This window comes from Eschrichtius robustus, chromosome 10, assembly GCF_028021215.1.
Source record: "Eschrichtius robustus isolate mEscRob2 chromosome 10, mEscRob2.pri, whole genome shotgun sequence".
Lineage (NCBI taxonomy): Eukaryota > Metazoa > Chordata > Mammalia > Artiodactyla > Eschrichtiidae > Eschrichtius > Eschrichtius robustus.
The window spans coordinates 44920910-45045382 of record NC_090833.1 but is presented as its reverse complement, the minus strand read 5'-3'; the positions used below and the strand labels follow the sequence as shown (position 1 = coordinate 45045382).

The following is a 124473-nucleotide window of genomic DNA, read 5'->3' as shown; positions in this document are numbered from 1 at the left end:
CTTTGTTGTCAAGTTGGGTAATATTTCTTAAGGTTGGCCTAACTTTCATGGGTGTGGAAGGATAGGTGGCATGAAAGATAAGATGTACTTTGTGTTCCTACATGTGTTTGAGTGAAATAAATGATTTTCAAGAGGTAAACATCATCTCTACTACTAACGGCCTCAAACTTCTAACTGTTCTTCTAACTTATAAATATGCAATTACACCTCCATGTTGTTTGTGGCTTACTAAAAGCAATGTGCCATAGTATTTCCTGAGATAATCCAAAATAGATGTCAAGTCTCCCACCAAATAAATCTGCTATTTTTAGCAGCTGCAGGCTAGCTAGGCAATATGTCCTCCATCCAATATTGTCAGGGTGATCATAGCACCTTTTCTGAGCTCTGTACAACCTTTGCTTCAGTAAGGACCATATCAAAACAGAGGTCTGGAGGTTCTCTCCTCTTACATACCCTATATATCCTGGCTTACAGGATACTCAGCCAGTCATATCTTCAATGAAGGCTTATCTCTTAACCCCCTCATTCCAGTCCTACCAGTCAGGTACTCAAGCATTCCTGTTATTATGGTAGAGTATAGTAGTTAAGAGCATGCAATTGGAAATCAAATTTGGATTTGGCTCTGCCATTACTTGTCCAGCCTTGAGCAAGTTATTTTACCTCTTTGTGCCTCAGTTTCTTCCTCTGAAAAATAATACTATCTTCTAGTAGGATTTAATGAGTATTAAATGAGATAATATATGTAGGGAGTTTAGAATGATGCCAGGTATATGGTAAGCACTATACAGGTGATACCTATTTTTATTATTGCATGTATTTTTCATAAAGCTAGGTTACCTCCTAAAAATTTGAAGACTCAGGCAACTGATTGTTTAACCGGTGGGTCAAATAAACATTTATATGCTGCCTAATGTAATTAGTATTATTGCACTAGACAGAGAAGACATGAAGATCAGCATAGACCTAAACAAAGTAGCTTTAAGTGTTGATGTCATGAATCCCTGATGCCTTTCTGCCTTATTCTACCACATTCCCCATTTTTAAAACAGGGAAAGGGACAAAAAGGGATTACCAGGGGAAGCAAGTTCCAACAGAGTCTCCTGCTGGGTCTTTTACAGGGTTGGGGGAGAAAGAGAGAGAGAGAGAGAGAGAGGGAGGGAGGGAGAGAGAGGGAGAAGGTGCATAGCAACTCACTCACAAAGATAAGTTCAAGAAGTGTGTTGAATATGGAGTCTTGAGTTGAGTTGCTACAGATTCCAGGTCTCCTCTGTCAGCCTCCTATTTTGTTGACATCTGTGATATTATAATAAAGTGAGCACAGAATGGTCCAAAGTTAGAAGGCTACTCTGATTCTTGGATTTTTAACTATGAAGGCCTTTCATAGTGTATAAATGGGGTGGCCAAGAGCTGCAGAGGTATAGTTGCAAGCTAAGCATAATGACAACAGCAAGCCGACTCCCAGAGTTTCAGGACTAGCCTCATAATACAGAGTAGCACGGTGATTCACTATTTGGGGTCATAAAGTCTCGGGTTCCAAACCTGGTTCCAACAAATGTTAGCAGTGTGACTCTGGGTAGTTACTTTATCTTTCAAAGCCTCAGATTTATACAGTTCTTATGAGAATTAAATAAAGTAATGTATGTAAGGTATTGTCAACACATACTTTCCAAAAAGTTAAAAACATGACTCTCATACAAATATAAAGTGAGCATGCGTCAAAGATACATTTCACATGTTAATGAGAGAACTGACAAGATGGTTTAAAGAAAATTGGAGAGAGCAAAGTATTTACAGTGGCTAAAGAAAAAGGCTTGAAAAAGCTGGCTAATTTAGATACAAAACTGGTTGATGTACAGGGCAATAAAACTGTAACTTTTGGGGTTGTCTTCTTTACCAGATAAATAATTTGCATCTCTAGCGAACAAATTTCATTTTCATCACAATCATCAGCTGTTCTCAAGTGGGGGTAATTTCTCTTTCCAGGGGACATTTGGCAATGGCTGAAGACATTTTTGGTTGTTACAGCTGGGGGGTGAGGGTGTGTGTGAGTGCTACTGGCGTCTAGCGGGTAGAGAACAGGCATGGTCCTAAACATCCTTCAACGTACAGGACAGCCCTCCCCCGGCAAAAAAGAATTTTCCAGCCCCCAATCCCAATAGTGCTGAGCTTGAGAAACACTGTCTATCAATTTCTACAAGTTAACATCTACTCTTATGAAATTTAAAATATGCTAATGAAGAGAAAATAGCGAGTCAAACAAAGATACACACTCCCAGAGAACTGGCTAAGGTGGGTTGGCTAGAAAATGCTTAGATAACTCTGAAAGGACATGCAGTAGCCCTTTTGCCTATTTCCCAGTTTTTGGAAAGTTTTCTTGACAATACTTGACACCATACCTGAGACACGGTAGGTGTTCAATAAAGATTAGTTATTTCTATAAATTTAAAGGCCACTAGATAGAAGTCCAAATGCCCATACAGTAAAATAAATACCATACTTTTACAGAAGCATCGTCACTGTTGGACATTTCTTCCCTGTTGGATGTTTTCATCATGGTCACTTTGAAGTTTTAAGAAAGTCCTCCAATATAACCTTCAGACTTAACAGATGATAGATCTATTAAAAAAGACAAGTCATGTTTAAAAAATTTCCTGAAAGCCTCATTCAAAAAACTAAGCCCCTCCTCCTGCATGAAAAACTTTTATTGTCAAATTGAGAATATCCAAGATATCCTTAGGAAATCCATTTAAAGTCTGCTATAGAAAGGATAGTAAGGTAAAGATCATAGAATTGCAGATCATGGCCCTTTTTATTGGCCAAAATGTGTGTGTGTGTTTTTTGGGGTTTTTTTGACATTTTAAAAATTGAAGCATAATTGACATACAATAGCATATTAGATTCAGGTGTACAACATAGTGATTCAATATTTATATACATTACAAAATGGTAACCACAATAAACCTAGTTACCGTCTGTCACCATACAAATTTATTACAATATTATTGACTGTATTCCTTATGCCGTACATTTCAAAGGTAAAAAAAGAAAAAAAAGCAGCCACGCAATTGCCCAAATTCGTCTTGTATAAATCAGTTGAATAGTATATCCAGTGGTTGTATCTATCAGTCTGAGTCCAAAGGAAGAGGTTTTATTCACCCGCCACCCCTTCCCCCCTTATTAATGACAGCCAGATATTGTTGGAGAAGGCACTGCCATGGCTCACTGAGTGTCAAGGAAGCAGCTGTGGTCAAATGCTGGCAAAACTTGCTGGAAATCTATCCCCTGGAATTTTGGGGAAATCCACCCTCTAGGGTGCCATGGAAAAGCTGTTCCCCAGGAGATGTCTCACCAGAGACACTCTGCTACATTGCCAACCCACAGGAACATAAAAGCAAAATCCTTTTCCTGCAATGGCTCTCCAGTGCCCTCTACTGACAATGCTTAACATTGTTCCACTCGGCAAAGGAAAACTATTTAAAAGGCCCAGATTCATTTTCACAGAGAAAGCAAAAAGGGAGAATTTGGAGCTAAGAGTGAATAAAATCAATAACTGATGCAAGCGTTATTCTGTAATATTTTTAGGAGCTGACAATACTGATAATTTCAGGCTGGTAGTGTCTGAATAACAGCCAGTTTGGGCCCTCCTGGGCCCGCAAGGTGCTTATTTGTCCCCTATAGAGCAGTAATTCCGCCTGGGCCCTGAGTAGGCAATATCGACATCACCTGGGAACTTGTTAGAAATTCAGATTCTAGCACCCTACCCCAAACTAACTCAACCAGAAACTCTGGGGTTGGGGACCAGCAATCTCTGTTTTAATATGCCCTGCAAAGGATTCTGGTGCATGCTAAGGTTTGAGAACCACTGTTATAACAGTAAGTTCTAGGAACTTGCTGTGTGGGCACGAAGAGAAGAGTCAATAAGGATTTATTTGTATGAGTTGTAGTCTCAATTTTTAAAAAAAATTTATTTATTTTTTTTGGCTGCTTTGGGTCTTCGTTGCTGTGCGGGCTTTCTCTAGTTGCAGCGAGGGGGGGCTACTTGTTGTTGCGGTGCACGGGCTTCTCATTGCGGTGGCTTCTCTTTGCTGCAGAGCATGGGCTCTAGGCACGCGGGCTTCAGTAGTTGTGGCACGTGGGCTCAGTAATTGTGGCTCCCGGACTCTAGAGTGCAGGCTCAGTAGTTGTGGCACATGGGCTTAGTTGCTCCACGGCATGTGGGATCTTCCCGGACCAGGGCTTGAACCCGTGTCCCCTGCACTGGCAGGCAGATTCTTAACCACTGCGCCACCAGGGATGTCCTTAGTCTCAATTTTTAATCTTGAAGAAGACAACCTAACTTCTCTGGGATCTGGAAGCTAGCACGGAAAATAATATTTTAATCTCTATTTTTGCGTTGATGATGTGTTTCTGGACTCGTGGGCATGAATGCATCAGCTATGCTCACTTTGGTAAGAAATTCTGTTTTTGATGTTCTCTTATCTGCAGGTCATGCTACCTTGATGCGGGCCCCAAAGCTGCTATTGCAATTTTCATCTGTTTCTGTGTGTACACAGAAGTGGAGAGTAATGCCCATTCTACATTTTCCATACCCTTGCTTTTCCCTAGGTCTCCACCATGACTGCAGTTACTGGAAGAATAGCTAGAGCCGCAAACCTAAGGTCAGCATAGCGGACAGTGGCATGGAGCTCACATTAGCTCACCACTGTTTCTTGCCCTTCAGGTAAACCTCATGAGTTGGCTTGCCTCCTTGACAAAGCTCCAATAGCCCAGAACAGAAAGCTTCCTTTTCCCCTGACACCGCCTTTGCCTTTCCAGTTTGCTCCTTTCGAAGGAAAGATGGTGAGATGTATGCTAGCAGGGTATTTTTCTGCCGTTTTTTGCTTTAAAATGAAACATATGTGTGTGCGTGTTTGTGTGGTGTAGGGATTGTGTCCTGGCCCTGGTCCTGCCAATAACTTAGCTGCGTGGGGTTGGGCAGGTCACCAACCTGCCAATTAGGGTCACCTGGCCCTAATTTCTACACATAAATATAGAGCATTAGACAAGCTGATATTTCTCCAACATTTTATGATTCTATGCACTACCACAAGCGTATCCTTAAGAGGTAACTTGGCGGGCTTGAATCTCACCCTTTAGTGTAACAGTCTGTGCATGAGGCCCTCTTCTAAATTCCCTCTTCTGGGTTTAACATTAAGCACAATGAAACCTTCCTACAGCAAATTCATCCTAAAGGGACTGAGGTTATTGATGCATAGAAAGTGAAGTCTTCAGCAGGTTTGCTCCTTTTCAATAAATAAAGAGCATGTGTCTTTCTAAACAGATATCTATCCCGTTAACTGCTTTGATAAGAGTAACTAAATGTGAAAGCACACACTGGAAATGAAGCACTAGTCTTCTTTATTTCAAATTCCTGATTTATTTCTCACGCATAGTAGTAAGCAAAAACGTTTACTTCTTCCCAAAATGATTTGAACGTTTACACTTTTAATGTTCGTTAAAGTTTTGTTTTTTCTCAAGATAAAGAGTCTTTCTCTGAGCTATTTGCACATGCTGAAATGGGGGGAAATGACCGTCAAGTATGATGCTTCTCAATCAACAATTGCCCTCTGTGGGGGATGGTATTTCAGAAATTCTTGGAAATAATAAAGTTTGAAAAGTCATATCTAGACTTTTACACTAAAAAAAAAAAAAAAATCCTCTTGTTTTGATAACACAAATTACATCTATCTAAGCTTGCTAAAATCAGAGCCAGGGAGGATAAGCAGAAAAAAGGTTGTGGTAATACTTGCTGTTGCTTACCTATTTCCTCCTCCTTCCTTAGTAAAAGCTTTTTCTTCCCCGTGGCAACATCCCCAGACAATGGAACACAATGAGCTCAAACCTCTCAGAACGCCTCTTCCCAGCCTCTCTCTCTCGCAGTGAGAAGTGGCCATGGAGGTAGTTCTGGCTGTTGGGGTCACTGCTGGGTGACTCTGGAAGGCCTGCGGCTGGCTGTGCATCCTCTACCCAGCTTCCTGCCTTTATAGTTGACACTGTGCGGGGAGCTTCTGCTGCCTTCCTGTGACCTCCTGGGGTAGCTCCACAGCCAAGGATGAACGACCCTGGCTTTTCCATAACACTTGCAAGTTGCTAAATTTCAGAAAAACAGGTCTTCAATATGTAATATTTGGGACTTACACTAAAAAGTTATTTATATGAAATTCAAATTTAACTGTATGCCCTCTAATTTTCTTTTTGGTTTTTTCCCCCTAAATCTGACAACTCTAACCCTAATCCTAACTCTAACTCTAACCCATAATTCTTGGTTATGTAAAAAGAATAAACCCCAATAAGCTACTATTAGTCAAGTAACACGTTGCTTGCATGTGAATTCATTCCTGACATAGTAGTAATTTATAACAAGTACCCAACAATTATTGTGTTCATTATGTGCCAGACACTGTGCTAGTTAGCAGGGGTGTGTTTGTAATTAAGTCACAGAGGTAGGTCCTGCCTTCAAGCAGCTTGCAGTCTAGCTGGAGAGACAGCCACTAAATAAGTGATTCTGTAAGCAGCAGTATAACTACAATTGTGATTAACGCTTTGAAGGAAAAGTAGAACTTTGAGAGCACCTATGAGGGCGGGGCAAGGAGGAGGGAATCGTCTGAGAAGCAGCATTTTAGGGGTGAGCTGAAGGAGGAGTAGGAGTTAGCAGACTAATTGGAGGGAAGGGTCGTAGAAGTTTGCTCTAAGTATCAGGAGCAGCACATGAGCCCGCTGTGAAGCAGGAAGGGTCCTGGTAAGTTTGAGGAGAGGAGGGCCCAATGGCTGAACAGCAGTGGGTCGAGTGACTGGAAATGAGGGTAGAGAGGCACTCATAAGCTAGATCAGGGAATGTCTTGGGGGCCATATTAAGGATTGTGAACTTTATCCTTACTCTCCACTAAACCCACACTAAGCACTGTTGATATCCCCTTCTTATAAAGAGGAAATATAGACTTTAAATGCTTTGATCAAAGACATATAGCTATTAAAAGGATGAACTGTAATTTGAGCCCAGATTTTTTTGTTTTTCAGTGTGTGTGACCAAAAAACCCCCTAGTCATCACAGAGAGCAAGCTAGTTACAAATTTCTAAGTTCTGAGTGCTGATCAGATGAGTCTGTAGAGAATGTTTAAAGTTAATGTAAGAATATATTTTATATTTGTAAGGACTGAGAGGGTGTGAGCAATCTATCTATTATTAATAAATAACAAGTTGATCAATAATTTAAATTCCAGCATTGAATGAGGCCTCAAAAAAATTATACGATTATACAGATCTCCTGTTGTGCTTTTCAATGAAAGCTCCCCTGTATTACATATCACTGAAGTAACTGTAACTTATTTCTGCTATTTTAGACCAATGGTTTGACAAAAACAAAATAAAACATGCACATAAAAAACCTTATTTGTAACAAAGTCTCAACGTAAGTGACACAAATGATTCAGTGGTTTCAGACACATATAAAAAACTGTAACAGCAGCAACAAGGACAAAACACAAAAAGATACTGTTGCAAACTGTTGATTTATTCAATATGATTACCAATATGACTACTCCTGGTAATCCCATTATTTGTAGGAGGTGGGCGTTGGTATGGGATGGTAACCAATATTTTTAAAAAATTAAAAATAGAAAAATATCAAGAGTACATTGTATGTGAGGTAAATATTTTATGATTCTTGATATGATACATGCAACACATATAGACAATACACACAAACACACACATCAATAGATTACATATATACTGGATTGTGATCTATATCTTATTCCTTACTCTGGGTCCCATACAGAAGAGTTTGACAATCCCTGGTCTAGAGAAACTGACTCACTCTTTGTGAACTATGCTGTATCTTGTACTTCCTGGAGTGAGAACAAAGTTAAGGTAAATTCCTGTCCATAGTCATGGATAACTACTTACTTTTCCATGTGTTAAGGAAATCATGTGTGATAGAACAAACAGAGAAACAAACAAACAAAACAACAGGCTGTCATCGTACCGAAGTACACATTGTATCTTGGTTAAGGTTCTTGCATAGATTCCTTTGAATTTCCTAATTCACTCCAGGAAGGATTCAGTGCATTCCAACTTTACGCTGTCACTTGCAGACCTGGGGAATAATTATAAATAGAAAAGAAATTAATGGAGAATTCCAATTGTCATTTTATTAAATCTTCACACTAACATCTAAGGGTGTTAAGATTACAGGGATTCTGGGGCAAGAAATGCTGGTTTTCTGTAAAGAACTAAATAGAGTCCAAGTCTCATTCATTTAATCCTTGCGTTACATTTAAGCCTATTTTCAGCTATCAGATATCCAATATCATTTGCAATTGGTATAATAATCCTTGACTTCAAGGAATGAAATAATTTGAGAACTAGAAGAATAACACAAAAGGTGGCTGGTACAGTCGAATTCTTGTTTTGGAATGTTATCCTTGGTTTGAGGAAAGAAGTATTTTTACCTTCAATCTTTATTTTTTTAATATTTTTTTATTTTTTTAAAGTAAGGAAGCCTTGCTGAATACTTAGTGACTTTGGCTTAGAAACTCAGTGATAAGCCTACCGCATTCTTATTACACATCTCATGCTGGAAAAGCACACCTATTTTAGGATACTATTTAATCTTTGAAGCATGTAAAATATAAAAATGATTATACTCTTTGACCAAGCAAGTGCTACTTCTGAAAAATTTTAATATAATTCAAGAAGAAGAAAACCAGCAATTTGTGCAGATATTTTTACCGCATGTTATTTGCCAATGTAAAAAACTTTCTAACAACACAAAATATCCAACAATTGGGAAATGGTTCAATAATTTTGTTAATTTGGATATTATACTATATAATTATACTACTATTACTTTATAACTGGAAACTATTTTAAATTCAATATAGAAAAATATCCCCCCAAATTCATTTTATTAAATTTTTATTTTGCAATGTTTGTTCCTTTGATTTGACATCTTTCTTCTGTAGTAAGATGTCACTGTCAGGTCTTATAATTTACTTTTAACGAGCAAAACAGAACTCAGCCTTGAATCCTTCAACTGGGAGAACTATTTACTTTTATTCAGTTTCATTACATAATGGACTCTATAAAGCTTATTAAATATTAAATACTAATTTAAAAACAAAAGTAAGCATGGCAATTACCTATGTAAACCACGTAACCATATAAAAGACTGACGTGAACAGCAAAAACATTGGATATGTACTTATCAAAATGTTAACAGTGATGATTGGTGGGAATATAGGTGATTATTTTCTCCCTAAAAGATTAAAATTTTAAAAAAATTATTATGTTTTTATAATGAGATGAAAATAAACATTTTATTTAAAGGGAGTTTGAATGTTCCTGGTAGCTAGAGCTGCCTTGTCATAGGGAGAATAGGTAATGATTAAATTTTGCCTCAAAGTCTGGATTTAAATAAGGATTAAATTAAACATATAACTTTATAAACTTACTCTCCTGGGTCATTTGTTTCATTAATAATTAAATTCAATCTTTGTTGTTTGCCTTTCGTTATTATTACTTAATCACAATTATGATTCTATATGCTTAGAATAGAAAATTAGTTGAACGGTTTATGACATGCTATCAGAAGCTTGAGGTGTAGTTAACTGAAACATTTGAAAGGTCTCCTGGCTAGCTCAGACCCATACTGAGGGTTAAATCAGGCTACGCTGAGGATCCCTCCAGGCTGGCTTTGGCAGGTACTGTGGTTGGAAGAACTGGGAAATGTGATGTGTTATGAATAATGCAGTAACTTATTTATGCAACTGGAAAAAAACGAACATAGATCTTGGAGGCAGGAAAAGCTGATCTTCTTTGGGTTTTACATCTCTTCTAACATTTTGCTATTATGTTTTTCTCTTTAAGCTTTATGCAATATCTTGAACACAAGCAAGATAGCCTTACAAGGAATACTTTCTTACAAACCTCTAGGATGTAGGCAAGGAAAGAGGAGGGTGTCACACACATGGAAATGTACTTTCCTGTGGGCTTTAAGCCCTCATCAAAACATGTCAGCTATTCTTGGGCCTTGGACCAGATGGCACAAGCTGGCACTTGGTATGGAATTAGGTGCAATTTGCCTGAGCTACACGATCAAGGCTCCTTCATTTTTTTATAAATAAATAAATAAATAAATTTATTTAGTTGCGGCGAGCGGGGGCTACTCTTCGTTGTGGTGCGCGGGTTTCTCATTGCGGTGGCTTCTCTTGTTGCGCAGCACGGGCCCTAGGCGCACAGGCTTCAGCAGTTGTGGCACGAGGGCTCCAGAGCGCAGGCTCAGTTGCAGCTCAGGGGCTTAGTTGCTCCGCAGCATGTGGGATCTTCCCAGACCAGGGATCGAACCCATGACCCCTGCATTGGCAGGCGGATTCTTAACCACTGTGCCACCAGGGAAGTCCCAAGGATCCTTTATTTTTATCAGCAGGTGGATCATAAGGGCAAACTTCAACGTATGACTTGGTCATTAAAGGAAAATTGGACCCAAGCATTAGCCATTATTGAGAGGATGGAAAGGTATAGGTGTCCAACTGCTGAAACACCCAATAAGTATCTTATCAAGGTCAGCAAGGGAGCCAATAACTCTCAGAGAAGTGGCTCTGGCTCAGGTGCTATCGTTTACAAACGCTGAGCCCCTGTCTTCACACTACACTCTGTATCCACTTATGCTGGTGCCTGAGCTTCATTATGGGAGGTCTATCAGAGTAACATGGCAGGGGTGAGCAGGCATACCTGAGCAGGCAAGGATTTTTTTTTTTTTTTTTGAACATCTTTATTGGAGTATAATTGCTTTACAATGGTGTGTTAGTTTCTGCTTTATAACAAAGTGAATCAGCTCCTGGCAAGGATTTTAAGTTCCACTTAAAGGAAGAAATTTTAATATGGTCCTGAAATTTCTTTAAATAGGTTCATGCCTACATGAAGGGCTGATCCTGAAACTGGGAGGGTGTCAGGATCAATGAGCTGCCTGGCTGGGCTTAGACTGCTAGTCAGATAGGAATTTACTGAGGGCGTAGGAAATCTAATTCTTATTGAGAGATTTTGAGATTTGGACTGGGGGATTTGCTTCTCACCAAAAGAGCATGTAACATTCTTCACTGCCAAAGTGACTCATACTGTCATCTCTTGAGCCAGCTGATGATTGCATTTTGTATGTTAGCCATGAAAACCCTTTTAGTTCAAACAGTTCCAATGAAACAGCTAGATCTATAGTTTTGTTTTCTCAGCACACTTTGTCATCCTTCTTCTTCTGCTTTCTACCTCCTGCCCTGCTTTCCCTTGGGGAATTTCTCCCCTTAAGTCAGGAGGCCTTAGGAGAGGTACTCAACTACAAGATAAGTACACGATCCAGTCCTAGCCAATCAGAATAAACCATCTCCCCAGGCATAGTGATTGGTTTAGCAAAAGTCATGTGACCCAAGCAGGACCAATCAAAATCTTTCCTGGGACTTTTCAGCTGGGCTAAAATGGAAAACTGCTTTAAAAAATGTTCAAAATAAAGAATTTTAAACATATGCAAAACTAGTGAGAATAATATATAGACGCTCCCCTGTACTCAACACCCAGCTTCAACATTTATCAACTCATAGACAATCTTGAAAAAGAATAAACTGTCTTTTTACTGGGGCTGTTGGACCTAGGAGGATGGTGCTTCCAAAAGACATCATATCTGTCAGTGGAGAGAGACTGACTTCAAAATGTACCCAAACAGAAAACGAAATTGAGGCAAAACCATGAGGACCCCATTTGAGCTCCTTAATACAGCTGAGCCTGAAGCCGCTGTCACTCCTGTACTTTCTTTCTGCTTAAGCCAGATTTAGGAGGATTTCTGTCACTTGCAAAATGTATTGTCTGATATGAAAACCTTGAAGAAACACTCAGTAAGTAATTTTTAAAATCTTTTGTTTATTTTGGGAAATAGAATTTATGAAAAATCTTTAGGAGGAATAAATGAGAAAGGGAACTCTATACATATTAAAAGAAGATCACCAGCATTTTAACTTCACTAGACTCAAAGGATAATTTCAGTCCCATTGAAATAACAGCCATCTACTAAAAATTTTAAACTAAATAACATAAATATCATTAAGAGATATTACAAAGGGTGAATATTTTCACCCTTAAAAAAAACTCACAAAGTAATCAAGTCCCTAGACCCATTCAGAGTGTCTGATTCTGTACTATCTTCAAAGCAATGCATGAATAGATACAATCACTCCTACATTAGCTTTCTGGTATACCATTCTTGGGTATGTAATGAACTATTTCTCCCGGCTGCTCCTTCACAATCCACTTTGATTGGACAATACTTACACTTTTGCTTTGCTAGTTCTTGTATTAGGTCTTCATACACTTGTGAAAAGAGGTCCTCTTCAGATTTTGTTCCATCTAGGTAAACTGAGAAGGGGAAAAGAGAGCAGTTCAAATGCTAACAGGCTTATTAATACAGGATGCTTACTCTGGCACTTGGCATCTCTTGAGAACACCAATAGGTTTAACCAAAGAACCCAGGAATATAACTTAAAAAGAAATTAATAGCCATTAAAGAGAGAAATATATCACAGTCAGGTACAACGGGTAAGAAATTTTGATTTATTGCAGAGAAAATTCAAACTAGCTGATGTGAAAATTGAAAGAAAAAAAAAAAGAAAGAAAGAAACAGAGTTAAGTGGCACTGTGCATATGGCACTTTAGGAGCACTGAAGAGGTCCTTTCTCAAAACAACCATTTATGGAATTCCCTGGCAGTCCACTGGTTAGGACTCCAGGTTCAATCCTGGTCCGGGAACTAAGCTCCCACAAGCTGCACAGCATGGCAAAAAAAAAAAAAAAAAGAAAGAAAAAGAAATCACTTAAGGGAGTAGTTCTTGAACTTACTTATACATCAGGATCACCTGTGAAGCTTCTTAAACCATGCAGGGGTCTGAGTTCACATATGTACTGAATCTGAATTCTCCAGGCCCATGAGATATATATTTTTAACAAAACTGGCATAGTCAGTTTGGGATAAAAAGTAGGAGTTATGTAGGTTAAAGGAAAGAAAGGGCCTTCTAGGCAGAAAACTGCAGCGGTAGGGAGGTAAGAGGAACTTTGTCTGTTAAGGAAAAGATGCTCAGTGTGGAAAGGCTACAATGTGGGGAGGCAGGAACAGTATAGAGATGAGATTGTAGAGCTGTGCCTTAGTCTTTAGTGGCCTTGAGGTCTGGCTGTTTGGATTTTATCCTGAAGGGCTGGAGACTCTTTGAAGGTATTTAAGCAAGGTAGGAGCATGGTTGGATTTGCATTTTAGATGGAGAGAGAGAGAGGGGTAGTAAGAAGAAGACATCCCTGCAACCAATGGTCCATGTTGGAAGTGGTGTGGTCAGAATGTCACGAGAGGCTCTGTGGATGGGGAAGAGGGGTTGAACTGGACTGAAGACAGGATCATAATAGCCGCCAGATCATGGAGAGGCCCTGTGTGCTTTCTGTAGCTACCAAAGAGGTCACGAGGCTTCTCACAACATACGCAACTCCCTTTATTCTGAAAAGATACGTCAGTTTTGATTGCTCTACCCCATCCAAAACCCTTCTCTCTCCAGCATCCTACATCTTCTCCATGTGGTACTCTATATCCCAAGGATCCGTTCTTGGCCCAGGCCCATAGATCCAGATATTTATTTCTAAATCACTGCTTTAAGTCCCTCAGGCATCTCAACTTCATTACGTGCAAAACAGACTCGCATTCCTCCTTGCAAATCTGCGACTCCTTCACTTTTTCCTATTTTCTGAAATAATGCCTGCCAATTCCTAAGCTGTTGTCCTTGCCACCTCAGTTGCCTGCACCATCCATGTCTATCCTATCATGCAGTTCTTCTGAGTACATATGTCCAATATTGCACCCTCTACATCTACCCTTCACATAGCCAGAGGGATCTTACTAAAACAAAAATTGTATATCTACCACATCCTTGTATAAAGCCTCTCTGTAGAGGGCTTCCCACTTTCCTTAGGATAATGAACTAAGTCCTTAACTGGTCTATGGCCTTGCAGGGTTTGGACCCTTCCTGTATCAGCAACATCACCTCTTGCCTTGGCTTTCTCTACCACAACCTTCCTTCTGGTGCCCCCTGGTCTTTTCATGCACCATACCCACCATCTGGGGTAACCGTCTATCTCCCCAAGTTACCTCCCTTTGTCCAGTTAAATCTATCATGTGGTTTAAATATGGCTTCCTCAAGGAAGCCTTCCTGGATTGCTGAGACTTGGGCAGTCCCCCTGAAGCTCAGTGTCACAGTATTCAGCACAGCTAAAAAGGATAATCTTGTGCATCATCCATTTAACATCCATTTTCCTGATAGAATGCTGGTTCATAAGAGTAGAGACTGAGTCTGCCTTATTTCCCTTGATATCACCAGGGCAGTGCCTTGTACACGGAAGGCATTCAATCAATATTTGTTGAATGAATGACCATCTAGAAGTTGACAAACTTTGACAAGAGCCATAGAGAGAGAAACAGAAGGCAGGAGAGCCAGTGTGGAAAAGGGGGAGCCCAGAGTGTTCTAGCTTAAAGTGTCCTCTTATAATCTAATACATGAGAAAAATGCCTTCTAAAGTCCTTTCTTTTGTGTACTTTGAGGCAATGACAAGTAAAAAGCCTTCCGTGGAGGGAAAAAAAAGGCACTTACCGATTTCCCATGAGATGTTCTCCATTTCTTTTCTGTGCTTTAGATACATGGGCCACACGTGGCCCTCAAAGTACCCTGGGGTGTCTGGAGGCTCGTAGATCCTTGTACTATCAAAATACGTAGGAAACTTTATGTTGACATAAACACAATTGATAAAGTAAAATAATGGTCAGGACAACGGGGAAATCACCCAGAGACTGAGTCTAAACAGGATTAAGACTACACTTTTTAGACTCAATGCCAGTTACAAAGACAACACCCAATGGATTTAGTCCCCTGATCTAAAAAATGAACTCTGTAATTCACTGACTACCATTCATAATTATTTTTCCCCCCTCTAGTGATTTATAAAAGAAGTGAGAGACAAATATTAATGTAAATAATGATAGAGACACTGATATGTTGTAGTAAGCTTTAATCGGTGTTCTCTGTGGCTGTAGCAGCATACAGGTCCCCTAAATTAAAACCATAATCAACATGGGATTGCTTCATATGAAGATTCAGGAAGGATGAGCCAAATAGCTTGTACAAGAGCCTTTTCTTAGAAAAGTAATTTGCATTACTCCATGTGGGTGACCATTTATGGAAAAAGGTCTTGCTCTTTGTATGAAGAATTGAGGCTTCCCTTGCTTGAAAAATGACATATACACATTGCTCAATAATGCTGTTTCCTTGTTTTTCCTAAAGTTTCTCTTTTGAATTACAATCCACAAAGGCAATTTCAAAACTTACCTCCTCCTCCTCTTACATTCTTCATACGGAATGGTCAGAAAATAGCTTCTATTCCATATAGTGTCAAGGGGCCTAAATTAACAGCATATTTAGTGCACAAAGTTTTTTTCCCCATTCATTCAGAGTCCATATTAGAGTGGGGAATGCTTACTTATAATTATAGAGAAGGAAACCTTCGATAATTAAGATGGGAATTTCCTCAGTGTTTCCCCTGTCTGTTGATGCCAGAGGGTGTGCTGCGCTTTCCATCCAGCAGGAAATGGCGGACATCATTTCCTCCATGTTAAGTGCTTCAAGCACTTCAAACAAGCACACAAAAAAATGAAATCAATACAACAAAAGTTTTACGCTGTGGCTTTTTATGATGAGTATAGCCAATGGTCTATAAATATATAAAATAACACTATTTTATTTACCCTTCAAAACACCTAATTAGGGACTTCCCTGGTGGTCCAGTGGTTAAGAATCTGCCTTCCAATGCAGGGGACACAGGTTCGATCCCTGGTCTGGGAACTAAGATCCCACATGCTGCAGGGCAACTGAGTCTGAGCGCTCTAGAGCCTGCGTGCCACAACCAGAGAGCTCACGTGCTGCAACTACTGAGCCCACATGCTCTAACTAGAGAGGAGCCCGCATGCCACAACTAGAGAGAAGCCCACGCACCACAATGCAGAGCCTGTGTGTCGCAACTAAGAGCCTGTGTGCCGCAGCTAAGACTAAAAAAACCCTAATTAACAAATATTTAGACAAAAAATATAAACTCCAATATTGATAAAGTGGTATGCTTGATATATTTTCATTCTGGAAAATTTTATTTATCTATTTATTTATTTTTGGCTGCATTGGGTCTTTGTTGCTGCACGTGGGCTTTCTCTAGTTGCAGCGAGCGGGGACTACTCTGTTGCGGTGCGTGGGCATCTCATCGCAGTGGCTTCTGTTGTTGCGGAACATGGGCTCTAGGTGTGTGGGCTTCAGTAGTTGTGGCTCTTGGGCTCTAGAGCACAGGCTCAGTAGTTGTGGCGCACAGGCTTAGTTGCTCCGCGGCATGTGGGATCTTCCCGGACCAGGGCTCAAACCTGTGTCCCCTGCATTGGCAGGCGGATTCTTAACCACTGCGCCACCAGGAAACTCCTGGAAAATTTTAAACATATACAAAAGTAGAGCAGAGTACAATGAACTCCCATGTCCCCAATACCAGCTTTGACAATTATAAACTCATTGCTTTATTTATAACTTCTATTCCCCCTTGACTATATAGAAGTTTAACATTTTTGGATGCCAAAATATTTATAAATTAGTTTGAAAGATATGACGCACTGGTGAAAATACCTGCAATGTATTTGGCAAAGAATGGATATCTTTAATATATAAAGAGCTCTTACAGATAAATAAGAGGAGGAAAATCATTAAAAGAATTTACAAAGGATACAAGTATGTCACATTCAAATTCTAAAATGTGCATACTTTTAGAGTTTACAGTTGTTAATGCTAGAAAAGTACCCTATAACAGTGATTCTCAAAGCATGCTATCTACGCTAGCAGCATCAGCATCATCTGAGAACTTATTAGAAATGCAAATTCTCAGCCCCACTCCAGAATGACTGAACTGAGCCATCTGGTCTTAAAGGTTTTTTAGTGGAAGGTTTTAAAATTATGAATTAATTCATTTAAAAGATATAGAGCTATTAAGATTTTCTCTTTTTTTCTGGTGTTTGTTTTGGTTAATTTGCATTTGGTAAGACTGTCAATTTCATTTAAGTTTTCAAATTTATTTGCATAAAATTCTTCATAATATCCTCATCTTTTTTTTTTTTTTTAAAGAACATGAGATGGCATGTATTTTAATTTTATTTATTTATTTATTTATTTATTTATTTATTTATTTATTTATTTATGGCTGTGTTGGGTCTTCATTTCTGTGCAAGGGCTTTCTCTAATTGCTGCAAGTGGGGGCCACTCTTCATCGCGGTGCGCGGGCCTCTCACTGTCGCGGCCTCTCTTGTTGCGGAGCACAGGCTCCAGACACGCAGGCTCAGTAATTGTGGCTTACGGGCCTAGTTGCTCCGCGGCATGTTGGATCTTCCCAGACCAGGGCTCGAACCCGTGTCCCCTGCATTGGCAGGCAGATTCTCAACCACTGCGCCACCAGGGAAGCCCCTATCCTCATCTTTTTAATGTTTGTAGGATTTGTAGTGATAGTAACCTTTTTGGTTTTGATATATGTAATTTGTGCCTTCTCTATTTTTTTTATTGATCAGTCTTGTTTAATTTTTTTGAGGATCACTCAGATTCTTCAATCTGTAGGTTTATGTCTTATGCCAAATTTGAGATGTTTTACATCATTACTTATTTGAATACTTTTTCAGCACCACACTCCTCCCCTCCTTCTGAGCTTCCAATGATATAAATGTTAGATCTTTCATTATTGTCCCACATTTCTGTTCATTTTTTTTTTTTTGGGCTGCTTTGTGTCTTCATTGCTGCGCGCGGGTTTTCTCTGGTTGCGGCGAGCGGGGGCTACTATTCGTTGCGGTACACAGGATTCTTATTGTGGTAGCTTCTCTTGTTGCAGAGCACAGGCTCTAGGCACATGGGCTTCAGTAGTTGCAGCACGCAGGCTCAGTGGTTGCGGCATGCAGGCCCTAGAGCATGTGGGCTTCAGTAGTTGTGGCACATGGGCTCAGCAGTTGCAGTGTGAGGGTTCTAGGGCATGTGGGCTTCAGTAGTTGTGACGTGTGGGCTCAACAGTTGTGGCTCGCAGGCTCTAGAGAGCAGGCTCAGTAGTTGTGGTGCACGGGCTTATCTGCTCCATGGCATGTGGGATCTTCCCGGACCAGGGATTGAACCCTTGGAACCTGCACTGGCAGGTGGATTCTTAACCGCTGCACCACCAGGGAAGTCCCTCTGTTCATTTCTTTTCAGTCTACTTTCTCTTGCTTGTTCAGATTGAATAATTTCTATTGTTCTGTCTTGAAGGTCACTGATTCTTTCCTCTGTCATATTTATACTGCTGTTACACCCATCCAGTGAGTTTTAAAATTTCAATTATTGTATCAGTTTTCAGTTCTAAAATTTCTATTTGGTTCTTTTTCACATCTTCTCTTTCTTTGTTGAGGCTTTCTAATTTTTCACTTGATTCAAGAACGGTCACAAATGCTCACTGAAGCCTTTTTATGAATGCTGCTTTAAAATCCTTGTCAGAATTCCAGCATCTGTGTCATCACAGTGTTAGTGTCTAATTGTCTTTTCTCATTCAAGTTGAAAGTTGCCTGGTTCTTAATATGACAAATGATTTTTAGTCTCATCCTGGAAATTTTGGGTATTATGCTATGAGGCTCTGGATCCTATTTAATCTTTTTTTTTGCAGGCAGTGTCCCTGTTTAGGTGTAGTGTGCAGGTCCAGGTGGGGTGGATGTTCAGCTGCTTGCTGGGCCTCACCAATACTGAGGTGGGGGGTGACTGTGGGGGGAAAAGAGGAAAGCAGCATGTGGGTGTGGCTTCATTACAGCTCAGTGAGGATAGAAGTTCAGCTCTCAAGTGGGTCCTGCTGACAGTAGTTGACACTGCCTGGTTAAGGAAAGTGGAATGCCAACTAGCACCACCTCACACTGCCTTATTCGGTCTCTTTGCTGCCAGGTAGGTGTGGAAGTTCAGCTCCGTTCGGCACCACTGATATGATCCCTATGACGATGTGGAAAGCCAACTCACCATACCTTGCTGGTGCTGATGGGTCCAAAAGTCTAGCCCTCCATTGGGCCCTGCTAACACCATGAGGGGAGGTTGGTTCTTCCTTTTGTTTGCCTACAGTAATGTGGATATTATCAAAATAATTTTCTATTCTGTTAGGCCACCCTTTTTCTAGTCCTTTGACTATAGGGAACAGGTTTCTTGGGAGTTTTGGGTTGTACCTATTGATGGTTCCATGTTGTACACTTCTCCATCACCAATCACCCCCTTTCAGATATATGAGAGACAGACAAAAAACAAAAAACAAAAAACAAAAAACAAAAAAAACCCAGGAAACTCATAGCTACGTCATTCCTCAAGATCCAAAGTCCCCAGTCAGTCTGCTCTCTTCATCTTTCAGAGTCTTTCCTTTTTGTTGTATTCCATCCATGGTTTTTAGTTATAAGAGGGAGGAATAGCAAGGAATGGGGCCAAGCCATCTTGGCTGGAACCAGAAGTACCATCAGTTTTAATGTATTTCCACTATCATTCAGTTAAAAATATTTTCTAATTTTCATTGTGATTTATTCTGTGACCCATGGGATATACAGAAGTGTTTTGCTTCAGATAAAATGTGATGATGCCTGGGGGCTTCCCTGGTGGCGCAGTGGTTGAGGATCCGCCTGCCAATGCAGGGGACACGGGTTCGAGCCCTGGTCTGGGAAGATCCCACATGCCGCGGAGCAGTTGGGCCCGTGAGCCACAACTGCTGAGCCTGTGCGTCTGGAGCCTGTGCTCCGCAGCAAGAGAGGCCGCGATAGTGAGAGGCCCGTGCACCGCGATGAAGAGTGACCCCTGCTCGCCGCAACTAGAGGGGGCCCTCGCATAGAAACGAAAACCCAACACAGCCATAAATAAATTAATTAATTAAATTAAATTAAAATTTAAAAAAAAATGTGACGATGTCTGGAATTTGCTTCAAAATAATATAGAAGGCGCAGGTGGGTGAGGGTATAGATGAAATATAATTGGCCAAGAGTTCATCATTTTAAAAGCAGGATGGTGAATTCATGAGAGTTCATTATACTTTTCTGCCTTTCTTTGTATATGTTTAAAATTTTCCATAAGAAAAAGTTTTTAAGAATCAGACAAAAGGTACTGATTAATTTTCAAACACTTGGGAATTTAGTATTTACTCTTTTGCTATTGATTTCTAATTCAGTTCTCTGTGATTAGAAGATATCTCTATATTATTTCAATACATTGAAATGTATTAGGACTTGTTCCATGTCCTTGTGTATGCCTTCCATTTTGGTTAATGTTCCATGTGTTCTTGAGGAAAAAAATGGGTATTCTGCTGTTGTTGGGTACATGTTCTATATATGTTAGTTTGGTCAAGTTTGTTGTGTTGTTCAAATCTGTTAGACTCATAATTTTTGTCAGTTTGTTCCATAAGTTACTGAGGAAATTGTATTAAAGTCTCCCGCAATAATTATAGATTTGTCTATTTGTCCTCTTAGTTTTGTCAGTTTTTGCTTAATGTATTTTGAGGTCATATTATTAAGTGCATACAAATTTTAGATTGTTTTATATTCCAGTTGAATTGATTCATTGAGCTCTCTTTATCTCTAGTAATACTCTTTGCCTTAAATTTTACTTTGTCTGATATTAGTACAGTTATACTAATTTTCTTTCAGTAGGTATTTGCATGGTATATCTTTTTGTAGCTTTTACTATTTACTTTTCTATATCCTAATGTTTAAATATATCTCTTATAAGGAGCTAATAGCTGGCTTTTAAAAAAAATCCAGTCTGACAACTTTTGAGTATTTCATTTTAGTTAATTTAACTTAATATAGCTACTGATATGTTTGACTTAAGCTATCATTTTACTATCATCTTCTATTTTCCCACCATCCTTTGATATTTTAGTTCTGTTTTTTACTTCTTTTGCATTTATCAGCTATATTTTAATGATTCTACCTACTTATAAATGTGATAGCTATATACTTTATTACTATTGTTATTATTTTTTAAAATATTTAATTTATTTGCGGCAGGTGAGCTCCTTAGTTGTGGCGTGCAAACTCTTAGTTGAGGCATGCACGTGGGATCTATTTCCCTGAGCAGGGAACGAACCCGGGCCCCCTGCGTTAGGAGTGTGGGGTCTTAACCACTGTGCCACCAGGGAAGTACTGATAGCTATATACTTTAAAACTATTGTTTTGGTAGTTATCACAAAGATTTCAACATTACCTTGACTTACCTTAAATTTGTACATTTACCTAAAAAGTTCAGATTTCTCCTTAAGATAGATTCCTGGAAGTGGGACACTTGAACACATGGCATGAATATTTTACCATCTTTGGGACATGTGCTCAACCTCCTTTCCAGAAAAGGTTGTACCAATTTATATTCCCATCTACAAGTTTTTGTTTTATTTGGCCTATGCCATTACTAATTATTAATGTTTTAAAAATCTGTTTATTAGGTAAGTGAGGAAAAAATAAGTTATAATTCTTTGACTACTTTTCTTTTTTCTTTTTTAAAATTTAAAAAAAATTTGGCCACACTGTACAGTATGCGAGATCTTAGTTCCCCAACCAGGGATCGAACCCGGGTCCTGGCAGTGAAAGCGCCAAGTCCTAATCACTGGACCGCCAGAGAATTTCCTTGACTACTTTTGAGGTTGACTTTTTATTGTACATTTATTAATCATATAACCTTTTGCTTCTGTGAATAACTTATTCACATCATTGGACATTTTTCAATTGGGATATTAGTGTTTTTCTTATCAGTTTGTAAGAACTTATTTAGATTAGGAATAATTCTTCGTCAATTGTTGAAAACAGTTTTTCCTTGTTTAACTCTTACTTTGTAATAATCTTCCTTAATAACCTTTAGAAAAGGGGGAGAGAAGAAAAAAATATCCTGGCTGCAGCTCAAGACGCAAGAATAGATAGCCAGGGCTTCCCTGGTGGCGCAGTGGTTGAGAATCTGCCTGCCAATGCAGGGGACACGGGTTCGAGCCCTGGTCTGGGAAGATCCCACATGCCGCGGAGCAACTGGGCCCATGAGCCACAACTACTGAGCCTGCGCGTCTGGAGCCTGTGCTCCGCAACAAGAGAGGCCGCGATAGTGAGAGGCCCGCGCACCGCGATGAAAAGTGGCCCCCACTTGCCGCAACTAGAGAAAGCCCTCGCACAGAAACAGAAACGAAGACCCAACACAGCCAAAAATTAAAATAAATAAATAAATAAATAAATAATTAAAAAAAAAAAAAAAAAAAAGAATAGATAGCCAGTCAAGGATTTTGCCTCTCTTAAAACTATCATGTTTCTGTAAGAACTGATTACACAACATTTTTCCTCCAAGGTTATCAAAGTTAAAAATAAAGAACAAATTTTATGGCTCTTTAAGAGAGCTCTCTCTATTGCTAGTTTGCATAAGCACTCAATGATCATCTTGTTAATTATAAATGTTGCTAAGACCATTAAATATAGTTTACTAGTATGACATTCCTTTACAGGTCTATATAGATGTTTTTCTGATGGACTTTACTCCGCTGGCTTCAAAGCAGTGTTAGACTGGGCAAGAGGGTAAAGTGAATCCATCTAAAAAATATTCATTATTCTTTTTGAGCAGTGAAAAGACTCAGTACCTTGGTCACTGAGAAAGTAAGCTCAGAAGATAGATAGCCCTAAAGTTTGCTACAAGCAAGAGGAGTACACTAACAGAGGCCCACCTTACCCTACCTTCAAAAGAAAAATTTATTTTCCAATGTTTTCAGTTTTAACTATAAAAGTGGGGAAAAGGTTTCATTTATTTAAATAGCTGAACATAAATCAGAAACCCTTACAAAAGCATGCTTAAAGTACAGCAACATAATTTAAACTTATTTTGAGACTCTCTTCAGAGATAGCAAAGTTATTTGGGTTTGAAAAAAGAAACAAACATTATTGCATAATGTTTTGTAAGCTCATTTACTTACCATCATACTGAAGAAATCCATTTTCATCTGTCTCTATCTCAGACTCTGGCTGGAAAAATAATGAAGTACCCATAAAAACTGTGCAGTGCAGAAATAATACAATCATAGAGTGAAGAGTTGATAAACCTTTATTTTAACAAATGCTTTGGATGGTAAGGATAAATAAAATCAAAGATTAGCTCCCATAAGTGTGCCATCTAGTGGAGAACTAACACTACTGCACTGAGCCTCCCTTCACTACAAAAGCTCAATCACTCAGCAAACGCTTTTGGATGTAATGCAATTAACTTTGCTACTATAACTTCTTTTGGTTAAATAAATTATCTGAGAAGTTTTATAGATACCTTAAAGAAATTATCCTGAGATATGATACTGCAGTTTGGAAGGCGTTTCTGCAAATTCTTAGCCAGTGTTGTCTTCCCACCATTTGTCACACTGAACAACAAAAAAAGAAAACAAAGAAAAAAAATACCAAGAAAGAAGATGCATTAAAAGAACATAAAACATTTTACATTGATCTTAGAAAAAGGATATTTAAAACAATATGTAATATCTAAGAAAAAATTATTTCTTTCGTAGATAGGACTTTGTTGGCAAAAATCATAGGCTCAAGCAGATCTGATGCAACAAATGATAAGAAATAAGCTGGAAAGGATGGAGTAGAAAGGTAACTAATATTGGGCAAGCGAACTGCGTAATATTAAGACTTAAATTACAGCTATTATATTGGAAGCAAAAGGATTTTTTGTCTATGCTGAAACATTCACAAGGTTCACATGCCACACAGAGAATATGAGTAGCACACTTTAGTGCAAGTATATAAAACTGCACTTGGTCACTGGAATTTTGTTTCAATGCACAGTGAAGAAAAATGGAGGAGTGGCTTATTACAAGCCCACCTATCATGACTTTTCATCTCCTTTGGAATGCCTCCTTTTCCCCAATCTCTCTCCACTTTGGCGCTGGTTGGGAGGTCCATTGTAGCTTATCACATCCTGTCAGTTACTTGTCCCCTCTGGCTGGACTGTGACATCAAGGAGAATGGCGACCCTGACCAACTCCTCTGTGTATGTATCTAGTTTTCCAGTACCCAGAACCACGCATAGTTGGGGGGAAGCACTTCTCCACTCAGTCACTCAAAGAGTTTTTTTTTTTTTAATCTGGGGCTTATGTACTTCCAAAGAGTCTATGGACAGATTCGGGGTCTTTGTGAACTTGAAAGATATTATATCTTTATTTTCAATAAATTCTAACAGAATTTTGGCATTTCCTTTAATTAAAATATAAGTCACTAGCAACAGTATTATTAATAGTACCTGTGGCTTTTTCACCAACAGAAATCACAGACAGGTATTTTCATATCATGTTGCACTTGGGGAAGACATCTTGAAGTATCACTGACACTCTATTACTTCAAATTTACAGCAGCTTTTAGACTCACCACAGGACACTGTTATTTAGTGAGTTAACAAAGAAGCATGTGTATCATAATGCTACAAATTTGCTTTTAAAAATATTTTTATAACTATATTATTATCATAACTGGTTTCCTTTGTATTTCTGTATCTTATTTTGTGCATTTAAAACCACTACTCGGAGAAAGCAAGACTTCATCATACCACCAAATGTCTACAGCACAAAAAACTTCTGACTGCACATGAATTGTGCTTATTCTGAGGTAAGATGAATTGCAGTATGTTTATAATCTAGAAAGGGGAAAGGAACTTATTCATCAAAATTGTTTATTGGATATAATTCAATTATTAGCCAAATATCTTACACCTACAAAGTATTAATAGAAGAAACTTGATTCACACTTTTTTTGTTTTTTTGGGATTTTTTTGTTTGTTTTGTTTTTTCTGTTTAACCTTAGATCACACAATTGGGTAGGATATGGGCAATCTCCTTCAAAATGGAAAAGTGGGTGGGTATTACCCTATGCGCTGAGAAAATACTGTTAGGAGAATTTTTTTCCCCCTTTACTGAAAATGTCTGTAATCCATGTTGAATGCCCATAGTTTGATTATTGAATTTTGGTTTAAAATACACAGTAAACAGGTATAACTTTATTACAGTATGAGCAACCTGGCTAGAAAATGTATCATTTTCTAGACTTACCTCTTTAGTTAAGATCATGCAATTGAACCAACAGTAATTAGATCCCTTCTCACTGACTTAGCTAGAGCCAATGAGAAATAAGCACCCCATTTTTGTAGACTTAGTAGAGGTGGACCAGCTAGAAGGCAGTCCAGGTCAGAAAGATGAGGGAGGGGGAAAAGTATGTAACAAGTCTGAGCCTAGGACCTGTAATTAGACTGCCACCATCCAGGTCAGGTGACACCTTAAGACTCAACCCTTCTCCTTCAGCATGCTCATACCCACCATGCACCAGCAGGCTCACAGCTTCATGCATGTGCTCTCCAACCCTGGGGCCAGAGTGTCCAGACAGGAGCATGTTCTATCCTGCGGACTAGGGAAGGAAATGGGGGACTCCTTGGGCCCACTTGCTCCTTTGTTCATAACACTCAAATAAATGCACAACTCCTAGTCCATTTGTTTTCTATGTGACAGGTGAAAAGAGAGGTCACTGTATTTGGAACATGGTATTTGGGAAGGAAGAAGTTAAAAAGGCTGGCTGTAATTACTCCAACAAGTGGAGAATCCATTCTGCAATCCATTCGTCCAAGGTAGATAATAATTTTCCCATTGTCCAGTTGAGGAAAGGGTTGAAAAGCTGTATTCTCATAAAACTTGCTCAAGGTAACAACTAGCAAGTAATGGAGATGAGATACAAAGTCCAACTCTAACACCCATGGAGTTTACATTTTTTAACATTAAGGAAGGAACTTTGCAAGAATCTGATGAAAGTTATAAAATCTTTCCCCAGAAAAATGAACATCTTCACACATGCATTAAGTTTTCAGGAGGTTCATGGATGCCACTTGAATCCTCTAGAACCTTTACTATTCCTTGCAGTCTCAACTGAATATTTAGTTCATAGGGCAGCAAGTGGTAAGTACATGAGAGAGATACAGCACAGTGAGTTTGGAGAAAGGAAGCAGGAACTGCAGCTGAGTCTGGCAGGGGCTTTGCAGAAGCAGCAGCACTAAAATGAAATCCTGGCACTTGCTGAGGAAGAGACAGTGAAGAGAGGCTTTCTTAGGAAGTTATGCATAGAACCAAATGCACGTGGCAAGAAAGCATGACACAGGTTTCTAGACAGAGGGCACTACACTGGAATATTGAGATGAGGGGAATTTATTCACACACGTGCAGAATAGAAGTCGGATTGGATTCTGTAGTGGACCTGGTAGTGGCCTCCCCAGGTTCCACCCCTGTTTCCAATGTCTGGTTGGGGTTGACCCCGCTCTCAACTCCAGAGCAGGGACCCAATGGCCTAAACCAATCAAGGCAATCCCCTCGCTTTTGCCACAGTTAACTGTGGCTATGTGACCCAGGTGGTCCTGTCAAAGACCCTTGACCTAGGGGAAGCAAAGCACTTTTTTCCCCCTAGTGACAGGCTAAGAAGAAGCATGAGGTCCCAGGAGATGCTAGTAGTCCCTTGCGACCAAAAAATGGAGCCAACTTTAGGATGAATCCAAAAGGAGGAAGACACAGAGAAGAGGCAGAGAGAAACGGAGTCTTTGGTGACACCACTAAGCTCCTGTATCAAATCTTTCCTGTACCCTGCCTATCTGCCCACCCCTGAAGCTAATATATGTTATTATTTTTGGATGGTCCTCATATATCAGGAAATTTAGACTGCATTTTAAATAATTGGGAACCACTGAATACTGTTCATCAGGTGAGAGAAAATTTAAAAATTCTGTTTGAAGATTAAACTGGTAGAGGTATGTAGGAAAGATTAAGAGGAGGAGATTGGAATTAGGGAATGAGGGCTTGAATTAGGATGGTGGCAGTGAGTGTGGAAAGGAAAAGATGGACGAGAAGCAACGCAGAGAAAAACTGAACTTGGTTCTGATTAGATGGGAGCAAGTCAAGGCAGAGTTCCAGCATTTAATTCATTCAATGTTACTTTTAATTGATTACTTACTATAGTTATGTAATGCAATAATACGATGATCTCCCCCAAATTATAAACTTTTAATTTCAATAGTCTTAAATATTTTATTAACTAGACTACACATAATGTGAAAGGACTCAGAAGAAAGATGAACATAATACACTAACAAAACAAATAATGTCCTTTTAAGTTGCTATTGTCTTATTTGAATGCCCACTTCTTGGTACCATGGGTAGGGTGACCATATAATTTAGGACACTTCTGAGAGGGAGAGGGGTGAATGATTAATAATCATGCCAGGGAAATAAGGACTACCTCAAGATGAAAAGTATGGGGAAAAGGGGTAGAGGTGAGGTGGTTCCTTATTCCACATGTCCAAAGCTGGGCATAACTGGCAAGAAATGATAGATTTTCTCCTATGTCACACTGGAGGAGCAGCCATATGGAGAACGATAAATCACCCTAAACCAATGTAGCATCAGATCAGGCCTTGCCTCTGGTGTCAGCTTTAGAAAACAAACAGTAAAGCAGGTAAACTTTGTGTACCGACTCCCCTGTTTCTGTTTGTAGGAAACTCTCTCGTCTCCTGTTGGCATTTACGTAGCCGATGCTCCACTGTTTTAAATTCAAGTGTCCTGTTCTCTTTTCTGGGACTCAGGAATCCTTCTCACTGCTTCTCCTTTCCCCACCACATCCACATGGAAACACCCTTTGGACATCCTGAGTATCTCGATCAACTGTTTGTAGCAAAATTACTCACCCACTGATTCCAATGACAAATGTTTTCATAATTAGCTTTGAAAATCACGTCTTCCTAAAATTAAAAAAAAAAAAATCGAAGGCACATCACTTAGGTGTCTAAAGAGATAAGAGTCCTAACTTACAAGGGCCAGCTGAGGGGGAAAGATGTCAGTGATCTTTGGGTTAGCCCCCTAGGATTACCCACATTCTGTGGGAAAGCTTCACACTATACTGGCTTCTCTCTGCCACAGTCTCCTGCTACGTGCCAACAGCTGGCAGTGCTCAGGGCCTGTAAGCAAGTCAAGTGAACTAAAAGGGCCCCCACGGCCAAGCATACATCCTTGAGGGTCTGTTTTCAAGGGCATGGAAGAGTTGCTGAGCCACAAGGCACACTACAGAGTTTCATGCTCCCCTCAGGCAGGTGGCCTGTCACCTGCATGACTCAGTCACCCAGGGATGACCCATTACCCCCAAGGCAGAGAAGTGGCAGAGATGGCCTCTCTCTCCTTCTGAAATGAGGAGACAGTCACTGCTGGCCAGAGGCAAGAGGAAGTGAATTCGCTTTAAGTATGCTATTTCCTCACCCTAGGGCCAGGGTAGACAAACTTTCAAAAATGAGCCAGTTAGTAAATCTTTGAGGCTTTACGGGCCAAGAGACAAAATCAAGATTATTATGTAATAATCTCATTATAATATAATATTATATTATTTTCTCTTTCTGACTTACTTCACTCTGTATTACAGACTCTAGGCCCATCCACCTCACTACAAATAATTTCGTTTCTTATTATAGCTGAGTAATATTCCATTGTGTATATGTGTTACATCTTCTTTATCCATTCGTCTTATAATATAATATAATAATAATATTATTATTATTACTTATATAATAAGAGACAAAACATTTCCATAAACTTTCTGATGGAGGTCAAAACATAATAATAATTGAGTACAATTCTTTTTTTTTTTCCGTAATGCATGTCTACAAATGAGAAGAATAGAATTCCTTTTCTATTGGGATAACATTTCATTTATTGGATATCAGAGTGAGCATCCCCTATTACAAAATGGACTGCAGGTGTTCAGGCAGAGGACCAGGTTTTATTTTTTTTAATTTTTTATTGAAAAAAAATTTTTTTAAATATTTATTTATTATTTGGTTGTGCCAGGTCTTAGTTGCAGCATGCGGGCTCCTTAGTTGCAGCATGCATGTGGGATCTAGTTCCCTGACCAGGGATCGAACTCAGGCCCCCTGCATTGGGGGTGCAGAGTCTTTTTTTTTTTTTCTTAACATCTTTATTGGAATATAATTGCTTTACAATGGTGTGTTAGTTTCTGCTTTATAACAAAGTGAATCAGCTATACATATACACATATCCCCATATCTCCTCCCTCTTCTATCTCCGTCCCACCCTCCCTATCCCATCCCTCTAGGTGGTCACAAAGCACCGAGCTGATCTCCCTGTGCTATGCGGCTGCTTCCCACTAGCTATATATTTTACATTTGGTAGTATATATAAGTCCATGACACTCTCTCACTTCATCCCAACTTACCCTTCCCCCTCCCCGTGTCCTCAAGTCCATTCTCTACATCTGTGTCTTTATTCCTGTCCTGCCCACAGCTTCTTCAGAACCATTTTTTTTTTTAAGATTCCATATATATGTGTTAGCATACGGTATTTGTTTTTTTCTTTCTGACTTACTTCACTCTGTATTACAGACTCTAGGTCCATCCACTTCACTACAAATAACTTCGTTTCTTTTTATGGCTGAGTAATATTCCATTGCATATATGTGTCACATCTTCTTTATCCATTCATCTGTCAATGGACACTTAGGTTGCTTCCATGTCCTGGCTATTGTAAATAGAGCTGCAATGAACGTTGTGATACATGACTCTTTTTGAATTATGGTTTTCTCAGGGTATATGCCCACTAGTGGGATTGCTGGGTCGTATGGTAGTTCTATTTTTAGTTTTTAAGGAACCTCCATACTGTTCTCCATAGTGGCTGTATCAATTTACATTCCCACCAACAGTGCAAGAGGGTTCCCTTTTCTCCACACCCTCTCCAGCATTTCTTGTTTGTAGATTTTTTGATGATGGCCATTCTGACTGCTGTGAGGTGATACCTCATTGTAGTTTCGATTTGCATTTCTCTAATGATTAATGATGTTGAGTATCCTTTCATGTGTTTGCTGGCAATCTGTGTATCTTCTTTGGAGAAATGTCTATTTAGGTCTTCTGCCCACTTTTGGATTGGGTTGTATGTTTTTTTGATAATGAGCTGCATGAGCTGCTTGTAAATTTTGGAGATTAACCCTTTGTCAGTTGCTTCATTTGCAAATATTTTCTCCCATTCTGAGGGCTGTCTTTTCGTCTTGTTTATGGTTTCCTTTGCTGTGCAAAAGCTCTTAAGTTTCATTAGGTCCCATATGTTTATTTTTGTTTTTATTTCCATTTCTCTAGAGGTGGGTCAAAAAGGATCTTGTTGTCATTTATGTCATGGAGTGTTCTGCCTATGTTTTCCTCTAAGAGTTTTATAGTGTCTGGCCTTACATTTAGGTCTTTAATCCATTTTGAGTTTATTTTTGTGTATGGTGTTAGGGAGTGTTGTAGCTTCATTTTTTTACATGTAGCTGTCCAGTTTTCCCAGCACCACTTATTGAAGAGACTGTCTTTTCTCCACTGTGTATTCTTGCCTCCTTTATCAAAGATAAGGTGACCATATGTGCGTGGGTTTATCTCTGGGCTTTCTATCCTGTTCCATTGATCTATATTTCTGTTTTTGTGCCAGTACCATACTGTCTTGATTACTGTAGCTTTGTAGTATAGTCTGAGGTCAGGGAGTCTGATTCCTCCAGCTCCATTTTTCTTTCTCAAGATTGCTTTGGCTATTCGGGGTCTTTTGTGTTTACATACAAATTGTGAAATTTTTTGTTCTAGTTCTGTGAAAAATGCCAGTGGTAGTTTGATAGGGATTGCAATAAATCAGCAGATTGCTTTGGGTAGTACAGTCATTTTCACAATGTTGATTCTTCCAATCCAAAAACATGGTATGTCTCTCCATCTGTTTGTATCATCTTTAATTTCTTTCATCAGTGTCTTATAGTTTTCTGCATACAGGTCTTTTGTCTCCTTAGGTAGGTTTATTCCTAGGTATTTTATTCTTTTTGTTGCAATGGCAAATGTGAGTGTTTCCTTAATTTCTCTTTCAGATTTTTCATCATTAATATATAGGAATACAAGAGATTTATGTGCATTAATTTTGTATCCTGCTACTTTACCAGATTCGTTGATTAGCTCTAGTAGTTTGCTGGTAGCATCTTTCGGATTCTCTATGTATAGTGTCAGGTCATCTGCAAACAGTGACAGCTTTACTTCTTCTTTTCTGATTCGGATTCATTTCTTTTTCTTCTCTGATTGTTGTGGCTAAAACTTCCAAAACTATGTTGAATAACAGTGGTGAGAGTGGACAACCTTGTCTTGTTCCTGATCTTAGTGGAAATGGTTTCAGGTTTTCACCATTGAGAACGATGTTGGTTGTGGCTTTGTCATATATGGCCTTTATTATGTTGAAGTTAAGTTCCCTCTATGCCTACTTTCTGGAGGGTTTTTATCATAAATGGGTGTTGAATTTTGTCGAAAGCTTTTTCTGCACCTATTGAGATGATCATATGGTTTTTCTGCTTCAATTTGTTAATATGGTATATCACATTGATTGATTTGCGTATATTGAAGAATCCTTGCATTCCTGGGATAGACCTCACTTGATCATGGTGTATGATCCTTTTCATGTGCTGTTGGATTCTGTTTGCTAGTATTTTGTTGAGGATTTTTGCATCTATGTTCATCAGTGATATTGGCCTTTAGTTTTCTTTCTTTGTGACATCTTTGTCTGGTGTTGGTATCAGGGTGATGGTGGCCTTGCGGAATGAGTTTGGGAGTGTTCCTCCCTCTGGTATATTTTGGAAGAATTTGAGAAGGATAGGTGTTGGCTCATCTCTAAATGTTTGAAGAATCCACCTGTGAAGCCATCTGGTCCTGGGCTTTTGTTTCTTGGAAGATTTTTAATCACAGTCTCAATTTCAATGCTTGTGATTGGTCTGTTTATATTTTCTATTTCTTCCTGGTTCACTCTTGGAAGGTTGTGCTTTTCTAAGAATTTGTCCATTTCTTACAGGTTGTCCATTTTACTGGCATATAGTTGCTTGTAGTAATCTCTCATGATCCTTTGTATTTCTGCAGTGTCAGTTGTTACTTCTCCTTTTTCATTTCTAATTCTATTGATTTGAGTCTTCTCCCTTTTTTTCTCGATGAGTCTGGCTAATGGCTTATCAGTTGTTTTTTATCATCTCAAAGAATCAGCTTTTAATTTTATTGATCTTTGCTATTGTTTCCTTCATTTCTTTTTCATTTATTTCTGATCTGATCTTTATGATTCCTTTCCTTCTGCTACCTTTGAGGTATTTTGTTCTTCTTTCTCTAACTGCTTTAGCTGTAAGGTTAGGTTGTTTATTTGACATGTTTCTTGTTTCTTGAGGTAGGACTGTATTGCTCTAAACTTCCCTCTTAGAACTGCTTTTGCTGCATCCCATAGGTTTTGGGTCGTCGTGTTTTCATTGTCATTTGTTTCTAGGTAGTTTTTGATTTCCTCTTTGATTTCTTCAGTGATCTCTTGGTTATTTACTAGTGTATTGTTTAGCCTCCATGTGTTTGTATTTTTTACAGATTTTTTCCTGTAATTGATAGCTAGTCTCATAGTGTTGTGGTCGGAAAAGATACTTGATACGATTTCAATTTTCTTAAATTTACCAAGGCTTGATTTGTGACCCAAGATATGATCTATCCTGGAGAATGGCCCATGAGCACTTGAGAAGAAAGTGTATTCTGTTGTTTTGGGATGGAATGTCTTATAAATATCAATAAGTCCATCTTGTTTAATGTATCATTTAAAGTTTGTGTTTCCTCATTTATTTTCATTTTGGATGATCTGTCCATTGGTGAAAGTGGGGTGTTAAAGTTCCCTACTATGATTGTGTTACTGTTGATTTCCCCTTTTATGGCTGTTAGCATTTGCCTTATGTATTGAGGTGCTCCTATGTTGGGTGCATAAATATTTATAATTGTTATATCTTCTCCTTGGATCAATCCCTTGATCATTACGTAGTGTCCTTCTTTGTCTCTTGTAATAGTCTTTATTTTAAAGTCTGTTTTGCCTGATATGAGAATTGCTACTCCAGCTTTCTTTTGATTTCCATTTGCATGGAATATCTTTTTCCATCCCCTCACTTTCAGTCTATATGCGTCCCTAGGTCTGAAGTGGGTCTCTTGCAGACCGCATATATGTGGGTCTTGTTATTGTATCCATTCAGCCAGTCTACGTCTTTTGGTTGGACCATTTAATCCATTTACATTTAAGGTAGTTATTGATATGTATGTTCCTATTACCATTTTCTTAATTGTTTTGGGTTTGTTATTGTAGGTCTTTTCCTTCTCTTGTGTTTTGTACCTTAAGAAGTTCCTTTAGCATTTGTTGTAAAGGTGGCTTGGTGGTGCTGAATTCTCTTAGCTTTTGCCTCTCTGTAAAGGTTTTAATTTCTCTGTCGAATCTGAATGAGATCCTTGCTGGGTAGAGTAATCTTGGTTGTAGGTTTTTCCCTTTCATCACTTTAAATATGTCTGCCACTCCCTTCTGGCCTACAGAGTTTCTGCTGAAAGACTGGCTGTTAATCTTAAGGGGATTCCCTTGTATGTTATTTATTGTTTTTCCCTTGCTGTTTTTAATATTTTTGCTTTGTATTTAATTTTTGATAGTTTGATTAATATGTGTCTTGGCATGTTTCTTCTTGGATTTATCCTGTATGGGATTCTCTGTGCTTCCTGGACTTGATTGACTGTTTCCTTTCCCATATTAGGGAAGTTTTCAACTATAATTTCTTCAAATATTTTCTCAGTTCCTTTCTTTTTCTCTTCTTCTTCTGGGACCCGTATTATTTGACGTTGGTGCGTTTAATGTTGTCCCAGAGGTCTCCGAGACTGTCCTCAATTCTTTTCATTCTTTTTTGTTTATTCTGCTCTGTGGTAGTTATTTCCACTGTTTTGTCTTCCAGGTCACTTATCCGTTCTTCTGCCTCAGTTATTCTGCTAGTGATTCCTTCGAGAGAATTTTAAATTTCATTTATTGTGTTGTTCATCATTGTTTGCCCTGTAGTTCTTCTACGTCCTTGTTAAACATTTCTTGTATTTTCTCCGTTCTATTTCCAAGATTTTGGATCCTCTTTACTATCATTACTCTGAATTCTTTTTCAGGTAGACTGCCTATTTCCTTTTCATTTGTTTGGTCTCGTGGGTTTTTACCTTGCTCCTTCATTTGCGGTGTGTTTCTCTGTCTTCTCATTTTGCTTAACTTACTGTGTTTGGGGTCTCTTTTTCGCAGGCTGCAGGTTTGTAGTTCCCGTTGTTTTTGGTGTCTGCCCCCAGTGGCTAAAGTTGGTTCAGTGGGTTGTGTAGGCTTCCTGGTGGAGGGGACTAGTGCCTGTGTTCAGGTGGATGAGGTTGGATCTTGTCTTTCTGGTGAGCAGGACCACATCTGGTGGTGTTTTAGGGTGTCTGTGACTTTATTATGATTTTAGGCAGCCTCTCTGCTAATGGGTGGGGTTGTGTTCCTGTCTTGCTCATTGTTTGGCTTAGGGTGTCCAGCACTCTAGCTTGCTGGTCGTTGAGTGGGGCTGGGTCTTAGTATTGAGATAGAGATCTCTGGGAGAGCTTTTGGTGTTTGATATTACGTGGAGCTGGGAGGTCTCTGGTGGACCAGTGTCCTGAACTTGGCTCTCCCACCTCAGAGGCAGAGGCCTGACACCCGGCTGGAGCACCAAGACCCTGTCAGCCACACCGCTCAGAAGAAAAGGGAGAAAAAAAGAAAGAAAGAAAAAAATAAATAAAATAAAATAATTAAAATAAAAAATAAAAAATAATTATTAAAAATTAAAAAAATTAAAAAGTAATTGAAAAAAAGAAAGAAAGAAAGAAGAGAGCAACCAAACCAAAAAACAAATTGACCAATTATAACAAGTGCTAAAAAGTATACTCAAACAAACAAACAAAAAATGGACAGACAGAACCCTAGGACAAATGGTAAAAGCAAAGCTATACAGACAAAAATCACACAAAGAAGCATACACATACACACTCACAAAAAGGGAAAAAGGAAAAAAATCATATAAATCTATATATATATAAAAAAAAAGGAAGAGAGCAACCAAATCAATAAAGAAATCTACCAATGATAATAAACTCTAAATACTAAACTAAGATAAACATAAAACCAGAAACAAATTCGATGCAGAAAGCAAACCCCAAGTCTACAGTTGCTCCCAAAGTCCACCACCTCAATTTTGGGATGATTCGTTGTCTCTTCAGGTATTCCAGTGATGCAGGGTACATCAAGTTGATTGTGGAGATTTAATCCACTACTCCTGAGGCTGCTGGGAGAAATTTCCCTTTTTCTTCTTTGTTCGCAGAGCTCCTGGGGTTCAGCTTTGGATTTGGCCCTGCCTCTGCGTGTAGGTCGCCTGAGGGCGTCTGTTCTTGGCTCAGACAGGACGGGGTTAAAGTAGCAGCTGATTCCAGGGCTCTGGCTCACTCAGGCTGGGGGGAGGGAGGGGTACGGAATGCAGGGCGAGCCTGCGGCGGCAGAGGCCATCATGACGTCACAACTGCCTGAGGTGCACCATGTGTTCTCCTGGGGAAGTTGTCCCTGGATCACGGGACCCTGGCAGTGGCGGGCTGCACAGCCTCCTGGGAGGGGAGGTGTGGATAGTGACCCGTGCTTGCACACAGGCTTTTTGGTTGCTGCAGCAGCAGCCTTAGCACCTGACGCCCGTCTCTGGTGTCCACGCTGATGCTGATAGCCGCGGCTCGCACCCGTCTCTGGAGCTTGTTTAGGCGGTGCTCTGAATCCCCTCTCCTTGCGCACCCCGCAACAGTGGTCTCTTGCCTCTTAGGCAGGTGCAGACGTTTTCCCAGACTCCCTCCCGGCTAGCTGTGGTGCACTAACCCCATTCAGGCTGTGTTCACGCAGCCAACCCCAGTCCTCTCCCTGGGATCTGACCTCTGAAGCTCGAGCCTCAGCTCCCAGTCCCCACTTGCTCTGGGGGGGGAGGAGACAAGCATCTCTGGCTGGTGAGTGCTGGTTGGCACTGATCCTCCGTGCAGGAATCTCTCCGCTTTGCCCTCTGCACCCCTGCTGCTGCGCTCTCCTCCGTGGCTCCGAAGCTTCCCCCCCACCCACCCCCCATCTCCACCAGTGAAGGGGCTTCCTAGTGTGTGGAAACTTTTCCTCCTTCACAGCTTCCTCCCAGAGGTGCAGGTCCCATCCCTATTCTTTTTTCTTTTGCCCTACCCAGGTATGTGGGGAGTTTCTTGCCTTTTGGGAAGTCTGAGGTCTTATGCCAGCATTCAGTAGGTGATCTGTAGGAGCTGTTCCACATGTAGATGTATTTTTGATGTGTTTGTGGGAAGGAAGGTTATCTCCACGTCTTTCTCCTCCGCCATCTTGAAGGTCTCCGGGTGCAGAGTCTTAATCACTGTGCCACCAGGGAAGTCCCTAGGGGGCCAGGTTTTAGCTGCAGCCCATTGCTTATTGACCCCTGGTATGGGGGGTAGAGGACAGCTTCATGCACGGCCCCCTAAGGTTCACCAAAGCAGTCCTGTGGATATTCCAAGGACCACTGTCATCTCTTTAAGTGAAAAGATGAAGCTCAGCTGCAGGGAACCTTAGCATAGTAGTTCTAGAAGGTTGCCTCTGACTGACGCTGCTCTTCATTCCTGACTGCTCTGGTGGGGTGACCAGGAACCTAAGCTGTGCCACTTGGGGTGTGTGGTGGCTGAGCTGGAGGCTCTCAGCCACCCTCCCAGTTCCTATCCTGTGTCCCCTGTGGGGAGGTAGTAGGGAAGAGCGTGGTGGAGAGAGGGCTGTTGTTCCTTGGCTTCTCCTCAGTTTTTTCAGAACACAGTTGGCCCTCCATGTCTGAGGGTTCCACATTCGCAGATCCAACCAACAGTGGTTTGAAAGTATTTAGGGGAAAGAATTTCAGAAAGTTCCAAAAAGCCAAACTTGAATTTGCTGCACCAGCAACTATTTACATAGTATTTTCATTGTATTTACAACTATTTCCATAGCATTTACATTGTATTAGGGATTACCTGTAATCTAGAAATGATTCAAAGTATGTGGGAGGACGTGCATAGGTTATATGCAAATACTTTGCCATTTTATATAAAGAACTTGGGTACCTGCAGATTCTGGTATTCCTGGGTTGGGGGGTGTTGTCCAATCACTGCCACCCCCCTACTAAGGAACAGCTGTATTCCAAATTGAGTGCGATTTAGTAAGGTTTGGTTCCACTTTCATTTACTAGACTACATGAGACAAGAACGTGACTGTGATAGAAATAAAATAACATATCAAGTTGGACATCTGAGTTTCACCAGGAGCTGCATTGTTGAATATTTATCTCCATCCAAATTGCCACAGTGTATCAAGGGAACAATTACATATAATGAGTATTGTAAAATAAATTTTTACATTGTAATTTTTCTGCTTTTGAATTATATTTTACCTTATTATTATTTTTAATATGTCAGTGCAAGGCTGCCAACTATCCTTTTTTGGGAAGGGAAAGGTTGCCCTTTATCCTGAGATGGTAGCTTGCTTACATTTTTTGGTGCTAAATGTCCTTTCTCCTATGAAATCATGTTGGCAGTAGGTAGTAGTAGATTGATGTCCTCACTTGGCAAAATAAGAAAAAAAATTCATGAAACTTTGTTATTCCTTGCTTCCACCTCACCTATTTTTGGATAATTTTTCAGAGCATAAATTCTCAAGCCTGGAGAAATATAGCCTTAGATATCACATAGTCCACCCCTTCATTTTGCAGAAGTTGAAACTGGCCCAGACAATGGAGTGACTTGTTCAAGATCACACAGATAGTAAATGGAAAACTAGAGAGAGTTCCCTGGTGGTCCAGTGGTGAGGACCCAGCGCTTTCACTGCTGGGGCCCGGGTTCGATCCCTGGTCAGGGAACTAAGATCCTACAAGCCGTGAGGTGTGGCCAAAAAAACAAAACAAAACTAGAAACAAAACGAAACCAAGTGAGTTAACTTCTTTCCATCTTTCTAAGCTGCTAAAAAGCACTTTATTACCAAGAGCAAAGAAAGGATGTTGCACAGGTGCTGGCTTAATTGTGAGGCTCTCATGTATAATAGATGTTATTTATATTGATGTATTATTGATGGGGTATTTTCTGTATCCACTGAGTGGCAAGGACTACTAGTCTCCTGTGCTTCTTGTCACATCTATGCGTACACATGAGGATGTTGTACTGATTACATAGCATGTAAATAACAAGGAAGTGTGGCTGAAGCACTGGAAATAGGCTTGAGGCGGTTATTTGGGTGGAAAATCTAACAATTCAGAAACTAACAGTAAGGGAGTCAAGAATCTTCTTATGAAATCTTCTGGGCTCGGGAGAGAACTCCCACTGTCAAATGCCAGTTTTTACCAAAATAGGAACCCTCACTTCTATATTAGTTAGCAGTTTTAGCCTTTCCAAGACAGTGTTCGGGTAAATATTGGGTACAGTCCATTAGCAATGAACAGGTGACACTGTGGTGAGAGGTTAGGGAATTGAGAGAAGCAGAAGCAAGACCTATGGCTGGGCTGAGTGGCTGGGGTGTGGGATAGGTATAGCAATCCCAGAAGCCATGTGTTTCAAAACCAGTGTTGGATGCACAGGGCAGCTTCAGGTGAACTCCAAGTTCAGCCCTGGCACTGTCCATCTCCATACCATGTTCTATTATTTCACTGCCTGTTGTCCCCTTTAAGAACTATTTTAAAATCACATTTAAAAAGCTTGCACTTGAGAGGTGCCAGGCTCCAAAAATACGTAGCAGTAGACTTCAGTGAATGAAACACAATCTCCATCACCCACAAACTGTAAATCACTGGATGTCTCCGGAGAGACAACCATTTGGACTTTCCAACCTCATCAATCCAGGGCATCCAATTACTAGGAGTACATACCACTGCCAATCTTGTGGGATATTTATGTACAGTTGACCCTTGAACAACTCAGGGGTTGGAGATGTCAACCTCCTCACAATCAAAAATCCACGTATAACTTTACTCAGCCCTCTGTATCCACCATTCTGCATTCTCAGATTAAACCAACCTTCGATTGTGTAGTACTGCAGTATGAATTTAGTGAAAGAAATCCGAGTATAGGGGCTTCCCTGGTAGCACAGTGGTTGAGAGTCTGCCTGCCAATGCAGGGGACACGGGTTCGAACCCTGGTCCGGGAAGATCCCACATGCCACGGAGCAACTAAGCCCGTGCGCCACAACTACTGAGCCTGCGCGTCTGGAGCCTGTGCTCCGCAACAAGAGGCTGCGACAGTGAGAGGCCCCCGCAACGCGATGAAGAATGGCCCCCGCTCACCACAACTGGCAAAAGCCCTAGCACAGAAACGAAGAACCAACACAGCCAAAAATAAAATAAATAAATAAATAAATAAATCCGAGTATAAATAAACACATGCAGTTAAAACTTGTGTTGTTTAAGGGTCAACTGTACTTTATTCTCCAAGTAAGTGCAAGACTTTCCTCAACAGCAGAGTGAATTTGCTTAGGAGGAGGAGAACAGATGAAGATGGCAAACAGCAAATCCAAAATGAGTACTTTCAATTTTTTTTATACTTTTTTTAACCCTAAGTAAAATATGTTGTTGAGTCCTTTTTTCATAACGGGTATGTGTTTACTATATTTAAATTATTTCACTACTAAATATGGTACATTTTGGATTCTAAAAGAGTGAAATGTTTCAGGACTTCTCACTCATTTATTTAATTCAATATTTTGATTATCTTCTATGTGACAGGGTAGTCTTTTTCTACTATTTTTTAAACTTTGCTCCTTTTTGGTAAATGCCAAGGCTGGCGTGTTTGAAAACACAACCCTTGCCCAGTTCTCTTGGAATCACTCTGTCACTAACCACTAGTAGAAACTTCGAAGCTTCATTTTACATAGACTCTCACGTAAAGTTTTTCTTTTCAATTTTTCTTCCCCCAAACATACAAGCGATTTATCATATTGCCTGTGCTATTTTAATTTACGCACGGTGCATTTATTGTCTGCTCCAGCTCTTGCCTCTCAGTAGAAATTCAATCTGTTACGTCTGGGGTCTGCGAACTTGCTCTGCAAAGTGCTAGATGGTAAATGTTTTTGGCTTTACGGACAGCTGCTCAACTCTGCTGTTAGGAAGTGAAAGCGGCCGCAGACAATACATAAGCAAATGACCGTGGCTCTGTTCTAATAAAACTTTATGGACACTGAAATTTGAATTTCATATAATTTTCACGTGCCACAAAATCTGCTTCTTTTTATTTCTTTTAAGCCATTAAAATAAACTTGAAAACCATTCTTAGGCTGTACAATAACAGGCAGCAGGAAGGCCGCAGTTAGTCAACCTCAACGCTAGAGGAGTCAGGCTGTCTCTTCTGGCAGGGATCAACACCTGACCTGACCTCAGTGACTTCTCCCAACCACCTGTCCAGTCTCTAGAAGGCAGACTCCCGTTTTCAGGATTATAAGGGGGCGTGAGGGCACTACACCATCACGAGTGCACGTCCTCCTTGGCAGGCCACTTATCAGCCCATTTAGGGTGGTAGGAGTCCCAAAAGGGCTTGCAAGACACAATGGGGCTCGGACTCCAGCGCAGGAACACTCTGGAAACACCTCCAGACCCCAGGGAGTCTGCGCGGCGGGGTGTCAGGCAGGTACTCACCGGGCGCCAGTTCGAGTGCTCCCAAGCAAAGCGGCACAGGCGATTGCCAAGCGCGCCTGTCACTAACCCGCCGCAACCCCCGAAGCTCGTTAACCGAGAGGCCCACGGCCCCTTCCCCCGTGCCCCTCCCGGGTGAGAGGCGGCGCAGGGTAAAGGTGGCCAACTTAGGGTTCTGTCCCACCCTGAGCGGACGCGACGCCCGGCTCCGGCCAGCGTTGGATGGGGCGGGACTCCGGCGAGCGTGGTTGCGCGCGCGCGCGCGCGCTCCTGCCCAGTCCAGCCCTTTCCCGTCCGGGGCGCGCGCGGCCAGGCCGGCCCCGGCGCGAGCCTGCGGCGCCCCCGTTCGGCTCCCGCTGGTTCGGCCGCCGCGCGCGCCGCCGTGCGCGCCGCCTGCGCTCCTGCAGCGGCGAAGCTGGCAGCCGGGGAGCCAATTAGCGCTCGGCGAGGCTGCAGCTACTTCCTCGTCTGCCCGGCTGCGCGCTCCGGACAGCTCTGTCGGCCGCGGGGCGGGGCGGGGCACTGCGCCGAGCTGCTCTGCCTGCCTCTGCTCGTCCGGCTGCCCAGGGTGGACGCAGGTCCTTGAAGGCGCACCACTGCAAACCAGACAAAAAGAAACTCTGAGGCGCCCGGAGTGCCGGCTGGAGGGGCGTTCGGTTGGCTTTTCGTGCGTGGTCTTTAGAATCAGCCGCTCCAGGAAGAGAGATGTCGAAGCCGCCACCCAAACCGGTCAAACCAGGTAAGGAAGGTGCTCGCTGGGTCCCCTGGCCGCCGCCGTGCCTCGCGCTCCCTCTGCCACTTGGCAGGGCAGATCAGGCACGTACCCGGCCCCGAGCCTCGCTTTCGATGCCACCCACCAGGGTGGGAGTTGTTAGCGTTGCTGCGTTCGCTGCAGGGGACGGATCGTTTTGGATAGCAAGAAGATTTTCGAGGAATTTTAAAAATTTTACTTTTAAAGAGGAGTCACCCTCGGTTTTGCAGCATTGTCATTCGCTGCAACTTTCCAGTCGACGTGATGGCTACGTCCCATTGAGATTTCCTGGAAGACAGGGCCATTGATCTCCCTTAGGAAAAAAATTAAATAAATGTCTTGAAATGTTTTTTTAGCCACTTCCTCTTTTTTTTTTTTTTTTCAGTGTGTGTCTCTGTCAAGTTTGGGCTCTTGACCGGCCAAAGCGAACGGGAAGTGCGCTGCTGGTAGGGTGGGGTGGGTGAGTGAGTCTCCGCAAATTGACCTCGAGATCTTGGGAAAAGCTTTTAGAAAACTGTACTCGAGCTCCTGACTAGAAGAATCTAGGCTGCGGCAGAGTAATCTCAGCTATTACTATTCAGAAGTGTCACTTTATCATGCAGTACAAGTCGTTTGCCTCCACTCCCTCAGTGAATTAGGCGAGTTAAACTGGAGAGGGTGAGCTTACTAAGTTCCTCAAGCAGCTTTCTTGGCCGATAGTCCTTGTTCATTTTTTATTCGATCCTTGGAATATTTTCTGGGACATGGAGAAAAGAGAATTTAAAAGTGACTGAGGTATTTCAGTTCAACACTGTAATAAACTCTTTCGTGCATTCACTGAGTAGGTAGTTACTGAAAACGTGGGAAATGGAAGAGAAGTGGCTTTTATATACTCTGAACTTTTTTCTTCCAATCTCATGCAACTTCATTCAGTATAGCACAGGCTGAAATTTATCCACTTACATCAAATTTCGAAGTAACCTTGATTAGGAAGGAGTAATTTCAGTGATTAATTTTTTTCTTGATTTTTCTAAACTTTAGTCAAGCACTTCAACTTTCATGATTATCCAGTTTTCTTCCTTTACCATCATACAGTGGTAGTTTCAAATCATTTTATTTGAAAATTATGTACATACTCACATATATGGCATAGTCATTCACTGGGGACTTAAATTTTGCTGGATTGGGTGTGACTTTGTTGGGACTTTGGCTCCGCTGTGAGCAGTGGTGGAGAAAGGCTAGAAGTGGGCTCTGTGCTTCGTTAGATATGGAGGCTGATGAGGAATTTGCATTTTAAGTGCGTTTGTAGGAGGCAGCAGCCTTCTAAACTCAGATGTAAATCAGGACCTCAAGTAACCAACAAAGAGGAGTTGTTCTTTGATAGCTAAACAGAGTACTTTATTTCAAAGAAGGTCCTGAGAAGCCGTTCATGAGGTTTTTCATCTCTAGACGTTAAGTGATGTCTGTGCTGTAGCTGGAGGGACATCAACGTGATGTGTATGTGTGTGTTTGCCCAGGTGTGGCTTAGGGATCACACGGCCATGGCCGTGAAAGCCCGGAATCCTAACCAATAAGGCCACCGAGGAGTTCCCTCACAAAGACTTTTTTAATTATTTTATTTATTTATTTATGGCTGTGTTGGGTCTTCGTTTCTGTGTGAGGGCTTTCTCTAGTGCGGCAAGTGGGGACCACTCTTCATCGCGGTGCGCGGGCCTCTCACTATCGCGGCCTCTCTTGTTGCGGAGCACAGGCTCCAGACGCGCAGGCTCAGTAATTGTGGCTCATGGGCCCAGTTGCTCCGTGGCATGTGGGATCTTCCCAGGCCAGGGCTCGAACCCGTGTCCCCTGCATTGGCAGGCAGATTCTCAACCACTGCGCCACCAGGGAAGCCCCACAAAGACTTTTTAAAAAGAGACTTTACTCTGAGTCTTGAGGTAAAGATGGGCCAAAAGATGTTGAATGAGATTTGGACTAGAATCCTCTCATTCTAAGCACGTTTGATAACCTACCCCTGGAGTTGGAAGCCTGATGTATGACCTTGACCAATTCTTTTAAATGGCTTATTCATTTTGGTGGTGGAAGTAAAGTGGCATAAATATTTCACTTGTCTTGGGAAAATAAATTAGTGGGACTTTGAAGAAGCATATGTCCATGTTTTGGGTTCTTTCATATTTACAGTAAAAACATCATAAAACTTCAAAGATGTCACACATATGTTGCTTATATAACACCTTTGAGAGGGAAAAGGTTTTCACCTAAAATGATCTGAAGTTTTGTATAATTTTTTCTTCTCTGAATAAATGAATTAGTTAAAGGTGAGATATAGAGTTGGCTCGAGGTGTGCACATGAATAATTTTCCTTCATAAACTTGATGCTCTGTTAATACCTGATGGCAGAATAAAGTCTGAGAAACATCTTGAAAATTCCAGAATGATGATGATGATTATAATAGTAATAGTTAACATTTATTTGGCCCTGAGTGTCAGGCGCTGTGCCAAGTACTTTGTATGCTCTGTCTCATTTAATTGTTCTAATTTCCCTATGAGGTGGATCCTAATATCCCCATTTTATGGATGAAATAGGACTTAGTGAGGTTAAATAAACTTTGTAAGGTCTCAAAGCTAGGAAGTGGTTGGTTTGGCCTGGGAATGGAACAAAAGCCTTAACTGGAGTCTATGCATTTTGGGCAGAGAAACCTGTGAGGGTTCTATTAGGTTGGACCGGGTTTACTTGGGCAGCCACCTTTATTAACTTAAGCAGTTGTATTATTTGCATTTGCTTTGTATAGCTCCCCTCTTTAATTGGATCTGTATTAGACTATTTGACACTTAAAATTGCTTTTTAATTTTATATTGGAGCATAGTTGATTAACAATATTTGACACTTTTTGAGAGTAGAATAGTCTCTTGTTTCTTTGTAACTGCACAGAAACTAAACTTTGTATGTGTGGCAGTTACATAAAAAGTCTTGATACATAATAAAGTCTTTGTCTAGAAGAAAGCAGGGGAGACTGTGATTGGGCATATCTTGTAGCTTCACATTAAATAGCAAAGGCTGGAGGCAGTGTCCATCAACACGACTTCTGGAAGTAGTGGGGTCCCCTTCCTCTTGTGTTTTCAGCATTCCCATGGTTTGACTTCAATGGGACTAAGTGATGAGCTTTTCTGACATGCCTCTGTAAGGGAGAAAAAAACTTTTCCTCTACCCTCTTAGGTTTGATATCTAGTTACTGTGAATTAACTGAATTAAACTAACAAAAACCCAGATTAACAGGAGGAAAAGGCATACAAATTTAATTGATGTTTTTAATTTTATGTGTATAAGGGCTATACAGAAAAGAAGTGAAAATCCAAAGAAGTGGTTAGACTTGGACGTTTATATACCACTTTAACAAAGGGCAACACATTGTAGAGAAGTGACTAAAAGGAAAGAGGTGTTGAACTTCTGGGGGAGTAAATTGTGGGAAAGTAGAGATATGGGGAAACTAATGGAAAATAAGAGTTATTTTAGTAAGGTTTACTTATGCAGTCTCATCTCTGTGCCATCTCTATCCCTGGTGATAAGGGTTCTTCTCCTCTGTCTTTAATGGGGAACCTACAGGAGGAGGATACCTTCATGGGGAATTTATGTCTTGCTTTCAGGCAGATGGGGAGGGCTCAGAGTTCTTCCTGTGTCTGCTTTTTCTCAATTGCCTTCAACTCAAAATAATCCTTATGGCAAAGTGGCATATTTTGGGTTGACATTTTCTGATCCCCTTCACCTCAGACTTCACGTCCAATGAAGACCATCGCCAAATTTGTCCTCACTTGCTTAATGGCCAGGGAAGGAAAATACATGGGGGTGAGGAGAGGGAGAGAGAGAGGGGGGGGCAGACACACCCTTTTAGTGGGCTGGTGTGAGCTATTAAGTCAAAATTCTCCATTGACTTGTCATCCATACTTCAGTAAAGCTGGGGAAAAAAGCTTCTCTATCAGATAAATTAAAGGACTTTGGGAAAAGAGTTTCAGACACCAGTATGGAGAGAGATTTCTGATTCTTACTGCATGGTACTCTATTGTATTTATTTAACCAGACCCGTATGTTTCCACTCTTTTGTTATAACAAATAGTGTTGCAACAGCCTTGTTGCTTACCTGTGTGAGTATATCCACAGGACAAAGTCCTGGCAGTGGGATTGTTGTGTCAGAGGGTATGTGCATTGCCATATTCACAGACATTTCTAAAATGCTCTCCAAAGAGGTTGTACTAATATACTTCCCTACCAAAAATGTGTGAGCACGCCTTACACAGAAAAATTACAACGCATGTGATAGGAGATATTATCAAAGTGTGGTCAGAGGTCTAGGAAGTAAAAGGCAAGGAGCTTAAGGAAGCTGAAAAGGTGTCACAGAAGAGGGGAAATTTAAGCAGGGTCTTGAATGCTGAGTAAGAATTTGGTAGGCAGAAAAGAGGGAAAAGTCGTTTGACGTGGACAGAAATGAAATAACTTGACATGATGTCCTGCCCACGTTTGATTGACTGCATACGAGCTGAGCTTCTCTCACAGGAGCCAGGGGGATTTGGTGTGGAACTGTGAACCAGAGAAATTTGTTCTGAAGTAAAGAGAAAGCCATTTGCCTAGTGTAGCAGGTTGTGGAAAACAGTATTGCTCCACACAGAAAGCAAGTATTTGAACGTCCACATGTGAGCCATCTACTCATGTGCTTATCTGTTTGTTAGAGTGTTAACAAGAGCTGTGGGTGGTAGTTTGCAGAAATGAGTTAAAGAGGGCCACAGCTTCAACTCACTTACACAAGTCACTGGTGGGACTGCTGAGGCCACCTCCTTTTTATTAGTTCTTGCCAGTTGTTTCCCACTCACTGTTTGAGTATCTGTAGAATTTTTAGAAAGTTACAAGGCAAATCCCTCAACTTACTCTCAGGGTAAGAGTTAGGGGAGAGTTTTGTATTTGTGCATTTTGATTAGCATGTTCAAGTTGTTAGCATTCCTTAGAATTTGATAAATTACCTTGGTTTTATATTCTTGCAATGAAAGAATGTACTCATTCTTTTCTTTTCTTTTCTTTTTTTTTTTTTTTACCCCCCTGTGGACATGAATTTATTAGAGGAGCCAGGTCAGAGTGGGTACAAGTTGCAGGTTGAGAGGAAGGGGCAGGGGGCATGGGCAGCCCTGGCAGCCTGAAGCCAAGAAGACAGGAGGCCGGAGGGGGCTCAGCCAGTAGAGCACTGAGTCAGCAGGCGAGCAGACAGGCTGTTCTTCACCCTCCGAGTGTGAGGGCCGAGGGCAGAGCAGCAGCTTCGAGAGGGTGTGGAGGATGTAGGTGCCTGGCTCCAGTTGCGGCTAGGTGGGCAGGACAATGAGGAAGCCCCCCACCCCAGGGGTCTTCAGCGCAGCAAGAGGGCAAGCCACAGAGGGGACAGTGGGGTGGCGAGAGGCCGGGGGTCCCGGGCTTAGGGGGAGGGATCTGAGGGTTCCTTCCTAGTCTGGTGCTCCTGTTTCCCAGGGAACCTAAAAGCAATTTAAATTCAAATTCAGGAAGACCCTAGAGACCCATCTAGGGTCTCTAGACCAAGTTGATTCTCTTGCTGGAGGGTCTGCCGCCAGCCTCTTACAATGATCTGAAAGCAGCCCCAGAGAGTCTTTCTGGCATCCCTACACTCCAGGGATTTTGGTAGGTTCTGAGAAACTCATGGGTTCTATTTCAGGATTCTCTCATCTAGGAGGAAAGGCTTGATTCAACTCACTTGTATGAGACAAGGAAATTACTTCCACTTGGAGAGTGTTCTGGAGTGGCTGTACCTTCTTGGAATTTCTTGACCCAATCCATGCTTAGGGGGAGGATCCCTCCAAATTCCAGCTCTCTGAGCATAGATGAGGGCAGCTAGAGGCGGAGAGAAGCTCCTCCAGGCTTTTGGCACAGTTGGCAGGTATCTCAAGACTCCAGATTTGGAAGATTCCACAGAGTCTCATATTTCCTTTCTTGGAAACCAGACTCTTAGGACTATCTCTGAGATGTTGCTTATCCATGTTTACAGGGTTTGGAGGCTGCTTTCTGGGCCCATTGTTTTGATGAGTCAGTGCAAGTTTGTTGACAGTAGCCCTGGGAGGACCTAAACTGGTTTTTCAGGCAAAGAAACTGTCTGGGAAACATAGCAACAGACACCATTCCCTCCAAAGTTCGTTTCTGAATGGTATAGCAAACCCGAGATAGTTTTCAACGTTGTTTTTCGGTTGAGGAGTAAATCATTCTCTGTTATTTGTCTGTACTCAGGTTCTAACTCTAAGACGCCCAAGCAGCTGCTAACCACAACCTGGGCCTACGTTAAGCAGAGCCGTGAAGTAGGAGTCAACCGCTTCTGGTGACTGCCCACTTCCTCTTTCAGGGAGTCTGTCCCATCCATAGGGCTGCTTCTAGTTCTTGCCTAACACCTTGCCACTCTTGAGGGCCAGTTCTATACCTAAATATTGGGTCTCTAAATGGTCCCTAGGACTTGACACTGGTTTAGTAGGAGCTCTGTTCTCCATAATGGGTTCCTGCCCATTTCCTGATTCTTGGTTGGTACTGGGTCTCTCTGATGTTTTGACATCTAACCAGGCACTCTCTTGTTAACTGGCACTGGGATATCTGCTGCCCTGAACCCTTGTCATTCGCTTGCTTGGACACGTGCTCCATGTTGTCCGGCCCTTTGGCTAACACACCCATGCCTTTCCAACATGCTGTGACCTTAAGATTGGCGTCGGTCTGTGTCTGCTCTTAGATGGATTTCCCCTGGGGTGCCCATCCTTCAGACCTAACCTTTGGCAGACCTGAGTGCCATAGCCAGTTGTTGTTGGAGCTCTGATTTTGGTACCTCTGGGACCAGGGCCACATGCCCAGAGAGCCTTATAATGTCCCGCTCAGGACCATCCTGGTTTTCGTTGCTGACATCACCTGGAACTTGGCTTCCTCTTCTCTTAGTTCCACGGGCCTCTGAGAATAAACTCTCTGCTTCACATCTGATGAGCAAATTCACCTGCAGTATTAAACCAATCATTGATTTATCAAAATCCCCTTCCCCAATGTGCTAAATAAGCTAAAAGTAAGATTCCTGAGAGAGAAATTTGCTTTTCAAATGAACTAGTCTTTAGTAATAGGAATTTAGGCATAAAGATGGGCTAATTAGGGCAGATATTCTAGGACCAAGCTGTGACCTGGAGGAGAGGGATGCAGAATATAGTAATGGGAAATGGACATTAGTTTTGGGGTGAAGTTCTGGTCCCAGTTTTTTTTTTTTTTTATTAACTTGCTAGGTCACTTTGATAAGCAGTCCCTAGACTACTCTGGGCCTCGGTTTTTCGTTTGATTCTAAATCTGATTCTGAATCTTTATTGCCTTAGACTGACTTTTCAGATAATTCCCCAAACTTCTACATGATTTCATCCTGTGCTTTTTATAGAGCCCCAGGACATTTTCGGTAAGCCCTACCCACCTTCCTGCCAGTGTTCAGTGCCGCGTGAATGCAAACATGGAGGAATTAAATACTTTTTAAAGGCAGTTCATAAATCCAGATTTCTATGAGAGGGAGAGAGAAAGAGAGAGAAGGATGGGAAGTGGGTTAGGGTGGGGACATAATGTATTCTTAATTAGGTCTGATCTGATTTCAGTTAGGTCTCTGGCTACACAGGGCAGTGGAGTTTTGGGTGTTTTTTTTTTTGCAGCTGCCTAGAAGGCAACATTGGGATGGCTCTGCAGAAATGTGTCTGGGGTCTGCATGCACGGATTCCAGTAAGACCCTCACAAAATGTAGCCATCACGTGAACGTTTATGTTTGGAAAATGTATAACATTAATTATAACTCAATAATATCAGCTCCATAGATTTGAGATCTAAGAATATATCTTTGGCTAGTTTTGTTTTTTGTTTTTTTGGGCTGCGTTGGGTCTTCATTGCTGCACACAGGCTTTGTCTAGTTGTGGTGAGGGGGGCCTACTCTTCATTGTGGTGCGTGGGCTTCTTGTTGTGGTGGCTTCTCTTGTTGCGGAGCACGGGCTCTAGGTGCGCAGGCTTCAGTAGTTGTGGCATGTGGGCTCAGTAGTTGTGGCTCACGGGCTCTAGAGCGCAGGCTCAGTAGTTGTGGCACACGGGCTTAGTTGCTCTGCGGCATGTGGGATATTCCTGAACCAGGGCTTGAACCCATGTCCCCTGCATTGGCAGGTGGATTCTTAGCCACTGCGCCACCAGGGAAGCCCTTTGGCTAGTTTTTAGAAATTAATTCTCTGTGTAAAATACTGTTCAGAATCCCCTTTTCTCCTTGTTTTTTTTTCCTGTCTTTATTGGAGGTGATAGTTTTAAGCCATGAATTCAAGTTCAGACCTCGCCGTATAGAAATTCTCACATTTCATTCCAGGAAGGAGGGTTTTCAATGCTTCTCTCTCAAAGAGGATTGATAGTCTTCCTCTAAGAGAGTGGTTCTCAGCCCACCCATCGCTCTGTCAGTTATGTAGATCTCACACAAGAAACCAACTTTTTAAAGAAAATAACATTTACATGCTTACAGGGCTTCTGATATAATGACAGTGTTAAGAACATAGAATTGTACTGATGGGAATAAGTTTTATTGCTATTAACTTTAGAACTCACACACAAAAAATTTGGTTCATAGTTAAAAATTATTATTGTGCTCTTGAGTGTTAATTTTCCACTAAACATCTTTAAGGCTATAGGTAAAGAACTTCAATTTGTTAGGACAGATGACAAGAGAAGGCGGGGTACTTCTGCATCTGGACGGTGGGTACTGAAGGAGGGCAAATTCCTAGTAATTATTATGAAAGCCTGCAATTTGGATGACCGTTGCATATTGGTGGAAAGCCACTGCCCTAGAGAGCATGGAGTTTTCCCTCTTCTGTCCCTGTGGGCAGAGAGGTTATTTTCACTGTCTACCCATCCACATTGTAAACAACAAATAGTTCTGCAAGCTCAAGGGAGGGGACGAGCGGTATTCCTAGAAGTTTAAGAACAAATTCCAGTGTCTCAATACTTTGCCTTCCCCCATGACCCTGTGTTGATAAAAAAGAGAAATGATCTTCTGGGCATCCATTAATGAAAAAGAGTTAAGAAAAAGTCCAGAGCAATTTGCAATCTCAGGAGTAGGTGTGAAAGGTGCCTTGGGCCTTCTAGTGGCTGAGGTTAGTCACTGAAAGTAAGTGTAGAACCCTCAGGAATGTTATCACAGCTCCTGCCCAAGGCCTTGAGTAGAAGGGAGATTTTCATAAGAATGGTCCTGTAATTACCCTATGTTAATTATAACCCCAGAAAACTAGAGCTTTTTGTTTGTCTCTCTCTAGCCTTGTCCTTCTCTAGGGGAAGTCCTAAGGACTCCATTCTCTCTTCCTCTCTTCCTCCTCCCAACAGCTGATCTGGTTTGGGAAAATACATTTCTTGGGGTTAAGATTCTCCCCTGACCTTTTCCAGGAGTCACTTGGTCTCTTTGGGTCTTCCCAGACCTTCCAGTTGTAGCCCCTCCTTTCCATAGACAGTCTTGACTTTCAGGACCAGGTGAGTTGGGCAGAGGAACTCATCACCTAGGGCATCCCCTTGCCAGGGCTGAGTCTTCAACAATGCCAGGTCTGGCCCTGGAATGGCCGATGGGCGTAGCTTCCACTAGAGGTGTCATGTCCAACATTTCTGGGGCCACCGATCAAGGCTCACCACTTTCATGGCAGGAAAGTGACCCTTCGGAATACTTCATAAACCTTTTGAAGGAGCACTGTTGTGTGACTTGAGAAAGGATGCAATTAGGGAAACAATTTCCAGTTTAAAAGCTGTTGTCTTAGTGAGTAGATGATCTTGGAAGGAATGAATGTCTTAGACATCTTGTTGGTTTCCTATAGATGGCCTCTCTGAACTCAATTTCCTTGTTTTGGTTCTGTTATAATTTTGGATAGGGACTTTTTTTTTTTTTAACATCTTTATTGGAGTATAATTGCTTTACAATGGTGTGTTACTTTCTGCTTTAAAACAAAGTGAATCAGGGCTTCCCTGGTGGCGCAGTGGTTGAGAATCTGCCTGCCAATGCAGGGGACACGGGTTCGAGCCCTGGTCTGGGAGGATCCCACATGCCGCGGAGCGGCTGGGCCCGTGAGCCACAATTACTGAGCCTGCGCGTCTGGAGCCTGTGCTCCGCTACAAGAGAGGCCGCGATAGTGAGAGGCCCGTGCACCGTGATGAAGAGTGGCCCCCGCTTGCCACAACTAGAGAAAGCCCTTGGACAGAAACGAAGACCCAACACAGCCATTAATAAAATAAATAAAATAAACACAGAATAATCATTAAAAAAAAAACAAAAACAAAAAAAAAACAAAGTGAATTCAGCTATACATATACATATATCCTCATATCTCCTCCTTCTTGGGTCTCCCTCCCATCTTCTTATCCCACCCCTCTAGGTGGTCACAGAGCACCAAGCTGATCTCCCTGTGCTATGCAGCTGCTTCCCACTAGCTATTTTACATTTGGTAGTGTATATATGTCCATGCCACTCTCTCACTTCATCCCAGCTTCCCCTTCCCCCTCCCTGTGTCCTCAAGTCCATTCTCTACATCTGCATCTGTCTTTATTCCTGTCCTGCCCCTAGGTTCTTAAGAACTTTTTTTTTTTTTTTTTTAAGATTCCATATATATGTGTTAGCATACGGTATTTGTTTTTCTCTTTCTGACTTACTTCACTCTGTCTGACAGACTCTAGGTAACCATCCACCTCACTGCAAATAACTCAATTTAGTTTCTTTTTATGGCTGAGTAATATTCCATTGTATATATGTGTCACATCTTTATCCATTCATCTGTCAATGGACACTTAGGTTGCTTCCGTGTCCTGGCTATTGTAAATAGTGCTGCAATGAACATTGTGGTACATGACTCTTTTTGAATTATGGTTTTCTCAGGGTATATGCCCAGTAGTGGGATTGCTGGGTCGTATGGTAGATCTATTTTTAGTTCTTTAAGGAACCTCCATACTGTTCTCCATGGTGGCTGTATCAATTTACATTCCCACCAACAGTGCAAGACCGTTCCCTTCTCTCCACACCCTCTCCAGCATTTATTGTTTGTAGATTTTTGGATGGTTTGGTTTGTGGTGGATAGGGACTTTTTCAGAGTCTCTCATATGTGCTGCAGAAGAAAATTTTAATTCTTTTTCTGAACTGAGAAGGGCTCAGTTTCAAGGTTATTGCTTATTCTTTGCCATCTAATTACTTTTTCCTGTTGTGTTTGATAATATTTTTCACACATCCAGAGTTTGTATTATTATACAAGAGTTCTAGGATTAACTAGAAATAGTAAAATGCTCTCGCTACAGATTTGACCCCTGTGTGTCCATCCGGTAAGCATGAAGTGAGTACTTTACTTAAGCTCTGTTCTATATCTCTAGAGATTCTCTTATTCTTTTTTTAGATACAGTGTATATCTTTGTCCCTATATCAGGTTTTAAAGGGGTCCTGCTTTAAATAAAGGAAACATTTTTATCATCATGTTATCTTGCTAGCCTGTGTCTCTATAGAGGGCTAAAACCATTTTTGTTGCTGTTTTTGCAAATTTTTATTTCCCATGTACTAATTCCCAAGGAATTAGTCATTCATGAAGTCTGAAGTTTAAGCTTGTCCATTTATTATTTGCTCAAATTAAAAAAAAAACTCTTGAAATAAAATAATTTCCAAGGCCATTTTAAAATATATGCTGAGAATATTTTATTATTGCAAGGAGTACCAGATATCTAAATCTGAAAAATTTCCATTTGGTCTCTAAACACTGGTTACACACATTCATACGGTAAATGTAAGGATAAGTATTTTTGGTGAAAAATTTTTCATTTTTTGAGTGTGTGTGTGTGTGTGTGTGTTTCCTTGGTCCTGATGTGCAAAATATTTCTTAATGTGGGTATCAGAAAAATTTGAGAAATCTCTAGCCCATCTGTGCTCAGGTCCCCAGCCTAATCTCTCACCATTTCTCCTGCCAGGCTTCAAGGCACATTGATCTACGTGACATTCCCAGGCCACCCTTTCTGGCCTCCAGCCCCTCTGTCTGTATACTGCTCTGTTTCCCAGGTCTGCCCTACCCTGTCGCCTGCCCCTCTTTGCCACTCCTGTCATTTTTCCAAAAACAAAGTGTGTGCCCTCTCCCATACAGCCAGCACTGACCTAAGAGTTTACCCACTGTCTGTGTTGCTTACATGATCCCTGTATTCTCATTTTTGTGAGCATACTTGGCATTACAGTTGCTTGTCTTTCCACCAATTCTTTTTTTTGGTAGTGAGATCAGAGAGTCAAAGAGGACAAAGGAGGGGAATTCCCTGGTGGTCCAGTGGTTAGGACTCTGTGCTCTGCTTGCTGAGGGCCCAGGTTCGATCCCTGGTTGGGGAACTAAAATCCCACAAGCCATGCGCGGTGTGGCCAAAAAAAGAAAAGGACTCATGTGAATAAATACTCTGCCGATAAATAAAGTACACATAATTTTTAGGTTGTCCTTCAATAGGGCATTAAAAGAGACCATGTTTTCCTGATTATGTATGGGATTTGTATTCTTTGTAGACAATTAAGAAAATAGAGAAGAAAATAAACATGACTCATAGTTCTACCACCCAGAGATTACATTGTGATGTTGTTTCCTCCCAGTTTTTCTTCTGTGAATATCTTTATTTTACGTAGCTGATTGTATGTATAAATTACCACCAGTGATATTATATTTACATAACATAAGCATATCCCCCCAAAGCTAATTTTTTTAAAGGTCATGATAAATCCTTTTTTTTATTATTGCTGTGGTAACCTGTATAACAACATATGTATGTATTTACATGTTCATGCATTTCTGTTTTTTTTCTGTAATTCTATATTCATTGCTGTTATGGACTGAATGTTTATGTCCCCCCAAAATTCATGTATTGAAGTCCTAACCCCCAATGTGATGGGGATGGGGCCTTGGGGAAGTAATTAAGGTTAGATTGGGTCATGAGGGTGGGGCCCACATGATGGGATTAGTGTTTTTGTAAGATGAGGAAGAGAGATCTCTCTATCTGTGCCTGTACAGAGGAAAGGCCATGTGAGCACACAGTGAGAAGGCAGCCATCTGCCAGTCGGGAAGAGTGCTCTCACCAGTACCCAGATTGACCAGCGCCTTGATTCTGGACTTCCTGGCCTCTAGAACCGTGAGAAGTAAATGTTTGCTGCTTAAGCACCCAGTCTATAGTATTTTGTTGAGGAAACCTGAGCTGACTGAGGACGATGACTATAGGTTTCAAAAATGACAACTTAAAACTCTCATTGAATTTTTTAATAGCCACTAAGGGATATAATATTAGATGTTATGCCTTGTTTGCTTAACAAAAGCATTTCAGTTTCTCTGCAGGGGCCTCGTAAATGATAAATTATCTAATATACAGGATACATAGGGTATATATGTAATATAGGATATATATATATCTAATATACAGGATATATAATATATAGGGTTTTGATAAGGCCATCTTGCCAGTGAAGATAAAAACTCAAGGAATAAGGAATAAGGTAAAAATTTATAGTAATTAATAAAAGCTAACACTTATGAGCACATACAACACCTCAGGAACTGCACTCAGTACTTTACATATATAAATTTGTTTAAACCCATTTAATCCCAGCGTGCCAGCATTAAAAGATCTTTTTTTTTTTTGGCTGCTTTGGGTCTCCGCTGTTGCACCCGGGCTTTCTCTAGTTGTGGCGAGCGGGGGTTACTCTTCATTGCGGTGTGTGCGTTTCTCATTGCGGTGGCTTCTCTTGTTGTGGAGCACGGGCTCTAGGCGCGCGGGCTTCAGTAGTTGTGGCACGCAGGCTCAGTAGTTGTGTGGCTCGTGGGCTCTAGAGCGCAGGCTCAGTAGCTGTGGCGCACGGGCTTAGCTGCTCCTCGGCATGTGGGATCTTCCAGGACCAGGGCTCGAACCCATGTCGCCTGCACTGGCAGGCGGATTCTTAACCACTGTGCCACCAGGGAAGTCCCCAAGAGCTCAGATCTTTTGGAGCCACATCCAGAGTGTTTAGAGCATGAGCCCTGGAGCCAGACAGCATGGGTTTAAACCTCATCTCTGCCGCTTCCTAGCTGTGTAGACCTGCACTAGTTACCCCCTCTAACCTCAGTTTCCTCAGCTGTAAAATAGTCTTAATGAAGTATTTATGTCCCAGGATTGTTTTGAGGATTAAAAGAGTTGCTGCAAGTCAGCACTTTGCATGGTGTCTGGTCCGTGGTAAGTGTCCCATAAATGTGAGCTTAAATGGGTCATTCCCTTTTAGATTAGAGGTTCCAGTGTTAGGGAATTTTCTATTTCAATCTTGGATGTATGGACTCATTTCCCATCGGATGAGGCCGAGCCCCAGACTGCTTGCGGGGCCAGTGAGAGGCAGACCCACAGCTCCTCAGGCTGTGACATATGCTTCTTTGGTCTGACTTGTCCTTCACAGGAAAAGGCAGACCATGGTATAGAGGGCAGCAGACTTTTTCTGTAAAGGTACAGATAGTAAATATTTTAGGCTTTGTGGGCCACAGATGGTCTCTGTTACAACCACTCAACCCTGCCATTGGAATGGGGAAGCAGCCATAGAGGATACACAAATATTGGCTCCGTTCCAGAAAACTTTTATTTATGGACACTGCAGTTTGAATTTCAGATAATTTTCATATGTCATGAAATATTTTTTCGATCCTCCCTCCCTCCCTCCCTCTCAACCATTTAAAAATGTAAAGCCATTCTTTTTTTTTTTTTTAAATCTTTATTGGAGTATAATTGCTTCAAAATACTGTGTTAGTTTCTGTTGTACAACAAAGTGAATCAGCCATATGCATACACATGTCCCCATTCTTAATTCTTAGCTCACAGGTTGTACAGAAACAGGCATTGCTGTCATGAGTCAGCCCTCAGACTCATCTTGCCCTTTTGCAGAAGGTGCTGTGGCCTTTTTTCTTTAAATTCCAAGGACTGAAATAAAGAGTTTTCTTCCATTATTCCCCCCGGTCTCCTTGTCAAACTGACTCTGCAAGCAGGGTGTCTTGAAGTGAAGGGTTTTACGGGCCATTGCTCTTTTGTCTAATTTTTAACCAGTCAAGACATGGTTGGCAGTGAGCTTGTCTTTTGAAATTTTGAACCCTGCTCTTAGGGACTTCTATGTTATACCGCAGAGAAGAAATAAAAATAACCAGCAGATATGGCCCCTCAAGATGTGAAAGTAACCAAGTTTGCCGAAAGGCACTGCAAAGTATAAGCAAAGGAAAAAATGGATAAGAAAGGCACACTGTTAATAAACAGAACCCTCTTGTCAGAAAACACACTGGCTACTGTTTTTAATGAGTCTGCCATTCCTGCAGCTGCAATCAAGACTCGTTTCAAATTCTTTAGTGTTTTTTTTTTTCCCCCTTTGGATTGCATAGGGTGGAAGCAGGGAAGAGGTGGTACTGGAGTAAGGAGAGATGAAAACATTACGTTCATTGTCTTTTTTGTTAGTTATAGCCTTTAAAGGTATATGCAGATAGAGTTCGTTGGATTTGATTTAATTCATCCAAGAATGTAAGTATGAGGGAAGAAACTTATTCTTTACATTGGAAACTCTTGGACATTGCTCTACTCACATGATGATTTTCTTTGCAAGAAAAACATTTTATTTTTCAAGAGCACTGGGCTTTTGTGGACGACATGAATAGAGATCGTCACCCTGAAGCCTGTTCTGAGCTGACCACCTCATTTATGGGCGTTGGAATCCACAAAGCCCAGGGGAGCCCCGTGTTGGCCTAACAGAGCCCAGCTGTTTCCTTTCACCCCAGCAATGGAAATGATGACCTTGACTCTTGGATACTACCACATAGACTCCTTCTGTTTTGTTTTTGAGCAGAAAACATCCTGTTTCATCATGCTTGTTTAATGGAATAATTTAAATATGCCTCATAGAAATAACATTAATACTTTTACTTACCCTGAGACACATTTTTTTTCATACCCACAGGATATAAATTAAGATTAATACTCCCTGCATTCGCTTAGATAAATGTGAGAAATATATGTACATAGTAAATTCTTATTTTTCTATAATTTTTCCTTGTTCAAATAATTCTCTTCCTCATCTTTCTTTTTGATTGGTTATAATTATCTAAAATTGGTTATAATATCTGCTTTTGGGGGTGATGGGAGAATATTATATTTTATATGCTAGCTGAATTTTGAGATTCATAAAGTAGAAGAGTATTACCCATTCTTTAGAGTCCTGTAGCAAATTTCTAACTTGATCAGATAGTCTAGAGCAGTGGCTTTCAAACTTTCTTTGACCTTGACCTCCAATAAGAAATATATATGTTTTACTTAATGACCTGGTACATTCAAAAACACACACACACACACACACACACACACACACACACACACGAGCATAAGGGTACACAGAAGTTTACCTTCCCCTCATATTTCTTCCAAAGTCTGCCATTCGGCTTTGGATGACTGACCAAATGATGGAATGCCTACTTCAGTGTCACTTTTGGCACACCAAGACTTGTACTTGATCAAGGATTGTAGATTGCATAGGTATCCCTTATGCCATGCCTGTGATGCGAACAAGGCATGCCATTTGGATTTACTGTTCTCTTAATATTCACTTTGAAAGATAGGTACATACTCTAAATGTAACTTAATTCAAATGTCCTCTTTGTACTTCATGTATGAAAATTCTCTCAGTCAACTGAAAGTATAAATGTACATTTTTTTATTGGAGAATAAAATATTTGATAATTAATGATGATTGTGAGGCTATGAATTTTGTATGTCCAAATGTTATTATATAAATAGTAAAAATCATAGGTGTGGATTGACAATGTTGAGAGAATACAGTCCCTAATAATTTGGGGGAAACCATTGTCTCCTTTATGGGATTGCTTTCAATGAAATTGCATCACCAGCATTAAGCAAATCTTCAAGCCCAGGAGATGAAGAGGAGGTAAGTCTTGACCTCTGTCAGTTTCTATTAGGGAGGAAGGACAGCTTACTAACTTGGTGGCAAAATCCTCATCAGAAACAGCTATACTGGCAGAAGTAGCACCATAATATCTTGCTTTTACACAGACCTCATTTTAGAGAGAACATTTATTTAGTTTTGCAGAAGTTTTATCAGGCTGCAGTTGACAGTGCTGAGGAATTATGGTTCCTGCCCTTTTATATCAAACTTTAAATATGGGTCTACCAGGATTTTTAATAATAAAATTGTAATCGCAATGAATTTTTGAATAAAATTTCAGATTTATTCTTCTTTCCCAGTAGTTCATTCTGTAAAGGCAACATTTAGCTTTGGCAAATGTTGATTTTAATATTTGGCCATTTGGCATTATGCCGAAATGTGTATTTGATAAATTTCTAAAATAAACATTCATTTCTGCATCCATCTGTCCAGTCCTCCTAGTGAAACAAAAATTTCACAAAGCCATAATTATTTCTGTTATTTACAGTGTACTCTGGTCTTTTCTGTTTTATTTAATATTTTTAAAAGCCACTAAATTAGTTTTACCATCTACTAATATGTCATGATCTACAGTTTAAAAATGTTGAGACTCACTGTACTCTGGGGATAGTGACATTGTCTGGGAGGGGTCATCTTTGTGTGCAATATAAGGATGGTTTTCTTCCTCAGAAATGCATTTAAGATCTCAAAGACATGTTAAGACATAAAAAATGAATTAATGCTACTGCCAAGTAATTTTCTATAGTGGTTGTACCAGTTTACACACCTACTGGTAATGTCTGAGAATTCCAGGTGTTCCATATCCTTCTTAACACTTAGTGTTGTCAGTGTTTTTAGGTTTAACTATCATAGTGGGTGTGTAGTAGTTATCATAGCCATTTTAAATGAAGTCCATCTAAAATGTCTCATGCCTCCCAGCATTTTTCAGCAGAATGTAAATGAAATAGTCCATCTGTTACAGATGACTAAGTTCTGATGTTTTGAATAGTCATTCTTCTTGCCATTTATGGTATGTCTATCCATTGTGGTGAGCAGTCCACTTTTAATGCTGTCGTAGTGGCTCACTCTAGAAGCTTTTCCTCCCCTCTTCCACCAACAGAGAATAAAGTAGATTAGAAATTGCATGTTTGAGTTTGTAAGCCCCAAGTCCTTCTACGTGCTACTTCAGGGCCTTGGTGGTGCAACAATACATATTCTTTTTGCAGACCTCAGAAACAGCAAATTCTCTTACTCGTTGCCTGTTCGAGACCCCATCCCAGATCCCCTTCCCTCTATCAGCCTCAACTGCTATGGACAAGGATTAGTTTATTGAAGTCGGGGGTGAGGGGAGGTTGGGAGGTGGTAGTAGGGGAAGCAGTCAGCCTAACTCCAGAGGAAGATAGTGTTTGGCTGATGACTAGTGGACTCAGCCTTTCACTATAGGGTCTAGGTGGGGTTGCAAAGAAAAGAGAAGGGTGTGCCTGGCAAGGAGAGGAGCCAGCTGCTGTTGGTGTGGTGGGAATTTGCTTATCTTGCTTATGTTAGGAGGCCAGCCCTACTGAAATCCTTAACACCATTCACATGCTAGTTCATGTTTATGAGAGTCGCATAAAGCATCAGGCAAAAGATTGGGCCTGTTTCCAGTCTTAACTCAGGGTGAATTCCAGGGTGACTTCAGGTAATTCATGCCATCTTCTCAGTTCCACTTTCTCCCTTCGTTGTATGTAACCAGACTTCTGTGAGAAAATGATCAAGATGGAGGGTATCTGAAGAAGGCATCTAATTTAGCCTCCCTGCATATACAAGAACACAACTATTTTACGTTGTGAATCTGCCTTCATTAAGTATGTTTGGAATTGATCAGCGCCTGCTCTTGGTGATTTATTAGGATGGTTTTTTTGTTTGTTTGTTTTTTGGATGTCTGCAAGGACAATACTATAGAAACACAGAGTACCCTGATTTTTTTCCCTTTAGTACTCTGTGTAAACCTGTGCTATAGAATATTGCACACAGTTGAATTAAATATGATGTAAAAATGATCAGTGAATTAAGTATTATTAATTACTATTCTCTTGAGAGGCTATATCCAGGGTTGGCAAACTAATCATGAAAGTCATCTGTTTTTCTTCTTTATGCTCTTCTTTCATAACCTCTGCCTGCTTCTTTGTGTTCTTTCATTTCTACTTGACTCAGCTTTGAGAATGGAATAAATTAAGGCCTAGAACTTTTATAATATATGAGTTAAAAGGGACCCACAAGGGGCTAATGTCCCAACATTAATTGATAAAAAGGATCGTGTATGTGAAAGTGTTTTCTACAGCATTACATAGAGAGAGTGTTCCCTCGTATAATGGCCTAGAGGGTTGCCTGATGTTCTCTGTTTAGTATAAATCAAGATGCAAATAAATCTCCAACTTCCTCTTAAGTTGTGAACATTTTAAGTAAGACAATCACAAAAGATACAGTTACAAAAATCAGCGGCTTAGTCACACTCCAAGTTTTCTTTTTCCAGGTTTTAAAATTTATACTGAATTTTATCTAAGCTCGTTAAGTTGACATTGGATCTTGTTTCCAAAATCATACATAGCCTGTCTCATCCCTGCCCTTCCCTCAAAGGAGCAAGAAAATTCTGTCATTATTGAGTTTGGTCATGAGTGGATGCTTCCTTGTGTAACTTCTCTTTGGAAAGTTTGAAGTAATCAAGATAGTTAATCTCTCCTCTCAGAGAGACAGGTCAGCAGAAAATATTTCTCCTGGCAGCTCCTCCTTCCATTTAATGTTTCCTTTCTTAGGCCTAAGGGTGTGGGGTAAAAAACAAACTCCAAACAAAAAAGAGTTTTCACTTTTGCTTTTAGAAATGGCACTAGAATTCAGATCGCAAAAATAATGTTTTCTTGCAGCCACACTAAGTAACAGGGGATTTGAGCGGCTCTTCTATATTAGGGCATTTAGAAGAAAGAATGATTCCCACCCCTCCATACCCCCAGTGAAAGTATCTTTATTGTTTTCATTGATAATAAAAGTAATACACGCTCAGTGTAATAAATTTAAAGAATGCGTGTAAAGTAGAATGTGAAGATTCCCATAATTGGTGTTTTCACTCAAGATGTTTGTGTGCTGTCAACATAAATAGATGGTACTTGGCATACTGTTCTATAATGTGTGTGTGTGTTTTTTTTTTTCCACTGAATATTTTGCAGGCTTTTTGCTACATCAGTGTCTGTGGGTCTGTCTGCAGCATTCTTTTTAAATGACTTTATCATACGGTTGAATCAGAGTTGATTTACATAGTCCCCTCTTAATGGACATCATGTCATTTCTCATTTTCTGATGTTCTAAATTTGTCATTCAGTATGCTAGCCACCAGTCACTTGTGGCAATTTAACCTTATTCAAATTAAATAATGTGTAAAAATCAGTTCCTCAGTAGCCATATTTCAAGTGCTCAGTAGCTATATGTGAGTAGAACAGATGTAGAGCTTTTCCATCATTGCATAAAGCTGTATTGGACAGTGCTGTTCTAAACTACTGGTTTTCAGACTTTTTTTTGAGTACATGTTTCCATTCCTTTATTCATCCATTTTTCATTCATTCAATAAATAATTATTAAGTGCTTCCTATTAGTGTCAGGCACTGTGCTAGGTACTTGGATATATCATTCATAAAACAAAACACCTACCCTCATAATGCTTAACATTCTATCAGCAAAAGGTTTTGACTACTCCCAGTAAATGTATTTATAAGTTGTATATGTATTCTATCATGCCGTTATAGTTTATTTACTTATTTATTAAATATTTATTTATTTATTTATGGTTGCATCAGGTCTTAGTTGCGGCACTTGGGCTCTTCGTTGCGGTGCGTGGGCTTCTCTCTAGTTGTGGCACACGGGCCCCAGAGCTCGTGGGCTCAGTAGTTGTGGCATGCGGGCATAGTTGCCCCGCGACATGTGGGATCTTAGTTCCCTGACCAGAGATAGAACCTGCATCCCCTGCATTAGAAGGTGGATTCTTAACCACTGGACTACCAGGGAAGTCCCAATCATGCTGTTATATTTTAAAACATGTTAAAATAGGAATGAAAATGAATAAGATAAAAATGTACGTAATTTCTGAAGTAGTCTTCCTGTGTCCCACCCTGGGGACCACTGTTCTGAATAATGCCCTTGGACTAGGTGGTCATCTCTAAAGGTTCTTCCAGTACTGAAACTGAACTGTTATCACATCTTAAGTAGGTAGTTCTTCTATTTTGATATGTGTAGGCTTTTTCCGACACTGTTTGAATTTGTTCTTATACTCATATATTTATTTAGCAAGCATTTATTAAGTTCGTACTATATGTCAGGTAGGTGCCAGGAGATTGAACCAGTCAGGGTTCCTGCCCTCAAATGAGACAGGCCAGCAAATCAGTTATTCTGATACCAGGTGTTATGGAAATGCAGCAAAGGGACATATAAAGAGAGAGGTGGTTTGGCAGAATGGACAGCTCTCATGAACATGACTCATTTTTGGATAGTTATTGAACTCTGTTGTGGGACTTAATGGAATCACAGATTTCTCCAACAAGTACAATTTTTCTCCCTGATATTTTCTTTTCTCTTGGAAAATATAAAATCCTAAGCCATTAATTTAAGAATATTCAACTATTGAATATTGATTCAACATTGATTGTCCCATTAAGTATCTCTTTATGTTAAACTCTCACCTTTCTGTTTTTAAACTTAGATCTTAGGGTTGGAGAGGCTCTACATAGGACAGTAGCTAAGTACAAATAATTAGGTAGCTCCTGTTGTTTGAGAGGGGGAAGGTATGTGTTTATTCATACTTTAACAAATATTTTAAAAATACCTCCTATGCAGAAAAAACACTTAATTCCAAAATAAATTTCTCACAGGGGCTTTTAGTTAAGGAATTCTGAAGAATAGAAAGGAAAATACGGTTTACAGCAAATTTAGAAATGAAAGAATTGATCATGTGTTTTTTTCTTTCCTTTCTTTCAGGGCAAGTTAAAGTGTTCAGAGCTCTTTATACGTTTGAACCCAGAACTGTAAGTATTCAGAGTTTTTCACTTTCAAATTGACATAAAAACCAAACGTGATTTCATTTAGATACTTCCTCTGTCCTAAATGGTCATCAGCTGCTTCAACCCTTCATTTGACTAAGGACAGAGCCCTCTGTGGTCCAGCCCCCTTTCTAGTCCTGCCGTCCTCTGCTCCTTCCCCTTTGTGGACCATTCCAGTCTGGATTTGATGCACAGTATAACTCATCTCTGAACTCTTTCTAGACTCATGGCTCTGCACCTCTCTAAGCTTTGATTACACACTTCCTCTTCCATAAAGACTTTCTGATCACCCCAGGGAGGAGTGGGATGTCTCTCCCGCCTCTGAACTTCTGCACTTGGCATTGCAGTCCTGCTCACCAGCGCGGTGTCTAGGGTGCAGAACACAGGGCTTTAGAGCTTACAGTAGCTTTTAGGACCCGCTCTGCCTCTTTTAGCAGCTGTGTGACCTGGTAAATTCAGAAATTACCTAACCTCTGTGCCTCAGTGTACTCATCTGTCAAGTGAAAATAATAATAATCTCATAGGGTTTTAGTGAGAATTAAGTGAGATTGTGTAAAGCTGCTGTTACTATTAAGGAGTCATTGTTACTATTAGAAGGAGTAGTGGTTGCTATATTCATAGACTCTTAGCACATACTTTTGATTGGTTGATGTATTGATTACTTTAATTCACCTCCAGTTCTATTCCAGGATGGAGTCTCTCTACTGTTATTTATTTATTTTTGGCTGCATTGGGTCTTCGTTGCTGCGCGAGGGCTTTCTCTAGTTGCGGCGAGCAGGGGCTACTCTTCGTTGCGGTGCGCGGACTTCTCATCACGATGGCTTCTCTTGTTGGGGAGCAGGGCTCTAGGCGCGCGGGCTTCAGTAGTTGTGGCACATGGGCTCAGTAGTTGTGTCTCGTGGGCTTAGTTGCTCCGTGGCATGTGGGATCTTCCTGGACCAGAGATCAAACCCATGTCCCCTGCATTGGCAGGCAGATTCTTAACCACTGCACCACCAGGGAGGTCCCTCTACTGCTTTTTAAAAGTCTTGGTTATTATTGAATGCACAGGAGAAAATAGACATTTAATTCATTAGGTTTTTTGAATATTCCACATTTAAAATGCTATTTTTAATATCCATGGTCCCAAGGATCCTAGGCTGTAGAGCAGTGCCGCTAATTCATCCTGTGTGTGCTGAATGGTCAGTAATGGCTACCTCATGCCCTGCTGCTCCCACACTCTGCTCCTCTCCATCTCCCCTCAATCCAGATGTTAAAGGGGAGGTGTCTGGCTGATCAGGTCCCAGGCGTCTTCCTGACTGCTTAAGTGCCCATGCTGTACCAGTTGCTCAGTATTTTGAATATCATCCTAGAACTAGGTTCATCTTAACATTCTTTTCTGAATGAGAATTTCTTTTGGACAAGCTCAGTTTGGTCTTTCTCCCCTGAGCCCAGTGGCCATCTTCTCTAGTAGGATGGGTGTACCCCAGTACATCCTAAACTCACCTAAAAGTCATTGAGACAAAGAAGTTGGAATGGCTGAGCTGGACTCTGTGAGACCATCGCTGACATGTACAGCACCCCAGAAATACCTGGGTCCAGTTTTTAGCTACTATACTACTCTCAGGAGATAGGGACAGCAATACCCAACTCGTCTTGGTGATCCACTGGGAAGCTTGTCACTCCTGGTTCTTCCTGTCAGTGCATTTCTGTCCTCTGTCGTGCATGAAGGCAAGGTAGTCCTGACACCACCCAGCCCTGTTTGGTTCTTATTTCTTACCCAACCCCCAATCCAATAAAGTGTCATATAGAGGCCTGGTAAGACTGGATAGACCAGTGTAAAGTTGCACTGATGGAGAGAGAACAGCATTTCCTGTGTGCTGGAGGTATATTGATCTCTGCAAGGAAACCAGCAGGATCCTCCTCTATCATGTAACATTTGCTGGACTCCTCTAGGTTTATAGCACTATATGTAGGGGAAGGAGCCCTAGGATGGGATTCCAAAAGCTGAAGTAGGAGCCCAGCCCTACCACTCACTAACTGTGTGATCTGTGGCAAGTTCTTCAACCTCTCTGAGCCTGGCTGTGAGATGGAGATTATACCCATGACCCAGCCCTGCCTTAATGGGCTGTTGTAAGGCTCAAATGATGTTAAGTATGCTTTGCAAGTATAAGGCACTACTGTTGATTTTGTTGTATTGCATTTTGTTCGGTGGGGAAGAGAGAAACAACAGATATTTTCCACAGCCATTGCCTTTTATCCTGGTCATGACACCATGGCAGCCAGTAATGGCTATGCATGACCCTTCTGTATGAGAGAAAGCAGAGGTGGTGATGAAGGGCAGGGACTCCAGAATCTGAATGTCATGGTTCAAGTTTAGGGTCTACCATGTACCTGCTGTATGGCCTTGGACAAGTTTCTCATCTATAATGTGATGATAAGAATAGCACCCACCTCACAGTGTTGCTGTGAGATTGTAAGTGTCCGGACCAGTGCCTGGCACATGATAATACTATAAAGTGCTAAATGAAAACATCTGTGGAGAATTTGATTTTTTTTTTCTTTTTATTAATTCTCAGGGCTCCAGGTTGACAAATGTGGAAAATTTCAAAAGGACGTCACGGTCTTTCCAAAATTTTTCATAAAATACATATTTGCATAAACCAACCAAAATTAATGCCTTGAGAATTATATGTTACCAAGAATATATGGAACAGGATATACATTACCAAGTGCGTACTCATCCCTATAACATCCCAGTGGCCAACAATTTACTTGTTCTGATACCTTGTGGTTCTTCAAGGAGAGAGGAGAAGAAGAATGTGGTTAAAAACCAAAGAACAGACTAGAAATAGACAAGTGCTTACTTGATTGTGTCACTCTTTTCCCATCATAGTCCATGAATACGATGCCAGGAATTTAAAAGTCGATCCTCACTGAACATTTACATTGTGTCCTGCAAGTGGTTTCTTAATGGAAAGTGTGAATATTGGAGGTACAAATCTATCTAAGTTTTAAAATCATGAAATTACCTTGTTGTTATACTGCCACCAGCAGTGTGAAGAATTTGGTAAAGGACTTAGGAAAAACCACCCCTAGCTTCTTTGGAAGAAGATATTTTAGCGGGGGTAGCATTGTGTGTCTGGGAGCTATTGATTAAAAAGAAAATAAACCTCCCACTCTCTTTTCTCAGGATGAAAAATTAGCGAGACCTTTTTTTACCTGACTGAAATCGACTGCCTCTTGTTGCTGCCTTAGTTGAAAAACAAGTCTGATCTAATAGGTAGCTGAGGCAGGCACCGCTATTGAACAGCAGCCGTTAATTTAAAATCCGAAACAGCACAAGAAGTTTTGAAATGACTGTACTTGGTGACATATTCCAAATCATGCATTTTACCAAACCACAAAAGAAAAGAATTATTTACAAATACCATATGATTTTAAAAATTGAGGTAAAATTCACATAACACAGCATTAACCATTTTTTGTATTTAAAGTGAACAATGAAGCGGCATTTAGTACAATCACAATGTTGTGCAGCTATTACCTCTGTCTAGTTCCAAAATATTTTCACTGTCCCCAAAGAAAACTCTGTACCCATTAAACACTGACTTCCCATTCTTCCAGGCTTTATTCCTTTTTATGAGGAAGACTAATTACAGAGACTTGTGTGTGTTCTTTGTTTTTTAAGTTATGTGTTTGGTACTTTCTCAAAATGTGCCTTTTGTTTCAAGGGTGAATCATCTTATTAAGTGTGGAAATTCAGGCAAACTTGACTTTTGTGATTTTAGAGATGACTCCTTCACTTCAACGTAAGCACCGATTGAGGAGGATTCATTGTTAGACGTAAATGGGCAAGGTTAGCTTCTCTTCAAGACATTGAACTCTTTCAAAACTCCAAGAAACTCAGTCACTCCAAAAAAATACTAAGATTTCACATATATTCTGTTTTCTTTACTTTCTTACATCCTGCTTCATTCTCCTCACCCACTCCTTACTGTCATCTAAAGGAGAGATAGTCAGATGCTGTTCAAATTGCCAGCTAAGGCCAACCTTTCTGTTGTAAGGATGGCTACTCCATCCCACCAGCTGGGATGCCATGGTGGCAGTGAGTCACCTTTCCGGCCTCTGAGAAGTGAGCCAGTTAACAGCAGGGAAGTGCTAAAGTAAACAATTTGTTTCCCTAATCACTTTCTATATCCATCACATATTGGTAGTAGTAATGATCATAGACCATCAGGACATTTTAGAGAAAAATTGAGAAAAGTCTTAGAAGGCTTTACTTTTTTTCTTCCAAATGCCTATTTCCAATAATATTAAAATGTATGTCATTGATCTACATAGGCTCAACTAATTTTGCATAGATATGCTATGTGTAAATCTAGTCTCTGCAGACCGAAGTGTAAATTAAGAAATGCTTTAGAAAGTGCTGTTTAGAGGAACTCACATTTTTTAGTTTCATTAATCATCATTTGCTAATTTTTATATTTGAATGCATATTGCATCTAAATATTTATGAATTGTGGTTGCTTAAAGCGTGATATAGCTGATATAGTCTTCATTTATATTCACGGAGAAATAGTTATAAAAATAATAGAGATCATCTTTGAAACTAAGTAAATGACTGTTGCAGAGTCACATTTACTGCCCTAGTCTGCAGCTGAGAGAGGAGGAGATAAACAAAAGGAAAATGAAAGAATGAAATAATTTGTTTCACTAGCATAATTTTTATTAGTGTGGAGCAGTAACTGGAATCAAATATCAAAGCCTTTAAAAATTTTTTTTTTTCCAACCAGCATTATGAAACTAATATGTGCTCATGATCTTATCCTATGTAAAATTTTGTGCCCTACATTCTTCACTCAGCATGACAATGTAAACATTTCCCAATATCTGAAACTTGCTCATCAGTAGACATAAATATACATATATATATATTTTGGCCACACTGCGCGGCTTGCAGGATCTTAGTTCCCTGACCAGGGATTGAACCTGGGCCACAGCACTGTAAGTGCTGAGTCCTAACCAGTGGACCACCAGGGAATTCCCTAGACATTTTATTTACTCATACAGTCATGCGGATAAGTGTTATCTACTGATAGGAAAAAGATGTTTAATTAAAGTGCCTGGCTTTACTCAGGGAGTTTGTAGGACATTTGGCTGGTATAAGAGCACGTATTGCCTGTGTAATTAATTAACCCCTTAGAGCTTGCTTATGGTCTAGAATGAGTTACTGCTTCATATCTTTCAGCTCTTTAGCCTTATTAATGGTTGAATTATGTATTAACTGTTCTCATATATAAGATATTCATCTTCTCTGAACATGAAGAGTTAAGATAATGGTTTTCTCAAAATAAGTAGAGAGTGATGTTGATATGAAAGTGTTTAAGGATTGAAGGCTAATCGTTTAGGAGAGAGCCAAGCTTCTAGCTATTTTTCATGGTTTTAGTTCTAGACATTTATCCTTTTATGAAAAAATATATATCACCTTTTGAAATTTTTACAATGAAAAAGTTTTATTAATATTCTATTTTGGTATAAAAATGCCTTGCTTTCATTGTGGAAGAAAATAAGGTGTGTGTGTGGGGGGGGGGAATTCTTACTTCTTATATTAATTCTTTGAAGTTTATCATGGGAAAATTCACATTTCTATGCATGTGTTAGCTTGTCAGTAATGTTTTGTTATATGGTTTATGTGCAGATTTAAGTATATAAAAACTACGCTGTCTATAAGGATTTTAGAATCTGGAATTTGTATAATTATCATCATCATTGTATTCTAATTCATGAAAAAATTACATGGAGTAAAACTTAATTTTTTTTTTTTTTTTTTTAGCCAGATGAATTGTACTTTGAAGAAGGTGATATTATCTACATTACTGACATGGTAAGCCCAGCCAATATTTTGTCATACCACACATGAACTAAAGATGTATACGACTATTTTGTATAGCTGTAATATTGTACATTATTTACATGTATATCTGTATAGAAATACATATACCCAAGTTTACTCACTGAGCATAATTTGTAATAAAGTAAGATTGGAAGTAGCCCTTAGTCCATCAGTAGGAAAATAGTTGAATAAACTTTGCTATATCTACAAACAGAGTATTATGCAGCTATAAAAAGGAGTGAGGAATATCTCTATATGATATTATGGAGTAATTTAAGTGAAAAAAAGCAAGGTGAAAAAAATGTGGATAGTGTGCCTTTACTTATGTAAGTAAGAAAGGGTGAGAGGATATACATATACTTATTTTCCTCAATTTAAAATGAAAAGTCAAAGGAGGAGTCAAAAATTTTTAAAAAGTAGTTTCTTCTCTGAAAGGAAGGGAAAAAGGGTAGAGGAAACATAGATGGAATATAGACTTTTAAAAAATTACACCTTGTTTTGGAGATCTGTCTTTGGAATCATGTAAACTTTTGCATAGTTATAAAATTAAATTAAATGATAAAAAGCAATCCCTAAAAATTAAAAGCAGAGTGAATCAAATGAACTTAGTTGTACCCCAGGTATTTGGCATGACACACAGAGAGGAACTATTCCAAGTGACTTTAAAACTCAGCATTTCGACTGAATATCTCTAGTAGAATAATATGAAGAACAAAAAGAACTTCTACCCCCAGATTATAAACAGTTTTTAATCATGATGTTGGAGAAGTGTTGGTATTATTATTCTGAGATTGCTGCATGTGTGTTGCAGTTTAGAGCAAATGAGTCATTAAGTCAATGATGTAGAAAACTGGCAGTTTCAGCCTGCAAGAAAGGATGTACAGGTAGATGTAAGATCAATGAAGTTAAGTAGCTCTGCATTTGAATTGGAAGTATGTTGTATTTTATCTAAAATAAAATAAACAAAAAGATTTCTTGCTCTGTCCTTTGAAAAGGCCAAAAAAAAGAGAAAAAGACCAACCTAATAATAATATGTTATTTCCCATTAAAAGGAACAAAGTTCCTTTGAGAAATGTCTGGTGCCAGGTTGGGGGCAGGAAAGGTACAAGATAATCCCAGGACATCTCGTTATTAGAAAGCAAGAAAGCTCCCAAAGACTACTAGGGTCACACTGGAAAGACACAGAACTAAATTGAAGAGGCTGCCACTGGTCAAAGATAGGACAATTTGAGCAGTTAGGGCAACAATCCCAAGGATTGAAACAAATCTGCTCTGTTTAAATTCATGAGCTCCTAATGATACTTAAAAACAAAAACAAACATCATTGGTCAACCTGAGAGAATGCTAGGGAACCAACTTTTTATTCTGATGACTGTTAAAGGAAAAGAATCAGTATTTATTCTGACAACTCTAAAGGAAAAGAATCAGTATTTATTCCGCCTTTCTCCATGAACTTTATCTCTGGGTAGCCTGAGAGTTGATGAGGGAAAGTTCGTCTTTAAATTTTTATTTATTTATTTATGTATGTATGTATGTATGTATGTATGTATGTATGTATGTATGGCTGTGTTGGGTCTTCGTTTCTGTGTGAGGGCTTTCTCCAGTTGTGGCAGGTGGGGGCCACTCTTCATCGCAGTGTGCGGGCCTCTCACTCTCGCAGCCTCTCTTGTTGCGGAGCACAGGCTCCAGACACACAGGCTCAGTAATTGTGGCTCACAGGCCCAGCTGCTCCGCGGCATGTGGGATCTTCCGGGACCAGGGCTCGAACCCGTGTCCCCTGCATTGGCAGGCGGATTCTTAACCACTGCGCCACCAGGGAAGCCCCGGAAAGTTCGTCTTTAAAGTAATGTTCTAGTTATTTAAATGAAGAAGGAATGATAGAATTAGAATGTCACCATTTGCAACCCTTATGAAATAATGGATCCAAATAATGCTCATCAGTGGTTACTAATGTTACAAAAAGAGAGACATTGTGTGTCTCCTGATGGAAGAATCAATGCTACACATGAAATAGTCTTGCTAAAAAATTGAATCTGGGTCTAATTAAGCCTCTACAACTAATGACCGATTTATAGGCAATACAGGGAACAGAGGAACACATTTTTTTATAACAAGGGATGCAACAAGGAAAATCCAGACTCTTCCAAACTCTTCGGAACAAACTAGTTTCTTTGAAAAGTCTATTGTGAAGGAGTGAAAAAAAAAATGAAGGGGGAAACTATAGACTAAAAGAGACTTAAGAGGCAAATCAATCAATCATACTGTATGGACTTTATTATAAGACATACTGGAAATTTTGAGTATTGTAGATATTTGATGGTATTAAGGAATTATTGTTGAAAAAATTTTAAGCTAGCAAACAAAATAACACATGATAGTGGTGTTATTATTATGGAAAAGTCCTTATCTTTCAGAGATTCATATTAAAATATTTACAGATAAAAGAATATGATGTGTAGAATTTATTTCAGGATAATCTGAAGGGGAGGGAGGTTGTAGGTGAGGATATGCATGAAACAGTATTGGCCATGAGTAAATAGTTCATGCAGTTAGGAAATGGGTATGTGTAGCTTCCTTATACGGTTCCTTCTACTTTGGTAAGTTTGAATTTTTCTATGATAAAAAGTTACCAAAAAAGCAAAGGTGAAATAAAGAGATCTTTAGAAAACCAAATATATGCATATCTTGCGACTAAGAGAAATTAGACTCTGGACCAAAAAATCCTACAGATAGTCTGAACTAGACATAATTTTTTCCCTTCTCTTTCATATTATCTCTGTTTGATTTGTTTGAATGTGGAATGTCTATGATGAAGTGTCTTTGATTTGTTGCAGGCAGATGTGTGTATATTTGTAATTTAATGATAAGGGGAATGGACATCCATAACTAAGGAGTGAGGAAGCTTGATCAATGTGACCAGGGCTGATGGACATTTGGTAAAGCAGTAACTCTGCATTTGAATTGGAAGTATGTTGTATTTTATCTTAAATAAAACAAAAAATGTCAACTGCTCTACCCTTTGAAAAGGCCAAAATGAGGCCAATATGAGCCACATGGTTTTAAATGACTGAATATAAACTGGATTCGGTGCCACTTAATTTAACTCTTCTTTCACCAGAGTGATACCAATTGGTGGAAAGGCACCTCCAAAGGCAGGACAGGACTAATCCCGAGCAACTATGGTAAGTATGGCTGCGGTGGCTTTACTTGGGCTGTACTTTGTGTATTTTCAGTTATCTGGTTCCTGAGGCCTTTCTGCTTCCGGCTGTGGCTGAGAAATCAATGGAGTCATTGCCAGCCTAGGGCATTTTCTACTCTGAGCCTCCTCTTAATAGAGTGGCCATGGATGCTGGATGTACTTGAAGTTGACTCCTTGGCTTAAGAAAATGCATTGTAACATTCTTGAAAGAACCTAAGGTTTCCAGGGAAATGCTTATGGTTTTACTTTATTCAACACTGAGAACATTTTTCTTTTTCTTTTCTTTCTTTTTTGTTTTTTTTAGACTAGCCCTTTCTTTTGTGATGAAGTAACCTTGCCTTGTTATGTTAATTAATGTTTGGGGCAGTGATGTTCATTAAGTGAATATTAGGGCAGTTTGAGGAGCTTGAACAGTGAGACGTGGGCCCTGCCTTGAAGCCACTTCTAGTTGGAAGGGGGACAAAGCAGACTTTCGTAGAAATCAGCAGAGTAAAGTAAGAAGCACACAGGATTGATAAACAAGGGTCCTGGGTTTTAATCCTTCTTCCACTTCTAACAACAAGGGACCTTACTTAGGGCATTTAACTGCTGCCCCTGGGACCGTTTCTCCATCTGTATAACGAGAGGGTTTGATTTAAATCACTTCCAAGGTTCCTTTGGACTTTAGCATTACATACATCCTTAGACCAATAGGGCTGACATCAGGCACCAGTTCCGAACACTGGAAGGGGACTTAGAAATTTCAAGGAAGGCAATTCAAAGCTCCTAGGGGAGGGGAGGGGAGGAGGTGGAGGAGAGGAGAAGAAGGTGGGGGAGGGAAATGAGTGAGACCTGGGGCTCAACACATGGGCCCCACTTACCTGGTCTAAGGGCCATATCATTCTGGATTTTAAAAGACTTTAAGCATTTCTACACTCCTCTAACCTTTGAAATCCCAAATAAACAACTTCTCCAGCTGGTCATAGACTGAGGGTGCAAAATGTTTCTCAGTTGCTAGATCCCTGGTAGCCAAGGGAGTATCTAGTTACAGCCCTTTATGGTGGGAGGGGTGGGTCTGAAGTTTCATTTGAACAACAGTCTTCATGTGGTCACTCCTACTGATTCTAGGACAGCAGGGAATACACCTTCCTTAGGGGCAGGTAGGTATGCTGATTGCCCATTCTGAATATAGAAAGCAAAATATTTCTCCTTTACCTCACCCTTCATATCCACACACACAAGGGAAACAATTATTTTCAGCCATCTTCAAAGCAGGGTGTTTTTATAGAATGTAAAAACGAACCTCAAATGCTTTCTTTTGCAGTTTCCTGACTAAATTTCTTGGTGAAATATTTGAGCAAACTGGTAGGCAGACCTTGGATCTGTTTGTTTCTATTTATACTTCTAGTTAATTGTTATGTTTGTTTCTGTTTATACTCCCAGTTAATTGCTGTGTTATTGTCTTAGCTTGGTTTCTTTTGACACATAATTCAGCTTCTTTCAAAGCACAAAACATCACTTTTGATTTTCTGCCATTTTTTAAAACTCACATTAAGTAAGGGAAGCTGTATGGTGGAAGGTCCTGGCACTTCTGAAGCTGGGACACTGAATTGACTTCAGGGAATCCTTTGGGTGGCCCTCTCAACATTGATTTGCACCTTTTTTTTTGATCTAGTGGCTGAGCAGGCAGAATCCATTGACAACCCATTGCATGAAGCTGCAAAAAGAGGTAGGTCTGATTCTTTTTGATTGAGATAAACAGTATAGTAAAACACAGACATATTAATTATGTAGTTTGATGACTTTTAACAAATGCATATACCTGTGTAACCAACACCCAGATCAAGATCCAGAACATTTCTATCATCCCAGAAAGTTCCCTTCCCAGTTAAATCCTTGCCACCCCCAGAGGCAATCTCTGTTCTGGCCTTCTTTCACTCTACAGAAATGTGTGATTTTAATTTTTAAAATGTCAGTCAACAAATAACTTTTGAGTCTTACCTGCCCTGTGCTTAGTTGCAAGTGGAAAGTCATGCTCTGTGATTCGCAGAGCTCAAAGTCTGGCGGGGGAGAGATGTGTGTAGCAGATCATTACAAGATGGTGTGATAAGTGTAGCGGTTGAAGTGTGTTTCAGTTAAACAGGCTATAGAGGCCAGAATGAGTAACAGGAGGGCAGAGGGTGGGGGCTTCTCAGGGGTCCAGCATCTGGGAGAGGGTTGGTATATTGCAAGTATGAATGGTGAGGATGGAGTTGGGGAGGAAGGGAGCACCAGGGATGGGGCTTGTACCTGGGGCTTTGTCCCGTAGATGAGTGGTTCTCCACAGAGGGTAATGCCTCTCTGCAAACCCTGGGACATTTGGCAGTATCTGGAGGCATTTTGACTGTCATAACTGGGGGGATGCTGGCACCTTTTGCGTAGAGGCTGGGGATGTTGCTAAACATCGTGCAGTGCACAGTACAGCCCCCATAACAAAGAGTCCTCCAGCGCCAGATGTCAATAGGGCCGCTGTTGAGAAACCCTGCCGTAGATCATGGGGAATTTTTTGTAAGGCCACAGTAAGCTCTCTTTCGCTGAATTGTAGATATTTCTGAAATCTGAATGTGCAAAAGGAAATTATTGGTTTAGGATTGTGCATAAGTAGAACTACTAAATTGACATTTAAAAATTTTTTTGTAAACTAGATATTTAGGGCATTAGCCAGAGGATTTTAAATGAATAGTTATACTTTAACATATAAGAGCATCAGCTTTGAGTAGGTTATTTAGTTTTTCTTTTCTTGTAGGAACTGAAAATGTGTTTTAAATATGAATATGAGTAGTGTCTGCTTGTTCTTAGGTTTGACATTTTTTCCCAAAGTTCCAGGATTTCACAAAGGAAAAAAAAGTTTTTTTTACAGAGTAAAAATACCTTAAATGGACCCATTTAGGCAACTCTTCCCATTAACCTACCATTAAAAATTGATGTTAATGCTTTCCATTAATAAACTGGAAGTCAAAATGTACCATAGAGGATGCGTTATGGGGCAGGTTTTAATTTCAGACTTGCTGATTAATCCTTTGCAAATGCGAATTTATGCAGGATGAAATTGATTTAAAAGCAAAACGAAAAAAACTAAAAACCTTTTTCATGTGTTTTTATAAATGTAAAATGTTTTCAGGCAACTTGAGTTGGTTGAGAGAGTGTTTGGACAACCGAGTAGGTGTTAATGGCTTGGACAAAGCTGGAAGCACCGCCCTGTACTGGGCTTGTCATGGGGGTCACAAAGGTATTACATTTTGTTTGTTATCATAGATGTCTGTGCTACTGAAAATGTGCTTCATCTAGGGGAGCCAGAGTTACACAAATGAAAAAAAAATTGGTTATTCTTTTTAAATTTTTCACAACATCAGCCAAAAGCCCAGTCCCTGGAAGCTCTGTAAAACAGTAGGTAGAATGTGATTGGTCAGCCTCACTACACGGACCTTTTCACTTGAAAGAGTGGAAGCTTCCTTTCCTCTCTCAGACTGGCAAAGGTTACAGGAAAACAACAGTAATATAAAAACAAACCCCACTGTCTAATCTCACAGAAGAAAGGACCAGAATTGATTCCTCTGACTTAGTTTTTCCCAGGAAGCTTTTATGATTTACATTCTAAGTTTAAGATTTAGGAAAGAGACAGCATTTGCTTGAGTTAGTGATTCAGTTGATAACTTCCTCTGTTATAATCAATAATAATGACAAATGGAATTTCTAGATGTATTTCAGCCTGGCCGAGAATCTACCACACCCACTCTCTTTCTCCCTCTCTCTACAACGCACAGAAAATGATCCCAACAGTAATGAGAAACAAAGAATCCCAACAAATTAAATAGCATGGCCAAAGGAAAATTTAAACACAAATTACTGGTAATGAATATTAAGTGCCCCAGCAAATGTAAAAATATTCCTATCATAGATGTCATGTGAAAATACAAAAGCCAAAATATTTGAAAAAAATTTTCCCTAAGTAATTCTACCTTTTATAGTCTTAGGTCTTCTATTTACATAATGTTGAAAACTTTGTTATAACGATTTTCTTGATGATTCTTGTAAAAAGAATCCTCTTTTAAAATTATTATGCCGAGTCTTGTCAGACTTTTAGTCTCATTCTTTAAAAAGATCTTTTCTATTTGAATTTCAGATATAGTGGAAATGCTATTTACTCAACCAAACATTGAACTGAACCAACAGGTGAGATTGCTTATGCAGAAGTCATTTAACCCACCTACCTTGCTCTCCTGGTACGGCTTATGTGTGTGTAAAATCCTATCTTGGTGTCTTGGAACTCACCTTTTCCCATTTATTATCTTTAATAAAACTTTTAATCAAAATACAACAAGCACATAGTTAAAAAATTATTATTACATTAAAGTCCAAATTGCATAAAGCCCCAAATTCCTGCCATACTCCACCTCGTATATCACTTGCAGCTTTTAGTGCTTTCCTCTTACCTTCATGTTACTAAGGAATATGCTTGTGGAGCTGTCTCATAATTCATCATCTTCATAAAGTATTTTGGCATCCTATCTGGTAGGTGAAGGTTTACGCTTGTCAACTGCCCAGCTGTCATCTTCCAGCACCCAGCGCCCAATCTTTCCTCCTTCGGTCCTCCTAATGTCTCATCATACATAGCATAGTTTTTGGTTATATTACTATATAATGCTTATGGTATTATGCTTATTTAAATATCATTCACTGCTTGTGTAACTTTTTTGTTTCTGTATTTATTGACTTTTATTTAGCTTTTTTTTTTTTTTTTTGTATTTCACAAAGACCTCTACACTGTTTTATACTCTCTTGATATACTTTTCTAAATTGTATAAGATAATTGCTTTCTTTTTTTTCTTCCTGGAATCATACTGAAGACTTCCATCTTCATTCTCTAATCGGAGCAACTTGGTCTCTACTGCCCTTTGCTGTCTTCCTGGGAAACGCTTCACCTCTCTCCTGTGTTGTGTCCTCACTTCTCTGGATCCTCTGTCTTCCATTTGTTGAAGAATACCTTCAAGTAAATTCCTGAGAAAGGGGAGCTTGGGCTTGATTATTTGGCTGATAGAATTCTGGGTTGAAAATGACTTTCCTCAGAATTTTGCAGGCATGGCTCCATGGTATTCTAGTTTCCAGGGTTGCTTTTGAGAAGTTTGATGCCTTTTTGAGTCCCATTCTTTGTGTGTTAACTGCTTTTTCCCTTTTTTATTTGGCCATGCCGCGAGGCTTGTAGGATCTTAGTTCCCTGACCAGGGATTGAACCCGGGCCCCTGGGCCCTCAGCAGTGAAAGTGCAGAGTCCTAACCACTGGGCGGCCAGGAAATTCCCTGCTTTTTCTCATGATTAGAATTTTACTCTATCCGTGGTATTCCAAACTTTAACAATGATGTGCTTTTAGAATGGGTCTTTTCCTGAAAATGGTAGTGAACTCTTTCAGCCTGGAAAAATATCTTGTATTATTTCTTATATATTTTTATCTGACTGTTTCCTTTGTTCTTTGGTTCTGGAATGCCCATTAGTAGCTATGTTGGACCTCTCAGATTGAGCCTCTAATTTTCTTAGTTTTCCTCAGAGGTTTTCTCATCTTTATGTTTTATTTTGGTCACCTTCTTAATTCCCCAGAGCACTGTATTAGATCTCTGGTGCTGTGTAACAAATTGCCACAGATTTAGCAGCTTAAAAGTATACCCATTTACCTTATGCTTTCTATAGGTGAGAATTCTGGGTGGCATAGCTGGGTTTTATGCTCAGGGTCTCACAGGTTGGAATCAAGGTATTCGCTGGAGTGGGGTTCTCATCTGGAGCTCGAGTCCTATTCCAAATTCATTCATGTTGCTGGGAGAATTGTGTTTCTTGCACCTATGGTACTGAGGCCCTCAACTTTTAGAGACCACCGCTCCTGATGGACAGTTCACAACATGGCTATTTGCTTTCTTTCTCAAGGCCAGCAGGAGATTGTGTTGCTGGTGCTATGCCTTTCCTTATAAGGGCCCACCTGACTAGGTCAGATCCACCCAGGGTAATATCTTTTGTTGAACTTAACATAAACTGATTAGAAAATATGGGTGTGATATCCTGTTATATTCACTGGTCTCACCCACACTCAAGGGGAGGAAATTATACAGGGAGGTGTATCCCAGGGGGCAGGGAGCTTGAGGGCTGTCTTAGAATTCTTTCTAACACAAGCTCCTCCTTTTACTCTTATTTTTACTTTTACATAGCATCTTTTTCTCATTTCCTAACATAATGTCATATTATATCTCTGATATATTAATTATATACATATTTTAAAACATTTTCTGCTATTCACTACACTGTGTCTTCTTCCTCTGAGATCCATTAGCTTTGTTTTGATCTTTCTTCAGATATTGGAGGCTGTCCTCAAATATATAGTGCCTTTGTCTGTCCATTCATGTTTGAGTATGACTGAAAGCTCTGTGTGCTTGTGGGGCTTATTGACTGGTAGTTTTCTCCATAGGGTGAAGTGGTGAGGTCCTGAATGTTCTGCTGGCTTATACCCAGATGCCAGTTAAAATATTCCCTTCCTCCCCCGCATTGGGACTGTTCAGCTCTCCCAGAGAAGTATTCTCCAGCCTCCTCCCTGGGCGTAGATGCTAGACTGTACACACTGGGGCACTGGGGTAGGTAAAGGCAGCTGGGAGAGGGGTCTTACTGCTCAGTTTGTAGGTTTTTCAGCTAGCCCCCTGCTTTTAGTTCCTAGCCTAGTTGCCACCTTCTCTTGTGCCTGCAAGTTCCATGAGCTTGGAAGCTATCTGGTTAATTTCTCAACAGGGTAATTCTACCATCTGTACTGGGTCATCTGGCAGCAGGGAGAAAGGAAGGTGATCTGGGGTCCTGGGGTTCTAATTACTCCTGAGAAACACTTTCACCCAGTACTCTTGGTTTCACTCCCATGCCTCATGCCTGCTCCCGTGTCTCCAGGCATCTCCAGTTCCTAATTCATGCTGGTTTCTGCGGAGACAGATCTGCTTGTTTCCTCCTGGCGTCTCCCTCTGCAGGCATCTGCACTTCCACCTGTGCTCTGCTGAGTCAGTTTCTCCTCTTCCATCCCATTCCCTTTCCCCAAATGACTCACCTCTCATCTCTTGAGTCTCCTTTCCCTCTTTGGAATTTTATATGATTTTATAACTTCGTTCTCATTTTAGATTTACTTAGGTTAGAGTAAACCTAAAGTCATGCGCGTTTTCAATCCACACTCTCTTTTTCAAATGCTGCTTTCTCTTGTTATATCACCATAGAACAAGTTGGGAGACACAGCTTTGCATGCTGCTGCCTGGAAGGGTTATGCAGATATTGTCCAGTTGCTTCTGGCAAAAGGTAAAGTGTGCTTAGTTTATCTGGTCTTTGCTTACCCTGAAAAATAGGCTACATCCACTTATACCACTTGAAATAGTAGGGAAAATAATAGGCTTCTTATTTTAAAACTGGAATTTTGATCTCTACTCTGTCTGCATCACAGAGTTGTTAGGATAAGATAAAACTGAGGTAATTTGTGTAAGTTTTTAATTTTAACTCAAAAGCTTGGTAAGCTTTAAAATCACATATATTACCCTTAGTAAGAATTTACTGTACATTTCTGCAGGATTAAAGGGCCTCAGAAGGAAGGGGTGTGTGTGTGTGTATGTGTGCATGCGTACACATGGGCATGCACACATACAGAGGAGATCTCTCTAAGAAAGCTGTATGGGTAAAGTTGCTGCGGCCCTTGTTCTCACAGGAAAGCTTGATAGATAAGAAAGAATGCTCTGGCTGCGATGTCCTGCTTTGAGCTGAGCAGATGCTAGATGTACAGAAAATGAGAAGATACGTTGATTCCCTGTTTTTACACAAGTCAGAAGCAACAGTGAAATTATGGACTCACCATCCATTCATCTATTTGTCCCACAAATATTAGTTAACCCTTATAGAAGGCCAGGGATATCACCCCGTACTGCACCCTGGTCCAGAAGGCTGTAATATAGGATGCTGGAATCCCCAACCTACATGTCACATGGATGCAGTATCATTAGGGATCCTTGGAGCAATGTTGTGGGTTATATGAGAGGAGATGTTTTTGATTTAAAGGCTGTTGATGATGTAAACTCCAGGTGCAAAAGATCAGACACCTTGAGGACCACTGTAGTGCCCCCCCAAAGGTACGCCAACATCTGCACTGTCTGCTATGGCAGCCACTAAGCACACGTGCTACTGAGCCCTTGAAATGAGGCTAGTCTGAATTGAGATGTGCTGTAAGTGTAAAATGAATACCAGATTTTGAAGACTTAGTAGGAACAAAAAGAGTAAAGTATCACAATAATTTTTATATTGGTTACATGATGAAGTGATAACACTTTGGATATACTGGGTTAAATGAAATATATTATTAAAATGAATTTCACATTTTGAAAACGTAGCCACTAGAAAAATTTAAATTACATCTATGGCTCACCTAATTTTCTGCTGGGCAGCGCTGGTTGAGAGGGACACAGGAAATGGTTGAGTTTCTTCTCTAGCATCCTGTCTCTGAACATTTCCCGTCCTGACAGAAATCATGTATGTGAGATCTCAAGTGTAAAGTAAGGTATGATTAGTCACAGAACTATGAACCCGCAGGATTTTTGACCTGTAGTACAGCGAGAGAATGAGGTTTTCCCTATAACCCCAGCTGTGGATATCTAAATCTGTTCATGAGAGATTTTCACACACGGTCACCGTATTCCTAATTAAACATACTATTTTTTTCTTGACAGTATTTTTGTGCCTTTGAGTTTTAGGACATTTATATTTTGCTTACTGGAGAGGATGTGATTGTAGAGAAAATGGCACTCTCAAACACCGGGGCAGAAAGTGTAAATTGGTAAGCCTTCTTGGCAGGCAGTCTAACAGTAGCTAGCAGAATGAAAACATACATATCCTTACATTTCAGCACCACTTCTAGGAAACCGTCCTTCAGAAATGCATATAAACAAAGATGTTGTTCAAGGAGGTTCACGGCAGCGTTGTTTGTGATAATGAAAATTAGGAACAGCCTAAACGCCCCTCAATAGAGGAGTGGTTAAATAAATTTTGGAATACCCACAAAATGGAATAATTATAAATATTTAAATAGATTGGGTTTTAAGTATGTGTACTACTAAGGAATGAATACGATGATATATTATTAAGTTAAAAAAATCAAAACTAGTGGTTACCAGGGAGGAGAGGGAGGGAAAGGGGTAAGATAGGGGTAGGGGATTAAGAGGTACAAACGACTGTGTATAAAATAAGTAAGCTACAAGGGTACATGGTACAACACAGGGAATATAGCCAATATTTTGTGACAATTATAAATGAAATATAACCTTTAAAAATTGTGAACCCCTATGTTATATACCTGAAACATAAATATTGTACATCAACTATACATCAATTTTAAAAAAAGGAAAATATCATTGGCAAAAAAAAAAAATCAAATTACAGACTAACACGTGGAGTATGATTCTGTGTATATGTCCACATATGTCTGTGAATGCATTCTTGCAAATAAGGGAGATGGGAACTGATGCCCACTTGTTGGGAATGGTCACCTCTGGGGAAGGTAGAAGATGGGGAAGGAAGGGGTTAGTTGAAGACTGAAATGAGACATAAGCTTTTGTTCAGCATACATCTGTATTTTTGAATCTTTGACAATGAGAAAGATTTATGAATTCTGATGTAATTTATCACATAATAAAGACAAGGAAAAAAGGGAGTAGAAGATGGGCTGTGGGAACAATGGATTGCCTCTAGATTTTAGTGTTACTAATTCTGCTAATAAGCATGAGAGTATACTTAAGATAAATATTAATCTCCTCAAGCTCAACTTACATGGTCTTTTCTAAAGACCTTGAAAAGATGAGGCAAAGGGTGTATTGAATTTAATCTCCAAAAACTCATGCCAAGGCGCGTTGAGTCTAACTGATTTACTGTCCACAGGGACAGTAAACTCCTCACTGAAAAGTTCACATGCAATTCTATAGGGACTCGAAAGGAAGGCTATATTTTAATTGTGTATAATTATTACAGGTGCAGCAATAAGCTCCCTGATTAAAGCTGCCAAATATGCTATTACTGTTTTGAGAAAGTTTTACTGTTTGGAAAGAGCCTACTTCGTGGCCAGAATGGTTCTCTAGTTAGTTCTGCCAAAAGTGATTAGTTTTGATGGAAAGAGGATTGGCTGCTATATAATTAACACTACTGTTTGTTATATAAGAAAGTTGTTAAGAGAGTAAATCCTAAGAGTTCTCACTACAAGGAAAAAAAAATTTTATATTCTTTTAATTTTGTATCTATATGGGATGATGGATGTTCACTAAACTTACTGTGATAATCATTTTGTGATGTTTGTAAGTCAAATCATTATGCTGTACACCTTAAACTTATACAGTGTTGTGTGTCAATTATATCTCAATATAACTGGAAGAAAGAAAAGAAATAGAGAAAAAAGAAACTAAAAAAAAAAAAAAAAAAGGATTGGCTGCTACTATAGAGTCTTCAAAACACCTAATTTACTTTCTTGTGTTGGGGAAGGTGCTAGAACAGACTTAAGAAACAATGAGAAGAAGCTGGCCCTGGACATGGCTACTAATGCTGCCTGTGCATCTCTCCTGAAAAAGAAACAGGGAACAGGTACTTGATTTTAATTCTTCCTCCTGATGCCATCATGACTAAGAGTTATAGATTTAATATGAGGGAAAATTTTTTCTTGGTAAATTCTTCAGGTGATTCTAAAGTTAGATTTTATATCCTTGGTGTGAATCAGAACTTCCAACATGGAAGAATACCTTTATGCAAACAAATTTGAAAAGACACCGATTTTTTGCTGTAATTAGTGTGTTTCTTTTATTCCTTGCAATCAAGTTCTAATTGCTTTCCATTACAGTCCTTATCAGAGAACCATTGTTTCCATATTCTCATTTCAGATTTGTTTTTATGAGTGGTTATCGCTAAATATTTTTTTAATTATGCATTCAAGAGCTTTATGATTATATTTTGTTTCTATTTTAAATGAGGGTATCAAAATTATTTGTAATCAAAATTTTGTAATCAAAATTATTCTAGACTTTGTAAATGTATCGGTATCTCTTCACAGTTCTATGCGTGGTTTCTTAAAGATAAGAGTGTATATTCTTTTTTTTTTTTAATTAATTTATTTTTGGCTGTGTTGGGTCTTTGTTGCTGAGCACAGGCTTTCTCTAGTTGCGGCGAGTGGGGGCTACTCTTCGTTGCGGTGCGCGGGCTTCTCATTGCAGTGGCTTCTCTTGTTGCGGAGCATGGGCTCTAGGTGCACGGGCTTCAGTAGTTGGTGGCTTGCGGGCTGTAGAGCGCAGGCTCAGTAGTTGTGGCTCACGGGCTTAGTTGCTCTGTGGCATGTGGGGTCTTCCTGGACTGGGAATCGAATTCGTGTCCCCTGCATTGGCAGGCGGATTCTTAACCACTGCGCCACCAGGGAAGTCTGAAGATAGAGTGTATATTCTTAAAGATACTATCTATTGATGTGGGAGAAGAGGTTTGAAAAGTTCACATGCAATTCTATAAAAATGAAGAGTTTGTGTGGTGGTTTTGAAAAGGTCTTAAAGAGAAGGTGTTAAACACATCTGCACTGTTCATGATTACTATTCAGAGATTGGCTGTTGATTTGACTTCCCAGTATGTAGCCTGCTGAATGTGTTCCCCTAGATTCATTCTAACATGGTGATTCCAGAAAGGAGTACTGGGAGTGGGAGGGTGTGAACTCTTCTTCCCATCCACCTCTCCTCTGTCCATCTTTCATTTATCATCAGCCTCCTGGCCCATGAGAAACCCAGAGAGGTAGAAAAAAAGAAAGGTGGAAGATGCTTGGTTGGAGGGAACACTTGAACTCTTTTTTCTCACTCCTCAAGCCTTATTCTACTTAATTATCTCATGTTTGGCATTTTAATTCCACTTTGAAGTATAAGCCTGTAATGGATACATTTTTACTGCCATTTTCTAGAAAGGAACTAGTATAATGGAGGATTCACCTTTTGCAAGTCTTTGCATTGCTACTCATCATTCTGGACTTTTTTAGTATTGCTTTAGAGTCTGAAGTTTAGACTGATTCATGTTGGTGGAGAATCACCAAGACAACTTTTTAGAAATTTCCATTATAGAGGCTAAGTTCATGTGTTTTCATTTTATCCTTAGGGTATTATCATTTTCAGAGTTCTCAAACTTGGGTAATGAGATACTCATTTCTGTTTCTATCATTTGAATCAAATTCCCATTAATGTTTGAACCCTTGGAAGACTTATTTCTCCCTCAGGTATCCCTTGATTTATGAGAAGAGTCAATATTATGCCGTCTCATATTCCATTTCTAGCAGAAGCAGCAAAGTACATCAATCCCCTGGTTTCCTGCTTTAGTCAATTAAAGAAAGCAAACAGCCCCCCTCTCTTCATGGCTTACCAAGGGAACTTCCCAGAATCATCTTCCTTACCTATCATCAAACTCCCATCATAGTTCTCCTCACAAATCCATTGTTCTGTGTGTCCCTTATTTCAGATAAGTGTTTGTTCCAGATTCTTGTTTAACCTCAGTTCAGGTATAGTGTACACTGTTAAGCAGTTAGGGATTTCTTAATTATTTAAGCCATGAATGTTTGCTGGCAGAGCAAGTCTTCCTTTGAAGTAATTACTCATGCATAGATGTGTATAGGTTCTACCAAATGAGTGAGAAAGTGTTTACCAGCTGAGTGGTGTTCCCTAGCTACATTTTGACTGAGGAGCCGTATTTGCAGCCACGTGGGAGAAACACTTTTACTTGAGGTGGACCTCTCACGCCCTGCTGCCTTGGTTGGGTCAGGAAGAAGGACTATGACCTAATTTCCTTTCTCTGCCACTGACTTCCCGTTGCTTTATGGGTACCTCCAAAACATCCTGACTGAGGAGTAAGATTTCTTATGAGCTAAAGGTTATCAGAGTCTCATGCACACTATGAGTTTGATGGTGATAGACAATGAAACTATCGCACCTGCTCAGACTCCAGAGAGCTACACCCAGAAGCCTCCACATGAACAACTGGAGCTGGAAGAGGCAGGTGGCAAACTTTTCTCTTTTTCTCCTCATTTTTCTGTAGTCTTTGTAGAAAAGGGCAGGGATGTTGGTGTTCTGTTTCTCTGTTTACTCCAAGTTTCTTTAGTTCACCTTCCTAAATTTGTGCTATACTGATTTCAGTAATGAGGTGATCTTGGGGCCTGGCACACAGAGCCAAGAAATGAATTTTCGTATTTCATTTTTCATGTTACCTTTTTCTCTTTTTTTTTCTTCATTCGCCCAATTATCCAGTTTAAAAAATTTTAATTTGTATTTTGATCCTAGTTGGAATGAGAGTTTGAATATTTGGCCATATAGCAAATTGCCAGCACGAACTCTAAACCAGAAAAGGTATATTCTGATACCGTTGTCCACTTTTAAAAGCACATCTTGAATTTCTTATAGGGACAAAATAATTTACATGTTACAGTTACCATGAAGGGTAACTTTAGGATATAGGGTGGGGTCAAGCCACACTTGAGGATTGAACCTTTAAGTTCTTTTTCCAATTTTTTAAAACTAGGGTATAATTTACATTAAGTAAAGTACATAAATCTTAAGTGTACATCTTGATGATTTTTCTTTTACTGTGCTTACACTTTTTAAAAATTCATTAACCTGATTTAATCCACACTGAAATTAACCTTTTTTTTTTTTTTTTTTCTGGCCGTGCCACATGGCATGCAGGATCTTAGTTCCCCAACCAGGTAGTAAACCTGGGCCCCCTGCAGTGGAAGTGCAGAGTCCTAACCACTGGACCGCCAGGGGAGTCCCACTGTGCCTAAACTTATTAACCATAACCCAGATGATAGAGGACACTTCCCACACAACAGAAGCCTCCCTCACAATCCTCTGCTTCTCTCACGATAGATTAGTTTTGCCTGTTTTCAAACTTGATATAAATGGAATCAAACAGTATGTGCTTTTTGGTGTCTAACTTCTTTCACGTAACACGTCTATGAGATTTATACATGTTATTGTGTTTATCCCTCCACCATTTGTTTATTTATTTGTTTGTTTGTCTGTCTAAGTTCTGGTGTTTTGGAACATATAAATCCAGGGCAGTGAGATTGAGAAAAAAATGGAAGTGAGGTAGGGGAGGCTGGGAAGCACTACTAGGGGATACATTACCGTGATAGTCATGCCCCAAGACGGGCTATGAAGATGCAGCTCATTATCAGCACCTGGCCATATGAGAAGTTTCCAGAGAAACTGTGCCTCAGAGCAGTCCACGGAAGGAAGGAAGGAGAAGGAATTTATTTGCCTGGCTCTCACTTTCTATTTGGTCAGAATTTGCACCGTGGCAAGTCATCTTTCTCTTGCTTAAAGCAAAGTGCCGAAGTAACCATTGAAGGACAAAGAATATCTCCAATATCGAAAAACACAGGATTGTAGTAGCAAAGTAGAAAGGGGAAGAGCTTTGCTATTTGTCTGTCTTTAGCTTAAAAGGCTACTTTTACCAAGTTCAAGGCCAGTCCTGAAGTTTGTGGTGTGTATGGAACAGAACAAAATACCTTCCTCCCAGGTCTCCAGAACTCCTCGTAAGGAGAATGGAGAAGAGTACAGTCAACCCAGAGACTTCTAATAGTTTGGAAGCTTGTGTGAAGTCGTTGAAGCCCACCTCTGTTCTGCGTAAAGCCACTTGTTCTTTTACCTTTCTTTCTCTCTCTTGTATAAGATAAATCGGTTTCTATGTCCCTGCCCTCTCCCCTGCCCCTTCCTTTTTTCAATAATTTTTCTAAACCTATAAAGACTTAAAAAAAAACTACAGTATCATCAAACATCTTGTGATGGTCTAAATTTACCATTTTCTCTTACATGTTTGTTTATTCTTTGCTTATTTATTTATGTTTTTTAAAGTAGGGTCCAAACTGATAGCTATGTCTCTTGTTTCTTTTTCAATTAGTGTTTCCTTTCCCTCTCCTTTTCCTCTTTGTTTAGCCTTGCAGTTTATTTGTTAAAGAAACTGGGCCGATTTCCCTGAATTTCCCCGTGTAGACATTGCATGCATGCATTCCCGCAGTGTTATTTGTCATGCTCCTCTGTCCTCTGTATTTTTGTCAATTGGTGTTACATCTAGAGGTTTGATTAGATTTGGATTCTATCTATCTATCTATCTATCTATCTATCTATCTATCTATCTATCTATCTATCTATCTTAGGGATAGAGGGAAGAATACTTCATAAAGTAAATTGTGTTCTTCTATCAGAGGCGCATAATATCTGTTTGTCACTTGTCCTGCAATGTTAGCATCCATGGATGATCGTTGTCTAGATTCATTATTTCCCTAATGGTTGCAAAATGGTGATATTCTAATTTTGTCACTCCTTTCTTGGTTATTAGTTGGAACATTCTATAAAGAAAAATTTCCCCTTATCAACTGTTTGGTTACTAGAGCAATAGTTTGTATATCAGGGGCAGAATAAAGGCTTGATTTTTGCCTTTTAAGAGTTTTCAAAATAACCTGCTGGTTCCCTATTATTTTTCGAAGGGGGCCAATGAATTCTCTTTGGTGTGTGTTGAAATATTTGCTGTGTTTTAATCCAGCATAGTTTCCTTACTGGTAGCCTATCTTTGGCTAGTTGAGGCCTCTTCTGGTTGCATCCTGAGCCCTTTTAAAATGATGCTGTCTTTGCTAGGATCCTTGTTTTATGGCATAACAAGAGGTTTCAGGTCTATCTTTTACAGTTTCTTCCCCAGACTTGGAATCAGTCATGTCTCCAATGAGCATGGGCTTATAGTATTTAGAGACCATGTTCTGGGTGCTATGTATAACATACATTTATTGAGCTCTAACAATGTGCTTATACTTGCATTTCAGTTTTCCCCTTAAAACTATACCTCGTGTAACCTGTTGCTATAGGAATTTGACTAGACAGTTTGAATTTGACTGGACAGGTGAACAGTTAAAGATCAGATGTCTTCCTTTTGAACTCTGTTTAAGGTTGACTTAACATTTGATGGGGTTCAGCTCTTTCTATTTTAAAACTTTTATTTATTTTTCATTTCAGTTTCTTTTGCTTCTGAGTATACTTTATCAATGTTTTCTAAAATGAAACTGAAGCTTTTGTGTTTTCATTCTCTTTCTTTTCCTTTTCCCCCCCTCATTAGTTATCTTTCTACCCAGTGACCTTGCCCTCAGGTAAGGCCACGGGTTGTCGACTGACTGAAGCCACCTGTGCACTTGTCATTGGGAGAGGAGGTTGGAAGCACAGTTGTCAGGGTGGACGGGCTTCTGGTGTGTTCCACATTGGTCATGGTGCATGTGACTGGTCGTATTTTGTTTGAGATAGACTAATGGTACCTCAACACCATGTGCTTTACTTTTCTGCATGTCTAGGTAACATGCAGACAAATGTATTTGTCAGCCTCTGTGGCAACAGAAACTAATCAGTTAGACTGGAAAGCAAAAGGAGAAAAATATTCTTGGGGAAAATACAACCCCTAGGTCTGAGGGAAGATTACAGTGTTTTGAATTGTCAGGAGCTTTGAAAATGAAAACAAAATCTGAGCCATTTGTAATTTCTCTGTTTTGCTTTTCCCCCATTCCTTTTAGATGCAGTCCGAACATTAAGCAATGCCGAGGACTATCTTGATGACGAAGACTCAGATTAATTCCTTTCCAGAGCTTTGAGATCTAAAACTTGTGTTGCTTTTGCCATTTCAAAGCCTTGTCTTTGCCAGAAGAGTGTTGGTATCTGTAAAAAAAAAAAAAAAAAAAGTCTATATGAACGTGGCAGTATTGCACTGTTTGAATAAAACATGTAAATGAATAGTTTTCACCTTCAGTTTGCCAATAAGTGACTGGATATTTTGCTGTATAAAGTACATTTTTGTTCACCAGAGTAGAACAAGAAGAGATTATTTCTATTTATCAAGCTTAAAGGAATTTTAAGAATTTTTTTCTTTAAAAAAATCGGGATTTTTTTTTTTTTTTAAAGTTCTTTACCTCAAGGATTGAGATATTTTGAATGGATTTTTCAAGGGGGGAATGCTTATTATAATAATAAACCGAAAGACTTAATAGAAAATCGTCAGCTATTCTGACAAAAATAAACATTTTAAGAGACTTTATTTCCTTTGTTTTGTGGTATCACTCTTTGCTGGTAAATAAATAAAGCTTTTTATATTTATATTTAGGTAAAGACTGATTTGATTTTTTAAATAACATTTTGTATTATTAGCACAGAAGAATCATAGTAGCCAAATTTTCTTTCTTTCTTTTTTTTTTCTGGATACAGTATACTTTATTGACGGTACATGACAAAGTAGGGCTCCCTAAGCCCCTCCCCTTCTTTAGGGGGTCTGGGATGGAAACCGTGTGGAGGTTGGGAGATTCTCAGTGTCTTGAGGGATCGAGTTGGCATAGTAGCCAAATTTCTGTTCAGCCTTCTGTATCTGCTTTGATTAAAGTGAAGACAACAGTCATTGAGGAGATACATTTCTAATAAAATATATAAACTTTAATAATTATGAGACTTTCAATTTTCTCTCCAATGTTGTCCTTAATGTGAAGAAACCCAGCAACTCATTAAAGTTTGCTTAAGGTTTAAAAGATTAAAAAATTGATTTCCTCATTATGGAAGCTGCTATAATTTTCCATAATGGAGTAGCGTTCAGTTTTTCACTTTGGTGACAATTATTTTCTCTAAACATGGCTCTACCTCGTAATGATCTGGATTCTTTTGCTAAAACATCAGTTTAACATTGCAGGGAGCCTTCTGTACTACTGAAGTGACACTTCATTTGAGATTCTAATTTTGTATCACTGCAGTGATGATATTAGAAATGACACAGCCATTGGCATTTGCCTGGATTCCAGGCCCCAGACCCAGAAGTATATTTTGCAAGAAGCCTTTGATGCTGATTTCAAAAAAACACATTGATGAAGAGAAGAAAATGTTTGAAGAAGGAAGTGGGTTAGCTCAGGAAATGAATAACTGCCTCTAGAGGAGTTTCCTCTGTCTGTGACTTTGGCTTTTCTCTCTGTGGGTGCTTTGAGAAAGGATACCCTGAGAAGCCTGGTAGAGGTCTATCAAATACCCCAAATAAATTTTAGTAGAAAGACATCTGTACAAGTAGTAACAGCGAAAGATGAGCACAAAATCTGAAATTAGTAAAAAAGTATTTTATTTTCAAAACAAATGTGTAAATTTTAATTAAACATTTTTATTGCTTCATAAGGATAAACTTGAATATATGAACTTCTCATTGAACTTCTGTTCCCACAGAACCTTTTAAGGATTTGTTTTTTAAAATAGGGCTTGTGCCTTAACAAAAAGCTTTTGGAAATCTCTAACTTTTTACTCTTGTGTACTTTGGACCTGGGGTAATCAGGATAGATGCCAACTAAGCACTCAATTTTTTTTTAACATCAGTAGAGATAATACAGTTTGTAGGAATATAGATAATTTTTATGAAAATACTACGTGCTTGTTGTAGATTTATAATGTATTTGAGGAAAAGAGGCCTCACTGTCATTGCTTTTAACATTATCAAAACTAAGAGAATTCTAGAAAGTTGGCCAACTATGTATAGTTTTTTTGGCAGTGGAGGGTAGACTTAGGTATATGCACAATTTTTTTGGTTGAAACAGCACAATGCATTTGGCTGTGGTTGAAACTCCATGGGAAAATTTACTTTGCTGCTTGTTTATTCAGTCTAGCTTATCTGAGCTTTCACAGAGATTGTTTAATGCTGAACTCAGCAAAAAAATTCAGTTCCAGGAACTTGCCACCACTCTGACTCTGTGCAGAGGAGAGCTTTGATTATATTCTAGAAATGACTTTGAAGGTTTTGCTGTAACTCGAGCTTTCTGACAGTCACTGTGGCCTGAACTCCTTCCCAGACACTGCATCCTTTACATAGAAAATGCCTTTCAGCCCCTTGGGCAGTGGGAGACTTGTCCAGCTATAGGCCCAGTAACCTCATGCAAAGAACAGTTTTTATCATAGTTTCCCATTTTAGTTTCTTTCTGGGACTGGTGTCTTGCAAATGATTTGTTGCTAGACTGCCATGCATTACAGTTGTCAGTTTCTGTTTCTTCAGTGAGCACCCCCACTGGCTGCTTTTTAAAATAGGATTGGCTATGTTGTCACCCAAAGGGAAATGTTGAGCAAAGCAGTGGTGACCGTATTTTTTTTTTATCTTAAAAATCAAACTGGAAATAATGCTAAAAATGAAATCTGAGATAATTTTAGGCAGAGGAAAACAATGTTTCCATATTAACTTTCCTCATAAATGTTCTTTATTTTGTAGAATTTCTGATTTACTGATATTTTTTCTTTTGTGAATCACGTATTTTTCATCTTTTCTTCGTAAATGATGATTTCTGATAGGCTACAAGAGCCTAACATTTACATCTGACCATCAGCATTTCCCTGTTGACTTTTTTGTGTTTGTTCTCGTGAATTTTATGTTGTAAATATGTATGTAGCAGTAATACACAGATAGCCATACATTGTGCAGTCAAACTTTGAAGTGTCTGATTACTAAAAGTTGAGGTTTTGGTGGGAGAGGTATTGCAAAAGATTTTGCTCTCTATTTTAACTGAAAATATAGCTTTGGTGAACAGTTTTCTTAAGTGAAGGAAAAATTACAGACCACAAATTTACGGTTTCTGTCTCCTTATTTCTTAATAACAAGTCTGTACATCTTCTCCTCCCTTAAAATGACATAAAATTAAATAAAACAACCATTTATTAAATGCCTACTCTGCTAGTTCTGTGCTAGGTACTTTCATAGACTTGATGTCACTTGATCCGTACAGCAACCCCCGGGCGGCGAACATTAATGCCCCTACCTTTTTACAGAGAAGCTGAGGTTTGAAGAAGTTAAGTAACTGGCTCAAGGTCACACTGCTGGAAGGTGGAAATGCAGGTCTGGCCGACTCCTGAGCTCATGCATCTGCTGCCTACCGCAACTGACAGGTGACGCCATTCACATGCTGCCAGAAAAATATGTAGACAGAGACCAGCTCCTTTTCCAACTCAAGCTTTGGATGTAGTATCTAATAAATTGAGCTAATGTAATTGAATCATGTTATTTAAACCAACCCTCTAAAAAAAAATTTTTTTTTTTAATAAAGGATCTCCTTTTTTTTTCCCCAGAAAAATTTTGGCAAAACTTTTTGGTTCCCAGTAACCCTGAAGAAATATGATTTAATGAAGCAGGTTGTACCCCTAAGTTTCCAAAATTTCCAACTCAATGCATAGCAGACTAAGTATTAAAGAAGGAAAGTCTAGATTAGCAGCTGTTCATCCTGCTCTGAGTTTGCATTGCTAAATTCAACATTTCCCTCAGAGAGTCTGAGGGCTCCTCACATATCTCCACCTCACCATGAAAACAAATGCATCCCTGGGAAGGGTCGGAGAATGTTTCTTACCCAAGTGTGGGGCATCATCATGGACATGTAGGTAACCTCACGCTTCCCAGGCAGTTCCGCTGTGTCTTCTGCCAATGGCCACCTGCTTGTGGTTCCCAACAGGCTCCCACCTAAACTTGCACTGTTGCCAACTAGGAGCTGCAGTGAGGCCAGGTTCCTGGCTGTGGCTGGAAAAGAAAACTGAGGAATCTAAAGGTGCGAGTTAGAGAGACTGAGAGGAAGCAGGAAGGAAGATGGAAGAAGAGACAAAGAGGAAAGAGGCTAAACAGCAAAGGAGAAATGGTGACCTTTCATAAATTACCCATAGTTCTGATATGAAATCATAAGAATGCTTCAAGAAGTGGCTAAGCGTATGGGCTTTGGAGTGGAATTCTCTGGATTCAAGTCTGGTTCTGTTGCCTGTTGCTGAGTGACCTGGACAGGTTACCTAAAACACTCAAGATTCCTTAACTGTAAAATGGGGGATGTAATAGTACCTACTGCTTAAAGTTAAGAGGATTAAATAAAATGATCTATGTAAATGACTTGGGATAGTACCTGGCAGAGTAACTGCTAAATAAATGTTGGCTATACTCATAAGCTTGAATGAGGAAGTTTTCATTAAAAACAAATAGATGTGTGCAGATGAAGAATGTATTAACAGTGTTTTTCAAAGACACCATTATTGTGAAGAGTGGGATTCCCTAAAATGCTTTTAAAATGGGTGGAGGACAATGTTATTTCCTTAACAGTCATTGAGATGTGTTTACTTGTGATAGTAGCATTTTTCAAGATAAATATACTTTCTGTGAGTTACAGGAAGAGATGTGTAACTTGAAAAGACCTGGTAATTAGTTGTTATTATTAAAATAATTCAAACGTCAAGTGGGGAAAATGTCTCTGCCACTGCTTCAGCTTTATATTGTTGCTTTGGAGTGGTTTGATGGGCTTGAAAGACCATAGGTCCAATATTTGGTATGTGGTGATTTCTAATTGGAATTGGATGATTTCTAATTTGGTGTTAGCATCTTGCTCTTATATATGCCTTCAAAATGGGAACAATGTGTCTATTTAAATGGATAAGCTTTTCAGCTTTGTATGTTTCCCCCATAAGGTCTAAGCTTCAAGAATTTGGTCTCCCAGTGTCAATGACATACAGTAGAGAATCTAAGACACCTGGAAGTAAAGTATCATAGAATCCTCATTAACTTTGAACAAGAAGGCGATAGTATAAGGACTAAATTGGGTATTTCATCATTTGCCACTCCAGGAGGGGAACTGTTGGGGCCACAAGGAAAATGCCTTCTTATTCCAAGAGGAAGTTTCAGATGTAGAAGCGAGGCCTGTTTGGGTACTGGGTGGTGTGGAGAATCAGCCAAAGCCAGTCATTGACTGAAACTAGAAATAGCTTCAGAGAAGTCCACAGCTCCGAAAAGCTCTCAAGTAGAGAGGATTTGTCACTATGACATCAGGACTCAGGGAAACCTGGCCTGTAGCCCTTGCCATGTCATTTCTGAGCGCTGTGACACTAGCCAGGCCCCTTGATGCCCCTGTAATGAGGATCAGGTGACATTGGCTCCTTGTGTGAATGCCAAGTGTCCTTGCTGCAATTTTTTAGAGGACCTCGATCAAGGATCTGAGTTTTGAGATCCTTGTAATCCTTGTAATTTTTGAGATTTTTGTAATCTCAGATTACAGCGTAAATCACTGTGTGGTTGCTGTGTCAGTTTTCCATCATGTGATACCCCCTGATCTGCAGCAGGACACATGAAGAACCCCTGCACTTAATCTCAGAGCTGGGGTTCAGATGGTGGATCTCAGGATGAAAGGGCACTTGGAGGTCTTCAACCCAGCTAAGTATGAGTGTGGTGTGGTGTAGTGGGAGGTTTTTGCTTATCTTTAGATCTGCATTCATCAGTGCTGGGGATACTGCTTTTCTATGAGTCATGTGATTTCCACGTGTTTTTTTTTTCTAACATCTTTATTGGAGTATATAATTGCTTTACAATGGTGTGTTAGTTTCTGCTTTATAACAAAGTGAATCAGCTATACATATACATATATCCCCATATCTCCTCCCTCTTGCGTCGATTTCCACGTTTTTAACCACTTGGTCACTACTTACAGATACTGTATCAAATTTGTGAATGCCTTTCTTCTCCCTCTTAAAATTGGAAATTGTGCCTTCTCTCTCTCTCCATTTTTCATTTTTAGTTAGTAATGGTTTCTTCTGTACTGTTATGTGAATTCAGTTACTACCACTACATCTGATTATTTAGCATTTATTCCCCACTGGGAAATTTCAGCAAGAAAACTTTTTGTACAAGAATTGTTCTTAAATTGCGTCCTTGAACATTCCTCAGATGTTATTTATTCAGTCTAATTTCTGGCCCCTCTCCACTTTTTAATAGCTGGAGCTTGAGGCCCAGAAGTGACGTCTTAATTAGAAACAGTAAATTAATGGCAGAGCTGATCACCAAGGAGGAATCAGATGCAGAGGATTCGAAATAGTTGCCATGGGTGTTTCTTTCTAAATCATGTTGCTGTGTGAGAGATTGTTTTCCTACTTCAGGCATTTTTTTCCTCTAGAGGATTTTCCAAGTTCTTTATCTTCAGCTCTGACTCTCCATCCTCTTTTCTTTTTCTCTAACTACATTTTAGCCACACACAGGGGGAATGGGAAGGGCCTGATTGAGTCAACTTTTTTTTTTTTTTAATTTTATCTCCTGATAAAAGGTTAGTATGGGAAGAAATGGAAATGCTAGCCAAAATGAAATCTGAAAGGATTGAATTTATCATCTGTTTTGTGGCTGGCCCCTATTACCTATCCTAGATGAAAAGGAGTTGAAACTCTTGTGTCCTAATTTTTATGGTGTCTGAGTTACTACAATAAGATGACTCAATTCCATAGAGTATGTCCAATCACAGAATATCAGTGTTCATTGTGCTTTCTCTCTGTTTCATCTATCAGCAATGAATATTGATGAATATTCAGCAAATATTGGTAACACTTTTGCGTTTAAGGTGCTTCCTTTTTAAGCTGAAGAATAATAACTAAACATGTTGAATGGTTTTTCTTAGTACTTGTCTAACAGCATTGTCATTAGACCCACCGAGGAATCCTAAGAATGAAACCGTGGTAAAAAGGTAAATATTTGCGTCTATTATGTTTCCTTTGAACCAAGAGCCCAGTAAACTTTGTAATGACTTCAAGTGAGTAAGAATAAAAGGCCAGTTTCACTTCCTCAGTTTTTATTGATGTGCCTTGCTTATTTTAATGGCTTGCATGTATTTTTTATTGTTGTGTTAGTAATGATTTCACGTAAATTCATACCAATAGGAAAAATCTCATTGTGTTCAAATTAGTTTGTGGATCCCTTCTGCTGCATACAATTGTGGTTTAGTACTAAAACCGTAACAATATACATCCAGTACTATCAAATTTTCCTTTTTACTACAAGTTGTGTAACAAACTTTATTCTCTATATGTCATTTTTATTTCTCTTTCAACATAATTTCTTTATTGTGAGAAAAGTCACCAATACTCATTTTTAAAGAATACTTTGATTATATACTATTTTCTTGTTCTGTATTTTATAAAACCCATGAAAATTCTCTCATCTCCACACCAGTAAGGAGTTTTTAATTGTGATCTGAGGGACTGTCTATTATTTGATTTTTTAAAAAATTGGATTACATCATGCTGTTGCTTAAAATACTTTTAAGTTTTTAATTTGAAGTTGGAATGGCCTGTTCTTGAACATTTTTTTATTGCCCTGCATGTAGTTTTTTAATGAAGAAAAATTGGTTTCATTTTAAAATACTGATTAAAGCAAACTAATATTTAAATGCAATTGTTGGATAATAATAAAATTATCACTATCTACATTTCATCCTTTTAGAACTTTGAAACCTGTATTTGTTCTTTCTCCCCTGTTCCGTTATCCGTTACATCCAATTTACAACCCTTGTCAATCCTAACTCCAAAATGATGTCTCTCAATCTGTGCTTTCCTTTCCATTTCCACTACTACTGCCTGGATTCTCAAGGAGGAGTTTGTGACCCTGTTTTGGGGGTAGCATCTGAGTAGAGGTTGCTGGTAAATAAAATAAGCTGGAAAGGGATGTCCTTGGGGATTTAAGGACAAACTGCAGGTAAGAGACAGCATAATTATAATTAGGAAGAGCCAAAGTTGCAGCAAGGAAGATGAAGATGTGCCCCACATTTGTAAGTGAGGCAAAAAACTCAACTGGTGGGAATAAAATGAAGATGCGGACCAGGCGAACCTTATACATGGTCTCCAGGGTACCTTGCAGTTGTGGGTCTAGCTGCCTAGAAAGGCTTGCTGTGCTATATGGCCAGCACCCCAGCTCAGGCTCTCCCCAAATGCCTTACCATCTAACCAGGCACAATTTCTGCACTCAGGCAATTTCCCAGCTCAGGCTCTCCCCAAATTCCTTGCCATCTAACCAGACTCACTTTCTGCACTCAGGCACTTTCTGTTCCGTTCCTTCCTGCACACTATTGACATGATTATTTAATTGACTATTTTCCATAGGGAATGATCCTCTGTCCTCTCTTGCTCTTGAAACTGAAATCCAAGGCAACCTCTGCTCTGAAGCATTTTCTGTTCAGTTAAGCTGGAAATTATCTCTTTCTCCTTTAATTTCCTATAACATTTGCTGTTTTTACTTTTCAGTTATCATGTATCAAATATTTTTGTGCCATAGTTACTTTGTGTTTATATTCATTCCTTATCTCATTGAGCTCATTGTTTTTGCCTCAGATAACATAGCGCCTGGCATAGAGTAAGTGCTTTAAAAAAAAAGTTATACTGTAAAATTGATTTTTTTCCCCTTTTCTATGTAGAGTTCTATGAATTTCAACACGTGTATATATTTGTATAACCACCATAATCAGGATACAGAACAGTTCTGTCACCCCAGATAACTTTATGTGCTATCTTTTTAGTCACACCCTCCCCCTATTCCACCCCAATCACTCCATCTACTGTCAATTCCTGATCTGTTCTCCATCCCTGTTTTGTCTTTTCCAGGATGTCATGTAAATGGAGTCATACAGTATATATAATCTTTTGAGACAAACTTCTTTCACTCAGCATAATGCCTTTGAGATTATCCAAATTTGTTGCATGTATCAACAGTTCCGTTTTTAAAAATTGCTGGGCAATATTCCATTTCATGAATGTAACACAGGTTGTTGCTGAACATTTGGGTTGTTCCCAGTTTTTGGCAATTTTGAAAAGCCATAAACATTTATGTACACGTTTAGTAACTGTTTTTTTTTTTTGGTTTTTGTTTTTTTTAAATGGAAAGCAAATCAGATTTCCCCCTATTTCCGTCTTCGCCAGGGGGTGAAGCAGCAGAAATGGAACAGGTGCTTGAATTCTAACCTCCCACGGCTGCATGGACCTTTTCTTGGGCCCATGATTTCCTTACTTGTCCTTCAAATATTTTTCCATTTACTTTGGAAATCTACATTTCTTGGCAACACACCCAAGGCCCAGATGCACGGATCTCTGCTACCACCTGGGTGATAACCAAGCTGTACCTCTAAATCCGCGATTTTCCGCAAGCATTCAGCAGCCGGTCCAGAGGGTCTCCACGCAGGGCTCACCCCTCCGGACTAGCATGGGGTCCGCGCAGGCCAATGCCGTCTACCCGCCGGGGAGGGGGACCCGCAGGCAGAAGCACAACTACTTGGACCGGAGCGACAGAGCAGCCGGGTCTCTGCAGCACCCGCAGCCCCGCCCTCGCCGTGCTGCTCTTCGCCCTCTCGCCTGCGTCGGGTCATCTCGCGAGATCTGGGCTAGGAGCTCTCACACCACCACGTGTAGTACCGCGTGGGCGTCGCTGGGCAGCTGTGGCTTTAGCGCTTCTAACACAAAGTCTCCCCGGACCTGTGTCGCGTGCTGCGCTGCGCCCTCTGCCACCGGGGCAGCGAGCACCCCTGCTGCTGCCACATTTCCGAGGGCGAGTCCCCAGGCTGCTGGCCCCTCGCCCTGGGGGACTGGAGCCCAGGCCTTCACGTCCAGCGCGGGCAGCGCACCAGCCACCAGGCAAGTGCCTTTTCAGTGAGTCGATGAATACATAGTCACCATGGTTTCAACCGCTTGGTCTTATGGACAGCCTTATGTTAGCAAAACTTGGGATAGGCCTCAGTGGAGGCTGAGAAGGAAAACCCTCGTTTCCTTTACTGTTCACACTCTGACACCAATGTGTGGGTTTCCCCACCAAGCAGTTCTCCAGCTCTCCAGAGGACAACCGGGTGTCCTATAATTAAGTTAAATTCTGATACTCTCTACCTGGGGTTAGGGCTAGATACCACAGGTTAACGGCTTGGTCCTACAAGACTGCCCCTGGCCACCCTTCAGATGCCAATCACAAGCCCAGGTTGTCACCTGTGCACCTGGGTGGTTATGATTCAGATATACCCATGACCCCTGACCCCTCTTGAGCTTGCTAATTTGCTAACGTGGCTCACAGAACTTAGGAAAATGTTTACTAGTTTGACAGAGCTGCATAGGGCAAGGTGTGGCGGAAAGAACTGGGAGAGTCCCCACATCTCTGAGAGTGCTGCCCTCCCAGTGCCTCCATGTATTCACCAACCCAAAAGTTCCCCAAATCCTTTCCCTTAGGTTTTCTTACGGAGGCTTCATTACACGGGCATGATTGATTAAATCATTGGTCATAGGTGATTAACTCAACCTCCAGTCCCTCCTTCCTACCAGAGGTGGGGAGGCTTGTTTTCCTGGTTAAAGAGCTCTCATCCTGAGGCTTTCCAGGATCCCCCAGCTGTTAGTCATCTTATTAGCATACAAAAAAGACACATCAGGCTTCCCTGGTGGCGCAGTGGTTGAGAGTCTGCCTGCCAGTGCAGGGGACACGGGTTCGAGCCCTGGTCTGGGAGGATCCCACATGCCGCGGAGCGGCTGGGCCCGTGAGCCACAACTACTGAGCCTGCGCGTCTGGAGCCTGTGCTCCGCAACAGGAGAGGCCACGATAGTGAGAGGCCCGCGCACCGCGATGAAGAGTGGCCCCCACTTGCCACAACCGGAGAAAGCCCTCGCACAGAAACGAAGACCCAACATAACAATCAATCAATCAATCAATAAATAAATCTTTTAAAAAAAAAAATTCCTTTCATGTTCAAATTCTCAGGAGCATGGCAACAATATTACATGAAGAGACGTACATCTGCATCTCTCTCACACATGCAGTATTTAAAAAAAAAAAAAAAAAAGACACATCACTTCCGAGGTAACAAGGGTTTTAGGAACTGTGAGCCAGGAAAAGGGGAGGGAGACCAAATGTATATTTCTTATTATGTATTCTCTCTCTCTCTATAATTAATGTATATGTTATACATACATTAAATTATATATACAAGTTGCATTGTATATGTATATATATAATGAGTAGTTCTAAAATAGGCATACAATGATCTTTCAGATTTCAGGAAAACAGGATTACTTCTGGCTAGTTGTGGGTGTCACTGAGGTATGATCAATATTATTTGGATTCTGAAGTCAAATAATTGCTTCCCAAACAGGGGCTTGACACTACAAATCAAGGAAATATAAGGACTTATATAAAGATTTGTTTGTTTGTGATTTATATACAACTGACCATTTTTGAAATGCTTGTTTATATCATTTATATCAAGAGGTACAAAATGTCAGTTTATATCATCGATAGAATCATTCCCTATGATTCAGAAATGCAGAACATTTTAAGTATAGATTTCTTAAGACGTCATCACTTTAGACATTCTCAGAAATTTCAAATAGAGCAAGACATTCTCAGAAAAAGTCAAAATAGTGCAAGACATTCTGACTTCCCCTTTTACTAACAGAAGGCAGTATGTTTTACAAATTATGGCATAGAGAAAAAGACATTCATTTTCAGGGAGAGCTGAATTTTTAGTCCTTGATTGGCTACAAACTAGCTGAATGACTTCAGGCAAGTCACTTAACCTCTCTGAGCCTGTTTCCTCATCTGTAAAATGAGGATACTCTTGGCTACCAAGCAAAATGGTTATGCAGATGTCAAGAGATAACGTACAGAAAATGCTAGTCATATTATTCATTTAATAAATGTTAAGTTCTTGCCTTCTTTCCTTCTCTGAAATTTAACTTCATTATCTTTAAAATTTCATTTTCAGTTATCTACCATGGGTCAAACTAGAGCATAAAAGGGAATGTAATACATAATAGTTTACTTGCTGATCTAGAAATTTTGTGCCTGAAAGATGTATCTGTTCACAGTTCACACAATCAGAAAAAGTAAAAGTAAAAATTAAAAAATCCAGAACAGGAAAAATTTTATAGTAAATCATTTGGTCTTAGTTCTACACTTTAAAGATAAGGAAATTTTTTCTATTTGAAATTTCTTTGAAGGGTGTGATGAGGGAGGTTATGCATTGTGATCCAGGCTTTCAAATTAAGGAATATATTTCATTATAAATGAGGAAAAATGCCATTAAATGTTTAACGTTGAACTCAAAGATTCCTAAGTGCTCTTTAGAATTTATTTTTTAGTCTGGAGTCCAGTTTTTTTTTTTTTGGCTGTGCTGTGTGGTGTGTGGGAGCTTAGTTCCCTGACCAGGGATCGAACCCACGCCCCCTGCAGTGGAAGCGCAGTCTTAACCACTGGACCTCCAGGGAAGTGCCCCCCCCCACCTTTTTTTTTTTAAGACTTTATTTCTTTAGAGCAGTTTTAGGTTCACAGCAACATTAAGAGGAAAATAGAGTTTTCTCATATATCACCTGACCGCACACATGCATAATTTTCCCCATTATCAACATCTTCTGCCAGAGAATACGTTTGTTATAATTGATGAACCTATATTGACACATTGTAATCATCCAAATTCCACATTAGGGTTCACTCTTGGTGTGGTGCATTCTATAGTTTTTTACAAATGTATAATGACACGTATCCATGGTTATAGTGTCATACAGAGTATTGTACAGCAGTAACACTGCCTTAAAAATCCTCTGTCCTTTACCTAATCATCACCCCTTCCCCGACAACCAGTGTCAACCACTGATCTTTCTACCGTTTCCATAATTTTGCCTTTTCCAGAATGTCATGTAATTAGAATAATACAGTATGTAGCCTTTTCAGATTGGCTTCTTTCACTTAGTAATATGCATTTAAGGTTCCTCCATGTCTTTTCATGGCTTGGTAGCTCATTTCTTTTTAGCACTGAAGAATATTCTGTTGTCTGGATGTGCCATAGTTTATTTATCCATTCACCTACTGAAGCATATCTTCATTGCTTTCAAGTTTTGGCAATTATAAATAAAGCTGCTGTAAATATTTGTGTGCAGGTTTTCGTGTGGACATAGTTTCTAATTCCTTTGGGTAAATATCAGGAAGCATGATTACTGGATTGTATGGTAAGAGTATGTTCAGTTTTGTAAGTAACTACCAAAGTGTCTTCCAAAGTGGCTGCACTGTTTTGCATTTCCACCAGCAATGAATGTGAGTTCCTGTTGCTCCACATTCTTACAGCATTTGGTGTTGTCAGTGTTTTGGATTTTGGCCGTTGTAATAGGCGAGTCATGGTATCTCGTTGTTTTAATTTGCATTTCTCTGAATATGTGGAGCATCTTGTCATATGCTTATTTGCCATCTATCTGTACATCTTCGCTGGTGAAGTGTCTGTTATGGTCTTTGGCCATTTTTTAAATTGAATTGTTTGTTTTCTTTTTTATAAATTTATTTATTTATTTATTTTTGGCTGTGTTGAGTCTTTGTTGCTGCACATGGGCTTTTCTTGTTGTGGCGAGCGGGGGCTACTCTTCGTTGTGGTGTGCCAGCTTCTCATTGCAGTGTCTTCTCTTGTTGCGGAGCACGGGCTCTAGACGTGGGCTTCAGTAGTTGTGTCACACGGCTCAGTAGTTGTGGCTCGCGGGCTCAGTAGTTGTGGCGCACGGGCTTAGTTGCTCAGCAGCACGTGGGATCCTCCCCGACTAGAGCTCGAACCCATGTCCCCTGCATTGGCAGGTGGATTCTTAACCACTGCGCCACCAGGGAAGCCCCTGTTTGTTTTCTTATTGTTGAATTTTAAGAGTTCTTTGTATATTCTGGGTAACATCTTTTTCTTTTTATCACGTATGTCTCTTGGAAATATTGATATTTCTCCCAGTCTGTGGATTGTCTTCTTATTCTCTTGACATTGTATTTGACAGAGCAGAAGTTTTTAGTTTTAATGAAGTCCAGCTTATCATTTTTTTTTTTTCATGGATTGTGTCTTTGGTGTTGTATCTAAAAAGGCATCACCATACCCAAGGTCCTCCAGGTTTTCTCCTATGTTATCTTCTAGGCATTTTATAGTTTTGCATTTTACATTTAGGTCTATGATCCATTTTGAGTTAATTTTTTGAAGGGTGTAAGGTCTGTGTCTGGAGCCCACTTTTAAAATTAATTCTTATGGATGTTCCTAAAACACAGAGAAGATGAGAAACCCGTAGGACTCTAATCAATATGTCAGACGGATGGTCAGGAGGAAATTTAGAACTGGATGTTGAATGACTAATATTGCTAGGAGTCAGTTGCACAATAGGCATTATTATCTCTCCAATAGGCATAAATTTGAAGGCAGCAAATGTCCTTATTTTCCAAAGAAGAATATAGTGAGTTGAATTGCAGAAACTATAGGTAAATGGGCTTTACAGCAATCATTGCCAAAATTATGGAGTGAATTATAAAGCAAATAGTGAATTTATAGAAGAGAAGGACATTCTTCTATATAATCACAACACAATCAAGACTTTCAGGAAATTTAACATTGTTATCATGCTAGTTCCCCAATTGTCTTACTAATGTCCTTTATAGCATTTTTCTTCTTAAATCCAAGATTTTTTTTCTTTTGTTTTTACACAAATAGTAACTTATTTTTCCTTTGTTTATTTTTTGTTGTTATTGTTTAAAATTTTATTTTGATAATGACATTTTCTCTTTAAATTTAGATCCTCCCTCCCTCTTCTTTTTTTTTTACATAAAGAGTGTCATATTTTACAGTCTTTTTGGGAGGAGTTTGTTCTGTTTTCATTATTGTTATTACTTAAAAATTTATCGTGACAATTATTCTCCATGTATACATGAGATCTTTATCACTTATTTTTTTATTATCAAATAGTATTCCAGTGTTTGGCTGTACCATAATTTATTTGACAAGGTTGCAACTAATGAATATTTAGACTATTTCCAATCTCTTATGATTACTGACAGTGCAGTGATAAATAACATTATATGTATGTCATTTTATACATGAACATACCTATCTGTAGGATGAATTCCCAGAAGAACTGCTGAATATGTACGTAAGTTTTCATAAATATTGTCAAATTACCCTGATAGGATAACTGCCCTCTATCAGTAACGTGTGAGAATGCCTGTTTACCCAAAGCCTCACCAACAGAGAATTTATCAAAAGTTTATGATTTTAGGGCATTATTGATAGGTCTTCTGTCTGCTGAAGATTTCTCCTTTAAACTTTAGTTTTACCACCCTTAAATCCATCTTTATAGAGCGGCCCATAATTATATTACCACCCCACTGCCCCTCTATAACCGCCACTCCCTCCCCAACTCTGCTCCAATCTTGCTCAACCACTGGCAGTTCCTCTGTAATGTACAGTGTTTGTCTCACCTTCAGCCGTGTAAAAGCTGTTGTTCTTGCCCAGAATACTTTGATCCTTTTTAGTCTTATTTCTTTACCTATCCTGGTCTGGATTAGGTACTTCTTTGTGTGTGACCTGGCTTCCCAAGTTTACATCTATCCCTGAATTGATCATGGTTGGCATTAGGCATATCTGCCTCTTCTACTGGATTGTAAGTTCCTTGAGGTCAAGGACCTTGTCGTAATGTTTGTTGACCAGAGCATTAGCACAGAGTCTGGACCAGGAGGAAATGTTAGTTCAATAAATATAGTTCCCTACTAAAAGGCACATATTCCCAGGATATATGTCTGCTCACATTCGTTAGTGTACATGTGTTTATTTATATATATATTTAAACTGTGGTAAAATACATAAAACATAGAATTTACCATTTTAACCGTTTTAATTTATTTACTTTTTATTTTTAAAAAAATATTTATTTATTTGAATTTTCTTGGAATGAGGATCCACCTTAAATCTGGATTGCAGTTAGTCATCTGAATCTTTGTCTTTTTTTTTTTAATATTTATTTATCTATTTAGGCTGTGCAGGTCTTAGTTGCAGCATGCGGGATCTTCCTTGCGACATGCAGGATCTTTAGTTGTGGCATGCAGGTTTCTGTTTTATTTTGTTTTTGTTTTTGTTTTAGTTCCAGCATGCGGACTTCTTAGTTGTGGCATTTGGGCTTCTTAGTTGTGGCATGCAGACTCTTAAGTTGCGGCACGCATGCGGGATCTAGTTCCCCGAACAGGGATTGAATCCGGGCCCGTTGGGAGCGCAGTCTTACCCACTGGACCACCCAGGAAGTCCCTAACCATTTTTATATGTATAATTCAGTGGCATTAATTTTATTCACATTGTTGTGCAACCATTATTACTATCTGTTTCCAAGATGTTTTCATCACCCTAAACAGAAAGTCTGTAATCATTAGGAAGTAATTCCTCATTCCCCTCCTCTCCTAGCCCCTGATAACCTCTAATTTACTTTCTGTCTCTTTGAGTTTGCTCATTCTCATATTTCTTATGTGAAATCATAAATATTTGTCCTTTGTGTTTGTCTTACTTCACTTAGCATAGTGTTTTCAAGGTTCATCTATGTTGTAGCATGTATGAGAACTTCATTCTGTTTAATGGGTGAGTACTATTCCATTGTGTGGATATACTACATTTTGTTTTTTCATTCATCTGTTGATGGATGGACACTTGTATTGTTTCCATCTTTTGACTATTGTGAATAGTGCTGTAGTGAATGTTGCCATACAAGTATCCATATGAATCCTTATTTTAAATTCTTTTGGATATTATACTTGGGAAAGGAATGCTGGGTCATATGGTCATTCTATATTTAGCTTTTTAAAGGAACTACCAAAATCTTTTCCACAGCAGTTGTACTGTTTGATATCCCCACCAGCAATTGTATGAGAGCTCTAATTTCTCCCGTCCTCACCAACAGTTATTTTCCATTTTTTGTAGACGTCCTAGTAGGTGTGAAGTGGTATCACATTGTGGTTTTAATTTGTATTTCCCTAATGACTGAGGATGTTGCACATATTTTCATGTGCTTCTTGGCCATTTGTATACTTCTTTGGAGAAATGTCTATTCAAGTACTTAAAAATTCAAGTCCATTTAAAAATTGGCTTGTTTGTCTTTTTTTATTGACTTTTAGGAGTTCTTTACATATTCTGGATATTAAAACCTTACATACATGTGACTGGCAAATATTTTATCCCATGCTGTAATTTGCCTTTTTACTTTCATGATAATGTCCTTTGATGCACAAAAGTTTTTTTTTTTTTTGAAATATAGTTGATTTACAAAATTTTGTTAGTTTCAGGTATACACAAAAGTTTTTAATATTGATGAAGCCCAAGTTATCTATTTTTATCTTTTGCTGCTTATGATTTTAATTTTGGTATAATATCTAAAACTTTGTTGCTAATTCCAAGGTCATGAAGATTTACCACTATGTTTTCTTCTAAGAATTTTGTAGTTTCAGCTCTTATGTTTAGATCATTGATCCATTTTAAATTAATTTTTATATATATTGTGAGGTAGGGGTCCAACTTCATTTCTTTTGTGTGTGGAAATCCAGTTGATCCAGCACCATTTGTTGAAAAGCCTGTTCTTTCCCCGTTGATACGACTCTCCTTCATAGATTTTTGAATCTATTGGCCATACACGTATAGGTTTATTTCTGGACTCCCAATGCTATTCCATTGATCTGTATTCTACCCTTAGGCCAGTACCACACTGTTTTGATTACTGTACCTTTGTAGTAAGTTTTGAAATTTGGGCATGTGGGTGCTCCAACTTTGTTCTTCTTTTTCAAAACTGTTTTTGACTACTTGGAGTCCATTGAAATTTCATATGAATTTGAGGATTGACTTTTCCATTTCTGCAAAAAAGGCCATTGGAATTTGATAGGGATTGCATTAATCTGTGGTTTGATTTGGGTAGTATTGACATCTTAACAATTTTAAGTCTTCCTACCCATAAACCTGGGATGTCTTCCCATTTAATTAGGTCTTTAATTTCTTTCAGCAATGTTCTATAGTTTTCAGTGTACAAGTCTCTCACCTCCTTGGTTAGATTTATTTTACCTGCTAAGTATTTTATTCTTTTGGATGCTGTTGTAAGTGGAATTCTTTCTTGATTTACTTTTTGGATTGTTCAAGAAACATACTGATTTTTGTGTGTTGATCTTGTGCATTCATTTCCATCTTAGTTATTTATGTCATCTCTTTTTCTTTGTCAGTCTAGCTAAAGTTTTGTCAATTTTGTTGATCTTTTCAAAGAGCCAACTTCTGATTTTGTTGATTTTCTCTATTATCTTTCTATACTTTTTCTCCACTCTAATTTTTATTATTTCTTTTCTTCTGCTAGCTTTGAGTTTAGTTTATTCTTCTTTATCTAGTTCCTCAAGGTATAAATTTAGGTTATTGACTAGACATATCTTTTCTTTTCTAATGTAATTCTTTACAGCTAGAAATTCCCCACTAAGCACTGCCTTCACTGCATTCCATAAGTTTTGGTATATTTTGTTTCATTTTCATCTGTCTACAAGTATTTTCTAATTGCCGTTGTGATTTTTTTCTTTGTTCCATTGGTTATTTAAGAATGCATTGTTTAATTTCCACATATTTGTGAAATTTTCAGTTTTCCTTTTTTATTGATTTCTAGCTTCATTCCAATATTGTAATCAGAAAAGGTATTTTATATGATTTCCATTAAAAACTTTATTAAAACTTGTTTTGTGGCTTATCACATGCTGTAGCCTGGAGAGATATTTTGCAAAGTTCCATGTACACTTCAGAAGAATGTGTATTCTGCTGTTGTTAGGTAGAGTGTTGTATACATGTCTGTTAAATCTACTTGGTTTATAGCATTGTTCAAATCCTCTATTTCCTTATTGATCTTCTGTCTAGATGTTCTACCCATTATTGAAAGTATATTAAAGTCTCCAACTGTTATTGTAGAATTGTCTATTTTCCCCTTCAGTTTTGTCAATATTTGCTTCATATATTTGGGACTCTGTTTTATATTGCATTTATGTTTATAACTGTTATATCTTCTTGATGAAGTAACCCTTTTAATCAATATATAATATCCTTCCTTGTTTCTTTTTAGCAGACTTAAAGTCTATTTTGTCTGATCTTGGTATAGGCACTGAGCTCTCTTTTGGTCACTATTTGCATGGGGTGTTTTTTCCCATCCATTTATTTTCAATCTATTTGTACCGTTGGATTTAAAGTGAGTCTTCTGTAGTCAGCATACAGATGGATCACAGTTTTTCATTCATTATGCTAACTCTGCCTTTTGCGTAGAGAGTTTAATCCATTTACATTTCAAGTAATTGCTGATAAGGAAGGACTTCTGTCATTTTGTTATTTGTTTTCTGTATATCTTACATCTTTTTTGTTCTTCATTTCCTCTATTATTGCCTTCATTTGTGTTTATTTATTTATTTACTTTTTTGCAGTGGATTGTTTTGATTCTCTTCTCATTTCCTTCTGTGTGTTTATTTAAGATATTTTCTTTGAGGTTACCATGGAGATTACATCTAACATCCTAAATTTATAACAATCTAATTTGAATTGATAAGAACTTAACTTCAGTAGCATACACAAACTGCTTCTATACAGTCCCATCCATCCTCTTCTTATGTTGTTGTTGTCACAAATTACATCTTTATGCATTGTGTGTCCAGTAACATAAGTTTATATATTTTAGAGCACTTGCCTTTAATCCTGTATGAAATAAAAATTGTAGTTATAAATTTCAATATAATACAACTTGATAAAACTACAATATTTGCTTTTACATTTACCCATATATTTACCTTTACTAGAGATTTTAATTTTTTTTATATGGCTTTGAGTTACTGTTTAGAGTCCTTTCATTTCTACCTGAAGGATTCTTTTTAGTGTTTCTTGTAGGTTAGGTCTACTGGTAATGAACTCCTTCATTGTTGTTAATCTGGTAGTGTCTTGATTTCCCCACCACTTTTTTTTTTTTTTTAACTCATTTGCATTTTGGTTTTTTTAAAAATTAATTAATTTATTTATTTATTTTTGGCTGTGTTGGGTCTTCGTTTCTGTGCGAGGGCTTTTCTGTAGTTGCGGCAAGCGGGGGCTACCCTTCATCGCGGTGAGCGGGCCTCTCACTGTCGTGGCCTCTCTTGTTGCGGAGCACAGGCTCCAGACGTGCAGGCTCAGTAGTTGTGGCTCATGGGTCCAGTTGCTCCGCGGCATGTGGGATCTTCCCAGACCAGGGCTCGAACCCGTGTCCCCTGCATTAGCAGGCAGATTCTCAACCACTGCGCCACCAGGGAAGCCCCTCCCCACCACTTTTGAAGGACAGTTTTGTTGGATATAGAATTCATGGTTGACAGTTTTTTTTCTTTCAGCACTTAGATCTGTCATCCCACTGTCCTCTGGCCTGCATGTTTTCTGAAATCAGTTGTTAAGCTTATTAAGGATCTGATGTACATGATGCATCACTTCTCTCCTGCTAATTTCAAGATTCTCTCTTTGTCTTTTAACAATTTGATTATAAGTTTCTAAGTGTGGATTTCTTTGGGTGTCTACTTGGAGTTGATTGAGTTTCTCAAATTTGGGAAGTTTCAGCCATTATTTCTTCAAATATTCTTTCTGCCTTTTTCCCTCTGTCTTCTTCTCAGGCTCCTGTAATGCATATGTTGGTCTTCTTGATGGCATTCCACAGGTCCCTTAGGCTCTGCTCATTGTTCTTCACTCTTTCTTTTTCTGCTCCTCAGACTCAATAATTTCAATTGTAAAACTTCAAGTTTGCTGATTCTTTTGCCTGCTCACATTTGCTTTTGAATCCCTGTAGTGAATTTTTAAATTTCAGTTATTTTACTTTTCAGCTCCAGATTTTCTGTTTGACTCCTTTTTATAATTTCTTTCTCTTTATTGATATTCTTAATTTATTCACTCATCATTTTCCTGATTTCCTTTAGTTCTTAAAAAAATTTTTTTTTGTTTTATTTTTTAAATTTATTTTGGCTGTGTCAGTATTTAGTTGTGGCACATGGGATCTTCGTTGTGGCATGTGGGATCTTTTGTTGCCGTTCATGGGCTCTTCGCTGTGGTGTGTGGGCTTCTCTCTAGTTGTGGTGTGTGGGTTTTCTTTCTCTAGTTGTAGTGTGCAGGCTCCAGAGCATGTGAGCTCTGTAGTTTGCGGCATGCGGGGCTCTCTAGTTGAGGTGCATGAGCTCAGTAGCTGTGGCTCACGGGCCTAGTTTCCCCGCAGCATGTGGGATCTTAGTTCCCTGACCAGGGATCGAACCTGCTTCCCCTGCATTGCAGGATGGATTCTTTACCACTTGACCACGAGGGAAATCCCTCCTTTAGTTCTTTGTCTGTGTTTTCATTTAGGTCTTTGAGCACACTTCAGAGAGTTGTTTAAAGTATTTGTCCAGTAAGTTTGATGTTTGGGCTTCCTCAAGGATATTTCCTGTCAATTTTGTTCCTTTTGAATGGGCTATATTTTCCTTGCTATTTTTGTATGCGTTGTGTTTTTTTTTTTTTTTTAATTTTTATTTATTTATTTATTTATGGCTGCGTTGGGTCTTCGTTTCTGTGTGAGGGCTTTCGCTCTAGTTGCGGCAAGCGGGGGCCACTCTTCATCGCGGTGCGCGGGCCTCTCACTATCGCGGCCACTCTTGTTGCGGAGCACAGGCTCCAGACACGCAGGCTCAGTAGTTGTGGCTCACGGGCCCAGTTGCTCCGCGGCATGTGGGATCTTCCCAGACCAGGGCTCGAACCCGTGTCCCCTGCATCGGCAGGCAGACTCTCAACCACTGCGCCACCAGGGAAGCCCTGCCTTGTGTTTTTTGGGGTTTTTTGTTTTTTTTTTTTTGGTTGAAAACCAGATATTTGAATATTATAACATGGTAACTCTTGAAATCAGATTTGCTTCCTTCCCTAGAGTTGGCTTTGTGGGATTTTTTGTTTGTTTTTGGTTTTGTTTTGTTTTTGGTTGTTGAAGGCTATAGTAGTATGTAGTGAATTTTTGAAAATATTATTGCCAAGACTGTCTTTCTTTGTTGTGTGAAGTCACTGAAGTCTCTTTTCCTTTGTTGTGTTCAACTAATGTTTTGACCGATTTCCTTGAATTCTAGGAGCTAAAAATAACACAAACCAGCCAAAAAAACCCCACAAAAAACAGGGAAAGGAAAAAACCACCTATGCCAATCCTTACAGTTTTATAAGTTTGGTTCTGTGCTGGGGCCCTCCTTCAACTTGGCCATGGATCAGCCCCAGGTGAAAGCTTAGGGTCTTCTAAGGTCTTTTCTCCGCATGTGTCTTGTCCTGGGCATGCATAGCTTTCTAAATCCCAGTGTACCCAGATGCTTTGAATGTCGTAATATCCCAAAACACTTTCCCTAGCTTTTGCCTTTAGCAGTCTATTGTACATTTAGACTGTGATCTTTTGCCCCAGGTATCTGTGAGTTGTTTGTTTGGCTTACAGTGGTTTTGAGCAGTGCTATGCCTTTTGCCAGCCTGATTTCTGAGTTAGGCAAGACAGAGAAGATTGCCTTACATCGGTCCATCCCATAACTCCAGACTAAGTCCTGTAGACTTAGAACAGACGTACACAATTTGTGAATAAGGTCTGCTCTGCTCCCTCCTGGACAAGTGTACCATTCTGGGAACATAGGTATCCACTGTTTAAAGACCAAAACCACTGCCATGCCAGGCAGTGGATAGACAAGGACAAGTAAAATTAGAAAACGTACCTAACATTTTGAAGTGCCTTTTTTTTTGACTCACTATTTGTTTGCTACAGTTCTGACAAATGTGGTTCTGACAGTTTCTGCCTGTTTTTCATTGTTTCTATGGGAAATGAGAGCTGGGATCTGCCTCATTTTGTTGACACTGGTTAGTGAGCATGTTTGACTCTTCAGGATCTAGAGGCAACCCCTCTCCTCTCCGTCATCCCTACCTGGACCCTTTGACCCTGAAAAAGGAAAATTAGACATTCTAGGGAGTGCTAAAGAGGCACCTTTTCCTAGTTCTCCAACTCCTTTGTTATTTGGTCAGAGATTCTGAAATCTAATTCTTGGCTCATGCTCATTGTTTAGCTTTGGCTTTGAGGCTTCTGCAATTTATGTCTGACACTTTCTCTCTAACCCCCACCCTCTAAATTGAGGATCTCCTAATCCCTTATTTAATGTTTCAAATGTGGATGGTTGTATCTTGAAAAATATTTTCTGCATGCATAAAAATTAATTGAATTTCTCCAGGAAAACAGTGGAGAAATTAAATTAAATTTCATTTTTTTCCAGTTAGTCAGGTAGGGCACCATCTGCTTATCGAGCCTTTTTCTCTACAAAGGCTTCAAGATTCTTATATGCTTGGAGAAGATTTTTGGTTTTGATTGACTTACTTTTCATATTCAGGTTATTATATACCAGCCAACAAATAAAAGACAAAATTAAAAAATCATGAAACAAAACTGCCATGAGACAAACAAAAAAATCATAGTTTTGGTCTCTCCTCCTACCCTAGTTGCGCTATTTTAAGTCTTAACTTTAAATTGTTGACCCCTGTGGGTGAATGGAGTGTAAATGCCACATACTTAATACTAAGTGAGTAAAAGAGTATTTATGAAGTTACTCAAAAGGATGGAAGAAACTCAGAATGATTTTTCTTTTGCACAAAAGTGCTATTAAGGTCAGTTAATGGCAGACAGTTGTGTCATTATATAATTATTTTGGGTTTAGTACTATCCTTCAGGGTATTTTGAATTTAAATAAACAGTTGAACAAACCCACAGAATAATGGTATGCTTTTGTAGTTTGTTTTGACTAGGTTGGCTTGGCCCAAGGGCTCAGTATTCAAGGATAGACAGCACGGCTATTGGTGGGCTTTGTCAGAAAAGCTCACTCATTTATTCATTCATTCAGTCAATCAATCAACAAATAATTATGTAGTGCCTAATATATGCCGGGTATTGGTGATGAATAAAGGTGATATGGTTCTTGCTATTACTGAACTGAGGTCTAGTTTAGGAGACAAACAGTAAACATATAAACAAACAAATAGCATGGCTTATGATAAGTGGTATGCAGGGATGGATTAGGTGCTGTGTTAGGGAATAACAGGTCTAGTTACTTCAGTTGAAATACTCATTTGAGAAGATAGAGTTAAAATGAGACGGGATGAGAAGGATCTCTCTAGACGGGAGTGGGGGATGGTGAAGCTTTCAGATTCCGGGAAAAGAATGTGCCTTAAAGCTGGAAAGGACATGTTCTGTTTAAGATATAGAAAGTAAGGCAGGACGAGAGTGAAGGAGAAAGAGAGTCCTTAAGACAAAGTTGGACAGTTAGGAAGGAGCCAGATTATCTAGTTCAGTACCAATCCTTGAATTGCCCCACAAAGGGATAAATACAGAAAATGAAAAAAAGCACTTAAAATCTTTAAAATGATTTGACAAGTGGTTTTATACCTATAAAAATCTAACAAAAATTTGGACTTGTATTTTTGTCCTTTTTTCTGGTTTATTTTTTTTCTAGTAATTCATTTCCGTTATATATTATAAAAGTATCTATCAGAGACGGATTGGAAATTAAAAAAAAAAAAAAGAAACTAGTCTTTACCATAGATAGTTTGAGAAGTACTGTTGCGGGGGCCTTATAGGCCCCAGTAAAGGGTTAGATTTTCTTTTAAATGCAAAGAGAAGTCATTGAGAAGTTTTAAGCAGAAGAGTTACATGAATTGATCTGTCTTTTATAAGAAGACCACTATGGAGCTCATTTGGCTAACACACATGTCAAAAAGTGGACTCCCTGGGCAGGTGGGGGATATATTCCTTAGGCATTTTACTGACATATAAAAAAGAACAGTAAGACAAGAAGATTTATGAGAACAGAAACATTGCTTCTTAGAAAGAGTAAGGTCTGATACCTAAGCTGTTGTTATAGTTGAATAAAAATTCTGTAACTCTTTTTCTTCTTGAGTCCTTTGAGGGAGGAAAAATGGAAATACATGTGTGTGAAAAACAAATTATTTTTCAAAAGAGCTACAGTGGTTGCTGTGTGAAGAGTATATTGAGGGTTGTCAAGGTAGGGATAAGGAGAACTGTTCAGAAGACCATGGCAATGTCCAGGGTAGCTTGCACTAGGGTTCTGGCAGTGAAATGGTAGGTAGTAGATGAATTCTAGATATATTTTGTATGTGGACTCAACAGAACTTGTTAATGAAGATTGGATATGGTGGATTGAGGGAGAAGTAGGAGTCAAGCATTACTCTTGAGCATATGACTGGAGAACTGGTTACATGGTGATTCGTCATTTACTGAGATAGGGAAGACTCAAAGAACAACAGATTTTAGGGTGCAATGGGAGCACAAGAGCAGTGTGGGTAGGGACAGAATCAAATAATGTATTTTCTACATGTTGAATATAAGATATGTGAAATATACAAGCAGAGATGTCAGGCAGTTGGATATATGATGGTGGAGCTCTGAGGAGAGGTTCTGGTCTTAAGATAGACATTTGGGAGTGATCAGTGTATAGGTGGTATAGGTGGTATTTAATTATATGGGAAGAGAATGGTTGCCATTTCTGGAGCTTGAGGACCTCCAACCTTTAGAGTGATGTCAAGGAGAAGGGCCAGCAAAGGAAACTAACTTGGAAGGAGTAGACAGAGAGAGGAGGAAACAAGAAGAGTGTGGAGTAATTGAAACTAAGAGAGGAAAACATTTAAAGGAAGGAGAGGATAGGTTAATTGTGTGAAAAGCTACTGAAAGAAATAATAAGATTAAGACAGAGGGTGGTAACTGGTGTTGGCAACATAGAAGTTCATTGGTGACTTCGTGTTAAGAGTCTAATTATTCTTCTTATAAAGATAAGACAGTTTTCCTGTAAGAATGATCTATGTGTAGATGGGGATTTTCAGTGTTATGATAGCCTCACCCTTAGTCACTAAAGCCGTTTCCCAACCTAATGGTACAAGCGCTCCCATCAGTGTGCCAAGACTTGCTCTTACCTAGGCCTGCATGCCCAAGGCAGAGTTTTGTAGATATTGCATAAATGCCACTAAGTTCAAGTTTCCTCCCAGACTCATCTCCTTTTCTTCTGCTTTAAAAAACTGTGGCTTGTGCATCAAATTTCCTGTGCCCCCCAACCAATAAATGTCATGTCTTTTCATGATCTATTTCTGTATATCTCCTTTTGCATTTATTTTTATGGCACCTTTAGACTTTTCACCTTGACACAAACATGGAGGTTCTGTAGGATGGTTCTTCCAGTAACTACTCCTCAGTGGCACATACTGCAATTGTTGGGAAGAGTTGCTTCTCTCCCGAATTCTGCTGGATGGGTCTGATGATTCTTTAACCTGCTTCCCATCCGGATATTTGCCCAAGATCCTATAACTAATAAGCTAGGGAGATGTGAACTGAGTCAAGATCTGCCTGACTCCAGAGCCCTGCTTTCAACTTTTGAGCTAAATTGTTAATACAATCCCATTGTTTGGATCTCAGTTAACATGAAAAAGTAAATTTGTGTTAATGAGTGTGTTGAACATTTAGTTTTTCAGACCTTAGTTGCCTCTTTTTATTCTAAGGATTATGGTGGTTCGTAAACAGATAAGGAATTTTGGAATCACCCAGAAAGTAAGCATAATCACTCTACAGTGTTACAGTGCTAACTTACCATATCAGCTCTCTGGATTGTATCTGAGATCACTGAGGGAAGCACAAAGAGGTTCTGAGTAGTGAGAAATGAAACAGAAACCACACCTTGCAAAACTGTACCATAATTTGCAAAACAGATAAACTTGTACCAAACCATGACTACAAGACAAACTGTCTAAGCTCTGATCCCTTTGTTCAAGACAAGTCACAAACTTGATCAAATAGTAACTGTATAAGGACTTCTATCTTTTAGAGATAAAAACCACTGATTGTTCCAGTAACTCACCTATATGTTTACCATGTACATTTTGTCAAAATTGCACTTTCTTTTGGTCTGATGTCACCTTTCCCATTCAACTCTACAGATTTATTCTCATGTTTATATTTCTTTAATTATTTCAGTGTGATTGGGAAGGAAGGAGAGAGAAATGTGTATGCTTGGCTAGCTATCTTGAAAACTAGCCATCACTGCTAGTTTTAAAAGGAAAAAAAGGTGTGTAATAATTATATTATAGGTTAATGTCAGAGAGTTCAAATTTCCATATCAATATTCATGATTCATTAAATCACACCCAGGATTTCTGATTTGTATTGCAATTACTGAAGTAAATTTCTGCACCCAAGATGGAGCTGCAACTGCCTGGGGTGCCATGTCAGCAAACTGAAACTTAGATCTTTTGTGTCCCTGTAAATGCTCTGCTTGATCAGAAATGCAGTATATCCAGTCAGCCAAACACCAAGTGCCAAGCCAACTCTGGGAAAAAGTTGAACAGGATACAGAGTTTATTTGTCTAGATATATCACATAGACATCTGCAGTGTATGATATATTAGATGCTCAGTATATGTTTACTCAGTGAGCAAGAAAAAGGATTAAAATGTTTAGTTTTTATTATAAGTTCTGACATTGGCCACTAGAGGGCACTAGTTGCAATGAATAAAAATTAGAATTCCTAAAAAATTATATCCAGAATTTGATATCTGTAGTATTAATTCTAAAATCAGCTTTGATCACACTTTATGGCAATCTGATTTCTGATATTTAGTCTGAGAAAGGCAGCTTTATTTGGGGCCTACCCTGCATTTTCTGCTAAAATCTGCGAAGTTTCCAGTATGAATACAACTATAAGGAAAAGGATTCAGAATAATGGAAAGATTTTTCCTCAGGGAATATGAGGAAAGAGAAACCAGTTAAATAGTGGAAAATAAATAGAAAAACATAACAATCAAACAGATAAATGAAGAGAAGGGATTGAGCAAGACTATGTAGAGGAGAAAAGGAAAAGAGAGTGGAAGGTTCATGTGAAATGAAGGGGAGTATCTTTTGATGTGGAATTTTTTCATTCATTCTCCCTTTACCAGTGCTTCTCAAATTTGAGTGTTGAAGTGGGCTGAATGGTGGTCTCCTTAAAGGATATGTTCCCAGAACCTGTGAATGTGAGGGGAATAGGTGTCTTTGCAGGTGTAGTTAAGTGAAAGATCTCCAGGTGGACCCTAAATCCAATGATGGGTGTCCTCATAAGAGACAGAGAAAAGACCTGGGCACACAGGGGAGAAGGCCATGTGGAGATGGAAGCAGGGATTGGAGAGATGCAGCCACAAGGAATGTCAACAGCCAGCAGAAGCTGGAAGAGGCAAGGAGCAGGAGCCTTCGGAGGGAGGGCAGTCCTGCTGACACCGCCAGAACTGTGAGGAAATAAATTTCTGTTGTTTTAAGCCACTGCTTTCCTAGCAGCCCCAGGGAATGAATACAGGTGTGCACCAGGCTCACCTGGGGGGGTTGTTGAAACAGATTGCTGGCCCCCACTCCCAGAGTATCTGATTCAATAGGTGTGAGTCCCGGGTGAGAATGCACGTTTCTGACGAGTTTCCATGAGATGTTGGTGCTGTTTATCTGGGAACAACATTTTGAGAATCACTGTTCTAGACCTCTGATTTTCAACACTGGCTTTATGTTACAAATTTACCTGGGATGCTCTTAAAACACTCAGAGATTCTGATTTTTAATCAGTCTCTAGCGGGACTTAGGGATCAGTGATTTAAAAAACTCACCAGGTGATTCTAATTATAGCTGGCAAAGAACTACTTCAGACCTGCCATTTACTTTACAATTCCTCCGAAGTAGCCTCGAAATGCCTGAAAAAGGGCATTTTTATGAGACTTTAAAAGCAGTGGATTGAATCATTAATATAAAGTTAACAGTGATTATTTATTTTTAAGAGGTCAGGAATGAGAATCTATTTATAAAAATTTTTATTTTATACTGGAGTATAGTTGATTAACAATGTTGTGTTAGCTTCAGGAGTACAGCAAACTGATTCAGTTATACATATACATATCTATTCTTCTTCATATTCTTTTCCCATTTAGGTTATTACAGCATATTGAGCAGAGTTCCCTGTGCTATACAGTAGGTCCTTGTTGGTTATCTATTTTAAATATAGCAGTGTGTACATGTCAATCCCAAACTCCTGATCAATCCTTCCCCTCCACCCTTCCCTCTTGGTAACCATAAGTTCATTCTCTAAGTCTGTGAGTCTGTTTCTGTTTTGTAAATAAGTTCATTTGTATCATTTTTTTTTAGATTCCTCATAAAGCAATATTATGATATTTGTGTTTCTCTGTCTGACATCACTTGGTATGATAATCTCCAGGTCCATCTATGCTGCTGCAAATGGCATTATTTCATTCTTTTTAATGGCTGAGTAATATTCCATTTTATGTATGTACCACATCTTTATCCATTCCTCTGTCATTGGACATTTAGGTTGCATCCATATCTTGGCTATTGTAAATAGTGCTGCAATGAACATTGGGGTGCATGTATCCTTTTTTTTTTGATCATTTTTAAAAAAATAAATTTATTTATTTTATTTTTGGCTGTGTTGGGTCTTCATTGCTGCGTGCATGCTTTCTCTAGTTGTGGCATGCGGGCCTCTCATTGAGGTGGCTTTGCTTGTTGTAGAGCATGGGCTCTCGGGCGCGTGGGCTTCAGTAGTTGCAACACACAGGCTCAGTAGTTGTGGCTCATAGGCTCTGGTGCGCAGGCTCAGTAGTGGTGGCACATGGGCCTACTTGCTCTGCGGCATGTGGGATCTTCCCGGACCAGGGCTCGAACCCGTGTCCCCTGCATTGGCAGGCAGATTCTTAACCAATGCACCACCAGGGAAGCCCCTGGGGTGCATGTATCCTTTTGAACCATGTTTTTCTCCATATATATGCCCAAGAGTGGGATTGCTGGATCACATGGTAGCTCTATTTTTAGTTTCTTAAGGAAGCTGCATACTGTTCAATGAGAATCTGTTTTAAAATGATTTCCTAAAATTATAAGATCTTAGTATTACAGTTAATTCTCAGAGAATGTGGGTCAAAGGATGTGCTACTTTTTGTTGTTAGCATATTATACTCACAAATGGTTTGGTACAATTCTTCTCTGCAATTAATTTCTGAGTAATATCCCTAATATGATGCTATTTGAGACTTTGTGGTGTTAGAAATGCACATCTTGTGGAGTAGGATTTAGAACTTAAACACTAGAGATATAAAAGATGACATTGCCAAAGAGGCAGAATCAGCATGTAGAGGGGTTAAAAGCACAGATTTTACGTAGCAGACTTAGATTGGAATTCTGCCACCATCATTACTATGAGTATAACCTGTGGCAAGTTACAACTTAAAAAAATTTGTTTTATTATTGGTAAAATGGATCCTCATGCTTAAATGATATTCCTTAGTTTTTCAGTTTTAAATATATTCTACCGCTTTTCTACTAGAGAAGTTGAGGTTTTCTCTCTCTTGTACTCCCTTAACACGTGCTCCCATCAACCCCATCTAAGCTTCTGCTCCCATCTTCCTCATACAGTCATATTATACATTTTTAGTGAAATCAGTGTTCACTATTTACATTATTTTGATCATGTAAATATTGTTCACAAATCATCATAAAGTATATGATTATAGTTCCTTACAGTTTTCTTTTCCCTAAAGTTTATAATTGCTGTGGTTTTTCATATGTGCCTGTCATTACTTCTTCCCCAAACGTTCTGTCAGAATGGTAAATGTCTTTTTTGCATAGCCACAGTCATCAGATAATCTGTTAGCTTTGTGCCCCCACCATGGAAACAACTCTTTTGGAGCCTTTCATCCTACTGCTCCAGTCTGGGTTGGTTGGAAGAGCTGCCATCCAGGAACCACTCTCTTCCAAATTCCCTTCACCTCTCTCCTTGTTTAACTCCTTGTTTTCTGGATCTTGTGGCTTCTTGGTTTGTTTCTTTTTTTTTGACTGGAATTTACACTATAATAGCTTTCTGGGAAACAATTCTTGAGAGATATATTATCTGAGGAGTACCTTATATTCTAAAAAGTCTTTATTTTATTTTTTGTTTGATAATGCAGATGGGAAAGAATTCTAATTTGGAAAGAATTCCTTCCTCAGAATTTTGATGACATTTTCTCTGCCCCCCTCCCCCTTTATTTTTGCTTGTTAGACGTCTGATGATATTCTTATTCCTGAATCTTTGATGTATCCTCCTTTTTTTCTAGTTAAACTTTTATGATCTTTTTATTCCTGGTATGCTAAATTTTATGATGAAGTGTTTTGGTATTTTGGGGTACTTCATGGGCCTTTTCAAACTGTAGATTTATTTTCTTCAGTTCTGAGAAAATTTCTTCTATTATATCCTTTATAGTTTCCCCTTCACTATTTTTTGTTGATATTCTCTTTTTCTGGAATTTCTATTATTCAGATGACAAACTCCTCAAAATATACTCTAATTTTCCTGTCTTTACTTTCTATCAGTATTAAAAAAGAAAAAAACTTAATGGGAAATTTTTTGACAACCTTCCCAGCCTTCTTTTGAATTTTATTTTTGATTTTGGTTATGACGGTTTTAATTTTTCAAGAACTCTTCCATTTTCTTTTTGAAAGTTCCCTTATTTTAAGAGTTCTGTTGTATGAAGGTTATACATTCTCTTATTTTTTTGAAGTTGTGAATTATTACTTTAATAATTGTTGTTTTGGTTCCTGTTCCCTGTATTTTGTCTCCTCTGAACTCCTTAATTCTATTTTGTTTTTCCGCTTCTGTTTTTTACTTTAGAAGTGTGCCACTTACTTATCTGTTGTCCCTAAGCCGGACACTTCCTCTTGCACACTTGGTTCTGTACTGTAGCATCTGGGAATCTACAAACTACATTTCCCAGGCTCCTTTGCCAACTGGCTTCCTCTTAGGTTCTGTCATTGAGAGGCATTTGTGAGAGTTCAGAAGTGGGAGGAGAAGACACATTTTCTGTTTTTGGCTTGCACAATAGCAGATGGCTGCTGGAAGCTGCTGGTGATTGCTGTGAGGGTTGTGGGATTGTGCAAACTACAAACTCCAGCGGTCCCTTAAGCAGCAGTAGCACCTCTTTGGCATTTCCGCTTCTATGTCTGGGGAGCCCTAGGCTGCCTCCTTATAAGAGAATGAAGGAAAGTGAAATGGTCATTGATTTGCTATTTATGAAGGTTAAATCCAAACATATCTCATTTTCAAGGAAATCAACTCCAGAGACAGTAAATGGGAAATCACTTCACCTCACCAGTTCTGTACTCTCTTGACAGAACTGATGTAAACCTTGCTCTATCCTTCTTGAACAAGAGGGATAAATTGTATTAATATGCTGTGTATTTTACGTGAACTACTGGAGAGAGAAGCTAAAGGAAGGTGTTTAATTTGAAATAGATTGGTAGCATCTATAGAAAACTTATGACACAGCATTCTGCTTGGCCAGGACCTGTGCTTCATCAGGAAAATGTTACATCTGAATTGGAAATAGGATTTGAGGCCATTTATTTCTCTGTATATGAAAACACATTCAGTTTTCTTTTCTATTCATACTAGGTTATACCTTTCAAAGGCCATGGAGTCTTGCTTCAGTTACATTTGTCACCAGGTTCATTTCCGCCTCTGTGTGCAGTTACCCAGGTAACGTGTGTGTGTGGGTGTGTGTATGTATGTAACATGATTAGTGCTGAGCACTGTTGCCATATGGTTCACCAGAGTTTTTCCATGTTAATTACCTTTATGAGTCAATAAAGAGACAAAGATAAAGGCAGAAGAATTAGAGCCAGGCAGTTTTTTGGTGTGTGTGTGAGCACAACACAGTTTTCCCCCTACTTGGTTAAGTAAGGAAAGCTGGAAAACTCTTAAAGAGGCTCTGGCCCACAGACATTGAGTCAGAAGGGATTCCCGATCCAAGCCATTAGGACAATGTAAGTTAGGCAAGAACTGCATTTTTTCTTGACTGTATGTCTCAAAAAGCATATTATTTAATAAACTGTCAGTCGAGTACTTTGGAGTGAGAATTGCATTCAACTGAATTGGGCAATCAATATAAACTTCTATGTGTGTGTTCATGGGGATCTGCATATTTGTTTCTGTATTTGTGCAGAATCTGTGTATAGCAAATCTATTGTGGCTTAAATCTCCCCATTTTGGCATAGAGAAAAAAATATTAACTTGGAATCAGAAGAATTAAGATCTAGCTCCAGGTCAGAGACACTTCTTGCACATGAAAAACCTCCTAGGAGACTTAACAACAAGAATGTTCAGCAATTGTGTTGTTTATAACAATGAAATCCAAAAAAAAAATTCACTAAATTTCCAACAATTAGGAATTGTTTAAATAAGTTATGGTAAATGTACATAATGTAATTTTTTCAGCCATTTAAAATACTGCTATAGACTAATGTTTATTGGTATGAAATGATATTTTCATATAGAGATTTACTTCATAAGATGTTCATTTAATTCTTTTTTGCCTATTTAACAGCTTTAATATTTTTTAACATATTTATTTAACAGTTTTAACATATTTAACATTTTTCAGACAACTCTTTAAAAAAAGTATTTGTTTTTCACCCGAGCAATACTAAATAAATATGCTATAATAAACATTATGGTTTTAGGCTAATGAACACTCACCAATTTTCTGAACACAATAGTTTCTAATCAAATAATACAATATGAAACAGTGAATTGGGCACCATATTTGGGGATTCCAAAATGATTGCTTTTTACATGTTCAGTAATCAAGTGCAATAAAGATATAGTATCTCTGTGTGCCCTTTCCATATGTTACTAAGGACTGGCAGATTTAGCCTTTATTTTGCCTGAAAAATGGTCTTCGGTGTTATAATTTATATCTAGGTCCCATTTCAGTGCAAAATAATGACCATGAATACCCCAAAGTTTGAAAATCTGGTAAAGAAAATGGTACATGGAGAATTCATCTTCTGAAAGAGTGACTCCCTCAAGCAGTGCCCAGTCAGTACCTACTATCAAGACTCTTCCTTATTTTGTGAGAATAATAAATCTTTATTATATTTCAGCCAATGAACAAACCATATTCATATAATTTCATATATTGTTGTCTATTGCTTATATAAATTGTTTTCTTTTTTCAGTTAGCAGTGTGAAAATTGGGTATTATAGGTTGGGATGAAATGTATCATAATTTTCCCCATTAAAATTAATGAAAATATAAAAATTACTGTTTGCTCACTTTGCAGGGATTTCCAGAATTAAATAATGTTGTTGTGCAAGAGAGAGATGAATGATTAAATTAAAAAAAGCAGGTTGCAAGCTACAGGTATCAAAAGTTAGGAATAGTAAAAATATATACATGTACATATAAATAGATAATGAACTGAAAAGATATATACCAAAATTGTTCCCAGTGATTATGGTGTTGATTGATGGGTGCTTTAGGTTTTCGTATTATATCCAACTGCTTTTTCCCTATTCTTTCCTTCTTTCTTCTTTTATTTGTTTAGGTGGCAAGATAATATTTTGAGAAATAAACTAATATTCCTCCCTACCCTGCCTCTCCCCCCCAGACATTTTGTACCTCTGTGTCAGCTTGATATGTTATGAAATTCACCTTCCTGCCATGGGGATGGGCTGACACAGAGCTGATTTTAGCTTGTATTTTTGAAATCAAGACCTTGCAAAGACAAAAGTGTCCTGCATAAAGACTGGATAACATCTGCCTGGAGTTGGACAGAAGAGAATCAGAGGGAAAGCGTGAAGGTAGTGGGTCTGAGATGGACCATGTTCTAGAATTTAGAGGGAGGAGGAGAGTGACAGAATCCTCATTTCATCTGATGATTTAAGAGCAGGAAAGGACTTCTTTCAGAGGAATTAAAATGCACAGGTAAACAGAGTCACCTCAAAATGACAGTAGCTGTGATCTTGCTAGCTGCTGATTTAGGGCTCTTCACATTTGGATGAGGGACAGAAGGAGAGAAAAGATGAGGGACAGGGATCGGGTGAGTTTCTTCCTAGACTCAGAGATTTCTATCTCAACCATAGTTTAGTAAGGTTCTGGGTCAATAAGATCATTTGATGATGTACAGAATATTATTATCTCCAAATAACAATAATGACAACCAGCATTACAATACACAGAGATAAATTTCCTGGAATTTGCCTGGCTTCGGAACACATTTATAGTTGCTCTCAAGCCACTTCAGAAATAAACAGAAGTAACAGTTTTGAAAGTTCAGAGATTCATGAGGCTTCGTTTCTATTAAAACCTAATCTGGGCTTCCCTGGTGGCGCAGTGGTTGGGAATCTGCCTGCCAATGCAGGGGACACGGGTTCGAGCCCTGGTCTGGGAAGATCCC

At 39.4% G+C, this 124473-nt stretch overlaps 2 protein-coding genes and 2 non-coding genes across 5 annotated transcripts; 2 read left to right on the top strand and 2 right to left on the bottom strand.

The window, feature by feature from the left end:
• Nucleotides 1-7528: 7528 nt before the first annotated feature.
• NMRK1 (nicotinamide riboside kinase 1) lies at nucleotides 7529-40925 on the bottom strand. 2 transcript variants are annotated; one of them, XM_068553462.1, is made up of 9 exons: nucleotides 40699-40925; nucleotides 27875-27928; nucleotides 23435-23525; nucleotides 23091-23139; nucleotides 15585-15732; nucleotides 15434-15505; nucleotides 14702-14808; nucleotides 12352-12435; nucleotides 7529-8134 (listed from the first exon to the last, which is right to left on the bottom strand). In XM_068553462.1, exons 2-9 carry the CDS (start codon nucleotides 27901-27903, stop codon nucleotides 8115-8117), a joined length of 600 nt encoding a protein of 199 aa, XP_068409563.1. In that variant the 5' UTR covers nucleotides 27904-27928; nucleotides 40699-40925; the 3' UTR covers nucleotides 7529-8114. The 2 variants fall into 2 exon arrangements, with proteins under 2 accessions (XP_068409563.1, XP_068409564.1); XM_068553463.1 differs by lacking the exon at nucleotides 15434-15505.
• Nucleotides 40926-41179: 254 nt separating this feature from the next.
• OSTF1 (osteoclast stimulating factor 1) lies at nucleotides 41180-90064 on the top strand. Its single transcript, XM_068552714.1, has 10 exons — nucleotides 41180-41434; nucleotides 63400-63446; nucleotides 69277-69327; nucleotides 72455-72518; nucleotides 74190-74243; nucleotides 75675-75782; nucleotides 76677-76726; nucleotides 79783-79861; nucleotides 83072-83170; nucleotides 89151-90064. Exons 1-10 carry the CDS (start codon nucleotides 41401-41403, stop codon nucleotides 89207-89209), a joined length of 645 nt encoding a protein of 214 aa, XP_068408815.1. The 5' UTR covers nucleotides 41180-41400; the 3' UTR covers nucleotides 89210-90064.
• On the top strand, nucleotides 53748-53820 carry TRNAQ-CUG (transfer RNA glutamine (anticodon CUG)). Its single transcript has one exon. It is a non-coding gene; the product is annotated as a tRNA-Gln (tRNA).
• Nucleotides 68412-68483, bottom strand: TRNAV-UAC (transfer RNA valine (anticodon UAC)). Its single transcript has one exon. It is a non-coding gene; the product is annotated as a tRNA-Val (tRNA).
• Nucleotides 90065-124473: the final 34409 nt, after the last annotated feature.

Coding starts and splice junctions, on each gene's coding strand:
- OSTF1 (XM_068552714.1), top strand. CDS start 41,401: ATGTCGAAGCCGCCACCCAAACCGGTCAAACCAG. Junction 63,447..69,276: donor ATACGTTTGAACCCAGAACT/GTAAGTATTCAG, acceptor TTTTTTTTTTAG/CCAGATGAATTGTACTTTGA. Junction 72,519..74,189: donor ACTAATCCCGAGCAACTATG/GTAAGTATGGCT, acceptor TTTTTGATCTAG/TGGCTGAGCAGGCAGAATCC.
- NMRK1 (XM_068553462.1), bottom strand. CDS start 27,903: ATGAAAACATTTGTCATTGGAATCAGTGG. Junction 23,526..27,874: donor TTTGTCATTGGAATCAGTGG/GTGAGTAATTTT, acceptor TTTGTTGTTCAG/TGTGACAAATGGTGGGAAGA. Junction 23,140..23,434: donor CTCAGGATAATTTCTTTAAG/GTATCTATAAAA, acceptor TTATTTTTCCAG/CCAGAGTCTGAGATAGAGAC.